The 128,865-nt window shown below is 38.4% G+C and overlaps 4 protein-coding genes across 5 annotated transcripts; 1 reads left to right on the top strand and 3 right to left on the bottom strand.

Moving 5' to 3' along the window:
* Positions 1-4,533: 4,533 nt before the first annotated feature.
* Positions 4,534-6,468, bottom strand: LOC145779521 (heterogeneous nuclear ribonucleoprotein K-like). Its single transcript, XM_082591128.1, has one exon. It carries the CDS (start codon positions 6,353-6,355, stop codon positions 5,318-5,320), a length of 1,038 nt encoding a protein of 345 aa, XP_082447254.1. The 5' UTR covers positions 6,356-6,468; the 3' UTR covers positions 4,534-5,317.
* A 23,640-nt stretch (positions 6,469-30,108) lies between these two features.
* LOC145780034 (eukaryotic translation initiation factor 3 subunit L-like) lies at positions 30,109-38,199 on the top strand. 2 transcript variants are annotated; one of them, XR_014290591.1, is made up of 3 exons: positions 30,109-30,232; positions 33,613-36,184; positions 36,407-38,199. XR_014290591.1 is itself a non-coding variant. In XM_082591738.1 (2 exons), the coding sequence occupies exon 2, from the start codon at positions 33,675-33,677 to the stop codon at positions 35,286-35,288; it is 1,614 nt and encodes a 537-aa protein (XP_082447864.1). In that variant the 5' UTR covers positions 30,109-30,232; positions 33,613-33,674; the 3' UTR covers positions 35,289-38,199. The 2 variants fall into 2 exon arrangements, 1 of the variants encoding a protein (XP_082447864.1); XM_082591738.1 differs by having other exon boundaries at positions 33,613-38,199.
* Positions 38,200-42,215: 4,016 nt separating this feature from the next.
* Positions 42,216-52,768, bottom strand: LOC145780035 (leucine-rich repeat-containing protein 51-like). The gene is made up of 5 exons (XM_082591739.1): positions 52,571-52,768; positions 50,874-51,002; positions 49,576-49,784; positions 44,875-45,023; positions 42,216-42,459 (listed from the first exon to the last, which is right to left on the bottom strand). Exons 2-5 carry the CDS (start codon positions 50,992-50,994, stop codon positions 42,315-42,317), a joined length of 624 nt encoding a protein of 207 aa, XP_082447865.1. The 5' UTR covers positions 50,995-51,002; positions 52,571-52,768; the 3' UTR covers positions 42,216-42,314.
* A 2,126-nt stretch (positions 52,769-54,894) lies between these two features.
* LOC145779221 (FRAS1-related extracellular matrix protein 2-like) lies at positions 54,895-128,573 on the bottom strand. The gene is made up of 44 exons (XM_082590757.1): positions 127,884-128,573; positions 126,993-127,433; positions 126,062-126,252; positions 124,928-125,018; positions 124,415-124,681; positions 123,883-124,056; positions 123,141-123,285; positions 121,574-121,749; positions 121,187-121,397; positions 118,297-118,541; positions 117,428-118,085; positions 115,172-115,338; positions 114,091-114,351; positions 111,112-111,283; positions 108,303-108,470; positions 106,827-106,967; positions 105,784-105,990; positions 104,981-105,481; positions 100,422-100,511; positions 84,400-84,546; positions 84,062-84,180; positions 82,931-83,042; positions 82,651-82,776; positions 79,707-79,791; positions 79,262-79,425; positions 78,081-78,230; positions 77,387-77,596; positions 76,796-76,993; positions 71,949-72,113; positions 70,967-71,149; positions 70,469-70,599; positions 69,853-70,005; positions 69,282-69,367; positions 68,167-68,369; positions 66,625-66,856; positions 66,052-66,198; positions 65,582-65,681; positions 63,732-63,921; positions 62,983-63,215; positions 62,109-62,243; positions 61,588-61,714; positions 60,918-61,105; positions 60,372-60,518; positions 54,895-58,790 (listed from the first exon to the last, which is right to left on the bottom strand). The coding sequence occupies exons 1-44, from the start codon at positions 128,571-128,573 to the stop codon at positions 58,272-58,274; spliced, it is 9,246 nt and encodes a 3,081-aa protein (XP_082446883.1). The 3' UTR covers positions 54,895-58,271.
* Positions 128,574-128,865: the final 292 nt, after the last annotated feature.

Genomic DNA, 128,865 nt, shown 5'->3' with positions numbered 1-128,865 from the left:
AGGTAAAGCTGCATATAGCTTTGGCAATGTTGTATTATTAAATGTCATTTTCATACAACAAAGCAATACGGTATGCAAGTTTATAAGCATTTTGTTGTAGATGCATATTGCATATCACGGTATATGACAAGTTCTCTGCTTTTCCATCAGAAATTAACACATCCAGAAACTATAAAGAAGCACTGGTATGTTATGTGAAGGATGAAACTGATGTCCTACTTTCTGTACCCAGGTCAAGTCTTGTTCGAGGTTAGACCACCTGTCCTTGATGGTATGAAGACAAGCGTAAAACATAAGGTAGATGTGCGTCGCTAAGCTTTGGTCCCAAGCGGTTCGTGTTCAACTTCATAACCGAGAACGTCTGCTCCCACAAATATGTTGAACCGAAGAAGCTTAACATTTTTTTTTGCAAACTTGTACATTTCTGGAAATTTGTTTTGATGCAGCTGCTAGTAAAAAGGCACGAAAGAAAGATGACCTCGCAGAGAAGCTCAATTATCTGCAGGTAAGCTGGAACCTCGTCAGGGTTCAAGCATAAAGAATTGACCAGCAAAAAGATCCATTACATTTGCGGTATAATCTCGAAAGCGGTCGTTGAATTTGCTAGCAAGAAAATGAATGAAAGCTCGACTGCACTCAGTCATCATACTTTACTCTCCAGGAAATAATAATTGATTTTTTAATTATAACGCAGCAATGATTCTAACTTCTCTCTACTGGCTTTTGTCTGAGAAAATACTGTCATTAACTTTTTAAAAAGGCAAGTTCAATTGGTATGATTTCTGTGTGTCTACGCCCTACGGGCCGGACTTTGGACACCCCTGTTTTAATGTTATGGTACTGAGAATGATGCAGAGCAGGCGAGTTGGTCAACACCTAAAATGGTTTGCACTAAACATGGCTCCCAAACAGCAAAACCCATCATTTTTACATTGATGCATTATTCCATTTCTGCAGAAGTTAAATCAATGTAAAAATACGGATTGTGGTATAGTTTACAAGATTTGTTTTGACTACCAGCGCATTGAGTCGGAGTGGGGTTTTTAACCATGGCTAAAAAAATCCAGGTCTATCGGAGATAGACACAATTTTACCAGTGAAAGGGAATTGGAAGCAATCAATCGACCACTGGACAACTAGTTATGGTAGCGCATTGAGGATGAATCTAATTTAGACGAAAATGCACTGGGCTGCTGACAATAGCCATCAGTTTCAGATGATGTTCAAATGTGATTTTTCTGGGAAGGGTTCCAAGAAACTACGCTCGACGAACAGCCACGAAAAAAAATAACTTTGTAGCCTAGTTTGTCGGCTATGATAGAGTGGTTCCTAAGTCTTGTATTTCACTCCTAGATTTGCAGCAAGAAGGTGATATGGTAGGCCAATTGGTCAGCTTGGCAGGAGAGGACGTGGTGTAATATGTCTACGTGGAGGTAGGGTGTAAAGGCGATTACGGCAGGTCGAGGTGGATCTGCTCACCCTCACCGGATTATAACTGGACATGCAATAAGCTTACATCCATTGAAGACTACAGATATAATATTGGAATATAGCCTACCGGTTGCAAAACGCTAAGAAGTGACATTCTTCTGAGTTTGGCCATTTACTCAACTCAAAGCAGGACAGTGGTCTCAAGAAAAATTGTTTTTATGCGGTCTTAAGCTTGATTTTATGTTTGCACCCTTACTTTACATGCCATTATTATAATAATTTAATAAATTTGCATTTTAATATTGCTCGCCATCTTCACTTTGTAGCCTAGGTTTGTCAAACTTTATATTTGTAGGCCTACGACTCAGAAACTTTGGTAGGTACCGTAATGGAGCAAAATCCTATCCGCCAAACGACCCCTTGGGGAACGTTCAAATATTACGTAACGCTTTTTTTCCGAATTTTTGACCCCCCCCCCTCCCCCATGTAACGCTTTTTTCAATCGAAGGCGGTATGATTAATCTCAGGAGTCTGGTAGAAATCAGCTTTTGACCAGAAAAATACATTATACGCACTACGCAGAGATATAACACAGTTAAAAAAGTATAATGAAGATTTAAGTATACGGTAATTCCTTATAAGGACAAACGTACGTGTCGAAAACGTTCGAGTTGATTTTTTAACTTTGTTATACCTCTGTGTAACATGACGGTACGGTACTTTATTTTGTTTGTCAAAATAGATTACCGGGGCAAAAACTGGGTGTGTGTCTTACTGCATTTAAATTGTCTACCAAGTAGCCTAGCATTTGGGGAAATTCCAAATGATGGGCTTTTGAGTGGCCACTAACACTAAATAATTTCATTAACTAGTATTGGGTCACAACGATGACCAAGCGCCAAATGTTTTTTTCTGCTCACAAGCGATGCAACCCACCAGTTTACTAGCGTGCTATTACGTTACCGTACCATTCTAACAAAGGTATGAAAATGAGGCCTAGTTAGGCTACGGAAACACGTTTTGAATATTGCCGCATGTTGCTTGAACATGAGCGGAAAAGAAATTCATTGATAAAAATACAGATACCAAACTAGTTGGGTAATTTCTCAAAATAAAATCAGTACGGTAATTGCTTGTCATCAACAGCCTATGTAAGATTTAACATCAAAAAGTTGGAGCAAGGCCAAATTCTTCCAAGGTAATTATGATGACACAGCAATTCAACCAACGCAACAAAAAGAACGCCTGATGCAAAAAGCACGCTGTCAAAAAGAGGCGGATCCAGAAAGTAGTGTAAGGGGGCGATGTAGCAATTTTTAACAGAGAAGGGTGTATGCTTTAACAAAACACAATATGTAGGTCTCCACAAATCGGACATTGCAGATACACCATGAATATCGCTCCTTTTCTGTAATTGGGGAGTGATTCAGCTCTTAGACATATGACGTGCAATCATTTCATTTTTACTTCAAGCCTCCGTTTTTGTTGTGTGCCTGTGAACTGCTATTGTCAAAAGCTTGTGGAACTTTTCAACTACCGGTATAAAAACTTTAGTTATCCTATAAAGGTTTTTTGAAAAGTGATGTGTATGCTACTGCACTTTGTTCGTACGGTATAATATGTTTTGATAGTCTACAAGCCGGAAGTGGCAGACAACCAGAACAACCTAAGTGTAACCTATTTGCACAGGATGTTTGCAAATTTGATAAGGTTGGAAGCACAAATTGGTGTGGTTGATACAATGGGCAAAAAAAGGTTTTATGAAACACGGAACAATTTAATAATAAAACATTATCTATAGCATTTGTGCTAATTCCATAATTCGGCATGGTCTTCGAAGGGCATCGAAGGAATAATGTTGCTGCGGCGTAGAACTCATTGGACCATCGGGCTGTCACTGTGGTTAGGCTCGGACTGGACTTTGGATGTGGAGGTTACTTTACAAACTACGACAAGGCGATCCAACCAGCTAGCTCTGGAACTTTTTTCTTACGATATGATGTTTAAATTTTCATTACCGTATTAGGCATTCGAAAATTTCATATGAGCACAAAATTAGGTCGAGGACCGCTAGTTGCATCATCCTGAACCAGAGAGTACAAATAGTTAAAAGTTATGTTTATATATTGACGGGAATAAAAAAAGCTTTTAAGAAAAACCACTAAAATATGCGGCCTTTTAGAGTAAATTTGTGAAAATTATAGATCTGCAAAGATCTTCTTAAAGGAGTCCGTCACCACAAAATGGTTGGCACCCATTGTTCTATAAACATTTTTTAAGCATTTGTGCTCAGTATAGTTTTAGACGACCTGAAAACGAAGGGAGACTGGAGAAACGTTGTCACATTGCTGCTGTGCTCTGGCATTCTTTGGAGTTGAAATGTCTGGAAATTGGAATCTGGGCTATGGACTTTCCACTGTCAACCTTGGGCAGGGAGATTGTAAACCAGACAGCACAAATAGCTGTGAAGTCTTGACGGTTTCAAAAATGGTTTTATAAAGTTCTACTAGTGCTTTCCTTGACTTTAGGCAAGTTGCCACCGAAAGATTTCACAAAACTAAGTGAAATCTTTTGATAGCTAGGCATCGCTAAGCAGTCAGTGCTGGAAAAAGATTAATATCATGCTGACAAGCATTCATTCTTTCAAATTGGAAACAAATGTTCGAAATCATTTTAATTCACAGGATTAAGTTTCATCACGCTTACCGAAAAGTTCAATGTATGTTTGACGATGACAACAGGAGACATTACTTACGAAACAGTAGCCTACCAGTGGCGGCTCATGGCTATTTTTGATAGGCTACAATTTTTTTACATTCACATTTACCAAATTCACAAGGGTAGGTCGCTATTAGGACGAGCCGTAACTGTAGCCTACGGTAATTGATATTAAACGCTATGGAAGACATTCTCCTGCATGTGGTCACAGGAATAAGTAATGCTCATGAGTCATGACATAATATTTCTTTTTCCAACACTGAACTTTCTTGGTCTGGGCTGTGGATTGACAAAGGAGAAATTACATTTCTTTTAAGTAACTTCAAAATTGGTTGAAGTAACAATAAAAGAGAAGTAATTTTCCATAAAAGTGACAATGGCGGACATGGGTTTCCAAGATTGGAATATTTTTATTAGTAATGGCAGGGTACAACAACCATTTTTGTTTGATAAGGACATTATACCAAACAAAACAAAGTATTTACAAGGTATTTCAAACGAGGGCCAGATTCCGGTTAGGCAAGGATCTTCTACGGTACTGATATCTGTTGTTACCAGTATGAAAGATATTATTACATCGTGGGCTTCAAAGGACAAAAATCGAAGTGCACCTTTTAAAACAGGAAAATGACACACAAATAAACTGGAGATGTCCATATTACAGGGAGAAAAACATGGCTAAATGTAATGCCCCATGTAAAAGACTGGAAAGTCTCAAACTTACTAAAGGAGTAAAAAAAAAATATACATTAAGCATTGGTGCAATGAAATGTAGCCATAAAGATAGCTTGAAATTTTCACAATTAACATATCACAACCCATTAACATTTAAAAAAGGACAATTATTCGTGTAATTGTTTAACATTAAAACTCCAATAGCTTCATAAACTATTTTTGAAGTCAAGTTTCACTTGACAGATAAAAACAATTCTAAAAACTGTTAAATTGATGCAACCAACTTGTGACATTTTATGGACATCTCTAGAATCATATGGGAGTTGCAATGACAGTGGCATGACAAAAAGTTGAGGCCTGCCAGGAATGAGCATCAGCAGATGTTTAGTTTGTTTGCAGGATGGATAATGGAAAGGACCATGGAACTATGGCCAAGTTTTAGGTGTAGTTTGAAACCTCCAACAATCGGACACAGAGCATGCGCATCAAATTTTCAGTATCTTCCACGACCCCCTCTACCACCTCTTCCCCCACCTCGACTAAAACCGCCACCACCCCCACGAGAGAAGCCTCCTCCTCCTCGACCACCACCACCCCGACCTCGTCCACCACCTCTTCCCCCACCAAACCCACCACCTCTACTCCCCCCACGACTACCCCCAAAACCACCTCCTCCTCCTCTTCCACCAAAACCACCATTACCCCCACGACCTCCCCCTCTTCCACCACCCCCAAAACCCATATTGAATCCTCCCCTGCCACCAAATCGTTCACCACCACCCCCAAAATTTCCAAAATCACCTTCACCCATACTATCTCCAAAACCAGGATCAAAATTTTGCACTGGACCTTTAGGGGGTGTTACTTCTAACAGCTCCAATATAAGCACAATACATGCTGATATTACTTCAGGTGTTCCAGAAACCTGACAAATGCGATCGGTAGAGCCAGGGCAACATTCTTGATGAACTTTAATGACAGCACCTGTTTTTTCACGCAACTCTTTAATTTTATATCCCTTTGTGCCAATAATTCCTCCTGCTTGACTTTGGTGAACTAAAAGCTTAATATTCTGCTGCCCATCTCTTCTCATATCTCCACCACCAAACCCTCCTCTTCCTCTTCCACGGCCTCCTCTTCTACCACCACCACTATCATCATGAATGATTGGGAGGACTCGTAACACAATTTCTCCACAGCATTCTATATTCGCACGCACCTTCAACACTCTTTCGCGAGCATCTGCATCAGGTATTTGGATTTGAGCATTAAAAGTTTTTCTCATATCTTTGATGTTTTCACCGCCTTTTCCGATGATACCACCAGCTGCATTCGATGGTACAAGACACCTCATGTCTATTTCACCACCTCCACCACCCTGCTGCCGTGGACGTTTAGCAGGACTGTAACCATTTCCCTCTTCATTATCATTATAAGGTCGTTTATATGACTGTTGTTCTTGATTTCCATATTGATTTGCTCCATCACTTTCTTGATTAAAATTGCCATAATTTTCATTATACCCAGCCATTTTTCTTTCAAAATGAGTCAGCAGTACAGAAAGTGACCAAAACAACTATTTGACTTAGAAAGAAACACTGAATTAAGATAAGTAGGAATAATAGCAACAAATAGGCAGTGGCTATTTGACCGGCGCCGGTCTTTGAATCTGAAACACTATTTAACCGATCATGACGTCACTATATAGGCATTTTTTTCTTTTTCTCTTTCAAAGCGAAAGACGAGAAGAGTGCCTATATAAGTTCTAAATTCAACACTTTTGTTCAACTGGTTCCGTGGCGCGTAGGATACGTATCGGGCTGGTGCTCCAAAGGGAATGAGTTCGATACTTCGCAGAAGCGATTTTTTTTTTAATGTTTAACTAAATTTTGACCCAAAGTGACTCAATCATTCAGCTTCTGCATTTTTGTGGTCAATTTTTAATTTGAGTAGCCTACAGCCCAATTTTTTATGTCTTTTCAAATATGAGTAATAAAGTTAGAGTTTTTTAATTTTCTTGCATTTAAGAATTTCTCTGGATAATTTTCCGTTTGTGATAAGAAGATGTGACCGTGTTTGCCGAACGACACAAAAATGTAATGACGAACGGAAAATTACCCAGAGAAATTCTCAAATTCCAGAAAATTAAAAACTCTAACTTTATTACTTAATTTTATTTTTTAATTTTCTTGAATTTAAGAATTTCTCTGGATAATTTTCCGTTCGTGATAAGAGGATGTGACCGTGTTTGCAGTCCTCGAAATTAGCGGCGGCACACGGCAATTGCCGTGGTAAATGCCGCCGCAAATGTCATAATGGTCATTCTGCTACGGCAATAAAAATGCCGTCGCAAAATGAGCATTTTATTCCGACAAAAATTGTTCAAAATTTCTTCCTGTTTGACTTACTAGCAGCGTGAGTTTATTAATCAGCAGAAACATCGCACCAAGACCTCACCTCGGACTATTTTACTTGCTGTGAACACTCACACAGTCTTCAAAATTAGCATACTTTTACTTCGCAAAAACGTTGACGAGGCCAAACAGCATAAGTTGAAATTGCCTCGGCAATTGCTGTGAACATTTATTACGAAAAAATTGTACCAAAACATGTAAAACGAGAAGAGAAAAAAATAATCGAATAGTCTATCACGACCGCACTGTTCGATTTGTTGTGATGTAATAATACCAAAAGTAGCTATAAAGCGATCAACGCGATACACACGCTGTTACGGTGATTCACGTTATAACTCATCGGGGGGAAAAGTAAGTTAATTTTGGGTTGATTTAACGTTCGAGTCAGCACAAATCGATTTGATTTTCCCGGCGAGTTAAATCACGTAACAACAATGCCCAATAAGAAATTTACATTTGTTTTACATTAATTCGACATCTAGCGACGTTAAATTATCATGAAATAACGTTAATTGCTCAATCAGGTACCGATAACAAATCAATAGCTCCCTGCGAGAAGATTGCCTCGATTTACATATACAGTACACTAACATAATTTCGGCACAATTAGGATACTGCGAGCAACACAAAGTCTGTTGGATAAAAAACTAATCGGAATCATCGGAGGATGAGGTTGTCGCGTCGTCACTGGATTACTTGAAGAGGCAAAACTGCCCGTTCATGAACGCGCGATACCATATGATCGGAAGCATTGCTTTTCTTTACTGCCGAAGAACCATTTATCCAATTTTGTACCACTTTTTATATTCGCAACGACACCGGTCAAAAATAAGCATTCGATGAAAGAATAACTTTTGCGTAACAATTAAGCCAGTATTTATAAGGTTGCAAACTTTTTACAGTTCACAAGAGCATTGTCAGCGCATAAAATAGCGTGCGTGATGCTCTGGGCTACCGCCGTGTGACGCGCATAAAAATTCGTTTGATTAAAGCATACGGCAATTGCCGCCGCAATCCAAGGTTTGTTGATTTGGCGACGGCAATGTTTTTGCCGTCGTAGATGGAAGCTAATTTCAAGGGCTGTGTTTGCCGAACGACACATTACATTTTTGCGTCGTTCAGAGAAATTCCTAAATGCAAGAAAATTAAAAAACTCTAACTTTATTACTCATATTTGAAAAGACATAAAAAATTGGGCTGTAGGCTACTCAAATTAAAAATTGACCACAAAAATGCAGAAGCCTAACGGAGTCACTTCGGGTCAAAATTTAGTTAAAAATTTAAAAAAAAAACACTTCAACGAAGTATCGAACTCATTTCCTCTGGAGCATCAGCCCGATACGTATCCTACGCGCCACAGAATCAGTTGAACATAAGTGTTGAATTTAGAACTTATATAGGCACTCTTCTCGTCTTTTGGTTTGAAAAAGAAAAAAATGCCTATATAGTGACGTCATGACCGGTCAAAAAGTGTTTCAGATTCAAAGACCGGCGAAGGTCAAATAGCCACTGCCCAACAAATATATAATAGTGCCAGAGTCACTGATAAGAGCTTAAATAAAAAAATTGAAATATAATAAAACAGCACTAAAGCTGCCAATCAGATCGTGTAAAACGAAAACACTTGTGATTATATTTCAGGTTTAGTTATTTTTTCATTCTGTTTTGAGATAGAAACCTCTTCTCTCTTTTGTAGGGGGTGCAGTGCAGAAAAAAAAAGTTTCGAGAAATGCAAATGAAATGGGGAAGTGTTCTACATTTTAACATTTTACAAGTTTAAACACTAATTTTCACCTTGCAACATTGCCACAATTCTTTGATGGCAGTGGAAATTGTTGATTGAATTGTACATAATGGCCGTATGCAACCTAATTCATATCATGAACAATTCGTACCGTCAGTTCGTACCTTGAAAAGATCGAAAGAAAAATAAAAAAAAAGCCGAAGTCGCTTATCGCAGTTTCCGCAAACATTTTAAGATTTTCCGCAAACAAACAAAAACTCTTAGGATCATTGCAGGATCTTTTCATTTGTTTGTTTGCGGAAACACTCTAACCCTAACTCTTTTGAAATGTTTGCGGAAACTGCGGAAAAACGTCACCTGCGATCAGCGATGTTCTATTTTTTTCTCTTGATCTTTTCAGTTTGTTTGTTCGCGGATACCGATACTCCGATACCCTAACCCTTTTAAAATGTTTGCGGAAACTGCGATCAGCAACTTCGGCTTTTTTTTATTTTTTCTCTCGATCTTTTCAAGGTACGAACTGACGGTACGAATTGTTCATGGTACGAATTAGGTTGCACCCTAATGGCCTACAGTATTATAAGTAAACAAGCCCTCACTGCTCAACCAAAACATAGGAGCACTTAGATTGGCCCTCAATGTTGCACTGCAAAAAAAACTCGGCAGTGGCTATTTAACCGGCTCCGGTCTTTGAATCTGAAATACTATTTGACCGGTCATGACGTTACTATACAGGCACTTTTTTCTTTTTCTCTTTCAGAGCAAAAGACGAGAAGCGCCTATATAAGTTCTAAATTTGACAGATAAATTCAACACGTTCTCTGGCGCGTGAGTTACGTTTGCGGCTCCCACTCTAGAGGGAATGAGTTCGATACAACCCGTAAGCGTTTTTTTCTTTTTTTTAACTAAATTTTGATCCGAAGTGCATTTTGTAGTCAATTTTTAATTTGAGTTGCCTACAGCCCAATTTTTTATGTCTTTTCAAATGTGAGTGATAAAGTTAGAGTTTTTTTAATTTGCTGAAATTTGAGAATTTCTCTGGGTAATTTTCTGTTCGTCATAAGAGGATGTGACTGTGTTTGCCGAACAACGCATTACATTTACATACCATTACCATTATTAACATCCTCTTATGACGAACGGAAAATTAACCAGAGAAATTCTCAAATCCCAGCAAATTAAAAAAAAACTCTAACTTTATTACTCACATTTGAAAAGACATAAAAAATTTGGCTGTAGGCAACTCAAATTAAAAATTGACTACAAAAATGCACTTCGGGTCAAAATTTAGTTAAAAAAAAAAGAAAAAAACGCTTACGGGTAGTATCGAACTCATTCCCTCTAGAGTGGGAGACGTATCGCACGCGCCAGAGAACGTGTTAAACAAAACTGTCAAATTTAGAACTTATATAGGCGCTTCTCGTCTTTTGCTTTGAAAGAGAAAAAGAAAAAAGTGCCTTTGTATAGTGACGTCATGACCGGTCAAATAGTGTTTCAAATTCAAAAACCGGAGCCGGTCAAATAGCCACTGCCAAAAAATTCACTGCAAAAGTACGGTATTTGGAGCAAACTCTACTTCATCTATTGAGCATATCTTGCCTTGTGCAGGTATTTTAATTTGTCAGTGTTAAATTCCAATCGAACAACTTTTTTTTATAAAAGTTACCCCATATTTGAAAGGAAATCCAAATAAAAAGACTATGGTAACTTACAAATGAAAGATATGACATTGTCACAAGTCATGTACCGTAACTCTTTATCTAACACAAATTCTCTTTTAAAATGTTTGTTTCAAACAGTCTCAGCAGAAATCAATGCAAAAAATATTGCAATTCTAACATAAATTTGCAATACAATTTTTGTACCATTAATATGTAACTTTAATCTCGTAGATATTAAAGTTACAGTACGGTACAGTGCTTTATATTTAAAGCAAGCTATAATTAAAGGCAGTGGCTATTTGACCGGCTCCGGTCTTTGAATCTGAAACACTATTTGACCGGTCATGACGTCACCACATAAGCACTTTTTTCTTTCAAAGCAAAAGACGATAAGCGCCTTAAGTTTTAAATTCAACACGTTTTCTTCAACTGAGTCCGTGGCGCATACGTAACGTCTCGGGCTGCCATTCTAGAGGGAATGAGTTCGATACTATCCGGAAGCGTTCTTTTTTTTTTTTTTTTTTTTTAACTAAATTTTGACCCAAAGTGCATTTTTGTGGTCAATTTTTAATTTGAGTAGCCTACAGCCCATTTTTTTAAATCTTTCCAAATGTGAGTAATAAAGTTAAGTTTTTTTAAGGCAGTGGCTATTTGACCGGCTCCGGTCTTTGAATCTGAAACACTATTTGACCGGTCATGACGTCACTACATAAGCGGTAGGCACTTTAACATTACCCACTGGTCGAAGAGATACGCAATCATGCGTGACATGTTCATTCGCGATTCAGCTGATTTCAGTCATGTGACTCGTGACGTGATATTCTGATCGAAAAATTTTGATACAAAGAAATTTAACTGCATGCTTCACCACAACCACCGTTGCCTAATGGTTAGGGCAGAGGAGTATAGTAATTTCGATTTCGTGGGTTCGATTCCCACCCTCTGCTAATACTATTTTTTCTTCTGCAACTGAACTGAGTGCAAGAAGGATCTTAATGGTAGCCACTTTAACAAGTCGAAATTGTGACTAAAACACAAATATTGATTGAACATGTCACGCATGATTGCGTACCTCTTCGACCAGTGGGTAATGTTAAAGTGCCTACCGTGGCGCATACGTAATGTCACCGACTACCATTCTAGAGGGAATAAGTTCGATACTATCCGGAAGCGCTCTTTTTTTTTTTTTTTTTTTAACTACAAAAGGATACAAACTGATATGAATGAATCAACAAGTGAATAAAAAAGTTTCAAAACGAATTAAGTTTTTTCTAGTCTTTATTTTTAACAAATTCCTTTCATTTCTTAGCACAAATTCTCTGAAAAAATCACACCTTCTAATAGGCTGTAAGATTACGTTTCGCTGAAGTCCGAAGTTAAAAATTAAATCCAGTCTCATTGTCGCACAACAATCAGTCAAGTTTCAAATCATCATCTCAACCAGCCCTTCAAGACAACTTTCCACTTTCACTTTACTACGCTACGCTGAAGAGGTCGGGAGATCGAAACACTGGCCTTTGTCCGTAGTTGCTTTTCATAATGTCTTTTTAGACATTCTTTTTGGGTCAATAATGTCTTTTTAGATATTACTTTTAAAGAAATAAAAAGGAGTCAAAAGGCATGTAAATTGTAAATTTCACTCTGTGTGGAGCTACATGTACTTGAGAGGTTAACTGTTATTCTTTTATTCACAAATTAAAAAACTTAACTTTATTACTCACATTTGGAAAGATTTAAAAAAATGGGCTGTAGGCTACTCAAATTAAAAATTGACCACAAAAATGCACTTTGGGTCAAAATTTTAGTTAAAAAAAAAAAAATGAGCGCTTCCGGATAGTATCGAACTCATTCCCTTTAGAATGGCAGCCCGAGACGTTACGTATGCGCCACGGACTCAGTTGAAGAAAACGTGTTGAATTTAAAACTTAAGGCGCTTATCGTCTTTTGCTTTGAAAGAGAAAAAGAAAAAAGTGCTTATGTAGTGACGTCATGACCGGTCAAATAGTGTTTCAGATTCAAAGACCGGAGCCGGTCAAATAGCCACTGCCTTTTTTTAATTTGTGAATAAAAGAATAACAGTTAACCTCTCAAGTACATGTAGCTCCACAGAGAGTGAAATTTACATGCCTTTTGACTCCTTTTTATTTCTTTAAAAGTAATATCTAAAAAGACATTATTGACCCAAAAAGAATGTCTAAAAAGACATTATGAATAGCAACTACGGACAAAGGCCAGTGTTTCGATCTCCCGACCTCTTCAGCGTAGCGTAGTAAAGTGAAAGTGGAAAGTTGTCTTGAAGGGTTGGTTGAGATGATGATTTGAAACTTGACTGATTGTTGTGCGACAATGAGACTGGATTTAATTTTTAACTTCGGACTCCAGCGAAACGTAATCTTACAGCCTATTAGAAGGTGTGATTTTTTCAGAGAATTTGTGCTATGAAAGGAATTTGTTAAAAATAAAGACTAGAAAAAACTTAATTCGTTTTGAAACTTTTTTATTCACTTGTTGATTCATTCATATCAGTTTGTTTCCTTTTATAGTTAAAAAAAAAAAAAAAAAAAGAACGCTTCCGGATAGTATCGAACTCATTCCCTCTAGAATGGCAGCCCGAGACGTTACGCATGCGCCACGGACTCAGTTGAAGAAAACGTGTTGAATTTAAAACTTAAGGCGCTTATCGTCTTTTGCTTTGAAAGAAAAAAGTGCTTATGTAGTGACGTCATGACCGGTCAAATAGTGTTTCAGATTCAAAGACCGGAGCCGGTCAAATAGCCACTGCCATAATTAAACTTCAATGCAATATGTTTATGCTTTCAAGCGGTGAAGACTACTTTGCAATTGTTGTAAAAGTAGTGGGCAGTGCTGTTTGAAAGGAAAATATTTATTTTAAGTACAAACTTCCCTGAGTTTGATTCACTGATAGCTTATCAGGTCAATCATTGATTAGAAAATTAACCAAGACAATTGGTACTCTTCTTTAATTATCAACTACTTTATTCCATTTCAATATTTTGCAAACGGATGATCATTTGTTCAAATCTATCACCTGTTAATCTCAAGTGAATGAAAAGCCAACTCGATCTAGTTCTGCTTGCCATGTTTTTAGTTCCGTAATAAAGTATGATGTCAAGGTTTACGAAAGTTGCAAATACGTTCCATGCACAAACCAATGTAACTAAATGCTCAAAATAATAACTTATAAGGACAAAAACCAGATCCTAATAGAAAAAAAAAAACTTATCATTCCACTTACAATTATTCGCCACATGCCAACATGGCTGACCCAAGAACAAGAACTGTGATAGTCACGTGAGAATCTCGCACCCAAAACGAATCACGTGACTTTGTTTTCCGGAGATTGATTCATTGCATGTTCATTTTTTCCGAACACCGTTTTTACTCGTTGTATGCTTTTGACATTTTTCAAGAACTCTGTAGCCTACTGTAAGCCTCACAAAGGAAAATGTCAATTCCGTTTGAAATAAAACTTCAAAAATTAAAACTAGAACTAAGTAACTTGTCAAGTTGTAGTTGTCCGATTCAAGTTAATAGATAAATAATAAACGATTGAATCGGTTTGTGCCGGCACAACGATTAATGTCCGCCCTCGTTTGCTTGGTGGATAAGCGCCAGACTCAAGATCAAGCGGCACTAGTTCGACTCTCGGGGTGTGCGCTTGAGCAACACATTTCAAGGACTGCACTCCACTTAAGCGGCCTGCGTCAAATCCTCGACAAGTAGCCTATGCGAAACTACCAAAGATAACCTATCAAGGCTTTGTCAGTCCGAGGATAAAAATTTAAAACCAACCAATCACGCTAAGGTGAAAACACACAATGTTGATTCAGATGGTAAACACTAGAACTTGACCTTAGAATCGACAATGATTAAAGTATAGCATAAGCTGTAAGAAAAAATTGTAGGTTTCGAAAAGATAAACCATTACACAATTTAGTTTTTTGGGAAAAAGTTTGCACAATTATTAAGGAAGAAAGAGAAACATGAGCTGCAAGAAAAAAAGTGTGGATTTCAAAAATTAAAAAGTTCTTCCTTGTCGATTCTATGGTCAAGTTGTAGTGTTTACCGACTCAGAGGAAGAAATTTGTTAAATCATCATCGTCGGTTGAGACTTTGGAGCCAAAAGTCTGCATTTTAATGTGATATAGTGTAGGCTAAGCATTTGCTCAACTGTCTTCATACTGTATCAAAGAATACTTTTTTTCCAGTGCTGTGCTCGTGTGTTACTCGGATTCCTTGGTCGACACGCACGCTTGCTACAACCCCACTGACAGAAGCTGGAGACATTGGGCATCATGGTCCTTCAGTTCAGCGGCTGCTTCTAGACTTGACGATTCTTTTCATTCTTATTTTGACTCAATTGAAGACGGTCGTAGACTATCATTTTTTTTTTGTTCAGTTGAAAGTGGTCGCATCGTTCTTATTTTTGACTCAGTTGAACGCTGAAGGCAGCCGTGTCGTTGTGATTGAGTTGCCGGTCCTTTGTTCTTTCTTTATTACCGGTACCAGTTTTAATTGTATCCTTTCATTATCTGAATAAAAAGTTGCACTATCGATGATCAAAAGATTGAATTTGACTAAAACACAAGTTATGTTCAATCACCATGTCAAAGGAAACCAAAACATTACATTAGATAGTAACCACATCACCTGATAAAGAAGAAGAAATTAAAAGAAGAATTACACTTGATTGGCAGGCATTTGGAAGAGCGAGCTCAATATTTAAAAGTAAATTACCGATCTCAATGAAAAGAAAAGTATATAATCAATGCATTCTCCCAACAATGACATACGGAGCAGAAACATGGAACTTAACGAAAGCACTAACACTCAAACTACGCACTGAGGAAAGATCCCATGAAAAAGTAGGCTACTCTTAGGCATTACACGGAAAGACAGGAAACCAGCCAAATGGATACGACAACAAACACAAATCAAAGATATCATTCAAACAATAAAAATTTTAAAGTGGAATTGGGCAGGACATATCATGCGAGCAACTGACAACAGATGGACAAGAAGAGCTACTGACTGGATACCGCTTGACAATAAACGCAAAAGAGGGAAATAGAAAACAAGATGGTGAGACGAACTCTACTAATTTGACAAACACTGGACACAAACGTACAAAGACAGACAAAATTATAAAGATATGGGGAAGGCCTTCATCCTGCAGTGGAACAACAATGGCTGACAATGATGATGATGGTGAATCAAAAAAAAGTCTCGTGCCCACTGCCCGGATCATCTCTTTTGCCACTACAGTGCCCAGGGTTGTCGTCGCTTTGCCAGACGTCCAAGTCTCAAGGAACTGTTTAATTTTTGAGTTCGAATTGCAGAATTTAGAACACCAATTTTTGAATTGAGAATTTTAGAATAAATAAACTTTGAATTGGAAATAAAAAATAATGAGCACAAAACTTGTTTGTGTGGAGGTAGGCTAGCCTATATAGCCTAAAGCACTTTCAGATTAAAAGAAAAGGCAAGTAATTACGTAAGTTAATTTAAAACTTGCAAGTTTCAACAATATATTTACGATTGTAGAACAACAAGGGTGAACTCATGGTAAGATTTCTTCATAGAGGTGAACTGCGAAGATATTGAATAGTTGTTACTTTATAGCAACTTGAAATAACAGTAGAACTCGGTTAATCCGGATTCGATTTGACCGGCGATTCCATCCGGATTAGGCGAAGATCCGGATTAACCGATGACGGTTCTATCAAACCTGACTCATTTGTACTTCCAGCTTCATCCGGATTAGGCGAAGATCCGGATTAACCGAATCCGGATTAACCGAGTTCTACTTTTAGATGCTATTTCTTAAAAGTTATTGCAAATGAAATCACCGATTTGACATTATAATGTAACATTTTGTTAAAAAGGGATAATTGAAAGTCATAAATCGTTACTGAACATAATCTTTGGTGAAAGCTGCCATGGTTTATTTGGTGGAAAACGATTTATCAATTATTTTTGTTCATAACACAAGCATTTTTTAAGAAACGCAAATATTTTAGAAGAAAAACTTTTCGCACAAGGTTAGAAGCAATGGATATTCATCACGGGTCCCTACAAAGTGACCATCTACGAAGGTTATACATGTTGTTTTCCATAAACAACCAAGCTCTCATCTAAACTCCCTGAAGTCGTGGAAGTTTCTCGAAGAAGCCTTATTGTTTGTTCAGAATGAAACTTGAAAATACGATTATAGTTGTAGGCTGTGTGCTTGTGTGAATAGGCCCTACCCTCGATGGCACATTGACCTTGAAGCAAAAATCGAGTCACACTTGCCTGCAATGCGCACATGTTTGTCTGCCTAATCAATGACTTTGAATTTGTACTTTTAGCCTACTACCCTTGATAAAAGTTTGCTTCTTGATCAGAAATAGGCCTACCGGTAAGCAAAGTCTAACGCAGAGTTACTTCTAAAAGCTAAACCTAAAAGTTATTTCAAATTGGCAGTGTCGAAAAATGATCTTGAAATATTTGGAGACTGGATTCTACGTCTTCCCCGGTGTTAACCCTTAAAGGCATACTAGGCCTAAATGAAATTTTCAAACGGAAATTAAGCATTAAAATGCGTAAACTGAACATTCAAGAATACATTTCAAAAAAAAAATACCGAAAAAAAAACTATTTTCAATGGCACTGGCAAGGCCCAAAGTCCAATGTTTCATTTATTTTAATTTTTTTTCAAAATGACCAAAAAGTGCAAACACTGCTAGAGAATACGTCACTATAGACAGCAATAACAAAAGCCATGTTAACACTAACATCAGATCTGATCTTTTGAGCAAACTGTCTGTTGTTTTGATGTTGAAATCTGATGTTTTGATGTACGGTAGGCTACATACATACATAGCCTACAGTTAAATCGCCGGCAGTAACAACTATTGCGCGATCAGCTAATTGCTAGACTATAGTGACGTAGACTGTACAGTCGCACGCTTTGCTGCTCACGCCCATCCTGGTTTTGAAAGCTTCGACAAAAGCACGCGCGGAATGCGGAATGCTGATCAGACCGCAATTAGGCAAAATTTTATTGAAAATCGTTTTATGGTAGCATGCTAAACACAAAGAACGTGTATAATCGCCAAGTCAAGTTTTTCCTTTAGTATCCCTTTAACTTATGAGTATTGGCTGCAGTATATTACTATTTTTCGTAGCCTAATAACAATGGTAGGATAAGATGGTGTTTTTTTGATCTGGCAAGTTTGAAGACAACTTGTTTTAGTACCCTAGATGATTCGAAAGTAGACAAAATTGAGCATTAGGCCTATGAGTAGTCCAGCTTACATGAAAAAGGAAACGTTTCATTGATTGAATATTTATCCTCGGACTGGGAAAGCTTCTTGCAGAGCTTAATCCTTGCAGTTTCGCATAGCCTACTTGTGTAGAGGCTTTTGAATCACTGACGCAGGCCCGGTCACTGAGATTGACATAGTGAAGTTTCAGATTGTTGAAGTCTTGTTGCCGGGTATTATTCCATTCATTAGATGCCGCTGAATGGAGAGCAGTCCTTAACGTGAGTTGCTCAAGCGCACACCCTGAGAGTTGAACCAGCGCCGCTTGATCTTGAAGTTTGGTCGTTCCAGAAGTCACGCGCTAACCAACTGAGCTATCGGGGAGGACTCGGATAACATATCATGTCTTACCAAAACACCAATTTTATTCAACAAAATTCTTTTGATAAAAGGGATTTTGAAGTTGTTGGCATTAGGCCTATCAATATTGAAAAATATGCATCGTTCCTTCTGGTTTTATTTTTGTGATGAGAAATATTTGATAGATGACCCTGATAAAAACAGACCGCTGCTGACGTGACGATTGGTTCAATGACGAGATGTAACTTAGAAATCTCAATTCTTTTATTTTCGTTAGTTCGAATTGTTGACAGACGATGAATGAACAGACGAACGTGTAACATTTGAAGGCATGTATATAAGATCCAGAAGTCAAACGAGACAGCACTTGACCAGGGATACACTTGACAAACAAATCCTAATACAAAGTGATTAATGATGTGACTGAACGTCAGAGCGTAATAATCAGTACTTGCTTAGAAGGATGATGCGAATGATTGAAAGTTGAAGAGTTGAATTATCTACTGCCTTGCACTAGTTTGTCTGGAGTATTTATACTATTCCCAGATTTAAAAAAAGCCATGCAGTTGCAGCAAAAATGTCCAAATATAGAAATTGCAGTCGAGTTTAACAAATGGTCAAAACAACTTGTTCAAAGCAAATTAGAAAGGTGAAACATAAATACGATAAAGTAATGCAGCAAATGAATCTTTTCCACCTTGGTACAAATCAATGCGCGCAGTCGTTGAATCTATGTAAAAAGAAACCGATCTGTTGAAGCCATTTTTATTAACTAACCAAAGTTCAGGTCAGCAACAAGAAAAGTAGGTTATGCCCAAAGCAAAGTAGGCCCAATTAAAAATATTTTGAATCCAGATACTCAATGAGGTTGCACGGAGTAACCCTGGTAGTAACATAGTGGTCACAGCGGTAAACCATAATTCTTCGTGGGAAAATTGTAACATAAAGTTCCCGGATCCGTTTGTCTGTACGTAATGACCGAAAAATAAACACACCTTCGAAACGTCTATTCAAAGTGTATTCCAGTAAAATTAGCCCGTGGCTATCGAAATGGTGCAACGCCGTACACCTAAAAACTGTCACTACAATACAAATTACTTGGATAAAAGACGGAGAGTTTGTCCAGCTAGCAAGCACCAAATAAACCAGTTAAATGTGCGACCGACTTCCAACAAACAACTTCAAGAATGAATCAGAAAAATTTGTGATAACTCAAAGGCACGCCAGCAGTAGCGCGACACAACAACATGTCCAAACAGGTTTAAACCGGTCTGACACGAGTCTTACGGACGATGGTGCAATTTTGGCTCATGTTTTAGGAATTTCCATGACGTAATATTCAGTAGACCCGAACGGTTTCTACATGACGTTTGACCAGGCGAACAACCGTCTGTAACATAGCGGCCCCTAGTTATGACAGTCTGACATGGCATAACTAAAAAAGAATTGACGACAATTGTGAGCCAATGAATAAAAACACATGATACACAAATTGTTTGAATCACTCACGTTTAAGTTAATACGCAAATACAAAGGGCATGCAAAGAATGAACAGCAATAAGAATAAACACGACGATACATGAAATTGGTACCATTGGTAGTAGGTACACGCAAAAAATGACGCTATATACCATGGTTGCGATAATAACCGACTGTTCTGGGCTCAGACAAGTGTCGGCCACCGCAGACAAAACCAGGCTCAAACCCTAACACTTAGGTGTTCTTTACGGGGGCGAGGCACGAAATATCCCTCAACACACAGTCTACTTTCACTTTCCCCGTACTCTCATCATAGTTGCAGACGGCAACTTTAGCTCTACGAACCACAGGCTTCCCTTTCCTAATTTGTGGAACTACCTCATGCACCCTCCCAAGTTGATACTTCCCACGTTTACCAATGTCCTGGAGAGAACCTACCACTACAAGTTGACCAGGCTCCAAATTCTCGGCCATTTTTAGCCATTTTTTCCGGCCCTGAAGACCTGGCAAGTAAAATTCGATCCATTTACTCCAAAACTGATGAGAAAGTGACAAATTGAACCGATAATCCCTTCTTAATTGGTCACGATCATGTGGTTGCCCAACAGCACAGTATGGGTCTAAGTATGGGGTCAAAAGTGAGGCAGGGGTGATGACAGTAAAATCCCTAGGGTCGTCACTCAAAGGTACCAAAGGGCGTTCGTTCACGATCCGAACGGCACTACTGGTGTACGTAAGCAGTTCAATAAAATTGGGCTTACGACTTGAAGAGTCCAAAATGTGAAAAAATGCGATTTTAAATTGTTTAACCATTGCCTCCCAGGCGCCACCTTGCGCCGGAGCATACGGAGGTATAAATTCCCAGTTTATCTCTCTCTGTCTCAGGGCGTTGTGAAATTCAGCTGATTCTATCAACTCGGGTAACTTCTTAGATGCTGCCTGAAAGGTACTTCCATTGTCGGAATAGATAGCATTAACCTGCCCACGTAAATCTGTAAACCTTGTAAAGGCAAGTAAGAAATCACTCAGCGACAATGACGTAACCAGCTCAACATGAATAGCGCGAGATGCCATACATGTGAACAAGAGTCCCCAAGCTTTTTTGTGACTTCTACCTTCAACAAAGGTTAAAGGTCCAAGATAGTCTAAGCCGCAATCAAAAAAGGGTTTCCTATGCGCAGTTGTGCGAGACAAAGGTAAATCAGACATGAGCTGCCTTATAGGCCGTGCTTTCTCAATCGCACATACATCACAATCATTAAGATACCTCTTCACGGAGGCATTACCATTAGCGATCCAAAACTTCTGTCGCGTAGACAACAAAGTGTGCTGTACTCCACAGTGCGCATTTCCATTATGATGCGACAGTACAACAAGCCTTGTGAAGGGGTGCTTCGAAGGCAAAACAATCGGATGCTTTGCTTCAAGAGAGATCTCGGGAGAATTACTTAAGCGCCCTTCAATGCGGATTACACCAGCGTCATCTACACAAGGTCTGTACTTTTTAAGTGAACGTAATTCTTTCAACCGTTCCTTCTCACGTTGCGAAGCGCCAACACTACCTCGCTTTATCACTTCCTCAAGGGCATCCGGCGATCGTTTGGTCATTAAATGTACCACATCGCCATACACGCTCTTCTGAACAAACTTCACAGCCAACTCTGAAGCACTGTTAAGATAAGATGCATCCAGTTTTGGCTTCACAAAGCTACGCTTTCTCGTTTTACAGCACAAAAATTCAACAAAAGCAACCAAATAAGCGATTCTCTTTTTCATAACATACAAAGAAGGTGCGGCCTCGATCAATCTGTGAAGACCACCCTGTCCAACGTCAAGCGACTCCTCTTCGTCACGAAGATATAGGCTATGGACAGGTACTGGAGTGGCATTTTCTACAGATGGAATTTCCTCACACTGGTAGAGAAGACTAGAACCATTCAACCACAACTCTCGAAATTCTTTCTTTGTAATAAGATTTGGTCTTGTGCCAACATCAGCTGGGTTCGTATCGGTAGGGCAAAAACGCCAATCCTGGGCTCCAGACAACAATAAAATATGCTCAACTCGACGCGTAATAAACTTATTCAAACGTAAATCAGGGTTTTTAACCCACTGCAACACAGTACGGGAATCACACCAAAAATACTTAAGGCAGTCGGGCATCTTCAATGCCTCGTAGGCCTGCTTCACGAGTCTTGCTGTATTCAAAGCGGCAACAAGCTCTTTCCTAGCTATCGGCCAAGAAAACTGATTTTTTACAACAATGGTAGATTTACCCAGAACGAAAGACACACTCGGAACTCCGTTAACCAGTCTACGTAAGTAAACAACAGAAGAGAAAGCTTGATTCGAAGCATCACTAAACCCATGCAATTGATATGAAACAATATCATCCGGACTGCACACACCAGAGTTTGCAAAATACCATCTCGGTAACGAAAAATCCTTAAGCAGGTCCAAAGAGCGAAGCCACGACTCCCACTCTTTAACAAAGCTATCAGGGACCTCGGTGTCCCAATCAAACTTGTCTATCGCCAATTGCTGAAGTATAAGGCGTGCTTTTAGAAAAAATGGCGCTCCAAAGCCTAGCGGATCAAAATTTTGTCCAAGCTGACTGAGCATACTTCGGCGCGTGTGTTTAGCTAAGGGCTTTAAGGAACATGCGATACGCATCTCGTCAGACTCGGTTTGCCACACACAACCCAATGTCTTCGCTGATGGCAAAGTCATATTTTCAGTCTGAAAGTCAATGTCACGAATCAAAGGTGAAAGCATCTCATTATCCAAATTTGACAAGACAATCATAGCCTCCTTGTTAGCACTCCACTTACCAAGTTTAAACCCACGGCTATCAAACAAAGCAATTGATTCATGAGTGATTTGCTGAGCTTCCTCTAAGCTATCAGCCGAAAATATAAAATCATCCATGTACATATTATTTGCAATATTGCAGAGAGTCAATTCACCAGCACTGCTGGGATTCTGCTCGATCATTTTCTTTATAGCCAAGCAAGCGATATACGGGCTACTCTTTATTCCCCAAGGGTGTACACAAAAACGAAATGGTACCATCCTACCATTTTCAAGGTCATCATCTTCAAACCACAATATACGAAACAAATCCCTTTGCGACTCAGGTAACTTTATTTGAAAGAAGCATTTAGTCACATCAGCCATGAGACCAAATCTACCAAGCCGAAATCTAGCCAAGACATCTACCAGAGGGTTTAACAAGTCAGGACCCGAAAACATTACATCATTAACACAAGTTCCTCGAAATTCAGACTTGCCATCGTAAACAATGCGCTTTTTTAATTGTGACGTAACAAAGTATGGTAAATACCATTCAAATCCCTTGACATTTCCTGCTTCACCAGTACGCTCAATACAGCCATTTGATTTAAGATCTTTCATGGTGTCACTAAGGAAATCACGAAGTTCAGGTTGTTTTAAAGCTTTCTTCCTTAAAGCAGCAACTCTATCTGACGCCAACACAAAATTGTTAGGTAGATCAATATCTTCCTTCAACGGAACAGGTATCTCAAATCGACCATCTTTCAACTCAATATTCCGTTCAACAAGTTCTCTAGCCAACTTATCATTGCGAGACAATTCACAGGTTTCATTTTGCAACGTCAAATCCTGAATGACTTTATTCAGGTCTGCTATTTCCATATCACGAGACTCAATTTTACGCTGAAAGCCAGAGATGACATCCGACTCTGAAGACGTCTGCACTCTGCACACTTTAGCAACGCTTTCATCTAAGGGTGACTTACCACCACAAGCCAACCAGCCGAGAGGAGTGAGCAAAGCATGTGGTTCACTACGATTTTCACCAACACGCTCTTTTTTTGCACACATCAAATAAGCGTTGTCGTTGCCAATCAGTACATCTACAGTACTACAATCATTCAAATGAAACATATTCACGTCATGAAAATGACGGAAACCATTTAAATCTTGTTTATGCGGTAAAGTTTTAACATCATCAGCCCAAGCTGGGTTAACCACCGAAGTTATATCACAAAACAGTTCATCTGTCTCTAACGACTGGATGTTGAGTTTGACAAGGTCAGCACAAGTAGCTTTCTGACCAGCCAGGGTATCCATTTTAAACGACGCTTTATCGTACGGTTTAAGATCAAGTTCACACACCAAGTCACTCGAAACAAACGTCAACTGCGAACTAGGATCATGCTGACAATACACCAACTTCGATTTGCCAGTCATTGGATTCAAAACACGAGCAGCAGTAACGCGGTTAAAGGCTGCTTTAACATTTCCAATCTTAACATTACGCACAGGAACTCTGGCACGAGCATCATCTTTCCCAACAGAATCCAGAGAATCACGTGACGTCACATAAAAATCATGCAGAAGAAAATAGTGTTTCCTATCGTTGTTAGGCCCACACTTACGACAGTTATTTGCATGAACGCAATCCCTAACCATATGCTGGCGCAAACAATTCAAGCATTTGCCAGCTTTCACAATGACATCTCTCCGATCTTTAGGTGTCAAGCGCAAAAATTTTTTACAATTAGACAAAAAATGATATTCAACTTGACCACGTGACGAACAACAAATGCAAGCCGGTAGGTTTTTACGTCTGGCTTCACCACCGCGCGGTGCGCCAACAACAGTCGAGTACTGCGAACTCCCTGACATCACATCATCATGGGGTTTTACGGACGTCTGCCTAACCGGACATGAAGGCAATTTTCCTTTGCCAAACTTTTTTAATTGCTGCGACTCACCAGAATCGCCTATTAGCATAATGCTAAAATCAGTCGACTTACGCGTTTCCTCCCGTACTACAAATTCAAACAAACTCTGAAAAGTAGGCTCATCAGTGCCACCATACTGATCACCTAAAAAGTCAAGATAACGCTGCTTAGCGTCAAACGGGAGTCGCTTAACCAAATCCAAAACAAAACGTCCTTCCAATTTGTCACGCTGACCATAAGCTTGCGCGTAAAGCAAACACTGCGATAATTCATCTTTAAACTCTTTCAGATCACTGGAAGAGGTCGAAGTCAATTTGCTACCATAGCGATACTTTCTAATTTCCGGTTCTGCAAAAAGACCTCCACGAACCCCAAAACGCTGGGACAAGCGAGCTAACGACATTTCTATCCTGTCTTCCTCTGACAAGCCAGGGGTGTCAGAAACCAAATTAGCAATCGTTTGCGCAGCTGTCCTAACACAAGCTGCTTGTAACAAAGTCAAACGAGTCCCCTTAAAGGGCGAAGCTGCCATTAAGGCCGTAACACGATTTTTAAAGAAGATAAATGGCATATTATTACCATCGTAACCAATCAAGGCCGCCTTATCGAAAAACGTCCTACTATTTTGGTATTCAAAAAAGCAATCCTGCTGTTGAGAACTCGATTTAGCGGGAGAAGACAAGCTATATCCCTTAAGGGGCTGAGTGGGCTCAGTCACATGCACAGCCCGATCACGATCCTCACACACGTTAAAATCAGGAGACGCGATACGCCTCTCACAACCACCCAAATTACGTGTAGCTGGGCGATCCACAACTAGCGGCGCAGAAAACTTTGAAGGGGGCAAAGCATTACTGCTAATGGCGGCCCCGTGACCTGTACGCTCTGGGGGAGGAGTTCGGTTGTAATTCACAGACCTTGGCTCTACAGCATTCGGAAGACCCTTAGCCGCGGCCCCAAGACCTCCTGAAACAGCTGGAAAACGTGTGGATTGCCCTGGTCCACTCACAGGTTGAACGGGCGTTTGGAAAAGGTTATGTAAATTAAACTGCGATTGATGTTCATTTCTGGAATGCCTAGAAGAGCCCTTCTTAGAGCTACGCCGGGAGCCCGCCTCTGATCGATATTCAGCTAAAACTACCTCTTTTCGTTGTTCAGCCCTCAACTGAGCGTCTTTGAGTGCGAACTCAGCAGCTCTCGCTTCGGCTTTCGCGGCGGCCTCAGCTGCTCTCGCTTCGGCCTCAGCTCTCGCGGCGGCCTCTGCAGCTCTCGCAGCAGCCTCAGCTCGTATGGCCTCAGCTCTCGCGATGGCCTCAGCAGCTCTTGCTTCGGCCTCAGCTTGTATCTGGAGCTCCTCCCGTTTTAACTGTAGGTTAATTTGTGTAACTATCCGTGACGAGCTCTCAGACATCCTAGTGCTTACGTTTGAGGCGCTATCCTCAGGATGTATGTCAGCATCCAACCTATCTGAGAACTCACTTTCTTTTTGTTCAAAGTTATTTTTTAACGAGTTAAATTCGGGATCTACCCTATCACGAAGTTCTGCCAAGATTGCAGAGTTAAAGATTTTAGTCAAAAGAGCATGGAAATGCCGTAATTCCTCTTCTAAAGTAGATAACTTAGATCTAAAAATTAACAGTTCCTGCTTATCACTCAAAGAACCTAGGGCTACAGAAAGTTTCCCAATTTGAGTCAAAATATCCCGTCTAAGATGCCGGGCCTCTCGAACTGACTTAGCCTCATCGTTAATGGGTCCCTCCCCAGAATGGCCTGCCCGACCGCAAAGAACATCATCAGGCTTAAACTCAGTCGAGTCTACGGCGGTCGAGTCCTTGTCGCCACCGAGTGTAGACATATTAAATGTTGGGGCTAAATTTAACAATTAAAAAAATTAAGTTACACAAACACACAAAATTATTAGGCTACAGTAGTTATAAAAAACTTAACTGCAAAGACAGTAAAAATACAAAAAAGAATTTAAATGCACGATACCGTAGCTGTACGAGTATGAAGTCCTAAAGTCCACAAAACTTGCTTGGATTCTTCCACTTGAATCTACAAGCACAGATGGATTGTCTTTTAATCTTCTTTCTTGCCAATGAATGTCAAAGTTATTTTTCTTCTGTACCAAACTGAGAAGAATTGTCTTTACTTTTCTTTGCTTCTGTAAGAGTGTAGACTACCAACCAACAAATCTTCTTTTATTATTTCTTGTACTTCTAATTAGTTCTTCTGCACTAGCTGACAACAAACACGTCGTTTATTTTTATGCCTTCAAGTGCTTCTTGGCCTACCAGCTAACAAATTCGTTTTTTATTTTTCTTGCTTTAATTTCTTCTTGACCTACCAACTGACAAGAACTCGTCTTTTATTTTTCTTGCTTTAATTTCTTCTTGACCTACCAACTGACAAGAACTCGTCTTTTATTTTTTATGGTCACAGCGGTAAACCATAATTCTTCGTGGGAAAATTGTAACATAAAGTTCCCGGATCCGTTTGTCTGTACGTAATGACCGAAAAATAAACACACCTTCGAAACGTCTATTCAAAGTGTATTCCAGTAAAATTAGCCCGTGGCTATCGAAATGGTGCAACGCCGTACACCTAAAAACTGTCACTACAATACAAATTACTTGGATAAAAGACGGAGAGTTTGTCCAGCTAGCAAGCACCAAATAAACCAGTTAAATGTGCGACCGACTTCCAACAAACAACTTCAAGAATGAATCAGAAAAATTTGTGATAACTCAAAGGCACGCCAGCAGTAGCGCGACACAACAACATGTCCAAACAGGTTTAAACCGGTCTGACACGAGTCTTACGGACGATGGTGCAATTTTGGCTCATGTTTTAGGAATTTCCATGACGTAATATTCAGTAGACCCGAACGGTTTCTACATGACGTTTGACCAGGCGAACAACCGTCTGTAACATAGCGGCCCCTAGTTATGACAGTCTGACATGGCATAACTAAAAAAGAATTGACGACAATTGTGAGCCAATGAATAAAAACACATGATACACAAATTGTTTGAATCACTCACGTTTAAGTTAATACGCAAATACAAAGTCCGAATCAGAAATCGAAGACAGATTTAAAATTTAGGTTATCAGAACACATTGTTAAAAAGACTTTCCAAAGAGGTGTAGGCTACTCACGCAGGTAATTAAAGTTCACAAAGTTTAAATTAATTAGCAATTCCTATTTATCAATCAATTTCTGTTTTTAAACATATGGGCTTCAATGACGCAGATATTATGTAAAAAATGTGTAAAAAACAATGGGACTTAGCACCAGGTCTCTACAAATACCTTTGAAATTTGTTGCCGGTCCCACAATTCTTCATATATTTTTGGCAACACAGGTTATACTCAAGTCAAGAAATGCATGTGAATTTCTGAATTGTGGTTGGTTACTTGGTGGAAAACGGAAATTAAAAAACGATTTCGTTTTTAGGTAGTAGAGGTGAATCTAATTCTAAACAGCTTAAAAATACTGAAATTTAGTATATTTGCTTGTCAATCCAGGACGATATTATGATACTCGAAAAGATTGTCAACTTCACCATTGAATGTCTGTCTATTTTTCTGAAAAGTTCATTTGTGTCCACTTCACAAATTTGCAAATATTTTTGAAATTACAAAACAAAATTTACCATTTTACTTATCAATAATGTTATCTTGTAAAAGTTTTATCTTTTTATGTCAACTATGTGATTTGTTTTTTGGTTTTGAAGGACTTTACGTTTTTAGAAAAACACCGTTCTTTATAAATAAAAAATGGCGCCCTGACTTTTAAGCAGCATAAAAATAAATATGTCAACGAGAAGTGTTTCTATCAGGGTCTGTGTTGCTGTCATCGCACTTTTCACCGTGCCACATTTTTACGGATTGTTATTAGGCTGATCACGCAGAATCATTCTGTCAGAATGACAGTGGTGTTTGGACTCATTTTGGAATTAAAACAGCAATCACAAATTACGCTATTGTAGTTTTAATACACATAACATTAGCAATAAATTATTACACTTTTAAAAATATGAAAATGGAGCTAGTGTGCACTAGACTCTGCCCTGGTGATAAATGCTACAATGTGAATATATGTCAAAAATTGGAATCGACCAAGACATACTATAGGGTGAAGTGTGTGAACACTGAACAGTATTCAATCAAAGAAAACTGTTTATAAATACATTTCCTTTACTTTACTATTTTCTAACCCTAACCTTCAGGGTTCAATGACGGTTTGGGTAAAAAATAGTAAAGCAAAGATAAAGTAGTCAAGACACAAAACAGCTATTTCACTTCATCTTTTCTTTACGCTATATTTTTCATTGATTCCAATCTATAATGTCATGACATTTGCAACCAGGGCGGAGACTTGTACACCAGCCCTGGAAAATATCTTACTAATAGAAAAAGAGTAACTGTTTAAGTTAACAAATACGATTTTTGAGGTCCTTGAAAAAAAATGGTTGCAAATTCGCACATGGACTATACCAAGGGTCTCAAACTCGAATTGCTCTGAAGGCCAAATGAATACTTGTAATTAGCTTGAGGGCCACAATACCGTACCTTTTTGCATTGCAAAAAGTTTAGCCTGGTCTCAGTGGCCCGTTCCGGTTTTCTAATTTTGCCTTCACATTTAACAGAGTTTTCGATTCACACTCTCCTTCTACAGGCACCTATACTCCCCAACCTGGCCCTTGCAACCAAAGCTGGTAGACCTCCTGCCCGGGTGCATCGCTGCTGCAGCGGGTGTTGCAGGCCAGTTCTTTGAAGTCTCTAACCTGGGTGTGTTTATTGTGCTCGTCTCACTGTGTCAATTATTTGTATCTGTGCGTTGTCATGCTGATCAAACAGTTTATGTTCACCGTTTAATAAACAAAATAATGCAGTGAGAACTCAATAATAGAGATACCGTAGTAAGGTGATTCCATGCCAAATGAGCAAATTTTTTCGAAAAATTACACCACATGTCATAGATTTTATTGAAATTTGGCATACTTGTAGATATCAAAGAAATATTAAGTAAGCAAAAAAAAAATTTGAAAAATTTTAAACATTGGTGGAGTTATAATCGTTAAAAAAATCACCATTTTTGCCTGTTCCGCTTCAGTGATTTTGTCCAATTTCTTATTATACTTCTAATTTCTTAACCTGTGATCAAACAAAATGGCTGAAAATTGCTAGACAGACATTTTAAGACCCAAGGAATCCAAAAATGTGAGTTGAAACGTTGACAGAGAACTTCTTGATATGATTATAAAGGTTTCAATTTGCTACATGCATTTTTCGGAGGCCAAACTTTGTGGGCCTATAAAAAAATAGGTATAAAAATTAAGAACTGAAATTCACACATTTTATACTTATACCAATACTCTTTCATGTCAAATAAAAAATATGAATTAATTTTGATAACTACTATGATAAAAGCTAAATTTTCTGACTTGCAAATTTTGTACTTTTTTTCCACTCATTGTTCAAGAGTTTTGTCTATGACATCACAATTTACATTATTGCTTGTTGATGACATCACAATTTACATATTGTTTGTCATGACAATTGTTATGTAGCTCATGAATGAATTGAATACTGGTATATATATAATGCACTTAGGTTTAGGAAGAACTGACTGCAGCAACTAGGCTACCAAAATTTCTATTGCGATAACGGCATAAGAAGTGATAAGGCAATGTGACTGTAATGTAACAATATGGCTTTCTCGCACAGAATAAAATTGCGCTAGACAGTAAGTTAGCCCTTAAATGTTGGATACGCATTTTCAGATTTTTTGAGCAATTTAAAAGTGAATTTTATTGTGTTAAGTGAGTAGGCTAGTGAATAAGAGTGTAACTTATTGTGATTGTTCAATATTTGAAATTTCAAAAATGTATTGTGGGCCACTTTAAAACGTCCTCGCGGGCCGCATGTTTGAGACCCTTGGACTATACAGTGTAGGTATGTTTACCTTGTATTGTTATTTTCCCTAATCACTTGAGCAGAAAGTTGCAGTCCTCGAAATTAGCGGCGGCACACGGCAATTGCCGCGGTAATTGCTGCCGCAAACGTCATAATGGCCATTCTGCTACGGCAATAAAATTGCCGTCGCAAAATGAGCATTTAATTCGGACAAAAATTTCTCCTGTTTGATTTACTCGCAGCGGGAGTTTAATCAGCAGAAATATCGCACCAAGACCTCACCTCGGACTGTTTTACTTGCTGTGAACACTCACGCACTCTTCGAAATTAGCATATTTTTACTTCGCAAAAACGTTGACGAGGCCAAACGGCAAAAGTTGAAATAGCCTCGGCAATTGCTGTGAACGTTTATTACGAAAAAATTGTACCAAAACATGTAAAACGAGAAGAGAAAAAAATAATCGAATAGTCTATCACGACCGCACTGTTTGATTTGTTGTGATGTAATAATACCAAAAATAGCGATAAAGCGATATGCACACTGTTACGGTGATTCACGTTATAACCCATTGGGGGGGGGGGGGGAAAGTAAGTTAATTTTGGGTTGATTCAACGTTTGAGTCAGCATAAATCGATTTAATTTTCCCGGCGGGTTATATCGCGTAACAACAATGCCCAATAAGAAATTTACATTTGTTTTACATTAATTCGACATCTAGCGACGTTGAATTATCATGAAATAACGATAATTGCTCGATCAGGTACCCGTAACAAATCAATAGCTCCCTGCGAGCAGATTGCCTCGATTTACGTATACAGCAGACTAACATAATTTCGGCACAATTAGGATACTGCGAACAACACAAAGTCTGTTGGATAAAGAACTAGTCAGAATCTGAATCATCAGATGCTGTATCGGAGGATGAGGTTGTCGCGTCGTCACTGGAATACTTGATACTGCGAGCAACACAAAGTCTGTTGGATAACAAACTAGTCAGAATCTGAATCATCAGATGCTGTATCGGAGGATGAGGTTGTCTCGTCGTCACTGGAATACTTGAAGACGCAAAACTGCCCGTTCATGAACGCGCGATGCGATATGATTGGAAGCATTACTTTTCTTTACTGTCGAAGAACCATTTATCCAATTTTGCACCAATTTTTGTATTTGCAACAACACCAGTAAACAATAAGCATTCGATGAAAGAATAACTTTTGCGTAACAATTAAGCCAGTATTTATAAGGTTGCAAACTTTTTACAGTTCACAAGAGCATTGTCAGCACATAAAATAGCTTGCGCAATGCTCTGGGCTACCGCTGTGTGACACGATGAAGAAGCGCATAAAATTTCGTTTGATTAAAGCATATGGCAATTGCCGCCGCAATCCAAGGTTTGTTGATTTGGCGACGGCAATGTTTTTGCCGTCGTAGATGGAAGCTAATTTCGAGGGCTGAAGTTGTTGTTTTTTTTTCTTTTGATGACTCTACAACAGGGGTGGGCGAACTACGGCCCGCGAGACCATTTTATGCGGCCCGCCGGCACTTGCAGAAACTACTACTCATCACTTATTGTTTTAATTAAACAGCTTACATGACAAAATATCATTCCCTTTCCGAGTGTGTTTTTCTCTTCACTTTCAGTGCGTAAACACACACACGTCAGTCGGGCATGTATTGCAACATGCTCTCACGCATTGTTTGATGCAATTGTTTGATCATAAAATACAAATACGGTAGCGGCTACGGTAGGCCTACCAGTACTTCTACTTTCCTCCAAATAGCTTTTCATTGTTATTTGAGACGCACTGTTTAATGTTTTCTACTTCGACAGGATTTTTGTTAAAAAATAAAAGATTTATATTTTTACTCTGTTAAAATAATGAGTGCTGTTAAGAAGCGAAAGATTGAAGATGAAAGTCGTGTTTTCAATAAGGAATGGACTGTTAAATACTATTTTATCGAAATTGGGAATAAAGCAGTTTGCTTGTTGTGCCGTGAGTCCGTGGCTGTTTTCAAGGAGTACAATTTAAAAAGACACAACCAAACCAGAAGATTGTGAAAAACTGTGAACAGTTGCACAAGTCTCATTAACTTTTGTGATGATGATAGCATAGCTTTAAACGTAACTGAGTGTGAAATACAAAAATTGTGTTTAATATGAATATGCGTTTATTTACACACTGGGTAAATTTTCCTACTTTGTAACGAGAGTGTGCGGCCCCCGGCTGCAACATTTTTTTAAATGTGGCCCTCAGTACAAAAAGTTTGCCCACCCCTGCTCTACAACAATAAAGAAAAGCTAGCTTTAATGGCCTTGTTGCTTTCTTTATTAAATGGCTGGGTTCGTCCCTAGTGTCTGTGTGTGAAGATCCATAAGACTTTAGTTTGACATTGCTCGCCAGCAATTTTTTTGACAAATTCGATGAACTAATAATGAACTTCTTGTTGCATCACTATGACAGTCTTGCAACTTTGTTTCGCGTAAACTTTGTACGGTAGAACTCAGTTAATCTGGATTCGATTTGACCGGCGATTCCATTCCGATTAGGCGAAGGTCCGGATTAACCGATGGCGATTCTATCAAATCTGACGTTACCTAGATAGAAGGGCATCGGTAAAAATCACCAAAATTGAACGCATTAGTGTGGTCATCTGCCTATTCCGAGACGCGTGATCACCACATTAGCGACCCAGTGATAGAGTTCTTTTGAAATGCAGTATGCATGTAAAATGAATGTATTTGTAGATTCTGCGTCTAACACAAGACCACACTGGCAAAAGTTACATCTTCAGACATGCATGTCGGAATAATCTGTAGTCACTCAAAACTTTTGAAAACAGTTACCGAAGACGAGTTTCTATGGAAAACTTACAAAAAATCGGGCAAATCCGGATAAAGCGATAGAGAAAGCCCAACTTTTGTACGGAATAGGCGAAGATCCGGATTAAATAATCCGGATAATCCAAAGCTGTTTCTCAAGAAAAAGACTACAAATCATTTGTACTTCCAGTTTTATCCGGATTAGGCAAAGATCCGGATTAACCGAATCCGGATTAACCGAGTTCTACTGTATATAATATAACTAATTACATCACAGTGTGATTTGATTTTGCACTCCTGCAAACATTTCAAACTCTGCACCTGTAAAGGTAGGCTTAAACTTAGGTTAAGCAATGTCTTTTTAACTCTAGCATTGTTATTTTTACAGCTCAAAAAGTCATCGAATCGTCAATAAGTTATTTGTGTACAACAATACAATTACTACATTTTATGATGAGTAGTGGTAAGGATGGAGCTTATGTTGTTGATTATGGTGGAAACAACCATGAAGGTGGGGATATGCAAAGCCATACTGGAGATCCAACTTTAGATTTGGAATATGAAAGACATCGGCAAAACATTCCTGATGGGGTTCACAAGTTTCTGCAATTTTTTCAAAAAGCATTGAATGAACAAAATGTTTATGAAATTGAAAACTACTATGAAAATGGATGGAATCAATTGACTGAGAGGTTTTATTCATCTGAGCCTTGGCCAGAAGCTGAACTGATAGCTCCGATTGTTGGAAATGAGCCGTTGTTTTTAATTCTTTACAAAGAGCTTTACTTTCGCCACATTTATGCTCGTATTCAAAATGGCCCAACTCAAGAGCAAAGATTTAAATCTTACTACAATTATTGTGACTTATTCAACTATATCTTGAATGCAGATGGGCCAGTTGTCTTAGATCTTCCTAACCAATGGCTGTGGGATATCATTGATGAGTTTATTTATCAATTTCAAGCTTTTACTCAGTATAGGTGTAAACTGAGCAAGAAACCCGATGAAGAAATTGATGCTTTGAGAAACAATCCTAAAATCTGGAATATTCATAGTGTGCTAAATGTTCTTCATTCTTTGATAGACAAGTCAAAAATCAACGAGCAATTGCAAGCTTACAACAGCGGTGAAGATCAAGAAAGCATAGCTGAAATTGCTGGGATCTTTGGTCGTTGCTCTTTATATAAAATGCTTGGTTATTTCAGTTTGATTGGACTACTTCGTTTGCATTGTCTCTTGGGGGATTACCATCAAGCTTTGTCTGTACTTGAAAATATCAACATCACAAAAAGGAGTGCTGTTTATTCTCGAGTACCAGAATGTCAAATTACCACATACTATTATGTTGGATTTTCCTACATGATGATGAGACAATACCAAGTGGCTATTGATACTTTTTCTAGCATTTTAACATATATTCAACGTACCAAAAACACTGCTTTGCAGCGGTCCAGTCAGTACAAGATGGATATGATCAGTAAACAAACTGATCAAATGTTTAATCTGCTTGCTCTCTGTGGAAATCTTTACCCTGTACGAATTGATGAGTCTCTTGCTCAAAGTATGAGAGAAAAGATTGGTGCAGATAAATGGCAGAGAATGCAAAAGTCTGATAAATCCGCTTTCGAAGAATGTTTTTCATTTGGGTGCCCTAAATTTTTATCTCCAGTTGCACCAAATTTTGATGCGGGCCCTTTGAATTCTCACAAAGAGCCGATGCTTCATCAGTGCAAAGTATTCTTGGAGGAGGTTGAACAGCAAATTCAATTACCGACTATTCGTAGCTTTCTCAAGCTCTATTCAACAATGCCAGTTGAAAAACTTGCTGTCTTTTTAGACATGGATGTGGATGACTTCACTGCTCAATTGATTTGCATTAAGCATAAGATGAAGCACGCTAGGTCTGACAAAGATCAAGAAGGCCAGTTGGAGGTTGACTTCTACATTGATGGCGATATGGTGCACATTGCTGACACAAAAATTGAAAGGGGCTATGCTGACTACTTTATAAAGCAAATCCACAAGTTTGAAGAACTCAATCATCATATCAAGCAACTAAAATGATTTCATTGACCCTGTGACTATGTTTGACAAAAAGACTGAACACTGGTTTGTGGAAAAATGTGAACATTTGTGTAGAATTGTAAAGATGGGAGATAAATCGGCTGAAGATCTTGGCATATAGGTGGCCTTAAATTCGGAATGGCCCGTTTCGGCGAGTCCGATTCGGCTAATCCGATTCGGCGAGTTCCCTATTCGGCGAGAGTCTTTTTCGGCGATTGCCCTATTCGGCGAGTTTTTGAAATTTTATTTTTGAAAGGGAATTATCGGGTACCGTAGCCTAACTGTTTTCACATCGTTTTAATGTCGCTGAACGTGCAGAAAGGAATTAAAATAAAATGTTTGAACTATTAAATTAAAATTCGTCATGTCAGTTCAGTTCAATTGTTTTTATTTCTGACCATCATATCAAAAACAATACACGTCAACATAGCAAAGGTAGAAGCGACAAAACGCGAACGCTAAAACGTGCTTGAATTCGTCATGTCCGTTCAGTGGTTTTTAAGGTAGAAGCGACAAAACACGAACGTTAAAACGTGCTTGTGACCGAAGTAAGTTATTGAGTTGAAAGAAATTTGGCACAGTCGCAACACCTTCAGAAAAATTTAAGATGTGAAGGGAAAATAAAAAAAAGAAAATGTTACAAAAAAAATCATGTTTATATCTATAAGTTAGTACTTTTGAATAGTTAAAATGATTAGTTTGGATCAACAAATGTGTGGCCTACAGCTTGGATTGAAAGGAAATTATCGGGTACCGTAGCCTAGTTATCCCTACCAACAAAAATTTGTTCCAAGAACCCAGTTAGCCTAACAGTTCATTTTTACATTGTAGTAACAGAATGAAAAGGCTAACCAAATGTGTGGCTTATCGTTTTAACGTCGCGAAACGTTGAAATCGTGTAGAAAAGAGAACTTTGATGACTAGGATACGTTACGGTTGGTTGAAACTGAGAAACATTCACAGAAACCCTTCGATACGTTGCATTTTTAAGATTATGCATTTTTAAGATAATGCATTCAGACGTTGAATCAATGTACAAATGAACTGTTAGGCTAAATGGGTTCTTGGAACAAATCGAAGGGCTTCTGTGAATGTTTCCCAGTTTTAACGTATCCTAGTCAGCAAAGTTCTCTTTTCTACACGATTTCAACGTTTAGCGACGTTAAAACGATGTAAAAACGGCAATTTCTGCTGGTCGGGATAACTAGGCTACGGTACTCGATAATTTCCTTTCAATCTAAGCTGTAGGCCACACATTTGTTGATTCAAACTAATCATTTTAACTATTCAAAAGTACTAACTATTAGACCTTAAACATGATTTTTTTTTTGTAGCATTTTTTTTTCCCTTCATATCTTAAATTTTTCTGAAGGTGTTGCGACCGTGCCAAATTTCTTTCAACTTAATAACTTACTTCGGTCACAAGCACGTTTTAACGTTCGCGTTTTGTCGCTTCTACCTTTTTCTACACCTTTGCTATGTTGACGTGAATTGTTATTGATATCATGATCAAAAATAAAAACAACTGAACTGATATGACGAATTCAAGCACGTTTTAACGTTCGCGTTTTGTCGCTTCTACCTTTGCTATGTTGACGTGTATTGTTTTTGATATGATGGTCAGAAATAAAAACAACTGAACTGACATAACGAATTTTAATTTAATAGTTCAAACTTTTTATTCCTTTCTGCACGATTTCAACGTTTAACGATGTAAAAACGGCAATTATAATTAGGTTACGGTACCCGATAATTCCCTTTCAAAAATAAAATTTCAAAAACTCACCGAATAGGGCACTCGCCGAAAAAGGCTCTCGCCGAATCGGATTAGCCGAATCGGACTCGCCGAATAGTAGCAGACCCCCTTAAATTAGCACCAGCGGCATTTTTTGTGTGTTATTTAGTGAAATTGTTTCACAAACAGGCTAACACTTCTATTGTGTCTTCATACAACTACTTAATATAACACACCAAAGCAATTGCTAACAAATAGCTATCCCAGACAGAAAACCAATCGTTTTTTACATTGATTCAACGTCTACAGATGTTGAATTAATGTAAAAAAATGGTTGATTTGCTGTCTGGGATTGCACAATTGAAAGGATTTTGCGGTAAATATTGGTATCTTGTGCAGTGATGACATTAATCTACCAACTCATCTCAAACTTATATTGTGTTGCAATGATTTAATTGCATAGCTTGCCATAGGATCAATAGAACTGTGGAGTCGGACCAAAATATTCCCAACCCTAATTTAGCAGCAATTGACTCCAAAAACACTAAAATCGTTTCTACTTAACAAGCTTGCAAAGGGTTATTAAGTTTGATTAAAAATACTTTGCTTCAGACTTGCCAAGATAGTTTTGATTCTGGCAACCCTGAATATTATTTACCACGTATATTACCTAGGTCAAGTTTTTTTTTAAAGTTTGATTTGAGCTTTTAGGGTAGGCTGTATTTTGTTAAAATTTCAAGTAAATCTTAACAATTTAAACAGAGAAACTTTGTTTTACAAACGCAGTGCTTGATTTTTACTATTGACAAAATTTTTATGTATAATATACTGTAAAAAAATTGCATGGTGGTAAATTTGTATTCCGCATTGAAAGACGTGTGGTGAAAGTATTTCTAGCTTAACACATGACACAGATAACAACTGTGTTGCGAAAGATAAAATGACTTTTGGTGATAAATGTGGTTTGGTGTGAATACCGTAATTATAATTTTTTGTCTAGCTGATAAATATGAGTTTTCTATTATGCAAAAAATTCTAGAAAGTTTTTTGGACGTGTGTGAATATCAGGTAGTTTTTTGAAACATTGGTACTGTATTATGATAAGGCTGGATTATGTTAAATTAGTTCTATCTTGCATATAACCATGGATTGTAATAAACGTACAAGTCTATTTTATTGATCTAGTGTGCTGTTTTATTCAATTTGTGTGAATTTTGTCGCAGATGGGACGATTCAGCGCTGTACATCAGTATGTGGTGTAAACACGCTGCTACGTTTTTGGATTTGCTCTTATACGTAAACGACTGATTTGACTACTGCAAATGTCCATTAGGATCAAGCAATCACCATCCCAAATCGACTCTGCCCCCACTAAAGGGGGTGATCGATTCTGTCCTTTCAGCGATTGTCTTCACTATTTTCTCCATCTCATTCTGTCCATCGTGTCTTCCGATCTTGCATGCCTCATTGTTCCCCTGTTTATTTATCCACCCTCAAAGACAATGCCTTTCCAAGAAAACTTCCTTCTACAAATGAAATCTATTTTGGTCATAGCCACTGCATTAAAAGATGATATTTAGGTTATGCATAGCCACCTAAAGATACGGCCTGATTTGTCACATTTTGCAGAAATTTCCAGGTTTTTCTAACTTTGGGCGAACGTTTAAATAAATTTTTCTAAAAATTAAATTTTTACGCTTTCTTTATTCTTTTTTCCAGATGACGCAATAGGTTTTAACATCCTCACATGTTGAAAAACAAAGAAAATTTAATTTTGTAAATTTTAGTCAGACTGTTAATTTTCAATAACAGTCTGATTTTGCGCTTTTTAACTTACTTTTTCACATTTGCTACTGCTTCCCCAAGGCAACAAAAAAGTTTTTTGTCATTAGAAAATCGCAAAAAGTAAAAACATCTCAAAAAATGTCAGTCAAGCGCTAGCAGTAGCTGTAATCAAAATCTTCAAAATGTGACAAATCAGGCCGCATCTCCAGGTGGCCATGGGTTATGTTAGTACCGTAATAGTTTCGTGAAGAGTTGATTAGTGGTACAGAAATTAAAAATTGAGAGGTTTTTGATAGCTCAATGCTGTAGATTGTTTTTTGTCTGACTTTCTCTCGGAGCTTGTCATCAGTCCGTGCTGACCTAACAAGACAAGCTCCCATAGAGAGTCAGACGAAAAACTCTCAAGCAATGAAAAGTCTTGTAATACTTTCGTTTCTTGATACGAAAATGTTACTCAGGAATATACGAAGGTGGCGGATTCCAAACATGAAGGTATGCGAGCTATTTTACCTCCACAAAGGTATGGATCAAGTGTGACGAATTATAGTAAATTTCGCCTGATGAAAAAATGTCGATATAGAATATACATACATGAATCAATGTAATTTGTACCTAAATTGCGGTTTTTGTTCAATGTAAGGGTAAAATTAGCACTAAAATCAACGCTGTCGCTGAATTTTATATTTTCTCCTACACTTCGGCAAAGAAAATCGCGAACAAGATTATGAAACATTATGGTACTTTGTATTTACACTGCCCATGCACGTACATGATACTGATGCGAAGCAATAGCCTAGGGAACGTTCAAATATTACGTAACGCTTTTTTTCCGAATTTTTGACCCCCCCCTCCCCCATGTAACGCCAACGTAACGCTTTTTTCAATTCCCCCCTCCCCCATGTAACGCTTTTTCACTACGAATTCAGCACAAAAAACTACTATTCCGTACTGTAAAGCGTTACGTAACGTTTTGCTTGAACCCCCTCCCCCCCGATGTGACGCTAACGTAACGCTTTGCATAAACCCCCCCCTCCCCCTCGAAGGCGTTACGTAATATTTGAACGTTCCCCTACGGCGTTACTACACTAGTTCGCTATAAGGTACAGTATTTACATCCTTACAATTTGTTTTTGTGGCAGCTTTGTTGCAATTCTCTATACCAGTCAATGAAAAGTAACGCGTAGCCGTTGCTAGCATCAAAAGTAGCTCTCGCTACCTTTGTCTTGAGCCGTCACTGGAAAGCTCTATCGAAGTAGGCTACCTTCGAAACAAATGATATCACGTTTCAGTACCATATTTTCTTAGACTCCCATTTCAACGTTGCAGTAAAAAATATGCTCTCGGTAAAATGTTATTCTGACGCATCGTTTAATCCGGAGATTCTATCAAAAGTCTCAAAAATATATCTTTTTTAACTTTAAATTAGGAAGCAAATGTAGCTCCTATCCGCTACATTGGGAAAAGAGTAGCGTCGCTTATGCAGCCGCTACTCAGCAAAACTGTAGCACCGCTACGAAAAAAGTGGCGCACCACTGCCGACACCGTAAGATGGCCTATAGGCTATAGTCTTCAAATGGTGTCGCCTCACTTGCAAATATTTCCGCACGGTACAATATGTTTAATACCATATACAACTTTCACGTATTTGTGGTAACCTACGGGCCAGGACAGGAACTAAGAATAGCTTATTAGAATACTCCAAACGAGAAATTGTTAACACACGATATAACAGTAGCTGAGGGTTATAACCTCAAAACACACACTTTATAGACTGATAAGTGATAACTTTAATAGTTTACAAAATAGACAAACTGTTAAAAAATACGCATGCCAGGGCCGGTTGAGAGGACACTCTGGGCCCGGTACCAATGAGACGGTAGAATCAGGGATATCTAAAGAAGGGGATACGAAGGCTTTTATTACGTCTGACAATAGAAGGGCTTTTGTTTATCGTAAATAATCTGTGTTTATCGTAAAATGACAATTGGCACCGATAGTAGTTTAATAAATCTTGTTATAATAACTTGCATTGCGCTATTAGCATCAGGCCTGGATATTCACAGCATGCTCACGGTTGCTTGTTAATTCAACTACCCATATACTTGCTTTACATCTCGCCTACTGCAAAGGCTTTATTAAAAAAAGCAGCTTACTGGTAACTTTTCAACTGTCTTTGTAAACAAGTATTCTTTAAATATGTTCTATCCCTGGTTCTACGTAACATTTGCTAACTGTTTTCTGTAGCTCATTGTACCAGCTGCACTACAAAACTTTCTACGATTTTAAAAAGAACCACATGTTTAACGTTCTACAAACTACCGCCCTGGTAGTGTCATGAGAATAAGGCAATCGCTGCGAGCCTTCATATCCCCTTCTCTAGATATCCCTGGGTAGAATATGTTTAATACATGGCGAATAGATCGCCATGGTTTAATACCATATACATACAACTTTCACGTATTTGTGGTAATCTACAGGGACTAAGGATAGCTTATTATTAGAATACTCCAAACGAGAAGTTATGTTAACACACGATATAATTGAGGGCTGTGGTATAACCTCAAAACACACACTTTTCTGATAACTTAAATAGTTTACAAAATAGACAAACTTGTTAAAAAATACGCATACCGGTAGCCAGGGCCGGTACCAATGAGATATTCGGGTCCTAAATCAAAGCACTTCAAAACAACGAACTATATCCGAAGAATACGCGATGATTTCGTTAAGTTCTCGAGCCCCTTGGATAGGTTACAAGCCCTAAAATCATCTCGGGTCCAAAGTATCCCCATGTCAACGCTACTGCCGGCGGCAGTCCTACAAGGCTATTTCCATAGATAAGGAAACTAAGCTACGACATCCTATTAAGCTACAAATATTAGCTAGTTTACCACAAGAAGGTGCCGACAAAATGGGAACTAATTGAAATGTTTACGAAAGGTGTAGACAAATGGCTTAAGCAGCATTTTATATTTTCATTAAACTTTATAAAATACATTTTGGTAAATTGGGTTGTTACTGCTACCACAACGTTTTAATAACATTGAATAACATGTTGAATGACGTTTCATAAATGTTTGGCTGCATTCAGTAGCTATATTTTTAAACTCTCTATTTCAAATATAAATACGTTTGCCTCTCCTGCAGTTGCTGTTTTCCCCCTAAAATGCTCCTTCTAGCTACGTCGCTACCATGAAGCTTACGTAGATGAGTGAAAATGTCATATTTTAGGTCAGATGATATTTAAAACAGACCAAACAGAAGGTATTGCACTTCTGATCGAACAATTAGCAGTTAACTTCGTTTATACTTTTTAGTTATACGCTACACTCACCGTAACTTAAAGTTTTATTAGGCAGAAAATAGCTTTCACACTGCATGAGACGTAATATGAATGGAACTAGTGATACTGCTATAAAAAAACATGATTTTTACAAAATCTGTATAAACCACAAACACAGGTGGTGCTGTTGCTGCCGCAATAACCAGCCAATGTTTGACATGTATTAGTCAATAACTTTCTTTTTTCGTTTTGAATTTGAAACTTTTTTATTTCTCGCACTCCACGCCTCCGCTGTGGTACGATCCTGCTTTGTAACAGCCCCAAAATCAACTTTCTTCAATCCAGGTATTTTTGATAGAATGTATTGCCTGCAATAAAATGAACATGTTAAAGCTAAAATAGCAATAACATAAAGGGGTGTTGAAATAACATTAACTAGTTTAATTCAGACTAAACCATGGTTCAACGTTCGAAAGGGCGCCAGTTCGACACCCCTCAAGAACATGTGGCTATGTCTTTGAAAAGACACTTATAGGCATGCTGTCGATTGCGGAGTGGTGTCCTTTCGACTACACTCCTTCATTTCTCTCATAATTATGAACAGTAGCCTACGCTGCTCTAGAGAGAAATACCTACGGCCCTTCTTAGGGTTATGAGCTGCTGAAAAAGAAAAAAAAAGCAGTCCAAAAATCGCAACACAAATAACTACAAAACTAAAACAAACTACCAAAATAGCTACCGCTACTAACATCAGAAGTGATGGCCAGCTTACACTTAAAGAGAATTTGAATAATGCAGCAAATAATCAGATCAATAAAAAGAATCAACGAAACTTTAGCTGGGAGCAGAAAACACACCTTTTTTTTGTGGCTGAAAAAACCCTTAAGTAAGCAAAATGGTGTTAAATGAATTCATTATGACAAATTAGTAGGCTAACTGTGACGTAACAAGGAATAAAAAATACAACTACAGTATGATATTATTTTTATCAAAATTTCCATAAAAAAGAGTAGCAGAAAAACGCTCGATGAGTTCGATTGAAACGCACCCAGTGTTTGAACCAATGAATTCGTTCTTGAAAACAGTTTACTCCTGGATTGTTGGTTCAAAATGTGGTAAGACTGCGGACATTCTCAAAGAAGATCGATTCTGTATATCCCAAGATACAGACTCTGATGTCGATGTTGATTTTGTAGATGTCGACTTCACGCCTTGCAGCATCAAGCGTAGAAAATCAGAGGTTGAAGCAAGACTCGCTTCTCCAAACAAAGACCGGACTTCAAAATTATCCATTCCATGTGAAAACGTGAAGCAGAAAAACTCATGTCAAAGCCATCCGTCTGCAAATGGCGACTTTCAAAACACAGATGTTTTTCTTCGTCGCAATATTCCTGCTCCAGCTGAATTTCGCCAGATCAGAGAATACCCTAACCTTTTTGCGGTGTTGCAAGTGACTGACCCAACTGCTGGTGACTCGTTACATAAAGCCGGCAAGGGAAAACCTCAAGAAAAAAACACACCCAGGATCGTACAATTCTTACCACCAAGAAAGCGAAAAGCACCAAACAAATATGGTGAATGGATAAGTGACGTAGTGGACCTATCTGCTGAGAAATCGTTGGGTGGAACAAAGGAAAATGCGCCAAAAAAATACAAGACATCAATCTTTCAAAAATTACCTCCAAGGAAGCGAAAAGCACCAGAAAAATTCGGTGAATGGGTTGAGGTGTCGTCGCCGACAAAATAATGAATGCTTTTTGCATGTGCGCTATATTTGAGATCGAAATAAACATAAATATATTCTTCGCTCTTCATTTAAACATTTAAGATGTCCCATCGGAGCTGAGATCTTTCGACAGTTCAGTAAGTTATTTAAAAAAAAAGATAGATTCTACATGGTATAGCAGCATAAGGTTAAGCTTAAGCAGTATATAATCACCCCCCCAGAACAATGCGTGGCCAATTTGTAATTTGGTACGCCGTCGGTGTCACTAAAGGATTTAGCCGAGTTCAACGGTAGAGCTAGAGCTTGCGTGATGCTCTGGGCTACGGCCGTGTGACACACGATGAAGAAGAATGGATAAGAAATAAGATCGAAATCCGGGAAAGTGATGGGATGCTGACGAACATCAAAGAGAGGAAGCTTCACAAATATGGCCATTGGAAAGTAAGGGAGAAATGGGAGATAGTTTGGTTTTGGCTTCTATCGAAAGAGAGGTTTGTAGAAAAGGTAAAACTGGAAGAAAAGACCGGAGCAATAATGTTCTCGATTGGAGAGGTGAACTCGATCAGGCAAGAAAAGGCTGCTCAGGAGATCTGGAGAGAAATACCTCCGATCCTTCTTAGAGCTATAGTAAATTGAACTTACATTTAAATCATTCACTATATGTGAAACGGCAAACGTGGCTTCATACTGTGACCGAGTGTCGTATAAAGAAGATGATTTCATTCTCAAAATAGGCCTACTAGCTCCACGACATTAATGAATGTAGTGTGGTCACTTCCTTTCTTTGGGCCATTTTCCTTAAAAAGCTGCGCACACACAATTTATTATAATCCACTCTGGGTGAAACCAGTTGAGAACAACGATGGTTTTCCAATAAGCTATCCAGCAAAGCCGGGTGTCGAACCAGGATCGTGTGATTGAAAGCCAGCCACCGCGGTCAGACGCCCATTTTATCCGTCACGTGTATGCTGTTGATTCGATGTCGAGCGTAGTTGAGTGTTTGCGTAGTTGAGCGACAGTAGTTGAGTGACAAGAAAGATGTTTAAAGGCAGCCTACCTGTAGCCGTCTTCTGATTCCATTGGATTCCCGTGGAGTGTCAAACTTCGTAATTGAGGGAGTGAGGCCAGTTTGTCAACTTCTTGAAACTTTGCAATGTTGTTTCCGTGGAGATAAAGAACTTTCAGATTTTTTAACTCAGTCACAGACTGTAAAGTAATATTTCAAGAGGTCGCAAGTCAGCAAATATAAGCTAAGAAAACGAAATGAAGTCAAAAAAGTGAGAAAACTTTCTTAACATTAATACTTAGCTACATAATTAAGTCATAACTGCAAAGAAACATGTTTATGTTTTAAAAGAAAACTGAATACCCAATCGAAGCTATAGTTATATCGTCTTTATCACGCCCACCGTATCACAAACAATTAAGATATCATTATTATTGTAACTGTCTCCGCCGCCAGTGTAGCCAAATCGTTTGGCATCCGCTGGCTTCGATCAGTCTTTCAAAGCCAGCGGATGCCAAACGATTTGGCTACACTGGCGGCGGAGACAGTTACAATAACTGTTACAATAACTACAATAACACCGCCGGGTGGGAAAAGACGATAACCTTCTCGCGGTTCACCCTGTCAGTACTGATTTTTCAGGAAGCTAATCATCGTCTAGGCTTGCGGGCTGACAGCCGCATAAACACCGAGTGGGTGGTAAAAGGATAAACCCTCGGCCAGTGGCGCCGCCAGACCTTCAACAATGGGGGGGGCAAAAAATGGACAGTGCAAGACAGTAGCGTAGTCAAAAATTTTGAAAAGGGGGATGTTGACAGCCGGCGGGCGAAGCCCGATGGCGTGCTCGCCGAAGGCGACACATAGCGGCGGGGGGTCTGGGGTGCCTCCCCCAGAAAATTTTGAAAAATTACTTTCAGTTTGGTGCATTCTGAGAGCATTTTCAACAAAATTGTGGGTATAAATATTTCTGTAAAATGGTGCTGTCCGGTGGCATAGCAAAAAGATAAGATCACGTTTTCTTCGGCATTTTTCGGAAATAAAGCTAAGTCTCTATGTTTTCTTGTTGCTAATTCCAGACTGAGATATTTGAATGTTTGGTATTGGCAAAACTCGCTCTCTTAATGCAGTTTCGTTTAAAACTAGGCAAACTTTGTTTTAGAGACATAGGTTGATTGCTTTTTTTTGCGAGATTATTACAGTTTTATTATTTATCAATTTTCTCCTTGGTTGATTCAAAAAACGATCTTATTCCGATAAGTCACTAACTTTTATGCTCTGAAGTCAACCCAAAGTTTAGAAAATGTAACGTCATAGAGGTCATACATCTTGATGAGTGTCAAACAAAAAGCTTTGAGACAATGAAGTTACTTTAGGCTATTTCTGATATATTCAAGTTTTGTATAACGAATAGCTGTTTAGATGTTAATCTAGATCGAACAGGCGATCTCAGCAGTTGCAGATGGCTTGCATCCTTGCACAGTTTGACGAGAAATTACATCATAGTCTAAAGCTTTTCTTGTAACAATGTGTTAACATCCGTAAATTCAATTTGAAAGGTTAAAACCCCCGATCCCCCTTTCCTTGGCTACGCCACTGGTGCAAGACAGTGGTATATTATTTAATTTCTCTTGTTTTCTAGTAGAAAAAAAATGGAAAAAATGTTTACCTTCCCGGGAATCTGTTTTTTAGAGAAAAAATTTCCCGCGGCTTACAATCACGATAATAAGAACCTTATATTTTACTGGTCTCCGGAGCTGACGTAAACCTTAAAAGTCATGTCGACATATTCTTGATGCCCCCCTTATCGAAAATTGTTCTTTGTAATACCGCTTTGAAGGAGGATTACGACTATGAACAAAAGAATAAATTTTAAACTTCATTTTGAATTGAAAAGAAATGACGTAATGTCTTCCAACCTTAGTTATATATTTTTTCATTACGTAACGTCTTGTAGGAATAAATTGAAAATCAGTATGATCACTCAAAATGAAAGCAATGGGACTACGAATCCTCACTAAACCAATCAATCAATGGTCTTGTTGCACCGAAGATGACAACCTTATATTTTACAATTTTTACTGATCTCCGGAGCTGACGTAAACTTTAAGGCATAGATCTGTTGACTCAATGCAAACCCTTTGAAGGTTGGGGGGGGGCCTGTCAATTCAATTTTTTTGTATCAACAGTTGTATCTCTAAAACCACTGAGGCTGCGCCTACGAGATTTCTTGACTTTTTCTAATTTTTATTCACCTCTATTGAGCTGAAATTTTGAGCGAATAAAGGTTATAAATTGAAAGATGTAAGGCATTTCTCAGCACATCCTCTGAAATATTTCATATTCTATTGTGAAACATTTTTCCACCAGCTGGATGAAATTAATTTGGCCCATGTCTCGTTAATCCTAACTGTTTCACAGCGTGAAGGGCATTGGCTGTATGTAAAATAATGTAAAAAAAATTAATCACAACATTACAATGCACGTTATTCATTAGCCTACTCTACCAAAAAATAATGTGTAAACTCACGCTACAAATTACACTCATAAGTGACCTCAACATTTCAACGTCTATGAGCAGTTCTAATATCCACATAGTTTTAATTTTCGGATATGCTCAGCGTGAATACTTTTACAAAGTGAATCGCAAATTTTAAAACCGTGCCAAAATAACAGAGATAGGCCTATCACTCCTAAAGCATAAGAAGAATCGACAGTCCCCCCCCAAACTGAGCAAGACTCCAGGAGCCCCACCTTCTAAGGGTTAAAAGTCATGTCGACTTATTCTTGATGCCCCCTTTATCGAAAATTGTTCTTTGTAGTACCGCTTTGAAGGTGGATTACGACTATGAACAAAAGAATAAATTTTAAACTTCAATTTGTATTGAAAATCCATGACGTCATGTCTTCCAACCTTATCACATTTTTTTCATTACGTAATATTTACCACCACCAAACCACTTTTGACGATCGAATTTGTTAATTTATTATTCGGTAAAATGTTTAGATGATGTCACGTCATTACGCCGATTTGAGATATAATTTCATTCATGACGTCGTATGGATGAAAAACTTTTACAAGTTTTATACTCTGCTGAGATTAAAGAAGAAACATAAATGATAAATATTGGAGAAATTGAGTCTCCTTTACAACTTAAGAATCGAACAACTCAAAACTGCTGAAACAAAACGTTTTGTTTAAGTGAAAGAATCACTGCAAGCAACCAATGCCAAAATGCGCGCGGAGGATGTCATGGGAGTGTGAGATATCAAAAATTTAACAGGTTGTTATTTTTCTACATCAATGTGACGTTAGTTAAAACTTTAAAAAGTCTATATCTTTGCTTCTGTAGAAAATCTTTTTATCTATTGTACAATTTAGTCATCAAGGTTTTCTATACTTTTTTTTAAAGAGAGAGCTTTTACCCCCCCCCCCCCCCCCCCCCCTTGCAACTTGAGTTGAATTACTTGAGGTTGGGATCCAAATATTTAAAAAAAATATTACTATGTTTTAATAAAAAAAAAAGAATTAAAAAGATGATGCCCAAAACATTGGGGGGGCAGCTGCCCCGCCTGCCCCCCCCCTGCCGGCGCCACTGCCCTCGGCCCACCTTCGGAAAGATGTCTAACTTTCAACAAGCACCTTCAAGGCCCAGCACTATACCATGGGAAATCACCATCGGCACATGGAATGTACGAGGCCTTAATGCTGAAACCAAAAAGCAAACTCTGGGCAAAGACTGCCAAAGCTACAATATTGACCTCTTATGCATTCAAGAAACCAAAATCAAGGACCACCAAGAAGTCAACCTACAAACAGGGCACAAACTTGTCCTGCTGCAACAAAACAAATCAGTTCATTATGGCTTGGGATTTATTATTGGCCAAAGACTTATCAACCATGTTGTGAACTATAAGTACGTTAGCGACAGAATTGCAACTATGGACCTCGCTATTCCAACTCGAAATGGTAGTCTAACAAAAATGCGGCTGATCAACGCCTATGGACTAACCTCTGAAAGAGTAGCAGAAACACCAGAAAATCTTGAAAATTTCTATGCAGAACTTCACACTGCTAGCACCACCCCCGCTAACTGGCTTACTTTTATATGTGGCGACATGAACTCCAAACTCGGAAAGCTTACCCAAGATGACATTGACACGGGCCTAAACGCATGCCTGGGCAGTTACGGCACTGGCCAACGCAATCTGAACGGCAATGCACTCATGGATTTTTTTTCTGCCAATGGTTACTTTGCCAGTAACACTGCCTTTCAACACCCAAGCAGACACCGCACTACCTGGACGGGATTTATCAAAGATCCAAACAACCCCAACTTAAGTAAGCCTATTTACAACCAAATTGACTACGTCATCTGTCAACAGAAAGCACGCCCTCTACTACAAAACGCAAGGTCTTTTGCAGGCACGGACCTAAACTCTGACCACAAGCTTGTTTCCACGAAACTAAGAATTGATAAAATTCATTTAATTCACAAACGCCATCCTAAGATATCATGGAAAGTTTAAATCCAACGCATTTCATTGAAAGACGCGTTTACTGATACAGTTTTTCAATCTTCGCATTGTTTTGAAATTATTTAAATATCATATGACAAGAGGTAGCCTACCAACTTTGATGGCATCATATGGGGAAGAAAGGCAAGAAAATGGCATTCATGTAATATTGGGAACATGTCCAAGAAGCAAATTGAGGTTGCAGTGCTAAAGCTAGGCACCCTATAATCAGCTTACCGGATCAATGGTGGTGAGATCATTGAAAGAAAGGTCCAGCCAGGCTATGTCGTCAATGCTTTCGACAATTGTAGATAGTATGTTTGTAAATCCAGTTAAGTCATTGATGGAGTTGTTGTTTAAACGCACAGAATTACAAGGATACTTGTTGGAAGTCGTAGATTTGAATAAATTTTTTTGAAAATGATTGTCCATATCTTCAGTTATTTCTGAAAAGTAATACAGATCACAGGGGTATGAAAACAAATTGGTATGCGTGGTAGTACAGCTACTTTCATCAAAATGTTAAGTCGATTTTGTGACACAAACTTATTTTGCAGTAGCCTACGTATTACCAACCAACATAAGATGATATGCCACAGATTAAGAGATCGCATCTAAAATCACCTGTATCTTCAAATCCTTGTTAATTCTGTATAAAAGTATCAGACAATATATGATTTCATATGTTTTAAAACAGGGGTGGGTAACCTAAGGCCTGGATCTGGTCCCCGTGTAGCTTTTGTGTGGCCAACAACAACATCTAAAACTGCTCCATGTACCCGGCTAGTGACCGCATTAGAAATCGATGTTTTTTCCTGATCGGTTAGATGCAATTTATGCTGTGGGCTATATCTCTTATATATATGTACCTGTTTTTAGGCTACAAAAAGACCTTTTAAAATAACCAACTGATATTGATAGGCTTACAGATGTAGTAATTAGTTCTATGAATGTTCTACATACAACTGTACATTATTAAATAAATAATGTTAAATTATTGTGTGTGTGCATTAAAACGGTGTCATAGAGTTGAGCAGAGTGGGCAGAAGATTAGAAAGGATAAAGTTTGTATAGACTCACAAAATCTCAGCAGTAACAGCCTTTGTTCTTTACACAGATAGGCACAGAAGGTGAAAGAAATATTCAAATATTCAAGTGTCAAAGCTGAGAGCAGAAAACATGGGTAGAAGAAGAATTTGTAAAGGAATGCTTGCAATTGCAAAGATTGTTTGTCCAGAGAAAAACAGTTATTTTCAACAATCAGTTTCTCCGAGGACAGTTACAAGACGAATTGAAGATATGTCTGTGAATGTGAAGGAGCTTAAAGGACACTGAAAGGCAACTCAAAGGAGCTGAAACGACAATACAAAAATAGGTTTTATTATAAACGAATACTTGAAGTTAAGTTCGCTTACTCTTGTTTTGTTGAATAAGTATCTTTGCGGCCGCCTTAACATTATCATTAGCTCATTTGCAAAAAGGTTACCTACCCCTCTTGTACAAACAATGGGGTCTATATATTTAAACATATTTACCAGCAGCAGTCGCCAAGCATTTAAATGACAAATCAAGTGGTGCAGCAGTGTGGGAAGCTCGCTGTGGAGATGGAGTGGCCTGATCACCATCAAAACTGCTTTCATGTAGAGAAAGAGCCATTTTCTTTACTAAAAGATAAATGACAATTATTGATAAACACAAGAATGATTTCAGTAGCATTCACTCAATATATCTCTTTGCAAAGTGTGTTAAAATTAAACATATTATTTACCTGAGGTTACAATATAATATGCAACGTAAACTAAAAACTTTGTAAAAGGCATTAAACAATAGTAACTTATCATGTTATAAAATCTCACTAAAATTATTTGCAACAACAGAGCTTGATGGTGAAGCTATTTTATTCAAAATTTAATTAAACGTTTAATTTAGCCTACCAGTACCATACGGTACATTGATAAATCATATGATGAAATATATCAAATATGGTACACGTACACATGTAATGCATTCAAACATAGTTTTGTGGATTGCACTTGTACAAAAAAAAAACAACTACAACAATAAATTCTTCAAACAAACATCTAAGAAGACTCAGACACAAATCTTTGTGAAAAACAAAGGGCAAAGTTTTTGCTTCTTAATATACAAATGTTAGAGAGGGCAGTATCACTTTGTTTGATACATAACTTCTCTTCTACAGTACAGCATAGTAGGCCTAACCCAAAATAACCTACACAAAGATCTTAAGTAATGTATGATACTGTGTGAAAACAGGATATACTATTGTTTGACGCTGAGTAGGCTGTAAAAATAACTGGGCTATCTCACAAACTGGATTCATCTTTACCTCAACAAAAAGTCTCTGTTTTTTTACTTATTAGGCCTACCAAAAAGAAAAGATGATACATCAAAGTAGATTAGCTTCTTTATTATCTTAGTTAACAATTCTTCTGATTGGTGAAACTTAGGTACAACCTAGCCTACACTCCAACTCTTTGTGCACCAACTGAAGTTTGGGTAAATATAAAAGAACCCCCCCCCCCCCACCAAGATGCAACACCTACTAGGCTATTAAGTATCAGGCTGATATTCCTAGACTAAAAGTAATTGACATTTTCAAGCAATAATTGATCGTAAAGACTCTATCCTCCAAGTTTCATTATTTCATAAACAACGTGCATATAAATTGGACATTGGACAATCTGAAAAGTTTTAACGTCATATCAAGATTAATTTTGATCAATTGTGGTAAAAAAATTTTCAGCCACCAAGTATGGTATAGCCTATGAGGCAAATTTGCAGGCTGCATACTGAAAATTAACTATTTTTTAAAATTTAGCTACATCTCATCTATGTGCCGACAACATTTAACCGAAACATTGTAGTTTCACAATACAGAATTGTAAGTTACATACCGTATTGATAGATCTTTAGTGAAGTACAGTAGAAATTTATTTGCAGAAAATGAATTGATATAAGTCATGCAGTAGATGAATATTTTTTTTGGATTGTAACTAAAAAACTTCAATGTGTGCTTTAGTGCAAGAAAAGTAGCCTGAAGCATTAGCCTAACTACCTATGCCAAAACATTTCGCAGCCAATTTCTTAAAATATCCATGAAAAAAATTTTCCATACAATTAATTTGACGGATGTTTTTTTAATTATGCAAAAGAGCAGTAAAGTTGTCACAAAAAATAAATAAATGCAATTCATGAAAATGACAAAACATACCTTCGAATAGCTTCAAATATGCAAGGATGACCACTCACAAATATAAAGTAACTACTCTGCACTTTAAATTCATAAAAATAAAAATTAATCCATGTTTACAAATAAGTTTTAATTTTTCTGTACTTTTAACTACAAAGAATTCTACGACTTTCGAAACCAACAAAACAGCAAAAAATTTTCATCTAACTCACACACCTGCAAGCTTGACACTACTGTGCCTATGGTTACAGCAGAGAAGGACTCTCACCACTTGATGACGCACGTAGTAACAAAAAGAGATGAAATCCCAAGCGATTGCCTTAAGGTCGCCCCCCAGTGGGTCCGCCACTGCTCCACGGTGAAACTTTGTTTCGGAAGATTTCAGTAATTTTCAAAGATTTTAGAGAATGATTTTTAACAGTGAAAACACCTTCTTTTCAACTTGACATTGGCGTTGTCAATTAATTACGCCAAATGCTATGTTTGGCATAGGCCTATTAGTGTTTTTCGTTGCGATAACTGATTAGATATTTATCTTCGGAGTAGGTAAGCTTCTTTGAAAGCGGGCAGACCGATAGCTCAGTTGGTTAGAGCGTGACTTCGTAAACGAAGATACTTCAAGATCAAGCGGCGCTGGTTCGACTCTCGGAGTGTGCGTAACTGCATATGAGCAACGCTTTCTCAGGAGTGTTCTCCATTCAGTGGGCACTAGCATCAAATGGATGGAACAATTCCCCGGCAACAACACTTAAAAACAGGAAACTTCACTCTGTCAATTTCAATGACCGGGGTAAGCTACAAAGCTTCTACAGTCTACAAGAATACAAACTGCCAGGATTAGGCTCTCGAAGAAGCTTTCCCAGTCTGAGGATAAAGATTCAATCACTCTAGCAATCAAAATAAAAACAAACTGTAACGAAACCACTTTATCTAGTAGTCCAACAATTGAAGATTTTTTTAATTTACGCTGTCGTAGCCTGGCCTATCCCGATTTATGTATGGCGATTGACGATTTTTAGATACATAGGACTAGGAGAAGGGAATGTAATTTGATACACCCACCTTACAGAAATGTACAAAAAATATTAGTCGAAAATACTGTCATCAAGTGGAAGATCTGTTAGAATAATAGGCCGTAACGCCTAGAACATCACACTCTCAAGGCGAAAGAGAAAATTGAATTGAGTCCTGTCTTTGTCATGAGTTACCATGGGGGGTGGGGGAGACAGGTTAGGCTATACCTGGGACTGGTATATAAGTCTCCCCCCCCCCACCTCCCTTGGTAACTCATGACAAAAACAGGACTCAATTTAATTTTCTCTTTCGCCCTGGGCGTGTGATGTTCTAGTCTTTTCCATAATAGGCTACCTACAAAAATGACGCCATGCAGCTAACTCATGTTTTTGTGGCATAAACTCAGAAAAGTGTGTTCTTCAAGTATTTTTGTAAAGTTTTTAGCTCATAATTATTCTCGTCTGGAAAAGTTCCAAAAAGATAAAACCAAACTCATTAACAGTTCGTTGACAAGGCTTCAAGGGCATAGGCCTATTTACGTTTTTTTTACAATGTGCATCCAAGCATACAAAAATCAGAATTTTATAATATTTTTTGAAAAAGGTTAACATGTGCAGAAGCTAAATTAATACAGTATATTAAATTCCCTTCCGTGGTTGTAATAAATGTTGTCAATAATATAGGCTAGTTCATTTAAATAATTTGTTCTTCTTTAATTAGACCTGCTACTTTGGATATAATGACATAGTAACTTATAATGAAAAGAAGTGTTAGATCTCTTCTGCCCAAGTTCTGAATATCTTACACTCATGTTTTGTACTGTTTATCCCATGTCTATGTTTAGGATCTTTTATGCCCATGCATTTTATCTCTTACGATAATGTTTTAGATCTGTTATGCCCATGTATCCGATCGATTATAAACTTGTTTTTGATCTTCTTTGCACAAGTTTTTCCCCAAGAGTTAGGATGACACAGCACATAAGGGGCTTCCTTTCAAATCATGCAATGCTGGTTCGACTCCCGACTTAACCAGGTTGTTGAAGAACAGCTCACCTCTAGGCCTACTTACTCAGGGTGACGATGACTTAGCATAATGAAAAATAGTTTAGATTTCCTATGCCCATGACCACAATGAGTGCACAAAAGAAGCTGCCTACAAAACCTATGAGGTTCTTCAAGATTTTGTGCATGAAGCCGATGGACATTATCGTTTAGCCTATGCAGTTTGAAATTATAAACATTTTTTCATCAACTGACTTATTACAAAAAATGTTATTTCGGCAATTCGTGTTGGAAATAATGCAAAAAAAAAACACTCGATTCTTGACACGTCAAATTTTTTATTTCGCACTTCAACGACAAAAGTAAGACTTCATTTCATTTTCAGTTGGACAGTCAAAAATTTTACGAACTAATCGAACAGTTGCAAGATGAAATTTACATTAAATAGCAACCAAAACTTCTTGAGATAGAAACGCTTCCATGATTTGGAGTGTCAATCCAGCCATGAAGAAATACCACTAATTGAAAGTGTAGGCAATAGGCATAGCCTTGGTGGTGAATAATTGAGACATATTTATGCCTATTCTTTGATTCTTAACAGGATTTTTCAAATGTGTAAAAGGAAACACTGCCAAATACACAAAACATCGTTGACGATTTGCGGGGACACAAATTTTTCATTCGCTTTATTTGTTCAAAGACAGGCGAAGACTAACTTTGAGGGTGACGAAATAATACAAAACATGCTATGCTGTATCGAGCGGTCCCCACCAAGCTGGTGCAATAGTTTAGAGGATCACAAATCCAACGTTTATTTGCGTTACTTGAGCGTCAGTGGCATTATTGTCGACAATTATAAGTTTTTTGTCTATTTCTTGTCAAGCTTACCTCTCCAACTATTTCAACAGCCTCGTGGAAAGAATAGATAGGAAACAAACACGAATAGCAATTTATTAGTGCCGTGGTAAATGTCTGGTGATCGTGGCTTTAGAGGCTGTCCAATATCACATGACATCTTTTGGGATAGGTCGTCAAAACTGTTACATGGTCGGCGAATAGCATCGCATTTAGCGTCGTACAAGAGAGTGAGCAAATCAGTGCCTTTTCGCATTGTAAAATGTAAAAAGTGACTAATTTGCTGTCTGGGAATGGTGTCGTGTGATATTTGAAAAGCAATAAAGCAGCGCTTTTGGTGGTTATTCTTTATTTCTAGATATCCCTAAGCTATAAGGTTAGAAGAACATTTATTGAAAATTTGATGACGCAAGAATAACTGTTTTAAAAGCAGCCTTTAAAAATTTCCAGATGACTCGTAAAGAAATTGTAAAAAAAAACTCACAAAAAAATTCACAGCATTGTCCTAAACTAAACTGTTAGGCCACAGCCTTTTAACATGAAAATGCCGTTGCCTAAGAAATAACTCAATAAGAATGGTTGCGAAATTCTTGTCGCCTACTGTAGATGCCTACCAATAGAAATACGAAGCAAATGGGGCGGTTTAAAATGGTAGTAAAGCAATTGGCGTTGCGTGTTAATAAAAATAAACAAGGATGTGATAGAAACTTACGTAACACATTCTACCCAGACAGCGAAATCTGTCATTTTTATATTGTTTCAACGTTTGCATATGTTGAATCAACGTAAAAATGACGGATTTTGATGTCTGGGTACGGCTTGCGCGGTTAAACGTGGTGCAGTTGTAAGCATATTAACAACACGAAAAGCGCATACAATCAAGAAGGTCGAACAGCAATACTAGATAGAATGTAATCCTTTTTGTAAGAAAGGAATTGGTAACAATTCAGGCCGTTACAAATCACTGCAAAGCAATGTTGAGTTTTTGATATACGGTCAGCAATCAGTCATAGCCATTGAATGCTTGGAGGCACTTGCAGGTTTTTACTGAAAGTTTTACAAGCAAACAGATGCTACAATTGAACTTGTGGCTTCGCAATACATACGAAAGCAAACGTGGTAAAAAGAACATATCTCGTTGAAGTAACTGCCCAAACAGTAAATCAATCGTTTTTTACACTGGTTCAACGTCTGCACACGATTGATTTGCTGTCAGTTGGTTCTTGTCAGACGCAAGCAATATTCATTTATCCACTAGGATCAGAGCACAAACCTTTTATTCCTAATACGCTTTGTATTAAATTTGCAAAAAAACCTCCTTGAATGCTTTTATCCTATGCCCGTTTTAATCAGCACTCCTTTGCGGCCAGGTGATTTGGTTGCAGGTGCCTTAAAATTCATGCTAACCCACAATACAGACTTACATGACAGCTGAAGCTAATTTACACTGAACTTTTTGCCTATATACAAGCTATGTAGATCAGTTCTACATCATGATCAAACTTATTGAGCGTACATATGAAGTCACAGAATACATTGATCAAAGCAAGAAATAGTTTAAACAAATTGATTTAAAAATGGCCGCCAGGGCCGTTAAAGAAACGAAAAAAAAGGACAAACAATTTATGCTGAGATTTTACGGTAGTAAAAAACAAACGAGTGCAAAAATATAGTCTCTATATGTTTTAGTTAATTACTTAATGATTAGTAGTAAACTTCCTGCAAGAGAGTTAATGGTTTGACTTGAGAGCTTGATGAAAGAGTTTCGTTAAATGTTCTTACAACGTTCTTTAAACGTTACTATAGCAAAAAAGATGAAACTTTGCGGCAAGAAAAAGAAAAACAACGGATCTACTATCAGGAGTCAAGGGGACATGGTTCTCCCAACTTTGGCTGAATTTCTAATAACCATTGATATTACCAAGCATGACCATGAAACCTGTCATGTCGCTTAGCAAAACGAATACCATACAAAGTTGTCCTCTGCAGCAAAGGCCATGGGAGGAACAACAGTGGACACGGTATGTCTTTGCAGTTTTTAAAACGAAACAAGACTTGTTTAGTAGATTTTTTTATGGATACTCGACAGGTAAGAAAACCGTTAGAGAATTTGCTTCTTCGTAGATGACGTACAATCAGCGTTAAATTTGTTGATGAATTGAAATAAGCAGAAAGTTTCGGCAATAGCCCAGTAGCCTAGGTAGGAGGAGAAACGTGATAGAATACTGCACCATACTATGAACTTGAATTTGCTTCATACTTTAATCGCGAGTGACACGTCACGGGGTGAGAGTGGGGCCATGATATCTCCCTTTCTTCAATTGAGGGACTGCTTTGGCTTCCGTGCACTTGACATAAAGTTGTTTTCATATAGTTTTAACAACACTTTACTTGCTTGCTGTATAGCAACTGTGTATAATAGTTAGCCATGCATTTGGTTATTGTCAATTTAACAAAGCAAATGGATTTAACCCAGACAGCTAATCAATCGTTCTTTACATTGATTCGACGTCTGCAGACATTAAATCAATGTAAAAAACGGTTGATTAGCTGTCTGGGAAGACACATGCGGTAAACAAAATGCAAAGGCACTTCGAAGAAGCTTTGATTAAATATTGCGAAAAATACGCTGACAGAAAATACGACATGATACGAGAAATTGATCTAAGTTTTATTATCATAGACAAAACTTCTGCTTTCATTTCGTTGTTTGTCTTTACCAAAACGTGAAAAGTACGTTTTTAAAACGTAAGTTTTTGTCTGCAATTTGCTTACATCAGTCCTTGATGTGATTGTCGGGTTTGGCCTTGAAACTATGTTTCACGAACTACGTTTCATAAAACTTTGTTTCATACTTCCTCAGCGTCTGAACTGTAACCACTGGAATTTCGCTTAACGACCGCGGATCGGGCTTTCGAGCCACGTTTCTTGGTCACAACAATGTTCTTCCCACCGGTGTAGCGAGCCTTCTTCTCTGATGTCGCAGGCGGCGGGTTACGACGACGCCGCTTTGCCACGACGACAATAACGACGATTATGACAATCACAAGCAGCCCAATGGCACCTCCGATGACAGCGAAGATCGGAAAGTCGGATTTTCCTGGAGCAACTACATCCACTCCTTCTTCATAAGGTCCTTCTGGTGATGAAGATCGTTTCTTTCTCTGATTTAACTTAACGTGCATCATTTGTGTTCCACGATCAAACTCTTTTCCAATAGTGTCCGAAGGATCGATGGCTCTCTTGCTCCGAATCCTGGAGGAGTGCACCATGGAGTGATAGGAGTACAAAGTTGACCTCTTCCTCCTTTGGTCCGTGGCCTTCACTGTATAGATCGTATGCATGTACCACTCTCTTCCCACGGTGACCTGTATTAGAAACGACAAAAATCAGTTGGGGCAGAATTTACAAAAAAAAAAATAATATCTTTGGCGAGGATGTTTGTCAAGGTGGCTACTTCCTTACTTGGCGTGTCTGTGGCAGAAAGCAGACAACATTTTATCAAAGTTTAAAAACAAATTTATTAGGCAACTAAAAGTACTTTAAGAGAGGCGGGAGTCTCTGGTTCCATTGAAAGCCGCAGCGGCTATGATACCTACGACGAAAGTATTCCTGGGAATAGTAGATTGATGTAATAATGTGCATCCACAGTATATCGGAGCGGCTTGGTTAAAGGTTTTGCGTCTTCTACAAGTTGCAGATTAAGACAGTTGTCCGAAACAGTTGGTGATAGAGCAAGCAGTCGCAATCGGCCGCGCTCTTCCAATACTGAAATCGTCAATGATTTCGATTCCAAAGAGAAAAATAATGAGGCAACAAAATTCAAACGTAGCAGCCAATCCTATGACGCTTCTTGGTGTGGTGAGATGTTACATTATAACAATTTACTAGACCTCTGCTAAGACTGCTATGTTTGTCATATATTATATTGTTTTTTTTTTGTTGTGATGGTCAGAAATAAAAACAAACTGAACTGAACAATGGGGTTTTTAAGGATTGTCTTATGGTTTTTTATGATTTCTCTTCTTTATGATTACCGTACGTCTATCACATTATGTTCATGTTGCTGTAAAGAATAAATTGCCATTGTCATTGGAAGCTCGCAAACCATTTGAAATATTTTAACTTTCGGTTAATGTGTTACACGTGTTGCTGGGTGTAATTACAAAATACGTGACAATCAATAAATTCTGTTCCATGGAATATCATTCGACCACACCAGGACATCATGTTGTGCAGTTTAACTACCACGCTAACTTAACCTACAAATGGATAGATTCATTTTCACTTTTCGACCTTTTTCATAATCGAATCAATTTAAAAATTGGCCATGTGAAATAAGCTGGTCATGGTGTAAGGGTGTTCATCTGCCGATCCAGACCAAATAAGCAAATATCATCTTTCTTTGCGACGCTTTTAATTCCGTTTACGAGCTGTAATTGCATTGACTTTATAAACATTGGAAAAATTAACAAATTTATAAAGTGCAGATTTAGTTATAGTTGGCGTCAAAGATCTCTATGATCAAATGAAATGCATGGATGACCTTGTTTTATCTGCACCGATTGCGTTAAACAAATATTCAATTGACAACCGAGAAACCGCAAAAGTGATAAGTAATGCAACAATTGAAAATATCTTTCACGATTTGTAGCACAAGCAAGCCAAAATTGGAAAAAAGAATGCGAGATATTTAAAGCTATCAAACATTTGCAAAGCTTGGTGTCGCCCTTGCTTTGTTTCTGCAAATCAAATAAGATCGCACGATTTAGCACAAACAGTTAGATAAAAAAAAAACGCATGGCAGCACTTACAAAAACGTTAAGACACGCAAAACGATATGACGCACCCAACGTTCAGTGTTGACGTCACCCAACGTTGACGTAACCCAACGTTGACGTCACAACAACGCAATGGCGATCGTCATCCGTGCAAAACTCGGGACATACCGTAAACAGAGGGGCGGAATCCATCCTAAATCCATCCGTGCCGGGTTGTCTGACTATGGTCAGTGCTTCAGGGTCGTCCAAGGCCAGTTTAGCGTTGAAGTTGACATTGTTGGCCTGTAGATCCTGAGTGTCAGGTTGTTCCTTGTCCTGTGTGGATGGAATGAATTTGTCAATATCTCATGTAATGCATCTCGGCTGAGAACATTAGCGGCTGACAGTCACTCGACTTTCTCGTGTGAGTGCTATCAAAAAACAGGTAGAACTATTCTTTTCTACTAAATTATACGATGCTCGCAAACGACAATATGTGCTTTACAGGTCAATGGAGATGTTGCAACATGCTGTCCTAAAGTTACGTTGAATTTACATAAACATTAGCATTCGTTTATCCATAAACAAGATAAATAAACGGTTCATTCCAGTTTTATTTGAAATAGGCAGAGACATTGCGCAATCTATCAACAACAAATTCTCTATTTTAAAATTAAGCCTGTAAAACGTTTGCTCAATGTATTTATTGCATCTAGCCATCACCACAATTCATACCAGGATTTTATGTCGTTGTCTCAGGTTGGGGGTATCTGCCAGGCAGCCGTACTCCTTGTTTTCCGGGTTGTACTTAGGAACGTATCCATCCCTTCCTGTGCAGAGGAACACCTTTTCGATGCTGGCGTCGAATGAGTCGCCAAGGTTCTGCACTGGATCGACCAGGACTCGTCCATAGATCTCATCACCTGAATTAAATTTTTATTTTCACTTTTTCAGGTTCCGGTATATTAGCTTAGTGGATAAAGTGACTGAATATTATTTGATACAGGCAAGTTCGATACCCTGCTGTGACATAACAAACCGTCATGTCTGCAATCAATAAAGTTTATTGAAGAGGAAATGGAGGCCACTGAACAAAGTATGCAGGGGCTTAAAGCTACCAGTCTTTAAATAACTGAATAAAAACTTGTTACCACAAAGTAAGTCATGTCTACTGAGCTAAATATTTGGTGTTGTCCATACTTTCGTAATACTTTTGCTGTTGATTTTCTTTTGTTTTGGCTAAACGCGACCTAATCAGCAAATCAATCGTTTTTTACATTGGTTCAACGTCTGCAAACGTTAAACGAATATAAAAAACGATTGATTTTCTGTGTGGGAACTGACTCGGCAGGCTCAGATCAGTTCTCGCAAAAAGCATAAAAATATCGGTTTGTTGGTTACCGACCTTCAGAAAATGCGACGTCACTATCTTCGGCGAATCCCATTGATCCATCGCTTAGATACAAGGACTTCTTGCTGAGGAGGAGGAAGCTAGTGTCCAGGCTGAACTCCGCTGCCACAGGATCGCTGACCTGAGATGGAAATTCATGAAATGTTATTTCAGTTTCCAAAACAAAGTCAGCACCTAGGTTTCAAAATAAGATTTCCACTCCCAAACAGCAAAATCTGTCATTTATACGTGGATTCAACGTTGAATCCATACAAAAACGACGGATTTTTCTGTCTGGGCGGACGTTTTACTTTGTGTTAGCCTCAAGACCGACAAATGCAAAGGTTGATTTAATCGCTATACGATTGGTAAGTTACATCTTCACATTCAACACTCAACCTCCAGAGCTGTCATCTAGTTGGATTACTACCTGATCTCTTTCACGACGAACACTCTCGGAAGAATACCACTCAGTGATACCAATACCACGGCTCAACAAATAACGATGCGTAATAAGATGAAAGAACCGTCATCACCTGTTGGAATCGGATGTCCATATCGAAGCTCAGTGGTTCCCTGGGGTTGCATACAATAGGGATGGTGTACCCCTGTCCGGCTGGGGTAACGCAAGGGATCAGCTTGATGGTGTATGTCCCGGAGTAGTCTCGGATCTGGAGAATGAAATGGTTCAAAATATCATTGTGGAATAAAACGTCAAAGGAAAGTTTGTGTGAAATTTTAGTGAAGTGATATGAAACAGTTTTTGTGATAGGAACGCAAAAATGTCAATCCAGACTAAGCTCAGCATCCAAGAGGTGATCAACGCAGTATGAACTTTCATGGCATTCTTTGAATGATACCAACCATGGCCACCTGGAGATGCGGCCTGATTTGTCACATTTTGCAGATTTTGATTACAGCTACTGCTAGTGCTTGACTGACATTTTTTGAGATGTTTTTACTTTTTGCGGTTTCCTAATGACATAAACTTTTTTGTTGCCTTGGGGAAGCAGTAGCAAATGAGAAAAAGTAAATTGAAAAACGCAAAATCAGACTGTTATTGAAAATTAACAGTCTGACTAAAATCTTCGAAATCAAATTTTCTTTGTTTTTCAACATGTGAGGATGTTAAAACCTATTGTGTCATCTGGGGAAAAGAATAAAGAAAGCGTAAAAATCTAATTTTTAAAAAAAAATATTTAAACGTTCGCCCAAAGTTAGAAAAACCTGGAAATTTCTGCAAAATGTGACAAATCAGGCCATATCTTTAGGTGGCCATGTACCAACCAAACAATTAATTGATACAATAGTTCAAGAATTTCAAAACCAGCTAGTTTTCAACAATAGGAAGAACTGCGAATGATCTCGACGTGATATAAGTTTCAATGTAATTTCTCTTTTATCACTTACAGCGTAGTCGGACACAAACGACCACTTCTGTTCTGGGTTGTTGTAGGTTGCCTCACTCCTGACCAGGTTCAACGTCATCCGTAATTCCGGATGTGACTCACTCATTACCATGGCAACGTTCTCACTACCGGGATGATCGGCGACGAATTGTCCACGGAAACGAGCTTCCGTGCGGAAATTGACGACCAGTTTTCCGTCATCACGGATCCTCATGCTGGTGGGATAGAGATATCCTGCATAAAAGCAACATTCTGCGTTGTGCATCAGGCAAAAGGCAGTTGACGACGAAAACAAGCTTAACCTACACGAGTAATCACAAGAAAACGCATCAGCAACATTGAACAAGAAGAAACAATCCAAGCTTCGTGCTCTCAGTTACAGGGTAACTGGAATAAAAGAATAAACTTAAATAGTCAGATTGGTGTTTTTATTTTGGTAGAAACTCTCTTATCATATCAATTCGAAAATAACAGCGGAAATATACAAAAAAAGTAATCATTTAATGACTTTTGTACAATGTACAATTTATCAAAGCATATCCTCATACAATGCACAACGAAGGATTTCGATGCTATGTAGCCTACTTATTAAAATCTTCAGTGTAAACTCGCACTTCCTGTATGGAATGTATACAAAAACTGAACAAACGCAGAAAAAGAGTTTTGTTTTGCAAAAAAATGCATTCTCCCATTAAATATCAACCAGCGCAACCACAGAAAGGTCTCCTTGCAAGCTCATGGCGATCCTACCTTGTAGTTCGGCTTCAGGAGGAGTCCCAATGCCCTGATCCCACAAGATGGCGGTGTCGTAGACAAACGTGAGTCGCAACTCAGTTTGCTGGTCAAAGTGCTGCCAGCCTGTGCCAACTGGTGAATGGAATATGTAAGACACGTACAGAGGCACACGCAAAGACACGTAAGACTGCACCAAGTCCAAAACCTGTGGAAGAAGCAAATTGGTGGAAAGTTATGTCAAAGAACTCCACTTCAGTTTCAGCTTAATCTTTTGTCACTTTGAACAAGCTAACATTTCAGTCGTAGACCAAAACGTGACCAGTAACTGGAAAAGGTTCTAGAAATTTTGACTCGGTGTGATACGTTCGTGGGACTTTCCCTACAAAAAGATTCGACAAAAAAAGTTCAGTAGGACATTGGTTGAAAAGGAGCGATCTTCCTTGCGTGAGCACTACCTGACTGATTGGTGTCAGTTGAACAGAGAAATAGGCTAGCTCTATTTTTAAGTTAGAAATATAGTATGTCAGCGAAACCAAATTGAATAATTTGTGGGGATAAAGTCCATACTTGAAGAGTTCAAAATCAAAGTAAACCTGTCAGTGTAGAAGCATTTCCGTCATTCCTACATAGCTACAAAATGCGACATATTGCACTTTTGGACATGTTTCGTTCACAAATGGAAAAGTCAGTTGATTTCTATAAATTTGTTGGTTTAAATTTTAAAAAAAATGAATATTTTGAAAGATAATTGCCATTAGGGTCCATCCGCAACTTATCACGGAATCTGGTTTCAAATCAACAAAATCTAATCTTTTAATCTTTTCGTGAACTTCCACAAACAACAACTTTCACTGGTTGCTCATCAATTTAAAGATGGAATACAGCTGCAGACGTTGAACCAATGCATGAAAAGTGAATTGACTGACTTCATTAACGCATCAAAGTACCGTAAAGGCTCAACGAAATTATAGTCATAGCTGTCAGTTGCCTTTCTTTGGTAACTAGTGGCCATTAGACAAAAAAAAGAAGTTTCTTGCTCATGATAAACACCATTTAAGGTGAAAATGCAAACGCAAAACATCGTAAGCCAGTCGATTAATATTATTTGTAGCACGCAGACTAGATGAAAATGGTGCGTTGTATAGATGTAAAAATGTCATTGCTCACCGCGTTAATCTTGACAGCTTAGCAGAATAATATCAAAGGCCAAAATCAAAAACAAAATAATCAATCAAACGTGTGCGCTGACAGTTCCAACAAGAGACAAAAATGCATTTTAGGTTTCCGAACTTGAAGCGAAATTCTTTCTCATAATTTTCCAGTTTCAGATTCAATAATAAGTATTTTCACGAAACGTTATAAAACGTTTCACAAACGTCAAATTTATGAATTGCATTTGCAAAGAAATACCAAGAAGGCAGACACTTACAGCACTTGCTATAGTAACCCAATGTAAAAATGGTTGTTTTTGTTGTCTGGGAAAGAGCTTATTCGAGGTCTTATATTTTGATGTCATTTAGCAAGTGAGCAGCACATCAAATGATAATTGGGCGTTGAAAATGTCATTAAAGGTCAGTATTGTCATTTTTAGATGCGCAAAAATGCTTAAAAAAACATTTGCTGCCTCAAAAACTCAACAACTGTCAATCCAATAAACGAACCAACCACGCAACGGTGAATAGAGTTTCAAACATTCATGACAAATTCAACCTGGAGACATTTTCGGGTAAAATGTTTTATGAACGATTCATTGTGATAAACTATTTTGTCATAATGCGTTTATTATCGTTGACACATTTGAGATTCAAACTGTCAGCTTCTAAACCCCCACAAGCCAACCACCCTTGACCTCAACACAACCCTACCTGGCCGTCCGTTCCAATATTTCCACCACATTCGCTCAGCAATTCCGACATGTCAAAGTAAGTTGTGAATTCCCACAAACACGCTTCAAGATTCAGGTTCCTGGAAGAAATGCAAATAAAATTCTAAAATTTTTCGTCGTCGTTGTCTTTCGTTTTGTCGTCGTACATCCAAGTCTGATCATGTGACACTATGCTGGCCCAAAAAGTCATACTGTACTAATGCACTTTCAAGTCATTTAAACATTCCCGGATGTAAGTACGACGTATTTAATCGCTTGCCTCTAATTTGCAACCTGGTGTAGTAACATATTTGTGGGTATTTCACGAAAACGCAAAAGCCATCACATTTTGAGGTAAAAAGTTTAACCCCATTTCTAATATAAAAGGTTTCAAACGTTTGAATTACTTATTGCCTATCTTAATTTTCGTTAAAACTTAATAACATGACAAAGATGCATTTCAAACCTCACCTGTAGAACCTCAGCGTATTGTTTCCCCTAAGACTGGCATCATATTGGTAGGGGTATGTCTCACCAATCACGTTGGGGTTCCTGGTGGCGTTGGTCAAGAACCCATACTGAGTGGACAGCTCATCAAAGTTGATGATGTTTGAACATCTGAAGTAATCAATTTTCAATGCTCATTATATATTATGTGATGTTTTTTAAACGTAGTACTAAAACAGTAGATGAAAACATATGCTGAGCATTGACGTATACGGGATGAAAAATAAAATGTGTCAAACAGATAGCAGAAGTCTAGAAAAAGGTAGAAGCGACAAAATACGAATGTAAAAACGTGCTTGTGACCGATACAGCATGATTAGTTTGGGCACTGTCGCAACGCCTCCACCAACCAAGTCAGCACAGCATCACCAGCTGCAATAAATGATATCTCAGCACACTAATGAAAGGAAAAAAGCGAAAAAAAAATCAAGCCCACAACGTGCATGATTGATTAGTTGTTTGGAGAGTAAGCTTTTTACCAAATCATCAACTTCAAGTGCACTTTTGTTGCCGTCATTAAATCTAACAAGATCATACCTGTGATTGCCAACCCTTGTCCCATCTCTGCTCAGAGTGATCTCAAAGTTGCTCAATTGCCGTGTGCTGATGACAGGAAGCATGCCATCAATGTGCGGCATGGATACGGAAACCTTTATCAAGTTAGGGCGGGATTTATCCGCCGGACCAGTGTACCGGATCCTAGCGGAAAATGGTTCCGCTCCGACCGAACCAGAAACTCTCGGCGGGCAAACGTCGTTCGTTGTGCTGACTGGAATGCAAAGAGTGATAGTGTCAGCAAACAAATCACTGAAGATTATTCATACACAGGCCTCGAAATTCACGGCGGACACGGCGGTCATGTCCGCCGTCACAGCATGTGATGTCCGCGGGAAGTACCATCTAGATCGGTCATATTTGTCCGCCGAGAAATAACACAGGAACTAGCAATACAAATCATCTTTGCATAGCACGAACCATTGTTGCGAGAATATAATTTTCCGCGCATTCTAGCGCGCATCTACAAAATGTGAATACGGTACTGTGTCCCTTAGCTTCCATTCAAGCAGGAAAACTTTCGATTTTTACGTTGCTTTAACGATTGATGACATTGAATCAGCGTAACAAAGGTGAATTCTTCGCTAAGAATCGATGGGAGTACGGAGTACTTCTACACTAATCACGCGCAACTTAGTTGAAGCTTACGTCACAATGTCTGGCTTTGATCTTCGAGTAATATTGATAAGGCACGGTTGGTTACAAAATTTGTTAAGTTTTGGTATACAGTAAGAAAGAAAAGGCCGAGGGAAAACTCACTTTCGCTTACATGACACGCAAAAATAAACCTAAACAAAACGCCTAGGGAAAACACAGCAAAAAATACTAGCGTTAGTGTTGAAGTTTTCCGACTCGTACCCAGAGCATTGTGACGCAAGACGCCACGCGACCTCGTTCGGTGGAAGTTATGCAGCGTATTAAGCAGCTACACGGCGCTTTGACTCATCAAGCGCACGTCGTTGGTCTGACGACAGCCTTTCAGAGTGAGTTCGCTGAAAATTTAAAAAGTCTTTTAAACCGTAGTTAGGCTATAGTTCTCGAATGGCAAAGAATTATCAAGATAAAGTGATTAAACATGACGATCGACGTTAAAACTGGTGTGTCCGCCGTGAAACTTAAATTGTCCGCCGAGATAGCTGCTCAGACCGGACACGTTTGTCCGTCGTCAACAAAAACGAATTTCGAGGCCTGATACAACATATTTATTGTTTGACCATATGTGGCAAGTCATAAGACAAGCATTTTTGTCAGACAACGTGAAAACTTCAATAAGGGCAAAGTGGTGCTGCGAAAATTAGTTCATTTGTTAGTTCTACATTTTTGCAATAAGGACTTTTATTTTCTTAAAACTACCCATAAGTGGAGATACACGTAACACAAATAAGGATGCCAGGAGGACACTGTTCACAGTCTCAATCTTCTGGTATGCTGTTTAAAAACTACCAGTCCTTACCCATCGTTGTGAACCTACTGAGTAGGTTGTCTGCAGGTTAATATTCATGTAATCCGAGCAAAGAGACCAACCTGTGACTGGAGGCGATTGCGATTCAAGACCGACGTCCCCGTCAATAGTGACAGCGCGAGCAGCGCAAGCGATCCTGCTGCCAGGTTTGAAGTAGATGCTGTCCAGTGTAATGCGGTTCGTGTCGGTGAAGAATGTCTTTTGCGCCACCTCGCGAAGGGGGTTCGTCACCTTATTCACTCCACTCGGGGCAGCAACGAGCCATCTAAATTGGAAACAAAAATCATAAAAAATATGTTCCGACGACGGACTGACAACACATCCCGCATGAACATGTTTACGTTGTCAATCATCTTGCACTGCTCCAACCAGGGTTGCCAGGTAGCCTAAAATTTGGACAAAAAATGATAAATTGGCCAAATATTATATGCTTTGTCCGACGGCTAGCAAATCATTTGGACATTAATTTAAGTCCTTTTGTTTAATTTCTATGGATACCATTGAACTCCTGCACGACAAATAAAACATTTTTTCTTATTTTGTCCTAAAATGTCCGCATTTTAAACCATAACTGTCCAAATTCTTCCATAATTACCTGGCAACTCTGGCTCCAACCTTGCCCACCTGCAGTCACCAGAAAGCAATGCAAAACATTTCTGCGTCATATGAGTGAGTAACCCCAAGCCCATTAATCACACAGTTCAAAAATGTTCTCGCGATGGTTCGTAGACTTTGTAGGGGGAAAAATAAAGCGCATTAATCAAGCACTAGTTAAATGTTGTAATGTTTTTTTCTTTTCTTTTTTGCAATCGGCCGTGGCTTGCCCAAACAAAGTTATTGTTACAATGCTAACAAGAGGTCACAGCGCTTGTCGTTGCTAAATAGGCCTATGTGACACACGATGTATACTGTAGTTTAAACTAAATGAGCTGAAACAATCTCTGCCATGACTGCAATTGAGAATATACCATTAAAATTAGGTCTGGAACTACGCCTATGCAAAAAAATTTAAAACATCCTTTACTAAATAGTATATCAATTATTTTCACTTTGTGATATTTTCTTTGTACGTGGGATGATCTCGCTCCAATATGTTACTTTTACGTTGATCAAACGCCTCCGAAAACGACACAAATAGCCTACTTTGACCAATATAAATATATTTCCAATGATTAACCTGAATTGAGTGGCGCTGTCGTCCAGACCTTCACTTTCGCAGATGGATGAGACGGCATCGAAGTTGCTATGCTTGGGGTTACAAGGCTGCAAATGATATTCCTACTGGTTAGGTTGATAAGGGGGACATAGTCATGATTCATTATCACCATCGTTCATCTTGGTCAATTTTTAGGGTAGTTAATATAGAAACACTATCATGAAAATGTAAAGAACAGCCTGTGATATACCTAAGCATATTTCCACTATAAATACGTAACTGCACAAAAGCTAAAAAAAATAGTAAAACTAAATCTGCAGTCGTAAGAGCAAAATTTGACTCGTCTAAGTAGAACAAGCCATTTATTTGTTTGTTTCGAAAGTACCATATAATAGACTTACAGTGCAGGTACAAACTTTCAAAACAATACGTTGCATACGTTGCAAATAAATTTCATGTCATCATCGACAGATGTGAGCTGAAGATATTGGTTGGGATTAAATATGAAAATCCGCATGATCTGATTAAATCACAGATTCTAAACGTTGTAATGTCTTAAAAAGATGTTAGTCTGACGTAAGTGTTCACCCACCGAGACGCAGATGACGGGGTAGCCTGGCAACGGCTCCTGAGCGGCCTTGGCTGTGTCGTCATAGTCGAGCAATGACACCACAGTGGGATTCGTCGGAAACGTCACGTCCGCTAATATTCGTTGCTGGTTGATGTGAATGATAGCTCGTTTGTTCTAAAGAAACATATTAAAATTATAACATAGTATACAAGTTGACTATTTTAAGTATATATAATTACAATCAATTTTGTACTCAACTATTATATATAAAAAGTAGAAAGAAGAATATCGAATCTTGGCAAAGACAAAGCGCTAGATCCATTCATCATACAACTCTGACTATGTAGAAGGGAATTCTATTTTTGTTCTATTTTTTTTCTATAAAAGTTGGTACCCATATTCGATGGTTTCAGAAACAGTCACTTTTTTTCGGCACCAACTAGTAATAATTTTCTGTGTGAAACATGATTAAAGTCATCTCCGCATCTGTACAGCGTACAGGCAGGACTTTAAATATACGTCGAAGATTTGGCTTACAATGGAAAGGGTGATCGTGCTTGTTTCTTCATGAGGCATGAGCCTGATTCTTGCGTGACATGACTATGTATGACGTCAAAATACGAAGAGGCAAACTTACTCCAAGGTCGGCCACCATGTTTTGGTCTGGGTCCAACCTGACAGTGAAAGATTCGCGAATTTCCTTCTCTTCGTCGTACAAAACTTCGATTTCAAGGACCAGTTCGTCAACACCCTCGTCAAAGTTCAACACTGCAAAGAAAGCACAAAAAATTGAACTTTTCCAACATTCTTTGCAGATTAATATTAATTGTTAAAATAATGGCTTCGCAGTTCGCTGCACAAGAGCATACATATTTGAAGCCAAGCTAAACAATCGCCCGCATAACCTTGCTCAAAATTGACCGCCAATAATTTTCAACATTACCGCTTTGTACAAAGTATTGCTTGCAAAATCAGTAAAGTAAATCTATATCCCTGGCCAAAACGCTTATTGCCTCTTAGCTATTGTTTCCCACCCAGACCTAGAAGGAGATAAAGCAAATTCCAAGGCTATAAAAAAAGTGCAATAAAAAATGAAATCAAATAAAAAGTTTTTCTGTTCCATTAAAAGACTCACATTTGCTGACTGGATTGTAGTCTTTGCCAGATTCAGCGTTCCCATCTTTCGTGTAGACTCTGACAACGGATGCCTGCGACAGATCTCCGCGCCTGATCACTGGAATGCGCACGAGAGCTGGCTCGTCGTCCGTCGTCGGCTCAGTTGCGTCGAAAGTTGTTTTCGCAAATTCAATGATGGGTCCTGAAACGATCATTGATGTGGTGTAAATGAGAGAAAATGCTCCTTATTGGAAATGTGCTAGCTCCCCAGACAGCATATCAACTGTTTTTTTTTTTACATTAATTCCAAGTCTGCGGATGTTGATGTGCTGTCTGAGTAAAAACCTCCGTTTGATTTTGATGAATGTGAATGTTTTCCGAGTATCTTATTGCTACAGATCCCAACAAATTGTGTTTGGATTACCACAAATCCATATTTTCACACGGCCCAAGCGATTAATCACAATGCATGTTCAGTCAAGCGTAGCGGAAGACGACACGCGCCTAAATCCAGTCACGCAAGAGTGACTTTGTCAATTAACAAAGACTGAAAGTCAATCGACAGCTACAGGTTTTCTCAACACAATTACGATCACTAGGGTCAAAATTAGGTTGTAACAGAAACCTTTCAAGACAGTTGCACTATATGACGCTAAACCAACGTTTTATTGCAATTAGTCAAAGTAAAATAGTGAAGCTGGGACCTAAAGTCCTTTTCAATCAACCTTAAAGTTCGTGTAATTAGTTACAGCCTGCCTGCAGCTGACATTATGTAAACATTAGTTTTCCTTTACACAGGATTTGACAAATAGGGATAAAATTTGAAGGATTTCAACAACTCCAGTTGTTTGACTTTCATCTGATGATAATCTGGCAAGTAATCCAATAAAGAAAATATTTCCACATTGACAGAAAAAAAAAACACTATTCAAAACACACATTTACACATTTTGGCAACAACTAAGCATAAAATCCATCAGTTTTACATTGATTCAACTTACTGTCGGCATCATCGTTGATGGTAACCATGGTTTCGTCCTGCTCGCCGACTAGTGCCTTTCCAGCGCTGTCGCTAGTGGGCGTGCCAAGTACCAATCTGAACTGTTCAGGCTCTTCGTGCACAGCGTCATTCTCGATAGCAACCACACACCGGGCTTCGGATTGTCCTGGAATTAATGATAATAATAATAATAGCAGCATTCATGATGGTAACCAGGGGTGTAGTGACAATTTTACTGGTGCCGGAGCTCTGGTTAGCACTTTTTTCAACTCAAAAAAGGCAGAAATATTTCACTAGTCCTACTGCTGTTGCCAGGTCCTTTTCGGCTTTCGAAAAGAATCGATGGGAAGGGTGGGTAAAACCTTCATTTGGTTGCAAAATGTTAACACGCGGATTAAGAAAACTTCTGTCGAAGCTAAATTCTGGAGGCTGAGGGTGTTGCTGGTATAAGCAGGGCGTTTAATCACCAACACAGGCTCTGTCACTGACACTGAGAGGGTAATGACTCTGCTTTTAGTCGCAGTAAATAAGCTTGCAAACTATTCCATCAACTGAGTGCAATCTAAAGCAACCTTCGGCAACCCTGTTGACCAACTTTTGTGTGCAAAAATCCTTTTGAAGATTGGTTGTACAAAAGATCCGAGCTTTCACATCACCTTTCGACAACGCAAACAATACAACTGCATTGATGGACCGGTATCACTTGAAGCTATCAAGGTCAGTTAGTGATGCGAATACAATAAACAACATCAAGTCTAAGAAAATGATCAAGAAACATGGCGGGTTTGAAACGTTATTTGATCAGAAAGTTTGCTTTCTAAACACGTAAGTGTCTAATTTTCGTTTTGAGACCCTACTACCACTGAAGTAAATTTAGACGTGAATTACAGCAAATTAAACTACCTGTATCTTATAATTACCAAAACTTGTGTTGATTTTACAATAAAATTAAATATCTTAATGAACAACCCATAATAAAATTCTCAGACAATTCGGTCCTAACGGCTCCACTCAAGTGCCAAGGAACCAACAAACGCCAGACGCAAACATCGCAAAACAACCGCATCCTTTGCCGGCGCCTTGGTAGTGAAACCCGGCCAAATAACAAAAAAACTTCGATCTTTATCTACGCAGAAGGATCAGTGAACATCAGACGTTACTTGGAGATAAAGGTGTTGTCAAACAGAAAACTACACTATCTTTGATCAGGCGTATGTAAAGCTTTTCTGTTCATTTAAATGCTTTACTTTCCTCAAAGTACACAAAGTGGCATCACATTTCACAAAAATAACAAAAAGGCGATGTTAATTTAAGATAACGACAAAACACAAACGCAATCGCTCTTTTCTCACCAAGAAAAGGGGAAAGATCTGTTGAAATGTTTTTATGTTTAATTTTTTAAGAAACTTCCACTCAACAAATAACTTTGTCAGTGAAACCGCACACGAAAGTCTCATGGGTCAACGGGTACCCTACACTATGAGGGCAATTGAGATATCTGTTATAAAACTATGCTCAGTTGAAGTATGCTACGCCAAAACAAGGTAATATGACGTTGAGATGACTTAAAATTGAACTAACTATAATCAGAACTTATCAATTCGGTTTCCTTGAATTTTCAATGAAATTTTTTTAAATTTTTTCGTCTGATGATTCCGGTTATGAAGACTTTCTTTAAGAAAGTGAAGGACTTGGTCTAATTGTATCATCAAGTTGATTGGCTCTAATAATCCGAATAGATCTCTTTATAATGATGATCGTTAATAACCAAGAGTCTGAATGACCAGACAAAGCGATAATCCATTTTGGAGCATGCTCTAAACACTTTAATGAGCGATATTAGCAAACAGAATCAACCTTCGTCTATTTCAACTAATAAAACCGGTCATTTTTACATTTATTTTATTATAAATCCACGCAAAAATGACGGCTTTTGCTAGCTGGAAACTAGAGTAAAAGACACATCTGTTTCCATAAGCCTGTGTTGGTGGTAATCCATCGGTGATGCGGTTGCTGTCGGCTGGGTTCTGCTGCCAGGTAGTGATAAGTTTTGATGAATAACATTCGTGTTAAAGTAATATTTTACTCAAGCAAGGATTTGCACATTTTGTAATCTTTATAATGCCCTGAAGCCCCATATGTCTGGCACTTTCAAAATTGTGTCTTAAATCATTTGAAGTGGCAAAACACGTGACATCTGCTCTGAAAAGAAAAAAAAGAAATCCGAAAAGCTGGGTGAGAGCTGTGGCCTCTTACTTTAGCCCGGGTCCACATTGTGCGGTTGACCTGAGGTGATGGAAAAAAGTTGAATGAAGAAAAACAAATCTTTAGATATTCAGGATAATTAACAACATGCCACGGAAGGGAAAAGAAGGAATTCCATGCGCAGGATAAATCACTACTCATTGCCCACCTTCAAAGATTTGAACTTTTGTAAACAACTTATAGGCTACTTTAACGAGTAAGATTTTAAGTGTTGGAATCACAGCATGTTGGATTGGAAGCCATTGCCTTCATCTTTTCTAAGAACAACTTTACAACATAAAAGCGGTTGAAAGAAATAGGAAAAGCCGCTAAGACAACAAAATGTTGAACAGTGCGCTGGTTTAGGAACCGTGCAAATAATACCGAAATTTGTTATGATGTTACAAATAAGAATGCCAGAAAGTGATAATTTTTGCAATCACAACATTCCCTAATTACCTCGTAAAACTTTAAAAGCACGCGTGAGTATTACTGAGTAATCTATCCCGCAAGTGAGTCGGTTTTACTTCGTTACAACTTCTACTGACGTTGAAAAACGGGACAGTGGTCGACCAGGAAAGCCTAATTAGTAATTTCAAATTGATGAAGCTGCGTTTCTAATTTGTTAGAGATTTTAACAAACCAAAGTTTGTGTTGAAGGCTCTGCCGGAGTACCTTCTGACCTTAAGCGATTGAACAAATAATTTCCACACACGGTGGATTTGATTTCAACGTTGCTGCCGAGGTATTCCCAACTTACAATGATAAATTGTCGATTTTGAAAGACGAAGATGGCGGATGAGTAAACAAGGTTTTGACGCCCGTGAGAAAATTATATTTCAAGTGATGTTTTCGAAAGACATTTTTGAGGCACAGTTGAAGTTGGCCTAAAGCCTGACCAACTTATCAATCAACTATTTGAAAATAGATTTATCATCTGAAGACGTCGAATCAATGTTCAAAGGACTGGTTTACTGACGATGTCCATCCTCAGTCAGCAAAGTTGCCGTGTTCACATTGTTTCACCGTCGGGCGACTTGAAAACGATGTGAAAGGCAATTTTATTCTAACTAGAATGTCTACCTTGTCACCTCAACAAACATAGCTGAGCCCCGTCTGCAAACGTTGAATCAATGCAAAAAACGGCTGATTTTTTGTCTGGACGATGACACCACAACTATGGTTGAGTTGGTGACCGTCTCGTAGTTTGGCCTCCCATCAGTCAACTTGCGGCTGCATCTGCTTTCTTTATCTCAATTGACAAGCTCGTTAATACTGGTCACTCATGCATGTGTAATCTGGCTTAGCAGATATACTCATCTGGTGTCAGAACGTGTGAACACTTTTTAGTTTTCACCCATGTTTGTTGATGACAAAAACAAGTTTCATATTTCTTGAACGGGAGAAAACATTTGCAGATGTTGCAAATGAGTTGATTATTTTGGTTTTGGTAAAATCTGTTGGTCAAATTTGTAACAAGGGGTGTTTCAAGTGCATGCACCGCACCAGAGAAATGAAATAAAAAATAAATTACAAACTTTTGCATGGTTCCATTGTATGACGATTTACGAAACCTGCCTGGGAGTTGAAAGGCCGGCACATGAGCAATTACGATACGTTGTTGCTGCATTGCGACACGTTTCGTTGCCTGAAGTAATTTAATGACGTAATGCAACTTTATCACTTGTGGAAGTTCTTACATTTTACAAGGACACATGTAAAATTGCAACATGATGAGATACAAATCACAATTGAAAGTTTCTAGTATCGAATCAAGCATTAGCACCCGTCTTTCATCAAATAAACGTTGAATGTCATAAGATTGGCGTAAATAGATCTGCTGTTTTTGTGGGAGAGAATGTTTCAGAAGTTGTTTTATGACTCTTGTGGGAAGTGTTCACGTCAGTCGTTTTGGTTTTAATTGCGAGAAATAGATTTAACGTTTGCGGCGGAAGTTGTAAAATACATCGGTCTTTGGATCGATGATTTACGGTCTTGAGAAACAGCGCATGTCTTCATGTGGTGAATCAAAGGCAAAAATGAAAGGCTTTGCTTCACATGAAACATTGGGAGGACTGGTGCTTCTCATTCAGATCAAACTGATGAGAACTTATCAGAAAATTTCTTCAGTTGTAGCTAAAATGCGCACAGAATGCTGCCTGACGTCAATAAAACGTAACAAGTTAAAGCGGCTCTAACCAAGACATTCATCAAAACAATATCTTTCGAAAAACTGATCTCTTTTCGCCATATCTGGTATGATGTGAAACTGTTGTGGAGTTAGCAGCCAAGCTCAAGAATTAAGAGCGATATGTTACGCCCATGAATCTGGACCCATCAGTATCGCACCACTAATTCGTGCCAAGACCCTTGACGTACTATTCTAAAACATCTTGTTTGTTGTTAATTTTACTTTTAATTTCATCAGATGAACGTAGCAACTAGTGCTAGAAACGATAATTGTCCTGATGAACACCCAAACTTTTCAGTATTCAGTACTATAGCTTAAAAAGTTGATCAAGAAAATCATTATCCAAAAACGGTTTTTATCATTTAATAGCTTGACTACCAAAATATCAAAGTTTAACAGGATATCACGCATACCTGGTTCGAATCGCACAATGGAAGCATTTGTGTTTGGTCGCTCGGCGTAATCCATCATGACCTCTGCTGTCGCCTGGCGGGTGTAACAGCGAACTCCAGCAGAGTGTGAGAGGTCGCCAGAGCGCACAATCATCGCAGTCATCGTTCCGTCAGCTTCATTAACCTCATGAGTCCCTTTGGCGAATTGCATGAGTGGCACTGTAGAAGTAAAAATCGAATGATTTATAGATTTGTGGACTTGATAATTCTTTGATGCAGACCAAGATCCTCTTTTTGACGTGGTGTGTTGACGTTTTTAATGATCAAAGGCTTTAAGACTAAGCAACAACAAAGCAGATGCGCAACGTAAAACAAATTTAAATTAGCTTATGAATTTCATCAATTAGACGGGTGAAATCAACTTGCATTCACAACCAGCTATACGCGATATGATGTTAATCAATAGACTATCACATACGTTGTAGAGAACAGTAAAGAAAAATTGACAAATTACAAAGCTGTTATCAGCAAATCATTTTCTTTATCGAGTTCAGCTTAACCAAGTTCCGATATGAACGAACTTTGCGACAAACGTGTTGAAACGAAACTTACAGTCCGATACTGAGTCATTGATAACGACGTGGGCCCTGTTAGGCTCCCCCAGTGTCGCTTGCATCGGCATCCGGAGAACAAGATCGAACGTCTCAAGTCCTTCCAGGACCGGGTTTCCTAGATCGTCCAGTATCGTCATCTTGATATTCTGCATCGTTATCCCAGGAGCAAACTCCAACGTCTGACTGATCCCAACGTAATCCTCGTTAGCTGTGAAGATAAAAAGAAATATTTCCGTACATTTTGTGCAAATTTAAAGGTAGCAAGCCTCGTTAGCAAATCTCTTCTTGTCTCGTGTTGTCGCCATATGTCATAGAACCCGTCGGTAAGGGCAATGCCTTCAATGAAGACTAGGCCTTCCATACCATAGGGTGGTCTGTAGTAGAGTGATAATGTGTTTTACTAATGGTTGAGAGGTCGGCATTGCTCATCCGCAGAACATGTAAGTCGATGTTTGCCGCAGCTATAGGCATTATGACATCACAAACCTCTCTTGAAAAACTTTTTTGCACGCTGATGCTGAGGTAAAGAGAACAATTCGTCAATGGGGCAATTTGGTTCATCTAGAGAGCGATTGCAACGGACTTGAATTGAAGGGAAATTTTACTTCTCGGGGCAGCATTTCAAAAAATATTTGGGGCATTTGGCAAAAAAAGGTTGAACGGGACGAGTGAAGAGTTTGTGCATAACGTACCTCTAGCAGACTCTGGGTCACTCTTGCGTGATTGGACGGTGACTGAAGCAGTTTTCGTCAAATCTGTTCCAGTTCGCCAAACACGGACTTCCACGTGACCTGCACTTTCGTCAACTTCATACGATTCAGCATCAAAGTAGAAAAGCGGCTCTGAGATGAAAAACAACACGAGATGAAGTTTTGATTGACTAAAAACAGATTCATGCCATGCCAAAAGTCTTACTCATTCTGAATACATAAACGTTCTCGTACCAACCCAGATGGAGAAGCCAGTTATTTTACACCATTTCCACGTTTGCCGATATTAATTTTCCTCTTTCAATCGACTGTTTCGTTTATGAATCAACAAAAACGAAAGCGAGAAAGAGTTGAAAACGTTGCCAGCGAAGATTTGTTTCCAAGAAAGAAAAAGTTGGAATGCGCGTAATTTTGATGAATTAGCAACCGGGCAAAAGACGCCTCAAAGACCAACAAGCAAATTAATAAAAATCATCGAAAGCCGAGGACATGAAAACCACCAGGACGGCATTGTAGTTGAAGACATCCCGGCTTTTGTGCTCGTAGACCAATCGGCGTCTTGCAAGCAAATGACGTCAGAACGTAGCGGGGCATCAGTTCAGTTAAAAGTTCAAGATCACATGAAAATTATCGATTCAAAAATGATTGTATTTCGTTTGAAATGTCCTTGCTTCTGAATCCGAACTCTTTCTTTTATGACGTAGCAGTGCGGCAGCGGTAAAGCCACAAAGTAACGGATTTCCAATAATGGAAAATATGAAGAAACTTCTCCGTTTGCTAAAGTCTATTCACTGACTAATTCAAATCTACGAAGTTAATTCACATCAAGTTAAATCATAGACAGATAATGCAGTCGGATCCCAGGCAGCTAAATCTGTCATTTTTACATTGATTCAGCGTCTGCAGACGCAAACGCAGACGTTAAATCAATGTAAAAATGACAGATTTTGTTGTCTGGGATGCGCTTCTATACATCTGGCTGCGCTGAAACTATCCCACTGGCAAAGGGCTAAGAACAATGCACATCTGGGATAGTTACGGTACCAGTGGTATTATGCAAATTGTAAAGCGTTCTTAATGTTAAGGGGCTATCCCTATTAGCTAACTCTAATTTTTGAAATTCAAATACAAGTTTGTGAATAATACAATAACGAAATTCTAACCGTCGTTGGTGTCAGCCAAGATGACAATCTCTGACGTTGCAAAGTCGCCAAGCCTGCCTCCCATCGGTGACGTCAGAGTGACGTTGAACTTTTCGTCAGATTCATACAAAGAGTCGTCGATGATGACAATTCTGCAAATCTTTTCTGACTCTCCTCTGCCAAACCTGGTGAAATAAAAAAGGCATTTTTAATGTGACGTCACAATCATAAAAAACTCTCGCGGTCTGTCGTCCCAAGTAACAAAGTTTTTCTTTTATTCAAACCTGGAATGGCAAAACACAGAAGCCGCTTCGGCTGAGAAATAGGGGAGTCGAACATGTGTCTATCGGCTTAGCACTGTAAGTAGGCTATAACCACACACATTAGATAACAACCTGTCAAAAATTTAAGCTTTCAAACGCTCGTCACTGCGGCTCTAGGCAGTTCAGCTGATAGTTGTCCGCACCTGATCAGGCTGTTGTGATCTTCAGGTCGGCTAATGTAGTCAGAGAAGGAAAGGACTTTAGTAGGAATTGTACCAGCAGCAGTTCCTGAAAAACAAACAACTCATTTATTGACACAAAATATCAATAAACTGCTTTGAAGTCGAAACGAACGTCGGCAAAAGTGACAGTTTGTCTTTCGTCGTAATCGTACCTGACCCTTCACCCCATCTGCGTCATATTTCTACATTTCAAACCATTTGTAAAATCAGAGATGAATTGTTGTGAACGTGAAATAATAATATTCCAGATAAAAAAAATTGATCTACTGTCAACGTAGCCAGACGTTAACAATGTCAAAAAGCTCAATTTTGTGAGTTGGGATGCTCCAGCAGCATCCATTCAAGCTAAGATGTTAGTCAAAATTTCTTCCTTGGTACTTTGTTCTACATTATTTCTACGTTATAGCGCCATATTTAAGTAATAGTGTGATGGTTAAAGTCGACTTTATTGTGTTTTCAAGATGTTTGGTTGAAAACCCTTTAGCGAAGAAGTTCGAAAGGTCACCATGTTGTTTTGATCGGACGATATTACAGACTCTTTTAACTTTATCTGCCTGGATCTACCAGTATTAGTTACATAAATGATTTCTGATCATTGTTACAGATGCAGAAAGTAACTTTTGTGCACTCAGGCGTTGATACAACTCCGTGATACGTTGAATCAATGCAAAAATAAAAACAAAGATATTTATCCATTCTTAGACGGGTTATTTAACCCACAAATTCCTGCAATGCTTAAGTTTGGACCAACAATTTCGGTAAAACGCTTTATTTTTGACTATTTTTCTATTGAATGTCCACCAGCGCCACAGATGAAGGAAACCCACGCCACGGCTGCAGACATAATTGCTCATACAGCCTGAGGGAGCTAGAGGAAAAGGTGTTTTGGATAAAATCGGAAATCGGCACGTAAACATGTAAATAAAACCTGCAGCTTAGTCAAGGTAGTTAGCCAACAGCTCCATTGTTCTGCGCCTAAATCGAATATCTGGAGAGTGACACGCGCCAATGGATGATAAACACGAGTGGTAATTTTAGCACTTCAAAGTTAAATCTTTTACTGTAAAGCAATGTCAATAAACGTAAAAATGACAATGTTTTGAGCTGAAAATTAGCAAAAAAACTTAAATTATTCATATTATGTTCCACATCTTTTTCAAAAGATTTTAAATTAAACGGTTTTCTCAGTAATGCCAACCACTTCTTTGCGACACCACAGCGTCTGGGAACGCGGTAACTACTGCAGTGGTGTCATGTATCCGAGTGTTGCCAAACACGGTAATTGTTTATGTGTGCATACAACTGTGTTTGTTCAACGATGGATCACTCCTATGGTGTGACCCCGGTCGTCTGTCAATCACATGCAGCCTTTGCAATTTGCATATTCTACTGCTGCTTTTTCCACCATGTATTTCCACAGACAAAAACTTAACTATTTAAACAGGTATCAAGCTTCACAACAGAAAAAAATGTATGTCAGATTTTCAGACCATCAGCCAAGACCAAATAGGAAATGCCATAGTTTGAAATATTGAAGAATGCGATGTTGATAAACCGTGGTAGATGCAAACCCCATTCACTCGACCCCAGGCTTGCCACGATTGCAACCATATGCACAGGGACTGCAACAGAGACGGTTTAAATTCATTGGAAACATAAGCACAGCTTTCAGTGAGGTAAGGCGTTCAAAGCGTGCTTGTCACAGCTTATTGTCAGTCTTAGTCATAGCCACAAATGAACCAGATCAAAACCAATCAAAATAATTTCATCAGTCATTACTTACAAGATTGGCGAGTCGGTGAGCGGAGCACGACATTCATTGGGTTTAGAAAAAGATGATCTTAAAAAGTTAAATCGATTTTCCATTGTTGTTGAAAATTTTAATAACTGACAAAGATGGTGATGATAATATGTTTAGATTAGACTGTTAGATGAATAAACTACTTACTCATATCGTAACTACTGAAGCATAATTAACCCCAAAAGCATACCGTGTCAAAACGACAATTGCTGAGTTTTCGGAAATAAGGAAGATAAAATATAATATGTTTCGATCAGCGACGTAATCGAATAAAATGACCAATCATCTCACGGATATAAACGTGTCTTAGTCACGTGATCAACTTTCAGAGGCTCTATTGAATACATTTTATATCACTCTACTGAGTCAGACGTTGAATCAATGCACAAATGACGGATTAAACCCTTCTTGACTCCGTGAATGAGAAGTGAAAATAATTTCACGACGATCGTAACGCCGTCAGTTCAACACCTATACAGAGCATGTGGCTGTGACTTTGGCAGGACACTTATAGACATGTCTGAAAGTGGACACGAAGATTCCTTCCTTGCCTTCCCGTCTACCTAATTTAAATCTTCAACCACCAGGCGTGTAGGTGAATATAAAAGAAAAAAAAATCGTTGGAATAAACGAACGAAGCATCCAATGAGATTGTGTTCTTTTATAGTAATGGCTTGTCATGAAAAATATCATTGTTTGCATGACTAATTTAAATGGATAAAGACAAAAAAGACTCGAAAACCTAAACATCCCATACGAGCTGTTTGGCAACTGACAAGACAAGTCTGAGCGCTTCAATGTGAACACGGTCGCAAAATACACAACCGCACGTAGCCTATTATTGAATTATTTGTGGCAGACATATTTTTGTTATGTCCGTCACTTGAAAAACGATTTATCCTGACCTCCCATTCATTTAAGATAGTTTCTACAACTGATAAAAGTAGTGCGCTAATGTATGGCATCTACATAGATGACATTGGCGTGTCCATTGTTGACATTGAATCAATGTAAAAAGGGTCATTGCTAGTTGGGACATTCTTGGTTGAGTTTGATTTTGATCCAAGCCAGCTTACTAAGGGTAAAAATGGAAAAAATTCCCACCTGAAATCGTATGGCAAATCACCATGAGTTCGTTGGTCAAGTCACCAGTTCTCTTGACAGGAATCTCTAGCTCTCCTGCGTCTTCGTTTATTTCGTACTTTGAAGAAGGTATGAACACCGTCGATTCTATGAGATGGAAAATATAATATAGAACAATACGGAACTGCTTTTTATTTCACATCATTACCGTTTACTCCCACACCATTACGTAATGATCGTTACACATAGCTGGGATGGTTAGACACAAAAATATGTGCTTTGTAGCTCCATCGCATCTCACCATCCTCCGCATCAGTGATGATGACAGTCGTGTTGCTCGGCTCTTCCAGGATTGCCATGACTGGCTCAGACAATTCCACGTAAAAATGTTCGGACTCTTCAAAATCCTCATCCTAGAAGAAAAAAAGTCGGATAATAGTAGATACTCAGCCCTGCGCCCGACCAGAGAAGGAACACAACACAAAAAACAAGTTTTCTCTTCAACCTCAAAGGTGGATTTCTTTACGCGAAGATGCGATAATTCAACCCAGTAGGTGGTATGCTTGTGGTCAGAAATAAGGTCGGATGCATAGCCGAGTGGTAAGAGCCCTGGCTCCACATTCGAATGGGCATCGGTTCGACACCGCTCTAGAGCATGTGATTGTATTTTTGGAAGACACTTAAAGGCATGCCGAAGGTCGGTTTTCTTGATTTTCAGTTCACTTAAAGTGCCTCTGACAGGTAAATAAATTCGCTAAATTTACCTAAGATACCAAAAAGATGACACTAACAAACTTCCCTGACCAGCAAATCGTAAAAAATATCAACAGGCTACTAAGTTACACACTTGCAAACTTTCGTTGACATCAGCGAATCTGGCAGGTAGCCACTTTAACAAGTCGAAATTTTGCCACTGAAATTGACTAGAATGAAACCGCCAACCAATCATAAGCTACGGTTTAAGTGACGTAAAAAATGACGAAAAGAAGATCATAGAAAGCAAATTAAGTGATGGAATTTTTGTCAGCTGGTTGGCTTAGGGGTTAGGGTTAGGGCTAGAAAGTAGTCATTTCATTGACGCGTGTTCGATTCTCACCACTGCTATTGCTCTTTTTCTTCTGTAATTACCAAATAAAGTTCAAAACAAGCATTAACTCTCTGGATGAGTGCTAGAAGGGTCACAATTGGACGGTAGCCTCTTATAACACGTTCTGATTGGTTGGCGGTTGCATTGTAGTCAATTTCAGTGGCAGAATTTCGACTTGTTAAAGTGGCTACCCACTTAAAATGTGGTAACAATCAACGCAGTGCTGTTGAGGCACAAAAGCTACTGTTTACATTTTAACCCCTTCGTCAGTCCACTGTCGACATGCAATGATTTCTGTTGGAACTAAATGATCGTGATAATTTTCAGAAACCAGCAACCACTCACCTGCAGTATTTTGACTTTCCAAGTTCTTTCCGACTGTCCAGGATTGAACTGGACCTGACTTTGTGACTTTCCTTTGAAGTCGACGCCGCTTTTTGCGGTGCCATCGCGAGTGCCTATGGCTGTTGGGAAATACAACAAGCTTAAGCCTACAGACTATAATTTTTCCGCTTTGTTTGTTTTTATTCTTGACCTTAACAATGAGTCAACGACAACGGTAAACACAGAAACATAAAGTAGACAGAAGCAATAAACCTTAAATTTTGCGACGCTATCAGACGAAAAAGGACATTTGATTTTACTTTGACAGAGTATAACTCATTCTTTTTAATGTAACTTACTGACAAACGACGTCTCTCCCAAATAACCCCTTCGCTTCAAAGTGACCACTAAGTATTTCTCGTCTTCACCAGTCCGGTAGGTAGCGCTTTCGAACGATATGAAGGCCCAGTTTAGTCTGAAGAGCTGACCAGGCAACTTGTTGTCTCCTGCAATGTAAGAAAAAACAATTGTAAGTAAATCGATAAAAAATCTAAATATTATAAATAATTACATATATAGAATGGATAACCGCATAAAACATCGCACGTACACTGACAAATGATCACAAGCAACTTATGACGAAGCAAAAGCAACAATGAAGGCATTATGTCAACAGAATGTGGAAGGAAACTTATCAACGACAAGCGGTCGTAATATTTACAAAAATAAACTATTTTCACCCCGTTTAATCTGGTTTAGTATTTAGAGTGTCACGCTATTTACAATTCTAATATTTGCATCGGAAGCTACTGTCCATGGGGTTTCAAGATTGTGTTGGGAATTTTCTAGGCGCTGGACAACTTAGCGAGAAATATTGGACTGAAAAGTAAACACTTGATCAAACACTAAAACGTAAGCAGACCATCTTGAAGTATTAAGCCTCTCAAAGGCCACATCTGCGGCGTGCCAGTCATCACAAAATGGCCCTACTTAACACAGGGCTTTGATGCGTAATGTCCAGTCTAAGTGCCTCAAAGAGGGACAAAAGCTTGCCATAACTATAGAGCATTAAGTGGACAGATAGCCTATTGTCATTGAAGGGTACGTCTTGGGCGGTAAGAAGGCCTTACATCCTTCGATGCCACGTTGAACCAATGTTAGATGGTGTGCTTTCAATATACACAAAAGTTTCAGAAGTCGCTTGAGATGGATCCAGCAATCAACTTAAGATGAAAAACGCAATAAACTTCAAGCATTGAACGTAGCATGATGATTTTGCTGATGAAATGCATTTTTCGACTCAGAGTGAAATTATGTGCAACGTTTCGCCATTGTCGTCAGCGTTAACTGACGTCAAAGTGATGGTTTGATCGGAGACCTAGGACAGCCCACACAGTTTGTTTGGAAAATCAAATTCTTAAAAGGACGTATTGTTGCTGAATGCTATCCTCGTTGAATGGAGATTCATTGTTCGTTAAATCAACTGTTGGACAAATATATGTAAGTATGATACCGACACTAAATGATATCTTAGAGACGGTGATAGCATAGGCAGGCAAGTTTGCAGGTGGTGTTTTAACTCTACTTTCCTACACGGATTTCCGGTTATCATCTTAAACAAATATTGTGTTGATATTTCTAGCCGATTATATGTACATTGTACAGGTTCGACTCCCGACCAGCTGGTTGTTGAAAACACCGCTCACCTCTACCAAAGGTGTGATAAATTGGGTGGGTACAATTGCTGCAGGAAAGGCGGCCGAGAGAAAGGAACTGGCAACCTTCTTTCCTTAGTGCCGAAGGCTTAGTTAGTACAATGAGAATCTCTTCTTCTCATCCCAACACTTGAATCAAGTATGGAATCACCTTTACTTTTTTTTATGTACAGCTGATTACTGTACAAAATGCGGTTACTACGCTATAGCTACTGCACTGTATGTGTAGATTTAAACATTAAACTGAGGCGCACAAGTTCCATCAACATTGAAAGAGCTCAACAAGAAGCTGATTTGACCAATGGTGTAGTTTATTTCTATCTTTTTGGTTTGAAAACACAATGTTTCAGAATATAACTAGCTTTTTGCTGGCCTCCTTTAATGCTGGTAGAACTTTTGAATGATGAAATAAATCATTATTACGTAATCAGCTGTCTCAAATGACGTGAAATGGCTCTTTTGTTTTAAGTTTCACGGCCACTTTGGTTTGCTGTTGTGAATTATTCCCCAATCATCGATGTGTCATGTTCGAAGAGCTGAAGCACACATAAACCAGCCGGCAAATTATTCTTTTTTTACATTGATTCAACGTTGAGTCAATATCGCAAATGGTTATTTGCTGGCTAGAAATGTGACTGTCCGTGGACTATTTTCTGTCAAAGGTCAAAGAAGTGTCCATCTTGAAAAAGAGACAAGGGTATACTAAATAGAGTAAATGGAGGGAAGATTTCAAAGACGAAAGCCGCCATTTAATCCCTGACACGGATGCCTGGACCACTTAGTGAAAAGATAATTTGATTTTTGACATCGGTTTTACATTTTTCAATATTGAGTCAACAAAAGCAACGTAAACTACGAAGCACAGAAATCCATGATGTTGGTGTAGACACAGAAGATGACAAAATAAGGGCATGAGAGCGACAAAACGTAGCGCCGTCTGCCTGAACAGACCATTCGTCATTTCTTGCTCTACAAACTTTATCTAGATTTTACAGCCGCCATGAACCACTAAACGTCAAATAAACTCGTTGAAATTCAAAAAATCAAAGCTAATCCGAACAAGAAACAAAATCGGGACAGGAGAAAGATCAAGCTAACCAGATATGTTTATGGATAATTGTGCTTTTTTTAGTTTCGTAGCGACATCCCCATAAACAATTTCTCAGTTTGAATCGAAACTTTCACAACGCAAGCACAACTCACACAGTCAGTATCCCGAATGCAGAAGAATAGGCCGGCTGCCCACATACCTATAAAGTTTCATAAACTAAAGAACTTCAGGCGAAAATGTGTTCAAAAAGTTGTAACTAGTTTTTAAAAGCTAAAAAACGTGGTTTAAATAATTGGAATAAATTTGGAAATGGGAGATCCGTTCCGCTTCAGTTGAAGGATGAAGGTGCGTGGGAAAATGCATACCATCAACAGTTCAACACGACAGAAAACGATTTTTTTTAACTTTTACAAAACACAGGTAAGTCATAGAGGAATTTGTGATTTTGATACATTTTTTGTGACCCGGATCTGCTCAAGACGGAGATGAGACATCGGTGGAGTCGATTGACTTTCAAGAATTTGCATGAACGAGCGAGAGAAAATTCACTGCCTTTAAACCAAATATGCTGATTCATCAGAAATGACGTCACACGATCATGACAATGCATGATGTTTAATGATTTATTGGACATCAAGCCGGTGCCAATGTTAAGACTTAAGGTGACAAATTGTCGGTAATTGTACGGTCGCTTCATAACTACGAAGACAAATTGGTCGCGTAAACCGCAAACCTCCGAATCTTTTAATCTCTCGTGCTAACTTTTGTGTCAAATGGGGCTTGTTATCCAGACCACACTACAAGGCACTTGACTCTTAGGAGCCTTCTCTTATCTCGCCCCCCAAGACGTCAATTTGTAAGACAGACAAGACACCTCATCACCTTCCAAGATAATCGAATAAAAGTATTATTCATCAGATAATGATCTAGTTCAATGCTAAGAGACGTTGAAACTATGTAAAACAAAAGAACTTCTTCAACTACACGGAGTGGAATGCGGTGAAGACAGCGCTAACTACAGGACTATTTGTAACACTTCAACATAGACATAGTCTGGTTCGTTATTTTAGGGATGTAGATTGTGGATTGAAACGTCGTCAAGGAATTAGCAAATGACACCCACAAAGCTGCCTTGCAATTAAAGCAGATAAAGAAAACCATGCGAACGGGATGATGGCTTTGGAATACAGTTGGGAAAATAAGTCACTTTGGAGCAGTACAGTATGAAATCGACTAAGACTTTTCATTTTCTTGAATAAGAGGTTCCATATGTAAATTAAACGTGATAGATCAAGTGTAAGCAAAAAAAATCACCAGATTTTGAATATCTGCAATCACCTAATTCATTTGTGAAGCGTCATAATCACATTGCTTGGGTGATCGTTCTGACGATTATGTGCAAAGAATGAAATTTCTGTGAAATAACTTTAAAAGCCCTAAGAAAATAAACAAAATGGGATGGATGAAAAGATTTGCAATTTACTTGTTTCGGTAAATAGCCTAGGCTACTATTTTTCTGACAAAACTAGGACATGAAACAAGATCACAAATCAACCTCAGAATAGCCAAAACTGCTGTTCAATTGAAACCATAAGCAATCAAAACCAAGCAAAAGACGTAACCTACTACATCAACTACAATTCAGGCATTTCAAGCCTTTCAAGGTTTTATCACTTTTTTCCGTTTATTGACGTCCTGGTATTTCGACTATTGTAGCCAGTAGTATCTTTTTTGTTCCGGACGCATTACTTGACGAAAAATAAATATATTGATTGAACAGCGCAGCATTTAACATGATAAAAGAAATAAAAACGCAAACGTTTTCGGCGGTATACATCTAGCATTTGTCAAACCTGAAATGATTGCATTAGACACGAAAATTGTGTTGCTGTTGAAGGTGCAAAAAATATATATATAACAGTTTGTCATTTCATAATGCCTGAGAATAGAAATTCTACAGCTGTCAACGCAAGATTTTAGCACAAAGCGCAAAAATCAAACTGCGTAAATGAATGTTATTCTACAAAAGTCGGATTAAATTAAGTTGCCGAATTTCAGAATGCAATTTTTAGCCACATTAACCAAACGATCCAACTAGTGTGCTTTAGAAATGATTTCAATGCAAATTGTGACAAAAAGTCATAAGGAAAAAAGTTGTTTTTCAGTAACAAATCCAGACGTCACGCAAATGCGTAGAAGGGAAACCAGAGCAAGCAGCCAATCGGAGCGTTCCGATTAATTGCATTGTGGGAAAAGTATGTCATGAGTTGGTGATGATATTATGACAACAGTCACAAATTGAAGCTAATCATTCCTAACTAGAAAAGATCAGGAAAATTGACAAGCAAAAATTTCTAATTGGAAAAAGGGACAGGATTTTTTAAATATTTGTGTTGGCAACACTGTCAGATTGAGCTTTCTTGAGACGGTGAAATGTTAATTGCGACAAATCCAGCCGAAAAACTCCTTTCTGCTCAAATGAAGAAAACCTAATTTGTTTCTCATGAAAACAACCCACCTTTCCAGTGATAAGACGATCCTTCCAATATCTGCTTTGAAATCAAATAACTTTTACTTTAGAAAAATGTTCACAATTGTCAAAGCAATACTTTCAACTGATAATGTTCACTGTAAATAGTGAAAATCTTATCATGATTGATTGTGTGTTTTGTAAGATGAAGCAAATTTGATACGATAGTGTCAAGGCCAAGTAAAATCGACAAATCTGGCAACTGAGGCGTGGAAGAAGCCACTCGGTTGTACGCCAATCCGCTTTCGAACATTCATCAGTTAATTGAACCAAATTTTTACAACCACAAAATTGTATTCTTGACCTTGTTGCAACCGAGGAAGCGGTGAAGCGAAATTTGTCTGGCTTCAAATCGACAAGTTAGCTACAGTTTCCAGACATATTTACGCCTCTTGTCCATGTACTTATCTGCTTGAGTGTGTGTATACATAAATACTTGTCAAGGGAAGGGAAGTGAAAATGGACACCACTCTTCAAGAAAATTCCAGATGAAAAACAATGATTAGCAACTTCACTTGTGCACTGATGGAATCCATTGGTTAGTTCAGTGGGGTCTCTATAACGTTTGGGGAAAAATTGAAGATTCGTACTTCTTCCAAAACATCCCAGATAGTACTATAGTACTAGCAGTAAAGTTTTAACCATTCTAACATAGAAAATAGTTACGATATTGAGATAAGTCAAGAACGCTTGAAATGTGATTATCCAAACACTAAAAGTGAACAAAATGCAAATTTCTGATACAGTGTTTTTTGTACACAGCTGTAAGTCTGAGGCCACTGTTCTTGGTCCGTACGATTGCGTGTTGAAGCGGGAAGGTTGGTATCCACTCTATTAGTCGTTGAAATCAAAAAAGGGCACTGGAATTAGAGCTTTTGGACTTCTTTTTGGTTATTTTATTAACGTGTTTAAGCTCCATGTCTTTGCTAAATATCAACTTGGCCCAAGCAGATCGTGAACGTTTTCATGCGCAATGCATAGAAAAGTTGTGCTTTCACATTGAAACGCTTTACAATTTCACACCGCCATTTGACGGTAAATTTTCATTTCTTGTATTTTTAGGCAGAAACTTGCAAAGTCAAAAGTCCACTTTTTATCCTTAAGAGACTACAAGCGGTGATTATGTGCTTCGAGTGGATCATCAACTCACACGATTGTTATGCAGGGGCATGGTCCGAGCACTGCGACATTGTAGCAGCTAAGCTGTGCGTGCGCAAGGCTCAGACTGAACGCAGTTGAAATGTCAGACTTGAAGCTTTTTTGGGGCTTTGACTTTCTAAAGCTACAAATCATCCATGACTAAATACAGTGTTTCCAAGTTAAAGAAAAATGTTTGTTAAAATTGAAGTAGCAGAATACTTCAGCTGTAATAATTCAAATTTAAATCGCAGGCATTTCGATGCTTTGTCTACTTATGCAAACAGAATTGCAAGAACATATACTTAAAGCAGTTTTTCCGGACGTTGTATTAGCTGATATATAACATCGATATACTTTCTTAGAAAATAAAATGGAAGCTAATCAAATAACAAACAAAAAACAACCTCTCTTCTTCATGAGTGATTTCACTACCATGCATTTCATTATTACATAGGCTAAACTAAAAAACAGTGTAGTTTTTGTATAAGCAGCCTTTTACTCTCTTGGATTTAGATGCGGATTTGTTCAAATTTGCAAGGATTAAATAAAATTGCTGCTTTTACGTGATTTAGCAACCCAGAAGTTTAACCGCGACGCAAAAGACGAATTCTATAGATTTGCTGGGGATTTTGTGGGTGTCGGCTTGACCGCAGATATTTGACCAAAAATCATGAGGAAAAATTGTACCTTCACAATAAATAAACGTCAGTTGATGTTGATAAAACGTGCACTTTTAAATCAATGTGATAAAAGATTCGGCGACCGATAAAGTTAATTGGTGGCATTTGATACAAAAATAATCGTGTTGAGATGCGAAACTATGATCTCAAGACTGCAATTGACGCATATGAGAAAATCATTGCATTTGGTTTAGTTTCCTTCAAGCTTAAGATTTTGCACGACGTTAAGCCAATTCAGGAGATACCAGACACTTCAATGTGTAATAATGCAACGCAATTTGTCATTTTCTTCACTTGTGAAAGTAAATTGGCTTCCCGGTACGTATTATAAATCCTTTTTTCACTAGCAGCACCTGTAAATTGTTCCGCAATTGGAAACGTATGTCAGATAAAAGTGAGTTTGTGAAAAAATACACCTCATAGAGCAGAGGGGACAAGATCCACCTATTGCTGGTCATCATAGGCATTTGCATAGAAACATTTTTTACATTTATTTAAATAGGCTACTATCTTCTCACATAAAGCGTGTACTTCTCAAATGTATTTCTTTTTTCACATGTGTTTTGTGCATCTTTAATGTAGCCTATGAGCTAAACTTTCAAACGCTCATTGAAATTTTACTTTCCAAAGTATTCGACAAACTTTTTTAGTATACTACAGTATGGAGTGTGGTAAGAATTCGCAGAAGCAAACAGCTGTTACATTCTTTGAGTTACCCTCATTAACGTCACATCAATTCTATCTACAATTATAGCCCCATCTAGCTTTGTATGACGTTACCTTAAATTTATACTGCGCATGACAAAAATTTTTCAATTTAAATAAACTTCTATTTACTGTTGTTCGAATTAATAAATGAAACTCTATTTTATGAAAAACCTTTTACAACTGGCCTCACTTCCCTAGGAAGTTTGTATTTTTCAAAACTTGTTAAAGATATAAGTAGGATGAAAAAAAGCTGTAGAGGCTTTTCGTTAAATGGTGTTTTTTTTTCTATTTAATATTGTGTTGCATCGATTTGTGTGCAATGCAACAAATTTAAAAAGAAATTAAAACTCGACGATACGCACTTTATCCTGGTAGACTTTGCCACTGAAGTGATTGAAATCACTATTTTGTTATTTCCCTAAGCAGCATCGAAAGAATCATCCAACCAGATCGAATACCATTTTTGCATCTCGGGCCTTTGAACTTGTTTCCACGATAGAATTCATACTATCAATCATTTGCATGACACTTATGATAAAAATTTAGTGAATTTGAAACCTATAAAAACACTAAATAAGCGTAACATGCCTTGGTGTGTCAAAATGATGACAAATGTGATGTAACTTTAGTTTTATGAGGCAATAATGTAGAATATGAAGATGCATTGTTATGTTTGTTTGTCTATGGGATTATTATAAACAACCTGCCTATTAAGTGTAGCATGCGAAATCCCGAGATAAAACTTTAAAACAGATATTGTGTTTTACGGTGCCACTTCACTACAGGAGCTGCAGCAATTATTTGTAATATTTTTTGCCTTATTTCAACATATAATGACGTTAAACTGCGAAAACTATTGACAGCCCTTTAAGAAAGAAGTTGATTTGTTGAGTTGTTGGTTGTTTTTGTAATCGGTCTTCTTCAAGTGGGTTCGTAACGACGTAAATATGCTTCTGGCCCACGAAGCACTTCATTATTGAACCCTCTTAACAAGATTTGTCATAGTGGCGTTTGCTTCAGTCTTAAAGGAGACGCAAGAATGATGAATGAACAAAACAAGTTTTCAAATTTTAATTCCGCTTAAGGGCAGCAGAGATCCCTTACTAAGGACGTGTAAACACATCAAGTTGATGTCAATAAGGTCTTCAGAGAAGAGGTGAAGGGCACTTGTTGCACAAAGCATAAGGGACATCACAGCTGGTTTCCGCAGAAAATCTAAGAAGGATTTACACCTTTCAAGAGATGATATATCATCGAAAAACATAAAAACATTTTGCGAATATTTTGCAGATGCTTCCAAAAATGCCAAAAAGCAGTCTGTGATAAATCGTTTCAATACTTGGAAGGTGATTGTTTGTTAGGACAAGGACAAGACTCGCAAAATTGTTAACTGTTAGTTCGCTTTCCAACCATAAACATCTTTTCATTCCGAAAGACATTTTCATTTCTTTACAAACCACGTTTGTTTTGCAACGGTAGTTTCATAATGTCACAAAACACATTTACACAATGCTGTAGCAACCTTTACAACAAAAAGTACAATAAACTTGGAAAAACCAGACCGATCTGCGGTTTCCTGTCACTAAGCCCAGTCATATCGTCGCATTTCTATCGGGTTATCAAAATGCTTGGGGGTAAAAGTGGATATAATTAGAACCTGTTCGACGCTTGTGAACACAAAGATGCCGAGATTTAATTTCTCACCTATTTTTTATTTGGTTTGCACCGATTTCTAAATTGATTGAAACGAATTTGAAAACGTTCAATCATTCGCAAACCCAAGTGGTTTAGCGCTTCAATACATTTTGAGTTTAAAACTTAAAATTTTCCATTCTGTAAATAACAGTGTCTGTCTCGATCCGTTTTCTATTCCAGTTGACACGACAATATTTTGTTACCTGACGATCCAGACAGAAAAACCAGTCATTTATACATTGATTCAACGCCTGCAAACGTTGAATCAATGTAGAAATGACGGATTTTGTGACCTGACAAGTTGAAAAAATGATTAGTAGAGATGTTGGGCAGCACTGTGTTTGTCATTGGTTCACACCGGAGTGGGGCCAACCCCAAACAACGACAGGTCTATCGTGGAAGAACTACGCAACATCTGTATTTGTTTCATAACAACACTCGCCAAAACGTAAACTGAAAATATAACAGCTTAAAATGGTTAAGATTATTCAGCGGTTTTAAAATGACTCGACTGCCAAATATTTGAACCCACATAAATTGTTTCACACTTTTTTCGTGTATGTTTAACATAATGCAACCATTATGTTGACACAGTCGTTGAAGGTGATGTGCGGATTGTTGTTGTGCTATTTACAGTAAACCGGACATTGTTGAGACATCTCTTGTATGCTTGTAAACTTGTTAGTGACACTTGATGACGTAAGGCACTCTACTTGGCGATGTATTGTCGGAGTATGCAAAGATCCCAGACGGAAAAGTTCCCTCAATATCAGGGTGAGTTAAATTTCAAGCGAGACAATTGAACATTTAGCCGTCGAGAAATGTAGCCATAAAATAAACGGGTCCGTAAGTTATACCTGACCACTTTCTTTGTGCAAAAAAGTGATTTGAAAAATCACAAAACTCGTTAAAATTCAACAAAATTAATTTTTTAAACTTGTATGTAAGGTGGGCAAACAAATTCGTTTTAAATTCACAAAAAAAAGCAAGGTGCCTTTCTTGGGAAACGAAAAAAAGACAAGACAATGATTTTGTGCTAAAACAAAAAAACATGTCGATTGTTGTGATTTTAAGTAAACTTTAAAATTCTAATAAATAGTGTAGGATAGACCGCAGAAAACCGCCACAATTTTTATGGTCCAACCAACGACGCATGAAAGAGTCGCGGAAAAACCTCTCCCGCAAAAAGGCGACAAAGCGCAACGTAGCACAACTGGTTTCGGCAATCACCTCGTCTGTAATTACCGATTAGTTAGGCTACAAAGCGAGCTATAGGCTTTTATATAGGCAATTGATTGAAGATTGTAAAATGACACATCAATATAAACATGACCGCTTTGTACCAACTTAGCTTCCACAAGTGCAACATTAGTTTAGTTTTATTGACAATTCATTAGCGTCCTTTTAACCTTAAATTGAACAAACAAGTAGTGTAGTTTTTGCTTGAGCAAATATAGACAAAGTATCAGATGTCATTGTTGGATAATATTGTCACTAAGCCATTAACATCACTTCAATGCCATTGAGCCTTCAGAATAAAATCTTTTCAAACACTCAATGAGAAATCAACGAATAGCCTACATTTTTAGTTCACAAAGCGCTCCCAACCGCATGAAAAGACGAAATCAACATCCCCGACAACAAAATCCGTTATCTTTACATTGATTCAACGTCTGCAGACGTCTGCAGACGTTGAATTGTAAAAATGACGGGTTTGATTGATTTAATTCTGGGGGACTTTGAAAGTTAATGAATCGATCCTAGCTGAGCACGCTGCAATAAAGATGAGTTGGACAATGACTGGAGGTCGCAAATGACCAAACAGTCAGATAAAAGCCAGAAGTACACTTTGCGACAGGTGACCGGCACTTTAATTACATGTTTGGAATTTTTATACCAAAATATGCATTTCGTTGGCGCCAAATACAAAAGCCAATGTTTACCAAAGAGATTAGAATGCGCTTCTAGAATTTTCAAACAAACTGTTCAATTTAATGGAGTTGATACAATAACATACGTTAAGATAACAGAACTGACATTTTGTCGCGTCAAAAACATCTGTTGAAAAAAACACAACAAATTTTTGATTGCAAATAATCGCGTTGTCTGCAGGAAGCTATGTCCACATGAGGAAAGCAGCAATGATCGATGCTTTATTTTTGTTAAAATAAGACTGTTAGTAACATTGACCACAGAAAACAAATGCTTAAAGGTGTCATTGTTGACAAGAGTTTCTTTTTAACTGTAATGACCCTTGCAAACAAATAACCATTCGTTTTCTATCATTTTTGAAAACCAGGCATTAAGAATCTAGTAAAAGTTAACATTAAAAAATAACATTGTTTCAATAATCCAAGCATCCGTTTATCAAATCCCGCTAATTCCTTCTGTAGCTAAAGTGACTTGCAAATATGATGGATGTTACTGAGTATTGAGTCACGTGGAAATTATTGCCGGTCTGGACTAACTTGAATTTCCACAAAGAAAACAAAAGAAGAGCAAATGCTCAATATTTTCTATGAATTTTCGATAAGAAACAAACTGTTTTTGACGTAATAATAACGCAGTAACTTGGTAAGAATGTTAGCCGTGTGATATCACGTTCGTGTGTTGGAGCTAAACTCAGGATATGCTTAAAAAGATACAATTTTAACATTTCAAAGAAAGATTTATGATACAAATTTCGTACATCATGATAAATGTAATGAGCAAGCAACTGATGGTTAGTAGCCTAGCACTGAGGTGCAAGTTTTGACCGAATAAATATCTTCCAAGTTCCAGTGTTATAGTCATTATCATTAGTGCAAAAGTGTCAACTTTGAATGAGATGAAATGGAGATTTCGGAAATAACAAAATTAACAGAAGACAAATCTATACTTTGTAACGTTGATAAAACATCAGTTAAAATAAGAACTTCAAGCTAGTGTCAATTTTAAACAAGTATTCAAGTCAGAAACAAGCCAAGAGTAAACAAAGCAAGCAATTACTTTTGTAAAAGTCGAACAAAAAAGAGAACAACAGTGAAAAGCCATTAATGAGACAAGACCACGGTAAAAATACTGATAACTGTCACTTCTGGCAGCATACAAAGATAAACAAGATCTCTGCTCACACTTGGCGCCAACACTGAGAGATGCACTCATCAGACAAACATGTACACATTACGCAGACAACGGAAAATTTTCTAGAATTACGTTAATTTGAAATTGCTTATCGTCTCCTTTCTAGTCATTGAAGAAGTCAATTGTAGAAATAAACGATACGTGTCACATTTAGGATTCATATTACTTGGAATTTATTGAAGAAGTTGAAATTTTTTGTGTTTTATAAATATTTTCAGATTTCTGATGAGGGCTAAGTTAAAACTATTTGTAAATATGTAAAATGTACTGTTATAACGCTCAACCCTGTTGTATTGTTGTCTTGCCTGTCTTTGATATTATTACTTCACTTTGAAATGAGATGCATTAGCCCGGGAGCTCTAAAAGCTACTCAAATCCACGCATATAAACAGCCTCAAAAGAACATCCCATTTCCAGATCGCAAATCATTCTTTTCTTCACATTAGTTTCACGCCTGCGGTGCAGACGTTGAATCAATGTAAAAAAGACTAATTTGATGACGGTTACCCGCATACATGTCATGAATTCTACACTTGATTGATATCATTAGATGTCAAGTATTGAACTTTATAGGTTTGGTTCATCACCAGTTGTTCATGTATTGTCGGAATAATCACCACTAGCAACGACAAGTTTTGGAAACCTCAACAAGTAATTTTAACCGCAATCTACACGCAAAGACTACTTTTGCTGTCAGAAATACGTGTACAGTGTAGCAGACACTGACTGGTAACAAGCCTTTTCAATATTAATCGAATTTCATGGGTTTCCGAAAACCTTCAAAGTGATATAAAAGGTGAGCCTGAAACTACCAGTCGTGCCGGCAATTTTGATATATGTTTCATAGAGATAGCATTTCAAGGGACGTTTGCTCAAATGCATTTAGTCCAAATGTGGTCAAAGTTGTGTTAGAGTTACGGGAAGGTTTAGAAAAAAAAGAACAACTCAAAAATTGAAGGCCTTGGGCCAGGAGAAAAACGTCTGAAATAGAGTGGCCCAGATATACCATTTCCCAAAGTGGAGGGCGTTCATTCATATGACACACATTGACTACGGTACCAGTACCAGCATAAAAAGTCAACACTATTAGTTTGTCTATTGCAGCAACGAGTGTTTAAAGGCAGGACCAAACCAGGTACCTTTGACTTTATCGATATTAGCACAACCTTTCCCATGACGAGCAGAGTGTGTGCGTTTTACATTGACGTTGTCATCTTTACCAAACTCCCTTGGGCTTAATACGCATTGATCATTTATAGATTTAATATTAAACCTTGATAATAAAGACACCGTTTTAACGTCTGAGTCAAAGAGTAACCGATTTGCTTGAGTAACAAATTTTGCGCGTCTGTTGCATATTTCTAACAATAAGAAAACTAAAAGTAATTAAAATAGAAAACTTTAATTCATAGAAGAAAAAAAAGAGGAAAATACATTTTTTTGTTTACCCATCTAACAAAACCATTCTACAGCACTGTAAAAAAAAAATACTGTTCTGCTTACTTTATGTTTTAAGCATTTTTGCACAGTTTCTTGTGTTATCATTTACTGCATACAAAGGAGAAAGTAAAAACAACAGAATCAATACTTTAAATTTAAGGAGTGGAAGATGGCAAGTGTGCCGGTCAATAACAAATTGAGATTTGTTTTAATCGGAATCGAATTGTGTGGCTTGTGCTAGTCAATTTATGATGAAGTTGTGCAGAACAAACAGCCTTTCTTCTAATCTAGAGAAATAAAACTGTAAAAAAGGATTTTGTATTTGAAGAAACTTAAAAAAATAGTTTTCACAGTCACACTTGGTAAAATCAACCTCGTTGAGTCGCTTTTTAAACCTTGTAATTTTTTTTAATCTCAGAGCTGTAGAGTTGAAAAACACTTTTCACTTACTTTATCATTGCATTCAACAATGGTTTTTTGATTTTCAAAACATAACCAAAAACTGTTTCCACTTCACCAGTTGCTAATATGTTTCAAATGTTCAATAAACAAACAAAACAAACAAGTCAAGGACACAACCTCGAGTACTCAGAAGTCACGCTTTGCTTATTTTGTGATAAAACAGCCAAAACTTTAATCTAATTTTATCACAACGAGTATGGAACAACGATAAGCAAATCTAAAACCCCAGAAACCATGAGACAGCAGCTGGGTTTGCGTCATATACGTCTGGATAGGGTTGGACCAAAGTGATGACAGGCAACATTAGTTTTCATGTAGATTACAATGCGTATTAGTAGCACACACAAGTGGTGGTCAGATTGGACGACGCCAGGAAAAGATAATTTGTAAGAAACAGAAGCGCAACCGTTATATTTGTAACTTAATTGCATTCGAATATGCTTCGGACCTTGCTTTGGTGATTAGAGATTTCTTGGTCGACTTCTGATTGGCGAAGACATTACCCAAACAGCAAATCAGTTATTTTTTTACATTACATGCATTGATTTAACTTCTGCAGATATTGAATCAATGTAAAAAATGACTGATTTTCTGGCTGGGTACGTCTATGCACAGCAAAACTAAAGCTAGACCTTGCGACAGTTGGTTTGTCTCAATCACCTCAAGAAAAATTATGGCCAGAAGTTTGTGGGCTGCTGATTAAAGTTCCCACCAGTGGAATGTCTGTGTTTCATTCCTGGCCGAATCATACGAAGATTACAAATGGTGCCTGATATGTTTTTCTTGAGATATTGCGAAAAAAATGTTGGGAAAGTAATGCCCCAATGTTAGCAAGCAGCTTTCTTTCAAATCGAGCAACAGCAAACCTGAGATGAAAATGTCTTTTACTTTGTTGATTTGTTGCAGAAACTCAGATCTTGTGAAAAGCGTGAAATATAGCATTAAACTTTTGAAAGTTTCTTTTTCTAGCAAACGATGCCGTTTTTACATGCCTGCAACGTTTGATGACGTTGGTGGCTTGAACAACGAGCTTACAAGAAAACATAAGCCATAGAATTGCACAGGCCCGTCGCGTGCGTCATATTCATTCTGTCAAGCTGACTCGGTGGCGGAAAGTGACAGTAAAGACGTTTTCATTTAATTTCGTTCCGACGGTTTTGCTTGGAAGCAAGCAAAGGTCTCCAGTGGCACGACCAGTAAATATTTGGTTAAGCCACTAAGTGAGATTTCAAGTGAATTACTGAGATTGACCGATTGACCAGTGGTATATAACGTCGATTTAACTGCAAATGGCGTTGAATTACGGTCTTGGTTACCATTGGGAGCAGTTTTTATGAGCAGTGTTGCCAATCCAAACATTAAGATCAACACAGTGTGGTCTGCACGGGCTATTGAAAATAATCCGACAACTGTCACCTGGTGATCACGAAGTGGCAGAGAATTGACGAGATCGTCACCGTGTGAATGCGAAAGCACCTCACTACTTTTCACGTGGTTATACCTCGTCACGTGACATTGTGACAAGATAATTGAAGTAACAAACTCGCATTCTTTGCATTTCAACCTAACGTTAACAAACGTTTACTTTATAAATTATAGTCTTAATTTTTAAAAAGTGTTAAAACTAACTGCGTGTAGTAATTTCCCAATTTCATCAATTTTGAATAAAAATGCAACTACTGCGCTGATAGAATAAGTCTAGAAACTTTTGATAACCTGAAATACATCTGAGGATGACTGCTGCTTTGGAGACCAATAAGAAAAGAGCCCAAAAGTTGCTTTTGTCACAAGAATAGCTTATACAGTGACAATAATTACCATTTCACTAATCACCCACCTGTGTCTTGTAATGAAAATTTGAAGCTATCGCTAGTTGCATTACTGGTTGGGTCCAGAATGTAATAGATTCCCATCTTGTCAATGGCGCCTGAAAAGAAAGATTGTTGGTTGAAATGTAAAAGGATTACTTGCGAAGTTGACATTGTGAAATAGTAATTGAACAATATTTTCAATTGTTACCATCAGATTGTGTTTTACAGCTAGATGATTAAATCTTCTCAAAACGTACAAAGAGTTTTATGAAGGCTTGCCGTATGAAGAATTGGGCCTTCGACAATTTACAGAACAACACTCGGATGCATAACAAGTGTAGCTAACACCATAGTACCGCAGGATGTGAAATAAAGATTTAAATCATATAAAATCTCTAAGCATCGGTCAATAACCAATCGAGCTTAACTAGGCTGTCATGGCAGACTGGCTAGAAGAGCAAGGACACAGTAGGATTCAGGATAGAGGCTGCAAAATGCGAACCTTATCACGTTCTTAAATACCAAATAAGGCCATCTAACAACCACACATTTGTAAACCTAAACTACACCCCATTTTTAGTATTTGCTAGAACTGCACGTTGGGCAACATAGAATCACCTATAGACGGCACGCACGCACAAAGGCTGTCTTGTATTTGCATAAAGACGACATACACAGCTGCCAAAGTTTGCACTGCAAGCTGCTTTCGTGTTGGGATTGCTATCAAACTATAGGTCTGCTGTGCACTCTGTTCGACCAAGCTTAACCTCGACCTTTCTGCTTCAGCAAAACGTTTTGTCTCTATTTTTGACTTTAAAATTCAGAAAACGATAACAAAAGACAAAATAGGCGGCTTGAAACACAGCCATTGGAAGGTATCTGTCCACTTTTTATGGTAGGAACATGCGTGTTGTTGTGAACCCCACATTACATTTGTGTCATCAAGTAATAGAAACTCAAGAAGGAATTGTACGGAGCTGCATCTGGGGTCTGAGTGTGAAGAATCACGATCTAAACATTTGGAGGCAAAAGTTTATTAAACTTTATAACAACGAAAAAATATTTTTGACTGCGCAGTGCGCACACACAAGCCCCAATGCACTACATCAACCCAGAAATCACGGTTCACGTGACTGAACAGTCACCCCTGTCTTTATTTAGATGACAAAATACTGTACATCTTTTTCACATTGATTTACGTCTATGTTGATATCAACTACAAGCTTAATAAAAAATTGAAAGGTGTTAGAATACAATCTTCCCCAGTAGCGTATAAGTCTCTGCGGTTTTTGCGACCTGCTCTATTTAAAACGTGACATTATTGACTTTTACTAGGTTAAACTGCACAAGGAAAAATGATGACTTGGCATTTTGTGATCAAAAAGTTGCCGTCTTATCTCGCAACCAAATATAGTGTCAGTGTCGCAAATTAAACGATTTCTCTGATAACAAATTCAACGACATTTTGATGTTTTATTTCGAAGAAGAATTTATGCATTCGATTTCCGCTGAAACAAGTTTTCAGTCAGACTTCCTATTATCGAAAAATTTTGGTCTGAAGTGTTTTAATGCTTTAAAAAATGCTAATTTACAAATTTTCTGTCATGAAAACAGCTGCCACTGCAAATTATGAAGGAAATGAACTGCAAGCAAACAAACAAACGCCATATTAGGGCGCATGTATCCGTCGCTTTGTTATTGCACCTGTCTGTTAGGGCAGGGGTCCGCAAATAGTGGGTCGCGACCCAAATTTGGGTCGCAAGACCATCCACAGGGGGTCGTAAAACGGTTTAAACTTATTATAAATATAACTTGTACGGCAAAAATAAATATAATCATATAGTCATTGATGTGCTGAGTTTCGTACAATTTGGTACAAGAAAATATATACTTTCGATTGTAGTACAGTCGTTAAGCCCACGGTTATAAAGCCTGGAAGATACCTTGAGCCAGGGCATGAAAACTCTCTCAGCTTATCTCCAAAACTGGCGACTGAAAGTCAGCTAAACAAAAACTTTGGCAGCAGCTTTCCACCTCTACAATCGGGAATCTGATCGTGAGCTACATGTTTAGAACAATGAAAAACCTTTGTCCTTCTGCCCGAACTAAAATATCTTGTGGTGACACTGGACAGATCGCTCACATACCACCGCCATTTGGTGTCAGTGCGCAAAAAACTGACATCCCGTTTAAGGCTGCAGCTATAGGGGGGAGAGGGCTGACGCTATAGCACCCTTAGCCCTTGTCTACTCTTCAGTAGAGTACTGTGCACCTGTTTGGTGGTGCAGTGCTCACTGCCACAACACCGACACTGTCATAAAAAGCGCCCTTCGCACAGTGACCGGATCCCTGCGTCCCATACCATTGAACAATATCCCTATTCTCGCTGGCATCCAATCTTTTGAGCTTCGTTGCAAAAAATCCACTCAGTCTCTCGGCCGACGGGCACTAGAGCCTAACCATCTTCACCAGAAGATCACTGCTCTCCCAAACGAGCACCCCCATTGACTGAAATCATCAAGACACCCATTTGTGCCAGCCGCTCATCTTCTGATCAACGAAGCTGATGAACAAGTACCACCAGACTCCATGTGTTTATCCCCGACGCGACACATGCCCCATTGGCCTGACAGGCATGGGTTCGCCTCAACCGTCTTCATACGGGCGTCGGGCTTTTCCGCTCAACCATGCACCAATGGGGAATGGCCTCTTCCTGTGAATGTGATGCCGAGGAACAGACCGCAGACCACATCATGAATGACTGTACCATCTTAAAGCCACCTAATGAAGTGGAAGGTCTACGCGCCATGGATTATGAAATCAAAGACTAGCTGCCCTCTAGCAGCCTTCCAGTGTAGTCCGGGAACATTGTGAGTCTTGGGTAGTAAAAGGATAGAGTAGACCCTCGGCCCCAGAGGCCCGTACGTCGACGACGACGCCCACGGTTAATAGGTCCACCCGCTTATTAAGACCAATTTGGTCCGTTTCGGAATTACTGAAGGTGTAGGAGTGGTAGAAAATTGTCCCCCGCTTAATAAGCCAAAATCTTCCGGTCCCGATGTGGGCTTAATAAGCGCGGACGACCGTATTGAAATTGATATTAATCTGCAAAATTTTTTGCGCTAAATTACATACTTCCGAAACATTTGGGTCGGGAAGATTTCGAACGATTGTTTTTTGGGTCGCGCAAAAAGTATCTGCGGACCCCTGTGTTAGGGCATTGTCGCAAGGTCCACGGTCGCATATTCCATGGTTAGTATGGCAGTACTGTAGAAAATTGACAACTAACATTCCCTACTTAGTTTTTAGGGCAAGGATAGCCAGTGAATCTCTATTGATATGAACAGACAAACTAGCCGGAAGACATAAAAAACAGTCTGAAAAACTTAAACGCATAGCATCTCAATATAACTAAAGCTACATTTTGTAGAAGTTCATGTTTCCAACGAATGTGAGAAACACATAGCGAACATCGCGTTTGTGAAAGATGAAAAGAAGTGAACAAATCACGGAAAGGACCATTGAAAGTCAACAGAGAGTCACTTTCGTATTTGATAGATTGTGGTGGCATCAAGAAAAATGTGGATGAGTAATTTGCGGTACCTGATCAAAACATTGAAACAACGTAAAAAATAGAACCTTGTTTGCAGCCGTCCCTGGTCTGTTAAACTTGTCATTTTACATCGTTTCAACGTAGTTGGGCGGTGAAACGATTTAGAAATGGCAACGTCTGATGTCTCTGAAAGCATGACATCAATGGTGCATTAGCCCGCTTGTGAACTCAATCTATTCCCACGGGGTTTTCACGTTTTAAAATCTCATCTAATTCCACCACACATCTGTAGGAAGCCACTTCACAGCCAGCACTCAAATCACAGCCAACAAATGTGTACTTTCTTTACCTTAATGCAACCTCTGCAGACCTTGACACAATGTAAAAAAGAATTGATTTGCAAGTTGAGATAGGTCGTGAGACAAGATTAATTCTATTTGTCACTTTTACACAGTGACAAAATGTAGCATTATGATGAAGGATGTGGCCTTGTGTGGAAACAGAGCATCACTGATTTATTCTCCTGGTTATGTACTTAAGCGAACATATACTCCCGAAGCCAAAAAACTGTTGTAAAGTTATGTTATGGATAAGTAAATTATCTTTTTTTTACAAAGCACAAGCCTAATGAGTAATCATGTTTTTGTTGTGAAAAAACAAACAAGAATACACTATGTGAAGCCATCTTGAGTCGTTTGCGTGAACAAAAACAACTTTTGACAGAATTTTAAGACATTCAACTGGCATTTAATAAAAATAAAAGACTATATGTGTGAAAAGAGGAATTAAACCATATATTTAAGAGAAAGAGCTCCCGGCAAAAAATATATAACTTACAAAAGTAAACCAAACCGAATTCAAAAAGTCTAACTTTCGACCATTAACAATATAGAGGAAAGCTATGGACCGCCATCTTATTTCAGTTTTTCAAAGACCGGATTTGATGTGATACTGGTGATGATTAATCGATTAAAAGACATCAGGTAGCATCAAAATAAAACATAAAGATTGTGTTTGAACAACCGGACCCACCTTGAGTGAACTCTTCCACCGGATCTTCTCCCTCCAACAAATTGACGATGCTTCCGTGTTCCGGTGACGTAGTAATGACGTACTTGAGCATCGTGACGTTAGAATCTCTGTCGTCAGCACGAAGCGTCTTCTTGGTGATCCGGAAGCCTCGGTTACAGTTGGGCAAGTTTGAAATAGCGGGAGCCCCCCGATTGACTAACATCTGGGGGACACCGTTGTCCACAGGCACGACTTCTATATCCATCCTTTGCGGTTCTTCAGTCGTGAAGACGGTGTTGGGGAAGACATAGAAGTCGTCGTGAGTGCCATCCGTGACTGTGAAGGAGAAGGAATCGGCAACTGTTTCGGTTCCATCATGGGAGTATGTGATCCTGTTCTCATTAAGGTCATCCATGGTAAACCTCCGGACTACTCTTGTCTCATCCTTCAAAATCCGGCCATGGACAGGATCCTGAGTGATGCGGATTCGGAGAAGCTTGTCCTTTGTGTCGTGATCTTCAACTGTTGGAGATAAAAATCATTTGGTTAGAAGAAGAAATTTCAAAAAGTCAAAATTGCTCACAAACCCGGCTCGCACTTAATTGACTTTCTCACAAAATTGTTGGCCAGACTACGCTAATGATCTTCTTATGCGGTTGGTGGTTATATCAAAAAATTAATGAAAAAACTTCTTCGGAGTTCTCAGGCATCCAAAAATTGCTTTGAACTTTTTTTTTTTTTTTTTTTTTATTCGCGCAACTTTGAACTTTGAACTTCAGCCGCACGCGCTAAATTACAAGACAGCACAGAATTTCCAATTTTACCTTTAAGTTCGAAAGGTGTGATCAGCTTTGCTGCGCCCTCCTTCAGACGGAGCGTTGTCATGGTAACGACAGGCTTTTTATTGTCCACATCAGAAATGGAAACACGGAAAGTCCTGTAGACTGGATTGAACCCGTCAGTGACCTCAAACTCGAAGCTGTCCATTTTGATTTCATCATCTCCAGTGTGCACGTATAGGACCTTGTTGCCTGAGAGAATTTAATCATCTGCTTCAAGTAATCTTTACGTTGTTTTTGCATTAAAACGACATATGCACCGATGAAAACTACAAGCCGATTAGACAAACGACAGCAGCAATGATTTATGTGGTAAAATCTTGTCACAATGTTGATGTTAGCCGACAATGACTTGTGAACGGTTCAAAGTTCAACCGTTTAGCCCTTGACCCCTTAGAGTTGTTTTCATACACTCGCTAATATCCCTCCTAATGTTGAAACAATGCAATCATAAGTTCAAGTCTACGTAAAAGTTTAATGCGGCGTTGTACTATGCAAACGCGCATCAATCAATACTAACACACTCTGCATCATCACAAAAATATCTTGTCTAAAAATGCATCTTTGTAATGTAGAAATAGTTGGATTTTGACAAACAACTCATTTCAACTACGTAGGTACACTGTGATCGCAACAATTAGTCCTGTTTCAATGGAATCCAACTTCTCATTGTTACAACCACGGATTAAAATCAACGCGAATACAATCGCCTGCCAACCACTGGAACAGGAATCATGGGCCACGTAAAAGAAACAGTACAAGCGTTGAAAAATACATTCCCAGATTAACCAGGTCATTTGTCGAACATAAACTGTCTGGTGAGTCTGGGTTCGACACCGGGTTGGGTCACGCTACAGATTTTAAAAACTGATTTGACTGTTTTCATTTTTTGCCAAAGTCAGTGAAAATAAGCGAAGTAATTCTAAGCAAAGGATGTAAACAAAATGTAAAAGAATGTGATGTCTAAAAAGCTGTTGTCGACAAACATATACACCAGAACTATATTATGACATTGTTATCATCATTACCTGCCAGATCAAGTTGTGTAAAAGAAGTGATGGGAACACCAGGTCTGTCCGTGGATTCAAGATGTCCTCGCTGTGGCTCATGGGCGATGGAGAACTCAAGATTTTCGTCAGCGCTGTTCATGTCAGCTGTGCTCAGAATGTCTGAAAGAATTCAACCGATGCGTTGATCAAACGAAACAATAGAAAGTTGGGTAGTTTACGCTTGTAATGATTGGAGCATGGTGGATTTAGGAAATGTGTTGGTGGACCAACATCCCTACCAGCATCTTACGTGTCATTCTTTGTATTACTTAGACGTTCAAAAATGCTCGCGTAAAACTGTTCCGGAGGAAAACAAATTTTACTAATTGAAACACGGTTAAAAAAATTCTTCACAAAGAAATCGGATTCCAAACGAAAACCAGCAAGTAATTTGGGGCCAAAAACAATATTTTAAAGTAATATGTTCCATGCTCCCTTATTAGTTTCATGAGAAAGTGATGTACTTGCACCATAAATGTAATGATCGAAGAAAACATGGTGTTATTTTAAAGTTGAGCTTTTTACAGCAAATTAAAGCATGCTATCTTGTACTGAGATCCGAAATTAATCTGCCAGTTGCTATGCAGTTTATAATTTTTCACAGAAATCGTCAGACATGAAATGTTGTTTTTTAACGTCTGTGGTAAACAATAAAGTAGTTCTCATTACACGACCTCTGATGGTAAATACAGGCACGTTGCAAATTACCGTGATAATACATTAAAATAATGACAAGCCGCGTCTGCTTGTTAATTAAAACTTACAGTTAGTATAACCTTCGGTATTGAATGTCTATAAATAAACAACTAATCCCGACATAAAAGCTTCAAAGATCACAAGATTTTTTGAATTTTCTTGTACGAGACTTAAGCAAGAACACGACAAATCAAAGAATGCAGCGGATCTGTGAAATGGGTCTGTTCTATGGTGAGCGGCAGTGACTTTTAACTTCATTTGGCTTGCCACTAAGTGGCAGGCCATCAAATGAAAGAAAATTTTTCAGTGTGTTTCATTTCATTGTTTTATTTCAGTGTATTTTCAGTTTTATTTTTCAATTTTTCATTTTTCAACACAACAGTGTGAGGTTCCTACAGTGAATGTCGCCAATAGTATAAGGGGATTTTGTAATTTCTATATAATACGATTCCTGTTTGATTTACATTAAGGCTCAGGCTTGCTGCTGTGAAAACCATTGGCAATTTCAAAGTTCATCTTTACATCATTGAAACAAAATGCTTTCAAATAAATGCACTGCTGAGTATTACCGCACAATTCTTGCGTCATTTTCGCATCTCAACATGTTGTAAAAGCACTATAACATGTAACTTAAATTTAATTATAATTCAATTATATTTTAAATGGATTTGCTTGCAATGCTGCCAAGGGCTCTGCACAAATCAGTGTTTCCCTTTAAAAAAAAACATTAGAATATTTACATGGCTAGGAAGCACTCGCCTGTTGTCAGGGTAACGCGGCCTCCTTCCTTCAAAGTAACCCCTTTGTTGATGACGTCAGGGAAAAGCATGTCCATGTACGCAACGCTGACGTAAAAGTATCGGTCGATGAGAGGGTTAAAGCCATCAGTGACGTCAAACTTGATGAGGTCACGTACTCCTTCATGTCCTAAAAATTATGAAAACAAGCGTTAAAAATATGTAAATGACACGTTGTCAGAAACAATCGTAAATTTGACAAACACGAGATTATCTTTGCATCAGTAATACGCCAACGCTTTTCAGATGCTGTCGGGTTTCGATCAGGTCGGAAAATCTTTTTCATGTCGAGAAAAATTCCTCAAAGAGCTGTCATCCATTTGTCGCGAAGAAATCTACAGAGCTTCCAGGACAATGCATCTCAATTTTTTTGACAATTAAACTCTATAATTTTGCGTTTCTTGAACATTAATGAACATCATTCGATAAAGAATAATAACTGGTAGATCAAAACGAAGCACACTTTTATCAAGTGAAACATGGGATATTTGCTTTCTTTTGAGTCATGGAGTCTGAGTGTATCTTGGGATAACTCGGCGGTTTTATGAATTTTGTGACAATATCGGAACTCAGTTAAAAGAAATGTTTGAACAGTGCGGTAAATAGAAGCTATGTTGACGGCAGAGAGCTTTAAAAACACGAAGTAATCCATTTTCACAGCCACAAAACTGAACAAATTTGGTTTGGTAACAAGTTAAACGAAGACAATTAAATTTGTTAACTCTACAAATTTTAAGACCTATACAAATATTACTCATGCAAACGTTCAGATTGCCTGTAGAAAGATCTCGTAAAGTCGAAGCATTCAAAACTATAATTTTGCAATTGCCACTACTGGGCTTGCTGGGCGTGTTTCTTTTTGCAACTGGGACAACTCAAAGTTCAATTTTCTTTAAGATTGAATACAATTTATTTACGTTGAATTAACGTTAATGTTGGTTTCATCGACACAGAAGCTTTAACAATCGTTTCCAGCGAAGTATTGTGCAAAGCTATTTAAGGTGTCTATGGTGCAAAGTGAAAAACGGACCGAATCAGTTGATCAAATCTATCATCGTTTCGCCAACGTCAAGATTGCACCGCAGCCAACAAAATCAGTGATTTTACAGACGTTGAATCAATGTAAAAATGACAGATATTGTTGTCGGGGCCACAACAGTAAAGGCGCTAACCAGAGGACAACATTACGTAATGGTTAACAACTACGAAACGTGATAGTCTAGTCTAGTCTGATTGATTGATGGTAGAAAATTTTATCCTCGCATTGGGAAAGCCACACCTCCACCTTGATCTTTCAATTTGCACCGTCAGCAGAAAACCAGAGGAAGTAGATTTCCTAAATACACAGCATCACAGCATTTCCCAACCAACAAAACCTGTTCTTTTTACATTGTTTTAGCGTAAGTACGTTAAATGTGCTGGTTGATTGGGTTCAAGAAGTTGAACTAAATAGAATCGAGTGTTCACAACAAAAATAATTTTTTGAAACTTTTCAAATCTAATTCAATTCTTCACAATATCGCTTCAAGTAGCAAAGCATTATGGGTAACATGAAGGTACAAGCAAGATAGACGACCAAGTCCTCTACTGTGAGACTGTGAGTGCAACGGAACCAATCAGTCGTGATTTACAATAAACTAAAATGACCGAGTAAGCATAAATAAAAAAAATAAAAAAAAAACAACTAGAAAATGAGTATTTTTGACATTAGTAAAAAGTTATTTCAAGGTGTATTTTTTATCGACAAGTCCACTGTGATGAGAGTGATCTCATGCGACCGTCACAGGAGGTGAAGAGATTCGCCCAGGTAGCGTGGCAACCAACGTGAAGTGCTTCGATCAAGAACACTGTTGTGACCAGTGACGTAGCTTCTCAGCTGACAAATCAACCCTTTTTTACATTGATTCAACGTCTGCAGACGTTCAATCATTGTAAAAAAGGATTGATTTGTCGGCTGGTAGGGTACAGGTTACTCACCACAATCGCGCTTCTTTTTTTTCGTACACACATCTGCGCAAACAAGTTTTTTCCTATGCATGATGTTGCTTTTGGTTTAACCCCGTTCATCAGACAATCTCATTAAACCGACACTATTGCACGAAATTACGTCAGTCATATGAACGACGTTTAGCTCTGCTTCATTGGTACTTCCATTTTCAATGCAAAATTCAGAAAGGACAATGACGACGCTTAGGAAGCTTCAGTGCTATCTTCTCGCAGCCGCAAGCTAGTCTTTTTTACATTTATTTAACGTCTGCAGATAGAGAATCAATGTAAACAAAAGACTGGTTTGCTGGCTGGACTGTTTGCATTGACTTGGAATATAAGTGTTTTGACAAGATTAGAATAGCACAAATGGCACTGTCTTCTACCATGTCCAACCAGGAGTGTTTCTGTCGCTACCACAAATAAGACCACAATGAAGACTTAGGAAAATATTTGGCTTTCCAAACTCAACATTGACTTCGTAATCCAAATGCAAATTGACACTGGTGAACCGCAGAACTGTCTTTCAATTCACTGCTGGCCTTTCGCTTGAAAGGCTTCTACGAGCACTTCTTCACTGACAAAGATGAATGAATATAAACCATCGTAAATAAACAATAATATTAGGCTATATATGGAGCATGCGGCTTCCGTAAAACAGATAAAATAATGATGCGGTGGCTCAAAAACGTATTCTCGCCGGCAAGGTATTTTTTAGAAATTACCTTTAACATCTTATCAATTTGTTCGCTTTTTAAAAGAAAAAATCTTCCCAAATGATTTACCTGTGTGAGTGTATGATAATCTTCCGTTGTCGATGTCGTCTTGGGTAAAATTACCTCCAACACCCAAATTCCTTATCACCCCTTGTTGGTCAGTGACGTTCAAGGCTCCATGTTGGGGAGCAAAAGTGATGACGTAACGTAAGCTTGCGTCATCGGAATCTAAATCTGTTGCCTGAGATAAAAATGGAGTTTTGTTAAAAGTGCGTTCTCGCTAAAAAATTTTTTGGTTGGTTCAACGTTGAAACGATGCAAAAGAACGAAGACACTCGACAAGCCGGAAGCAAGCTTTCTGTTGAAACGTCCAAATTTGCAATTGTTGATGTAGAAACATCGTTTGACGACATTAAATCTACACAAAACGTCATAAAGGTCTGTTTGGACGGAGTAACGTGCTTTGTGTGATTAAAAGCAACATTCCTATTGAGATTAATACACAAAAGCCACAAAGCCTTTCTGCTATTTACGTATGTATTCAATGGTTGGTGAAATGATAACGAAAATATTCACTTAAACTTAAAAATAGACAACTAAGTGCAGTCAAGGAATTAACCCCAAAAACCAACACAACAATGTAAGCTCCGCGGTAAATGACATTTCCTGAAACACCCAGAATAATACTTAATTCTCTCTTAATAACTTATTGAAAAATTTAAGTCTTTAATTCTGCGTATGGATGAGAATATATTAAAAGGATGAACTCTCCCACGACTGAAATCTAAAACAGGAAAAATGATTTCAAACAAATCCGTTGTTTTGTTTAACTAAACGATGTCTTCTTAAAAAGACAAAACAAAAAATATCTGGCATACCAATCACGTCATCTACTGTACATTAATTTAAAATGAGCAGAAGTTTTTAATATTCCATATTTTCTAGCAAACACATTTTTTTTAAATATAGTTAACGTCTGCGGAAATTTTACCAACAGGTTTAATAAATTTTATATTAAGTGTAGACAATAAAAAAAAGACAACATTCGCATCCTCGTTTAAGAAAATTGTTGATACACGTTTTTATGGTTGCGTGTGCTCAGTGGGTGTCGGACCTGCAACTCCTCAATCTGGTTCTCAAACAATTTGGCCACGTGGTGATGCAAGCATGGGACACGTGGAAAGAATAGCTTCCCAGCCAACAAAATCCGTATTTTTTTCATCGATTCAACCAGATTCAACGTCTACAGTCTACAGAAGCCTACAGACGTTGAATCAATGCAAAAATGACCGGTTTTGCTGACTGGGTGAAGATTAGCATGATTTTCAGTCTCGTCGAGCAAAGACGAAACCGCAGCAAAGAAAATAACCATCAAATAGCCCCATCCGGCAAGAGTTTCTGTTGTTTTGATATCGATGTAAATGATGAAACCATGTGACAAAGGCAACCTATGGTGACTAAGAAATCACTCATCGAGGAAGTAGTTCGAATTAAGGCGAAAACCCCCTTCAAGAAAAGACACGTTTTGAACAATGATTACTGAGAGGAAGCTAGGTCAAGACTACACCCGCAGACACAATAAGAGATCAACCGTCTCCGCGCTATATAAAGAAATGTAGCAAAATATTAAGAACTTTGTCTTGAATATGACCGTGAACTTATGTTGCTATAGTTTCGTCGATTCAAAACATAGCACAAAGCAAAAGAATTTAAGATTATCGGTTCAAGCTTGAACTTACGTTGGAGGAACGTTTTTCAATGCAAAACCGTCGCATGTGTTACACTTCTTCATTTTGTTTGCTTTTGGCAAAGCACATTCAAGCACAGCACCCAACTGGAACACCACCGTTGGTGAAAAGAAGCATACTTAAATCCAAAGGGGTCAATGTCAAAGGGCATTAGGGGCCTGGGTGGTGTAGAGGTTATTTCAGGAGACACACGCGTTGAAAAACCAATTCGAGAGATATTTTAAACAGTGTGAAGCTTTGACTGAAGTGTGAACATGTCAATTGTGTCTCGGCTCAAATATGATAGCTAAAAAAATGTTCTAAAAATTGTAAAGTCATAAATTGGCCCACACAGAAAAACCCATCGTTTTTGCATTGTTTCAACGTCCGCAGACGTTGAATTAATGTAAAAATACGGATTTTGCTGTCAGGGGATGCCACCAACAAGCTAAAATCACAAATGTCAAGCACCATTGATCGGCAAAAAACTTTATCAGAGTCGCCTGAGGTCTGTCAAGTGCAATGTAAAATCGCGTGTGAATTTGTCACTATTTGAAGCCTTAAATCTATCACAGATACAGCTATAAAAAAAACAGTGTTGTAAAAGTGGTCACCGAACATTTAATACCACCAGCATTGCCGTCGCTAAACAAGCCAAGCACTTGTTCAAAGCTATTCATAGGTTACGGGTTACGGCACAAACGATTCGAATGAGTGAATTCTCAGTAAAAATGACGAGAAACAGATGGAATTGCGAAAGTGCAGGTGATCGACCTGTCCAAACTGACAACAACTTTTTCACACAAAGATTTATTGCAATCGTATCGATCAGATTTTTAAACCTTAATAGTCAGTCAGAAAATATCACTGATCTCGGTTGCTGGAAGCTGCTAACGCTTTCTTACACTTGGCTGCAGCATGTATGCACTCCAACACGTACTTTGCAGGATTTTTTCACGAAACTTAATTTTAAAGAATGCAATGAAGTTTTACCGTTCTTTGAAATCCGATTGTTAACTTATAAACAAAATGCACGTCTAGTCTTGGCAGTGAAACAAAGAATTATGAAGAGGCATACTACGCCTAGGATGTTATTTCATCAACACATAATACCGATCCCATGCTCAATGAACTACGAACAAGTAGCATGCGCTTCGTCTTATTTTTTGTGTTTTTTTGTCATTTTTCATTTGATACGTTTCTTTCTATGCTCAAACTTTCCAATTACTTCTTCATGGAAGTCGAAAACGCTCGGAACAGAAGCATTCCAAAAAACAAAATCTTCAAACACAGAGCCAACATTTTTAATTCATCCACTCACCTTCAATACGTCATTTCCAATCACTTTGATCTCCATTAGCTCTACATCTATCCCATTGTTTATGGTCATCCTTGGAGTTTCATCATCAACGGGGATGATGACTATAGGGATGATGGAAGAGTCTTCATGTTCTCCATCGCTCACTTTGATCTCAAAAATGTCCTCTGTTGTTTCGGTGTCGTCATGGCGATAGATGATTTCGGATGCGGTGGCAACCTCACGAAGAGTAAATGAGGAGATCGGAACAGGCTCATCTCCACTCTAAGATGAAACAATCTTGTAGTTTAGAGATTGTAGCTCCACAAATGATAACCGTCTCATCATCAACTGTGTGTTCAACTAATTCACAAGGTGACCACAGCATTTGTTGCTAGCTACTAAAGTTCATTCTTTTTACATTGATCCAACGTCTGTACACGTTGAATCAATGTAAAAATATATATTTTCTGGTTAACGTTTGAATCAATAACACACTCAATGCAGTTGTTTGCACGAAAAGCATAAAGCTATTTTGAAGGTGGATTTTGCAAAAATAAATTATTGTCGCTACGAACGACGCTGAAATCGTAAACTTAAGGAAATGTTTCAGTTCCCGCCCACGTGAACACGTACAGCTATAAATAGCAACACACGACGGCTCGAAACGGACAACGTAGCGTAAATTTCTATTTGTTTTGCGTGCGGTGCGTGCTCTTAAACTTCCCGCCACACGCACGTTACGTAATTTAAACAAACGTGAACAGGGCGTGGCTGCGAGAACAAAAGCCTAGAATAAGGTTTGACCAGGAATGAAAAACATCAAAGAAAACGTGTCTTCTTGACAAAATTATTCGGCTAGAAAAAAAAAACGAAATTATCCAACTAAAGATAAAATTTTTATTCTAATGCCAATAACTGATGCAGTATTAACGTTTTTGCATGGTGTCGGCCCTGATGTTTCGGGATAAAAACCAGGCTTCTTTGAAGCAAAATGGATTATGATAATGTCTGTCTGCCAATGTTGAAGCAATGTAAAAAACGATTGATTTTCTGAGGTTGTTGAAAATCCAATTTTGTCATTTGCTCCTTAAGCAGAACTCACCACTCTTTCAAACCTCCCATGGAGAGGGGGATCAACGATGGTGAAGACAAGTTCATCTTCGGGGACATCCTGATCTTCCGCGTAGAGTTTAGGAAGATCAACCACAAGTGCTCCTCCTTCTTCAACCACAAACTCGGTGTGGTAAAGCTTTGGTTTTTCGTCGTTGACTGAAAAATAAAAATTGACCAGTAAACAGAAAGTTTTTTTATTTATGTTTTCACTGCTCTGATACAAATGCGCTGCTTAGGTTCCAGGCCGAAACGATTTATTGCAATTGCAAAAGAATGCGATTGGAGGATGTATGACGCAATGGACGTAAATTAATATTGAAAAACGACTAAACCCATTAAAGTTTCATTTTCGTTTCAACATCGCCAGATATTGGAAATTGGAAAACCTATGTTCAGCATCACACATTTCCTGCTAGTTGTTCCAACTTTGGAAAGCAGAAGAAGACATCACAATATTTCAAGATGCTTTACGATAGCGTTTTTTTTTGTCAAGACAAACCTCATCAGTATAGTGCAAATCCAATGCAGAGGGACTACGGATCAACACACAACTGTCAAAGTTTGTCATTTCGATATACCCGATGGATATATGATAATTCGAAAAACACATAAACTACCTTGCTAAAACCTCATTCTACATTGTGCCTCAAATATTGTTTGATAAAAAAAAAAACAGTTCTGTTTCTCTGACGATTGATTTCTTTTTTTACTAACAAATCCCTTTTCTTACATTGATTCCAGGTCTATAGACGTAAAAATAACGAAGAAATGGACTGATTCACGGGATGGGATGTCATCAGATATACGAGCAACCACAATAGACCGGGTTTTGGCAACAATCGCGTAAACTTCGTTCTGATCCACATTCCACACATGAACCTCTTGCCCGAAACTATCGACCAGGTTTCAGAAAAATGCGAAAACTTTATCTTTAACATTTTTTAGAACGTGATGCATTGGCTAGGCTAAAGCTTCATTGCCAATATTCTGGAATTTGAGCTCATTGTAAATTCATTATCTAACTTGCACTTTTTCTTGATCATATATCCACAGTAGATGGAAAAACACGTTCGTTTTTACATTGATTCAAAGTCTGAATATGTTGAATCAATGTAAAATAAACTAATTTTGATGGCTGGAAGTGGTTTTTATGCAACTGGGTGGGTAGAACACTTGGCTTTAAAATTCTGGGTCAAGTGGGGATTAGTGAGACAATAACTGATGAAACACTAACTCTTCTTCAAACAAAAGAATAGACATCTTTTGAATGCTTATTGCCATGGTAGAACAATTCGTTAGCAACACTCAATCAAACCATCAGTATTTTGTTTTAAATTAAAGTAGGTTTACATCCTATTTAAGTAAAAATATCATTAAACCTTCATCACCACTAAAGAAATAAATGTACCCGGCATTTTGCTAAACCAGCGATCTTCGTTACATTTGAACAGCTTGCAGATTACAACAGGCAAATCACGAATGTTTGAAATTCAATGTAAAAACAATGCAAAATTCGACCATTTTTGGCTTTCAACATATCTCGAGAGATCAATACTCTACGCTCAACCCAGACAACAAAATCTGCCTTTTATACATTAATTCAACGTCTGCTGATGTTGAATTAATGTAAAAATGACGGATTTTGCTATCTGGAATGTTCAGCTGATTTTAAAATGAGAGATTAACATAAGCAAGCGCTTGAAATGCAGACTTCAACTGCATTTCTTGCATTTCGTCTTTTAAAGACTTTGCAACGCAATACTCGCAATGAATAATCAATGAAATGTAAGCTACTGAAAAAATGTTGAGACTAACTTTAAATTTGCAAAATATGTTTAATATTTTATGCAATTTAAAACAGTTCTATTCTTTTTCGGGAAAATTCAGAGCTATATCAAAAATTCAACACCATATCACCACAATGCACGAAGTTTGGCTGTAACGTTTATAACAAAAAAAAATCAGTTACAGCCATATTTTGATTCTGTTCACGTATGCCACATTCACAGCTGCTAACTGTGACAGAGATCATCTATTAGCTGACTAAACAAGAGTGCACAAATTTGTATGAAAACCCATCATCTCATTTTTTGGTGAACAACGCACTCAACGTGCGCTAACTGAACACAAGAAAAATCAAAGATGAAAATAAGGCTAGGAAACCTGTTACAGTTGTGTTGATACGACATTTTTAAGGCAGAAAAGGATAAAGACAAAAACGCTCAAAAGTATCATTGGTACTCACCAGGGTTGATTCCGACCACGAAGAAGTTGGAATCTGATAGATTTGGAGTTCCATCTTGGCACATGAATGAAAACCTGTCTTCAGTGGGCTCATGGTTCTCGTACACACTTTGTACATAGAAGATATTTCCGCTTTTGATGTCGCCAATCGTGAAGGAACTTATCGGGATGCCAGCGCGGGACTTCTCAGAGCCAGGTGCTGGAGATATGTTCTCCACAAAACCTTCGTTAGCCTGCGTCGTTATGACGCATAGGATGTCGTCATCGTCGGTGTCGACGTCGGTAGCATCGAGATGAAGCGGTTCAATCATCGCTTTGTCGCCTTCGTTCACTAAAAAGTCTTCTCCGACGGTCACAAATGGGGCTTCGCTGTCTACAGGGTTAATAATGACGTTGATATTCACGCTTTCGACCTTATTTCCCCCGACTGTCCACTCGTGAGACATGTCAGAAAGGGTCAAGCGGAAGTTGTCCTGGTCAGGGTCTTGGCCAATCTCCCCAGCGACGTGCTCGTAAATCACAACCCCATCTCGAATGTTCTCTTGGGTGAAGCTGCTCGCTTCGGTCCCATCCACCATGATGACCCCCTTGCTTGCTGGTTGGGTGACCAGAAACGTCAAAGCGAGATCGTTCGTGTCTGAATCGGTGGCAGAGAGAACCTTAAAAAAGAAATTCAGTTTTTTAACATAAAATCATCAAAGTATAACCGTGTTGTTTTTGAAAAGCATTCTTCATAAGTTTCTTGATTTACAAACACAAAATAATAACATTTGGTGATGCCGGTGGCATTGCCTTGATGCAGTGGTGAGATTTAACCGGTTCTAACCGGTTAATTTAATGTAAAAACAAGCGATTTATAAGTTTTCTTACGTCAGATGTGATTGTCACTCGTCCGCGTTCTTGGACTTGAATCTCAAAGTTAAGATTCCCATCGTGGGCACGGGCAAGCAATGGCTGCTCGTCATCAATGGGCTGGATTGTGACGCGAACAACGATGGGTATGGTGTGCATGCCATCCGATACGTCAAGAGAAAACTTATCCGAGGTCACTTCGTCGCCGTTCTGCTGGTACATGATATGCAAGCCAGCGATATCAGCTTTCGTGAATGCTCCACCTGCGCATGAAGAATAATAATGCGATCAGAGAACGCCAGCCCTCGAAATTAGCTTCCATCTACGACGGCAAAAACATTGCCGTCGCCAAATCAGCAAACCTTGGATTGCGGCGGCAATTGCCGTATGCTTTAAAGTTTAAACAAACGAAATTTTATGCGTTTATTCTTCGTGTTTCATACGGCGGTAGCGGAGAGCATCACGCAAGCTATTTTACGCGCTGACAATGCTCTTGTGAACTGTAAAAAGTTTACAACCTTGTAAATACTGGCTTAATTGTTACGAAAAAGTTATTGGAACATCGAATGCTTATTGTTTACCGGTGTCGTTGCGAATATAAATCATGGTGAAGGATACAGTTAAAAAGTAAAATTTACCTGCTATAGGTTATCAAACAGAGGGAACAGAAGGAAAAAGTTAGTGTGGTATTTTACAAAATTTATAAAGAATTTTATGACGGAAAAAAATCGGAATTAGAAAAGCTAAGGGGTCAAGTTAAAAAAGTAGAACAAAATTGGATAAATGGTTCTTCGCAGTAAAATAATGCTTCCGATCATATGGCATTGCGCGTTCACGAACGGGCAGTTTTGCGTCTTCAAGTATTCCAGTGACGACGCGACAACCTCGTCCTCTGATGATTCCGATTTATATATGATATCCGACTAGTTCTTTATCCAACAGACTTTGTGTTGCTCGCACGCAGTATCCCAATTGTGCCGAAATTATGTTAGGATAAACATAAATCGAGCCAATCTTCTCGCAGGGAGCTATTAATTTGTTACTGGTACCTGTTTGAGCAATTAACGTTATTTTATGATGGTTCAACGTCGCTAGATGTCGAAAAACAAACGTAAATTTCTTATTGGGCATTGTTGTTACCCAGGCAGCATAATTCGTTATTTTTGCATTGATTTTGCGTCTGTAGACGTTGAATCGATGTAGAAATGATGATTTTGCTGTCTGGGTGCGCAATATAACCCGCCGGGAAAATTGTAAATCGATTTGTGCTGACTCGAACGTTGAATCAACCCAAAATTAACTTACTTTTCCCCTGAGCTATTTTACGTGAATTAACGTAACAGCGTGCGTATTGCGTTGCTCGCTTTATCGCTACTTTAAGTATTATTACGTCACAACAAATCAAACGATGCGGTCGTGATAGACTACTCTAGTATACTTTTCCCTTCTCGTTTCACATGTTTTGGTACAATTGTTTCGTAATAAACGTTCAGAGCAATTGCCAACGCAATTTCAACTTTTGCTGTTTGGCCTCGGCAAAGTTCTTGCCAAGTAAAAATATGCTATAAAATATAATATTTTCGAAGACTGCGTGAGTGTTCACAGCAAGTAAAATAGTCCGAGGTAAGGTCTTGGTGCGATGTTTCTGCTGATTAAACTCCCGCTGCGAGTAAATAACACAGGAAGAAATTTTAAAAAGTTTTGTTCTAATTAAGTGCTCATTTTGCGGCGGCATTTTTATTGCCGTAGCAGAATGGCCATTATGACGTTTACGGCGGCATTTACCACGGCAATTGCCGAGTGCCGCCGCTAATTTCGAGGACTGGACAACGCTGGTTCGAAACTGAAGCCAGGCACGTTTGAGGAAATATTTTTATTTTGTTTATTCTCAACCACACTTAGATCAAAGACATCAGGCTTGTTTCCTGACGTAAACCGGCTTTTTTGCCAATCAGAAAGACGGTAAACCTTTCAAAGATCTTCTTTAAACCACAACAGGGAGCATTGTATTGACCTCTTTGTGCCTTTTCCCAATTTCTTTTGACGCTGATGCTTCAGTCAAACAAATGAGCCGAAACGCTACGATGGCAACGTCAGCTAATAAGCACCTTTTTACGTGGATTCTACGTCTGCAGAAGTTGAATCAATGTGAAAAAGGATAAATTTATTGGCTGTAGTGTGGTTATGACTTCTTACAGTTATTCGCGATTTTGCAAATTCAGTAGAAAAATCCAGTTACAAAAATATAATTCAAAGGCGGAAATGATGAATTTGAAGTTCGGTTGGTTACAGTTTTAAATCTTGATTGACGAGCAGGGAGGTTAATTTTACAAACGACCGAGTACACCTCCCGCAGATACTTTTGCTTCAGTCAATGCTTTGTAGCCAATGGGACGAGCTAGGTGAAAGTATCACAGTTGTTTACAAAACAAAATAATTACCATAAGTTGGAATGTTCTGCGTGTCTATCAAGTCTAACATTTCATTTCACAAAATTCGGGATTTAGACGTTGCAATAAAGTCGACAGGCTTTGGTTATAAAATAATCCTTTTTTAATCCCAGTTACCGATTCTCTATTTTTTCATTACCAGATGAAGGTTGTTATAAAATAAAGGAATATGTTCCATGATAAACGTGATGAGCAGTCATGCAAATCAGTAAACCAAAATTATTCAAACAACAATTCAATCGATTGGTAGAACTTTCTGTGGCATGAGTTTGCCCGGATGAGCCTGATGGGCAAAACATGTGGCTATCCTTGTCAATTCTTGCAACTCTCAACCGCCGAGAAAACAAAAATGAATACCATATGTAGGTTATTGCGCACGTTGTTTTGATCCGACCAATAGTGGCCATCTAACTGGGACACTCTAAACTGCTACTACTACTTCTTGACGAATCTCTCACCTAAGTTGAGTGGGTACACGCCGTACTGGACCTTTCCATGGGTTGGGAGGGAGGTAAGCGTAAACGTGATGATGCTCTCATCTGTGTCCTCATCAGTGGCATCCAAAATGTCAGGAGTGATGGTTGTTATTGCTCTTTCGTTGACCTTAAAGCCAGTATTCACAATCCTGGGCGGCTTGTTATTTACTGGGTTGAGATAGATGGAAAACTCCTGAAAATTGAATTAAAATAATTAAACATAACTTGCTGCAATCGTTTGTGGAGTCATGAATCGAAAACGGAGCAAAAGATTCACTTTCAATTTACTTCACTTTGGGTTGCTTTATTTTATAAACGTGAAGCAAAAATTAAGGTCTTTTGTATTTTTTGCAAAGTCTCGTCTCTCACCTGATCCGGAAGTGTGTTTCCCGCGTTGTCAGTGACGCTGAATGTGAATCTCATGGATCGGGACACAATTCCCAGCTCTGTGTCTGGTGGCTGGTACGCCACCTTGTGGTGGTTCACCTGTGCTTGCGTGAATGACGTCACGGCCACTTCCGGTTGTTCGGTGAGAACAATCTTGCCTGAAATAAATTTTCTTGATTTACTACACCCTGAGTAGAGGTGAGCGGTGTTTGTCAACAACTAGTATACGCCGGGAGTCAAACCATGATTGCATGATGGGAAAGCGAGCGCCTTACCGGCTGCGTCATCCCGTCACTATCACGAGACAAACAGCAATAATTGGTTGCAAAGCTAAAAATAAAACTATGCGACCCAAGTATAACTCGATGCTGAAAACCACACCTCGCAATGACCTATGATGAAACAATATTTAAACAAGGAGGTAGATTATTTGATCACACCAAGCATGAGACCGCAATGGACACTACAAATTGTAAATATCAACCCTCTTTAAAAACAAACAGGTCATATCAATATGACGTCGCTGTGTATTCAAACAATTCTTATCGAGTAACTTTGCAAAGATTTGGAAGCAAAAGTTGTGGGAAAAATTATTGGACTTCTCCGGAGTTGTTTTACAATACGCAGATACGTTTGCAAATCTCATCAATTCAATTTCATGCAACTACTTTTCACATATTTTTAACAGTTATTCCACGAAGACTGTAGCCTATTTTCAATCTATCACAATAATTAATTGAAGAGGGTTGGCACTAATCAAAATGGTGTTACAACTATAAAATTGTCATCGATTGAAATGTGCTCAAGCGTAACGGAGTAGGTCATGACATCAATGTTCAACAGAGCGTGGCATTGAAACATCACTAAAGCATTATGTTCACCCTATGGTTCACCTTGACCGATAATTGGTTTTCCATGTGTTATTAAACAAAGCCGTGTCAATTCTAAACACTGAGGATGTCAAGGTACCAAAATCTGTCCTTTGTACATTACTTTAACGTTTTGAAACGTTAAATCTGTGTAAAGGAGGCAGATTTTTCCTCTTGGGGTCCACTCGGAGTTACGCTTGTAGAATAAAACCAAAATTAAGATGGAAACATGTCAAACAAACACAAGAGATGTAGTTTGCAGATGTAACTTTTTTTCTTGAAAAACAAAAAAACGCGATAGGTTTGATTTCAAGAAACCTTCCCGAATAATGAATAAACGTGTAATTATACAAAATGACTGCATCACAAAAACACCAAACGAATGCATGAGAAATAGCCTTCGAAAAAAAAAGACAAAAAGTTGTAAATACCATAACAGTGCAGTGAGGTTTGCACAAAACAACGAACAATCAAAAAACACGAAACTGATAGGACGAACAAGAGATGAGTTTAAATCCACAGTCAGCCCCAGTTTGTGTACCTCACAAATGTTTGTGAGTTTCAAAGCGCAAACAATTCATTCTGTAACACATCGATTTGATGTTATTTGACATGATTTGCCTGCAAAATGGGGCATTTATTTTTCTAATTTTAGCATAGGAATAATATACAGTACATACCAGTGTCAGAAAGCGGTACAATAGGGTTAAGTTCGTTCAGAGGGCTTGTGAGCGTGTAGATTAACTCCTGGTCATTTGTGTCTTCATCGGTGTATCGTAAAAGCTTCTTGTTAAATGGGGTCAGCTCAAACTCTTGCACATTCATCTATGTGATAATGGTCGACATTGAGATAACATACTGCAAGTTTACTTTTGAAAAATATGTCTATTCCGTCACTCATCACACAAAAATACTTATCTCCGCAACCAAAAGTCTCATTTGAAACAAGACGTCCAGGTAGTTAAATAGAAAGGATAAGGCTTTAGCCTGAATTTCGCTTCATTCCTGACCGATACGAAATCCGCAACTATCATGTTGCCCGGGACTAGAATCATCAGTTCATCACTATACATTACAAGGCTGGGCTTTTGATTTACTGTTCAGCTGAGAGTGTCTGATTTGAGTACAATTTGAGTATTTTCGTCTAATTTGAGTAGAGTGGTACTCTCTCCTAGACACCAAAACCGTCATTTTTACATTGATTCAACGTCCATGACGGATTTTGCTGTCTGGGGGATGAGACCCAAAATAACCGTTTCCAAATTACGGTCTTTGTTGACTTCCTCCTCAAGTGACTCCACAATTGGCAGAATCATTTTACCACCTCGTTCACTGAGATAGTTGTAAACTTATGAGGCTGGATGGAGAAGAAGCGTTTTTGTTAAATTTTCTTTACAAATGCAACGACTTTATTTTCTTTACCTGGAGCGTTGTGTCAGGGTAAAGACTTGGAGGAATGTCATCCACAGGCATCACTTTAACAATGAATTGTTGTCCATCGGAACGGTTTGGAGGATCGCTGTCGTCTTCAACATGAAAGCGATGTACATCCATTACAACATCCGTAGAGTGAGGTCCAATGTGGCGGTAGTATAACTAAAAGGACACGTTTGATGGTAACGATATTATGGTGAACTAAACTTGCAATTTACAATATAAACTCAAATTTATTATTATAGGCCTACAACAACAGAGATGTATTGGTTTTGTAATTTAAGAGTCAATAAGTTGTGTTGGGGATGGACGACAAGTGGCTTCCCGTGCCCCATCCTGAGAGCACCATCTGCGTATGTGCAGTAGTGCACACAATTGATAAGTTCAGAAATGTGTTTATGGCAAAAAATTTGAATTACAAAAACAACTCAAATCTGTTATAAAATGATTTATTATTTAAACTCGTAAATTTAGAAAAGTATATCTTCAGATATATTGTTGTAGGTTGTTAGAGACACACCTCCATGTCAACGATATTGTCTTCTCCCCACTCTGTAACCTCTTTCTCCCATCTCCCGTCGTCTCTGATCTCATAATCATCTACATCCTCTTCTTTAGAAGGATCACTTTTGACAAGAAGAAAACGCCCCTCAGTGGAGAAGGGCCGGTCCAAAACAAACTTGATCTTCATCTGATCAGAATCGATATCAGCCGCATTGAGCACCCAGCTGCTGACCAGTTCGGTGGCTCCCTTGTCTACTATCAGCCCCGTGTTGGTATCCACGTTCTGTAAACAATGTTTGACGTGCAGGTTAAGAAATATAAAATACGCAGCTAAAGTGTACTACACTGATCTCTTCCAGCAAGTAAAATTAGTCCTTTTAACCATGATTCGGAATCTGCAGACATTGTATCCATGTAAACAAGACTGATTTGCTGGCTGAGAACTTATACAAAACCAGCCTGTTTTGTTGTATATACAGCTGCCATATCATCTGCGTTGTTCAAACATAAAACAACATCTGATTCTCACCGGTGGCGTATTGTCCATAGGTGCAATAGTAATTGGGAAGAGAAACTGGACTTCATTTTCCCCATCCGTCATATGGAAGATGATGTTATCACTAAACAGGTGAGATTGTGAGATTGTTTAAACTGCAATTTTAAATCTATTCATCGCTATGCTATGTTGAAGTGCCAATTTTCAGGAAAAACAGTTTAGAATAGATGGGAACCAAAACTGCAGAATAAACATAGTTTATTTTTGTCCGAGACTTCAAGATAACAAACTTTTTCACTACAGCAGAGTCGCTGGACGTTAAAATGATGTTACAAAGTGATACGTTTTTGCTGTTTCGGTGTTCCTATTAAGTAGGAAATTAGGTGTGAATAATGAACATCCCACAATTTGTATTGTTCGATAATATCTGTACCATTAACTCTCCAACACAAAACCATTCTCGTGTTAATTGATCAGCAGAAGTCTTTCTAAAAACCTTCTGCACGAGTCTTGGAGCTTTCTCGGTCTGGGCACGAATATCTTCTCATTCAAGCAAGTTGTTCATGTGGCAATATCACAAACATTGATATTAAACACCTCATATCTTTCAAACATTTTCTTTATCAAAGATCACGATAGGGGTCGTAACAATTCCACAGAAACACGATGCCACATAACGGGAGTCTCGTAACGACGCAAATTGCCACAACTGATAGTTGAGAAATGAAATGAGGCTTTGTTGTCTGACTGCCCCAGAGGTTGACGGTTACATGTTGCAGTAGCTTGATACAGTTAGACATATGAAAGTTATTACATGCAACCGCAGGCAGCCATCAATCAAGCGGCTGATATCAATAAAAGATCACACAAACCAGAAGCCAAAAATAATCTCTATACAACGTTAAAATAAGTTAAAAAACAGTTATTTCACTATTAAATTACGCATATAATTGTGTTATTGCAATTTGGAGCGGTTTGTTGAGAGATTAACATGCAACAGCAAAGACTGCTAAAAGATTACGTCTTTAATGTCTTCCCAAACAACTAGATATTTTAAAGTTAAAAAGCTCCCGCCGCCCCTTTTTCCCTGTTGATAAGCGTCCTTAGAAAAGTAACGTACTAGTTTAACTCAAAGAAAATTATCAACCTACACGAATAGTTACAAACCTGAAAGTATTTGAACCATCATGTTTGTAAGTGACAAGACCAGAATCTAAGTCTCCAGGTGTAAAGAATTTGTTGGCGGTGATGAGCTGACCGTGCTGGGCTCCTCTTAGAACTTTGATCCTCACATCATTCAAGTTATCTTCATCGGAAACTTCCAGGTTTTGAGAACTTGATAAAGCACGTTGTTGGCCCTGAAGTGAAACAGTATTATTGAAATCGACCTGCCCAGTAGAAATCGTACTTTTTGCCTATTCCTCTGTACTTGCTTTGTGAACATTAGAATTGCAAATATTAAAACATTTTTTTTTTTTTTTGCAACGTCTAGAGACGTTGAAACGATGCAAAAAAGCCACTTTTGCTGGCTGAATAAACTATAACAATTACAAGATGTAGAAAAAAAATTATAAGTAGGCTACAACCCATACAACCATTTATCCTAGTTCGTATTCTGAGGTATGAACTGCAATAAGCAAGCAATTATTTCGTTCGTCCATAAAATAAGTCGACTACTGAACTAATCAGCTCCATATAAAGATCATTTATTTCACCACTGATTGTCATCATCTGGTACTATAAGCTTGACTCATGCCCATTTGTTATTGTTAATGGCGGATTTGCGCCCGCAGGGTAGCTCTGAGATACCGCAAGACAAACTTGGCGTGTTTTCATTTTCTCAAAAACTAAAATTGTGGCTATTTTTTTTGCAAAAAAAGTATGAAAAATGCAGTTTCTGTTACGTTTTGTTTAATTATTTATAAAAACCAACCATCCCAAACCCAAAGCACTGTAAGCGACAACCTCTTTTGCGTCTTCCAAAACACAACTTTATTAAATGCTAATCAGTGTTCAATTTCTAAGCAAAACAGCTACAGTACATTTATAACTTTTTATGTGGGTGTTATCAAGAAAACTATCATGAGGAAGAATGTACCTGATATAAGAGTTGTCCAGTGTTTCTTGTCACCACTGGCGCTAAGGTGTTCATGGGATTAACAATTATTAAGAAATTGAAGGGGTCTGAAATCATGCCTTCTGTGTCAACAATTTGCATCTCGATCTGAAAAATTCTCTGAACTTGTGAATCAACTGCTGGGGGTTTGTAGGCGATTCTGTATTCATTGACGTCACTTTGTCGGAAGGACCGGATTGGCATGTCGCGATCATCGGTGCTCACAATGGCTCCCTGCTGGAACTTGAGCGGCGATGTGATGTTGAAGATGAGATCGGAAGGATTCGACTCCACATCTGTTCCTCGAATCATCTCGTTGGTGAAAGCAGTCATGACAAACTGATCAACTTCCATGACTAGGACGGATGCAAAATCGATCCTTGGAGGAGTATTTTCGTTTCCTGCCACGAGTTTTACAGTCACCTGCAAAAAAGATGTTTTTTTTCTTAAATTTGTAAATTTTTCAGATTAACAAGTGAACCGCCGCAAACGAAATTGGGCAATCACATAATTATATGCTTTTAATCATATCGATCTATTTTCAGAATTTTATGCAAGAAAACTTGAGGAAAATCTAAAAAAGTTTGGTGATTGGCCCTTTTAAAACACCAAACTGTTTTTAAAAAAAAACGGAAATAAATAGGTTAAGTCATGAGAAGATAATTTGATGGTCTAATACTGCATTATATAATTGTTTATATTATAATGGCAGAAAGATAAGAAATTCATTTTGCATTTTGAATCTTTAAGATAATTTTATCTCAAGTCATTTTCAAATATTTTTATTAAAATTAAACATAAATTGACAGCTCTGGAAGTCAATTCAATTTTTTCACAATTGTACCTACAAATCTATGATATGAGTTGAAATACCTGAAAGTATTCTTGCTTAATCAAATTCCCGTCAGAATCCAACAGCTCCACAACCATAGGTATTTGGTCGCGATTCGGGGAATTGGTCACCGACGTATGTTGGTAACGCATTCCGGCATTCAAAAATTCCATGCAAGAAACCATGCCTCCGTTAGAAGGGTCCTTTAGCAATCGGCCGTACCGCGGTAGGCCTGCAGAGCCGGGGAGAGTGGCCACTTGACATTGTTCTGTGCTTGGGTCGAAAGAGAATCCAAGAATTTCTCCGTCCAGGGCTTCGGAAGTTCCTCTGAGATTCGGAACAGTTAAAAACAAAGATTTTGTGATCACCGTTCTTTGGATGAAGAGGACATCCACAGTTAGCCGGAGTGGGATGATGTATGTTTCTGTGGGAGTGTCGTAACGAACTTGCAGCCTAATGTGATCTTCACTTGGACTTCTGGCCCCAAGATGAGAATATTTCACTTCTTCAGGTCCAAACTTGCACGGGAATCTTTCTGGAGAAATATAACCCGGTCTTTGACTAAGAGGAGACGGTATCACTGTGACGTGACAATTATCTTCGTCCGCTACATTTATGTGCAAATCGGACACAGGATTGACAAAGACCGACCGTCCGTACGGCACGCGCACTTTATTTACAGCTCCGATGATGGTAGATGGAGGATTGAGGCTCGGAGGATGTTGCGCCATTGTTCGGGAAATCAGATAAATTATTCCGGCGAGAAACCATTTCATCGCCGGTAAATGCCGACAATTGTTTGTCATATTTTTATTAATTGTAAACTATGAAAAGAAATTTTAAATCTACTGTAGAGACGATTTCGGCACGCCGACTCCTAAAACACACCAAAGCAAAGAATTCAATTAATGTAAAATAAATTTATAATTTTAATCGATAGGCTATATCTTCTTCACACGCCTAAGAGAATTGTATACATCGAATTCTATTTACAACGATCGATCGATCTGCGCCAGTCGATTG

Source organism: Aplidium turbinatum, chromosome 11, assembly GCF_918807975.1.
Source record: "Aplidium turbinatum chromosome 11, kaAplTurb1.1, whole genome shotgun sequence".
Lineage (NCBI taxonomy): Eukaryota > Metazoa > Chordata > Ascidiacea > Aplousobranchia > Polyclinidae > Aplidium > Aplidium turbinatum.
The sequence above is the reverse complement of the archived record's forward strand: the minus strand, read 5'-3'. Positions and strand labels throughout refer to the sequence as shown.

What these genes read in the sequence shown, in the direction of transcription:
- LOC145779521 (XM_082591128.1), bottom strand. Translation starts at nt 6,355, where the DNA reads ATGGCTGGGTATAATGAAAATTATGGCAATTTTAATCAAGAAAGTGAT.
- LOC145780034 (XM_082591738.1), top strand. Translation starts at nt 33,675, where the DNA reads ATGATGAGTAGTGGTAAGGATGGAGCTTATGTTGTTGATTATGGTGGA.
- LOC145780035 (XM_082591739.1), bottom strand. Translation starts at nt 50,994, where the DNA reads ATGGCTCTTTCTCTACATGAAAGCAGTTTTGATGGTGATCAGGCCACT. An exon ending in ATCTCACCACCATTGATCCG is followed by an intron (nt 45,024 to 49,575) that starts GTAAGCTGATTA and finishes ATTACTTTACAG; the next exon opens with TCTGTGACTGAGTTAAAAAA. An exon ending in GAATCAGAAGACGGCTACAG is followed by an intron (nt 42,460 to 44,874) that starts GTAGGCTGCCTT and finishes ATTTTATTGCAG; the next exon opens with GCAATACATTCTATCAAAAA.
- LOC145779221 (XM_082590757.1), bottom strand. Translation starts at nt 128,573, where the DNA reads ATGGCGCAACATCCTCCGAGCCTCAATCCTCCATCTACCATCATCGGA. An exon ending in TTAAGCAAGAATACTTTCAG is followed by an intron (nt 127,434 to 127,883) that starts GTATTTCAACTC and finishes TCTTTTTTGCAG; the next exon opens with GTGACTGTAAAACTCGTGGC. An exon ending in GACAACGACATAAAATCCTG is followed by an intron (nt 60,519 to 60,917) that starts GTATGAATTGTG and finishes CCATCCACACAG; the next exon opens with GACAAGGAACAACCTGACAC.